At 44.8% G+C, this 143,110-nt stretch overlaps 6 protein-coding genes across 9 annotated transcripts; 5 read left to right on the plus strand and 1 right to left on the minus strand.

The window, feature by feature from the left end:
• Positions 1-2,895: 2,895 nt before the first annotated feature.
• Positions 2,896-18,810, plus strand: usf1 (upstream transcription factor 1). Of its 2 annotated transcripts, XM_085370568.1 has the most exons (11): positions 2,896-2,974; positions 3,643-3,704; positions 3,815-3,864; positions 4,674-4,786; positions 5,003-5,116; positions 13,408-13,561; positions 17,166-17,253; positions 17,351-17,409; positions 17,485-17,579; positions 17,655-17,783; positions 18,126-18,810. In XM_085370568.1, exons 2-11 carry the CDS (start codon positions 3,697-3,699, stop codon positions 18,213-18,215), a joined length of 900 nt encoding a protein of 299 aa, XP_085226694.1. In that variant the 5' UTR covers positions 2,896-2,974; positions 3,643-3,696; the 3' UTR covers positions 18,216-18,810. The 2 variants fall into 2 exon arrangements, with proteins under 2 accessions (XP_085226694.1, XP_085226695.1); XM_085370569.1 differs by lacking the exon at positions 2,896-2,974 and having other exon boundaries at positions 2,985-3,704; positions 17,166-17,244.
• A 61-nt stretch (positions 18,811-18,871) lies between these two features.
• gkup (glucuronokinase with putative uridyl pyrophosphorylase) lies at positions 18,872-39,848 on the plus strand. Of its 3 annotated transcripts, XM_085371639.1 has the most exons (23): positions 18,872-19,040; positions 20,049-20,155; positions 20,239-20,283; positions 20,377-20,530; positions 20,620-20,691; positions 22,914-23,002; positions 24,398-24,554; positions 24,737-24,814; positions 29,580-29,671; positions 29,743-29,848; positions 29,923-30,002; positions 30,088-30,156; positions 32,097-32,157; positions 32,264-32,280; positions 32,375-32,432; positions 33,099-33,191; positions 33,274-33,334; positions 33,560-33,673; positions 34,689-34,746; positions 36,063-36,131; positions 36,211-36,274; positions 36,357-36,428; positions 39,154-39,848. In XM_085371639.1, the coding sequence occupies exons 1-23, from the start codon at positions 18,984-18,986 to the stop codon at positions 39,247-39,249; spliced, it is 1,869 nt and encodes a 622-aa protein (XP_085227765.1). In that variant the 5' UTR covers positions 18,872-18,983; the 3' UTR covers positions 39,250-39,848. The 3 variants fall into 3 exon arrangements, with proteins under 3 accessions (XP_085227765.1, XP_085227766.1, XP_085227767.1); XM_085371640.1 differs by lacking the exon at positions 36,063-36,131; XM_085371641.1 differs by lacking the exon at positions 20,049-20,155 and having other exon boundaries at positions 19,036-19,040.
• Positions 39,849-39,957: 109 nt separating this feature from the next.
• ubash3bb (ubiquitin associated and SH3 domain containing Bb) lies at positions 39,958-84,992 on the plus strand. Its single transcript, XM_085371642.1, has 14 exons — positions 39,958-40,172; positions 70,233-70,286; positions 74,010-74,196; positions 77,633-77,831; positions 78,222-78,391; positions 78,502-78,710; positions 79,229-79,373; positions 79,454-79,580; positions 79,672-79,791; positions 79,891-79,983; positions 80,079-80,223; positions 82,270-82,376; positions 82,475-82,584; positions 83,854-84,992. The coding sequence occupies exons 1-14, from the start codon at positions 40,045-40,047 to the stop codon at positions 83,989-83,991; spliced, it is 1,932 nt and encodes a 643-aa protein (XP_085227768.1). The 5' UTR covers positions 39,958-40,044; the 3' UTR covers positions 83,992-84,992.
• Positions 84,993-97,237: 12,245 nt separating this feature from the next.
• On the plus strand, positions 97,238-98,662 carry LOC146618172 (uncharacterized). Its single transcript, XM_085371416.1, has one exon. It carries the CDS (start codon positions 97,238-97,240, stop codon positions 98,660-98,662), a length of 1,425 nt encoding a protein of 474 aa, XP_085227542.1.
• Positions 98,663-109,857: 11,195 nt separating this feature from the next.
• LOC146618173 (porphobilinogen deaminase-like) lies at positions 109,858-118,465 on the minus strand. The gene is made up of 14 exons (XM_085370347.1): positions 118,291-118,465; positions 116,557-116,610; positions 116,226-116,298; positions 115,090-115,139; positions 114,873-114,928; positions 114,472-114,549; positions 113,793-113,870; positions 113,632-113,707; positions 113,026-113,139; positions 112,914-112,952; positions 112,708-112,827; positions 112,561-112,614; positions 111,551-111,637; positions 109,858-111,462 (listed from the first exon to the last, which is right to left on the minus strand). Exons 1-14 carry the CDS (start codon positions 118,312-118,314, stop codon positions 111,289-111,291), a joined length of 1,077 nt encoding a protein of 358 aa, XP_085226473.1. The 5' UTR covers positions 118,315-118,465; the 3' UTR covers positions 109,858-111,288.
• A 3,690-nt stretch (positions 118,466-122,155) lies between these two features.
• On the plus strand, positions 122,156-134,969 carry arcn1b (archain 1b). Its single transcript, XM_085370068.1, has 10 exons — positions 122,156-122,314; positions 123,965-124,228; positions 125,839-126,018; positions 126,401-126,606; positions 126,700-126,861; positions 127,556-127,721; positions 128,382-128,529; positions 132,386-132,494; positions 132,593-132,797; positions 133,491-134,969. The coding sequence occupies exons 1-10, from the start codon at positions 122,312-122,314 to the stop codon at positions 133,578-133,580; spliced, it is 1,533 nt and encodes a 510-aa protein (XP_085226194.1). The 5' UTR covers positions 122,156-122,311; the 3' UTR covers positions 133,581-134,969.
• The last annotated feature ends 8,141 nt before the right edge of the window (positions 134,970-143,110 follow it).

The following is a 143,110-nucleotide window of genomic DNA, read 5'->3' on the forward strand; positions in this document are numbered from 1 at the left end:
GCAACACAGTATTCAAAAGCACCTTAGTTTTCCAGCATTAAGAGTTTGTGGGAAAACATAGATGTGAGGATAGGGAAGCTCAGCGTCATAAAGATCTGATAGGAAGGAAAATGAGTTCACTGAGTGGGCGAAGCTGTATTTTTGTCCTTCTGTGAGCTCCAAAGATATTGGGACACTGTGCAAAATGGAAATAAAAACAATGCAATGATCAGCAAATCTTAGAAACCCATATTTTATTTACAGTACAGCATAAAATATACACCAGATGTTTAAACTGAGACATCATACTATAGCAGGAAATTTGCATATTTTAAATTTGATGCCAGCAATACGTCATAAATAAACTTCCAGAAGTCTCTTATGGACTGTTGTTAAAAGACGAGAGGGTAATTGCTGCACTGAATATAATATGGCTATGTGGGATTCTGTTTTATTACACAGTGTTCCAGCTTTCACTGTGGGTCATGATATTCACTGTTCTCTGGGCTTCTTGCAACCTTTCATGAAAGCACTGAGTCTAATTCTTACCTTTGTGTAGTACAGAAACTGACGTTTGATTTTTCTTGGTAAATTCCTCTAAGCCAGATTGTTGATTGTTAGTAGGTAATTACTCTTAGCCTTTGCCTTTACAGCATGACTGCCATGCAGAAGTGTTTCTCTGTGTAACCCTGAATTGACTTAAAAAATAAATCTAGAAAAGAAAGGCATGTTCTGCAAAACACTGGGGGGAGGGGGCTGGAAACATAAGTAACTACTGGATTGTGACTGTAGATTTAAGTATGTCCTGTGGAAGGCAGGATGGGACCTGCTGGTTCTGTCACACAGTCAAAATGATCCGGCTCTTGCTCTCCAGCTTCACAGGGCTAAAGTGTAGCGATGTAAAGCGCTATACAAATACAGGCCATTTACCATGTCTGTGGTCAACAGAGTTGTGAGCTTTCTTGTGTTTGTCTGTGTTCGAGCAGGAGATAAGACGCTACCCAAGGTCAGTGCTCATACTTATCTGAAACCTGTGAGGAGCAGCACGGCTTGTGCTTTGATTTTAGCATAAATGCACATTTTATATCGCGAGCCAAACAGGAACCACAAAAAAAAGGGCCTTGTTTCATCTGCAGTGACCTAAGATGACTGCCATGAGTAGATTTATTACATATCAAATAAATCTGTGGAAAATTGATCAGATGTCTTTAAAAAAAAGAAAAAGGTCATGTTGTAATATCATAATTTGACCACTAGGTGATGACAATAACCACGTGAAGTATCAAGGTCTATGAGACGTGGACGTTACGTTTTTTTAATATTATTATTATTTGAAGCCAACGGGAGAAAACGTTTTTATTTGTGTAGGTTTTTTTCATCAAAAGAGCAAGTATCCTGTTTACTACCCGCTCCATCTACAAAAAGGCTTTTGGAGGGTTAGGGATGTAACAGTGACGTGTCCGGTGCTTCTTTCCTTTTCTTTATTTCTTTCGCCAGTCCTCGAGACCTACTGACCTGCAGCGTTTAGATGCATCCTTGTTCCAACACACCTGAATCAAATGAATAGCCGGTTACGAGGCCTTTGATGGCATGCTGAAGATGTGATTCAGCTGTGTGGGAGTAGGGATGCGTCTGAAAGCTGCAGGGCAGTAGCTGGCGATCCCTTCTTTAATGGAGTGGAGTGCTGAGAACAGCTTCTTCTGTTCCAAAAGGCGCTTTTTCGAATCTCTGGGGTTTTGTTGGGATTTCTTTTCTGTTCGTTGTTCCTCCACGCCGACATTAAACACCACAACTTTCACTGAAAGCAGTGTGGCGCTGTAAGCTGGCGACTTCGCCACGGAGGCAGAAGCCTTTAGAAGGCACTTTACCTGCAGGCACACCCGCGCTGGTTTAGCTCAGTGGTTACTTCTCAGCACCTTTGAACCGCTTTACTCTCGTCAGAGGGATCGAACCACGGGCGCTGTCCAGTGTTTTACATCTATTTTTCTTCCACTCACAGTGGAGGAGGAAGTGATTCCTTAAGCTTAACTAGTGTTCCCGGTCACAATTGACCGGTCTGTTTTAGCAGCTCTTAAGTTAGCATAACAAACATTTTTCACCGGGAACACCACAGATTGATTGAACACAAGGTTGATTAAAACACTCAATAAAAGAGGTGATCATCGCCTTTTCAAGTGCATAGTGTGGAAGATGTCATAAGGCCTTCAGGCAATCGGATATTTATGAGTGTTTTAAGTTGTAAGTCGGTCAGATATGACACGACAGGACAGACGGCTTTAAAGGGCTCTTTCCCCGCTGCTGCCTCCGCGTTAGTTTAGCTCAGTGGTTACTTCTCAGCATCCAAAAGCTCTTCCAGCCTTCGTCAGAGGGTTCGAACCACGGGCGCTGTCTAGCGCTTTTACCTCGCCTGGCCCGAGCACTCATATTTTTTTTCGTTTGAACACGTTCATAATGCATCACGCTTAGTATTACATCGAGTAATAACTACAAGAATAATAATAATAATAATGCATTTTTATTGCAACTAAAACGGCATTTCCGCCAGAATACTGGAGACCCATGTTGATTTCTGTCATTGTTTATTTTGAATGTTGACCCTCTGCGGATGTAGTGAAGTCATTGAAAGATAAAGGCAACACTGAAGTGACCGAGGGACACCCCACAGACGCCTCCACACGCTCTGGACATCCGAGCTGAACAGTGAACCCTCCTGGCCGCAGAGCACACACTTTCAGGTTACCTGTGTCAAGCTGGTACGCGTTAGGGCTTCCGTGAGGTCCTCTTTCGTGAATGCAGTCAAATGTACCAATTTACTCTGAATAGTGACGCAAGTATATATTTGGAAGTTGTGTAACATAGACTCATTTTTAACGGAAGTGTAGTTATTTGTATATTGTTGCTGTTACTGATCTGGAAGCAGCCGACTTGATCTCCTGTGGCGCATGCGTAAAGCTGAAACAGCTCTGTTGACAAATATCGGAGGAGGGACCACTGTGTAAGTAGATCTTTGTTCAGTCTGGAATATCTTGGCCATCATTTAGAACTAAGCGCATAATTTGGACATTAGAATGTTTTTTATAAAAACGTCGTCTTTATTAGCGAGGGCAGACACTGTTTTCACCGAGGCAGCAGGAAGAGGAGTGCTTTGTTAAACATCTGCAAAAACCGCTGGGGCCGTACGGTAATGTAACAGAAAAGACAGGATCCTCGTCGAGTCGCAACGAGACATTAGATTTCCGCCAGAACTGTCAAATTAAAAGCGCTGATTTGGCGCACACGTCGAAACTTCTCTCAGTCATAGCAGTAAAATACAAATATAAGCTAGATATAACGTGCTATAGTGTTAAAGGTAACACTGACTACAACAGACACCGACGTTGAACACTTCAGTGACTTGCCTTGTTTGCTGCCACCAGTGTTGATGCTTTAACTTTGAAGGCGACATCTGCTCGTTTCCTGCGCACAGACCGTGACGTTCGCACGGTTTCTGCTCCTTCGGCATTAACTGCTAGCTACCGCCAACGTTTTTCTAATGTCGTTTTAGCTGCAATCTCCCGCTTTAAGCGTGTGTTCGCTCAAACGACACCATATCGACACACGATATTTTATAGTCGTGAGCAAAGTTTGTCCCACGTCTTTGTCAAACTCATGAACTTGTTTCAGTCTGGCTGTGGGAGCGAGTGAAGGCGGTCTCCTCGTCCAAGAGCTTCCCGAGCAATGAAGAGGTGAGTGGGGCGTTTAAATGCGCCATTGTTGCAGTTACGACAAAGTCAAGGACTTGTATTTAACAGGGGAATAAGCTAATTTATGTATCCTCTGTTTCCAACGTGCGAAGTCAGCAGAAAAGCCCTGAACAAGACGGCACTGTTACCGTCAACGAGGAAGGTAAAGAAAAAAAGCTGTGTGTGTGTGTGTGTGTCACTGCCTTTAAAGTTTCCTATTAACACTGTACTAACGGACTGCCGTGGTACTTCTATGTACTTTAAACAGTCCGATGCAGACTCGGCCGGTTCTGCCTGAGAGTACAGTTGAGTTGATGGGACTTGGAGTCTCCTTTGTCCTGCTGCTGACAAAGATACAGTCAGTATCTCCCAACTGAAAGCAGACCGAGCTTTCATTTTGACAGTTATGATGAGTTACACAGCTATGTGGCCAGCTGGCTAGATATCTCGTCCTCACCAGCAGTTATTAAGTGAAACTGCTTCATTATTCATTAAGAGCCGATCAAACAGGCAGGCACACACGTATTTTCACTGCTGGCACATGGCTATGGATACAAGGAGCTTTTAGGTTGGAGGAGGTGAAGGAATTGAGTTTCCTTTTTTACACACAGATTTGTGGAGAAGCTTAATATTTAGCTAGCTGGTTAACCTGAATTCCATGTGATTGTAGCTGTGTAGTTTATCTTAAATAAGGGTGATTCCAGGATACACTGAAAGACAAAGAGGGATGACACTAATAATGGATTAATAAAGGAGTGACTTCAGCTGACCTGGAGCGACATGATTGTGTTGTTACTATAACATTTCCTTTAAGTCTTTGCAGTTTTGTAATCTTCCAGAGCATATCTGGTTGTGTGGGACAGCCAAATCATAAGTAACACAGTTTCAGTCTTTTTAAACTGCTGCTGTGTCCTCAGACTTATTTCTGATGGTTCTAGGGCTGTCTTACATTTTATACGTTTGCTTCTTCAGGGTCCGTAGCTACCGCTGAGGATCCAGCAGCTATTGCTACTATTCAGTCTGCTGCCACCTTTACTGACCAACCCATCAAATATCTGTTCAAGACAGAAGGAGCGGGTGGACAGGTAGGACAGAGTGCTGAGAGGAAGGACTTTCTTTCATTCTGTCACTGTTTGCCTGTTTGTTTTCTGACACTTCTAATTTGAATGTAGTTCACCTAAGCACAAATGCACAGGTTCCAGCTTAGAAGTTCAGGTAGATTGGAGTGTTCTCCTGAGGTTTACCTGTCATCTCAGAGGTAATGAGACATCAAGCACTCAGTGTAATGTGTTGTGTTGCAGGTGACCTACAGAGTGATCCAGGTGGCAGATGGCCAGTTGGAGGGTCAGACAGACGGAGCTGCAGCGGTCAGCCTGGTCGCCGGTTTCCCCGCAACCACTCAGACTGTCACACAGGTGCCAACAATAACTGACAGCTAACTGTAATCTTAGGAGGTTGGAAGAAAAAGGTGTCGTAAACCATTGCCTCTGTTCAAGGATGGTCCTTCACACTGCACATGGATGGCTTCTTACAGTTCTCTTTCAAACCATCTGTCTTCTCTGTCCAAAATGTGAACGCTGGCATCCTCAACAGAGTGACCTTTGACCTTTAGATGCAGATGTACAGCTGAGTCTCGTCCGGTCGAGGTGGCTCTTCTGTGTTGTGCCATGTGTTTTTGGAGTGGGTGTTTATGATGAGTTACACAGCCATGTGGCCAGCTGGCTCGATATCTAGCCAGTGTAGAGTACTGAGCATTAGAGCAGGGCAATATGACCAAAAATATTTATCACGATATACATTTGAAAATTTGCGATAACGATATAATTGACACTAGACAAAATACTTTACAACTCCTCAACTTTATTAGTGCAAAAAAAACATCAATGTATTTTCACTTAAACAAGCAGCTGTTTTTTATGTGCATTAAAGTTATATAAAAATGTAACAGTGCAAATTCCTCGCTGACAGTTTAACCAAAAGGCATTTCAGTGTAAACTGGCCGACATATCCTCAGCATAACCATGTATAATATGCACAAAACTTAAAAAGAGGTTAAACACACACAGTACGGTAATATTATGTTGAAGCACAGTACGTATCACTCCGCGAGGCTCCGCCTACGATAGCCGCAATGCTCCGACAATCTATCAAGCGGTGCGGCTTCGTAGCTTAGCAAAGTCGTACTGAAACATTTGACAGATTTTCGAGCGCCGTGCACATAAAATCGTTTCAAGGTCAGTAAACACAACCAGAGGTCATACATAAGGCACACGGGATTATAAGGGGCGCTGTCGACTTTCAGAGAAATCAAAGGATTGATTTTAAGTGCCCCGTATTTTCCAAAAAAAACACGGTAATAACAACGGCCCGCTAGCATGCTCCACCAAAAATAGTGCTTTGTTGTGTATCTGACGGACGAAGCTAAACACCTCACCCCTGGCGTCGTTGCCCACCTCTCAAGGTTAAATACACGTAGACATTGAGGGCTAGCAGGAGGGACTATGCGCTTACCTGCTGCTCTCTGGCAGGTAGCTCCATGCCCTCCTGGGTTTTAAATGCACCTTAGAACACACATGCATCAACACTACAATGAGCGGGTGGAGGGAGGTTTGGAGTCTTCTCCCACCCCCATTCTCTGCGACCTGCTGGAGCGGGGGGGCCAGGAGGAGGAGTTGGCCCTCCGACTGGGGTCTGGAATGTGGGGTCTCCCTGCTGCTGCGGAGTTGGGGCGGTCTGCTTCTCTCCACCCCAGGGAAAAGGGTCACACCACCTGGGTCTGGGTGCAGTTCCCCCCTCCAGGGGCAAGGGTACCTAGACCCGGTTCGTAGAGTACGCTTGGGGAGTGTGATCGTGTGTACAGCGTCTCTTTATGTCTGTCTCCACGTTGGTTGAGTGTGGAGTAAGTGTATATGAGAGCATGAGGGAGGGATGGATGTTTGTATCTGTGTGTGCCTGTATGTCTGTGTCTATATGTCAGGTTGGGTATCATACGTCACCTCTCTGGGGACATCTCAGGCCCTCCAAGGTTTGGAGGCCTATCTCCCCCTACCACCACTTCCCCTGCCGGTGGCGGACTCCCTCAGACATCGGTGCGTTGGTGGTTCTTTGTGTCCGGGGATGGGCGTCCAGGTACCCACCGGCTCACTCCTTGGTGGCCGCTTATCGGGGCCTGGAGCCTGGGGCTCGCTCGGGCCACTTCGGAGGTGGGGTGCCCCCGGCCTCTCGGCCTGGGGCTCGGTCACTCAGGCACGGCTGGCTGCCGGCGGAGCTCACGGGCGCGTCACTGCAACTCCCCCTGGCTTCTGCTCCGTGGCTGCTGAGTGAGCCCTCATCTGGGACTCTCCTCAGCTCTTTCTGGGACAGTGGCGCGGCTGCCCCTCTGTTGGTCTTCCTTGGTCTCTTGTGTTCTGGGGGCCTCTGGATGTCTGGAGTTTTGATCTCCTCCATACCTGCTTCATGCCCTGGAGGACGGGGCTGTGGCCCCCCCACACCCTCTAGCAGATCATTACATGAAGGAACCTTTTAAAAACAAGCGCGTCCATGCTCACAGGTGTACACACGGGTGATCACACCCACAAACTACACCCTTTTTGGCTCCTACCTCAAAGCACACTGTGTTCTGTTGATCTTACGTGCTGCACAATAATGTTCAATTTTTAGTATTTACTGTCATATTCCCATAGATCATCGTGATGTTGTTCATTGTATTGCTCTCGTTTTCTTCTGCTTGTTTTCTTTTTTCTTTCTTAACAGGTGATCCAGGTGATTGATAGATGGATTTTTTTTTTGTGCCTCTTCCCCGCTGTTTTTCTTTCCCTCTTCCTTTCTCCCTTTTCTTTTCCTCATTCAAGTCTGTCCCATATCTAGCAAGTGAAAATAAAAAATTTATAAAATAAACAATAAAAGGTGAATCAAATAGACCATTACGGCAAGGCTGGGATGGTCAATTTGGTAAAGTAAATCCGTTGGGCATCTTTCTTTGCCTTTAGACAATAATTCTGATGGCAAAAGAGCCAAACGGGACAGGCAAAAAACAAAACAAAACACACTGACAGCCAACTGAATAAGAATACCGTTCTAGTAGAGCTGGGCGATATAAGATTTCTTCATGTCACGATATGTTTTTTTCATTTCAGGCGATAACGATATCTATCACGATATAAGCCAAATAACTATATTTGTAAGATTTAAATGTGCCGTTGCTCACAAGTAAAATGTGAAATAATCAGCAGCTTGTTTTTATTTAAATATTTATTTCCCATAATAAGTTCAACAGGGTAGATGTACTTAAGGAACATGAGACTTTTTCAGATAAATAAAGGCAAATATTGCAAACTACACAAAAGGCAGCCGCTAAAGCGTTTCAAAACAGAACAAACGAAACAGACTAAATTGTCAATTCCACTTAGAAACAAAATATTAATTCTAAACATAAATCTTAGTTTGTTTTACAGAAGAACAGACAAAACTGACTAACTTTTGTCAATATCAAATAAACTGAGAACTAAAAGGAAATTCTCAATCTCTCCTTGTTGTATAGCTGAGCTTTTCAAACAGTTTTAACAGTTACTTTAGTCTGACAAAAGCCGAATGACGAATCAGCGCTTCCAGTCAGAGACTGAGCTGCACCGCTTTATTGTATTTCCAGACTTGCTTTCGGCACAATTACAGTGCAGCTACTCTGTTTTTTGTCAGACTTGAAATAGCAGAAATACCTTCACACTACAGAACTTCTATGGCTCTTCCGTTCGACAATCTCTCCGGCGTTGGAACCATCATCTGTTTTCTCTTCGGTAACCTTCGGTCACGCTCTCGGTTGATGTTTCTCTAGTCGACGCACTCATTTCTTCCATTACCCGGGCGGCACGGCGGCTGGCTGCTTCCCAAACAAAGACACATGTGCGGCTTGGCACGTGTGCTGTACGTAACAAGTCACATCACGTGACGTGCCGCTGCGGCTGTGATTGGTTCGGCTCTCATCCATCCATCCATCCATCTTCATCCGCTTTGTCCGGGGCCGGGTCGCGGGGGCAGCAGCCTAAGCAAAGAGGCCCAGACCTCCATCTCCCCAGCCACCTCCTCCAGCTTATCCGGGGGAATACCAAGGCGTTCCCAGGCCAGCCGAGAGATATAATCTCTCCAGCGTGTCCTGGGTCTGCCCCGGGGCCTCCTCCCGGTGGGACATGCCCAGAACACCTCACCCAGGAGGCGCCCAGGGGGCATCCTTGTCAGATGCCCGAACCACCTCAGCTGGCTCCTTTCGATGTGGAGCAGCAGCGGCTCTACTCTGAGCCCCTCCCGGATGGCCGAACTTCTCACCCTATCTCTAAGGGAGAGGCCAGCCACCCTTCGGAGGAAGCTCATTTCTGCCGCTTGTATCCGCGATCTCGTTCTTTCGGTCACTACCCACAGCTCGTGGCCATAGGTGAGGGTAGGGACGTAGATCGACCGGTAAATTGAGAGCTTCGCTTTTACACTCAGCTCCCTCTTCACCACGACGGACCGGTGCAGCGTCCGCATTACTGCAGCTGCAGCCCCAATCCGTCTGTCGATCTCCGGCTCCCTTCTCCCATCACTCGCAAACAAGACCCCGAGATACTTGAACTCCTCCACTTGGGGCAGGAACTCATCCCCGACCCGGAGTGGGCACTCCACCCTTTTCCGGCTGAGAACCATGGCCTCAGATTTGGAGGTGCTGATCCTCATTCCCGCTGCTTCACACTCGGCTGCGAACCGCTCCAGTGCGAGCTGGAGGCCCTCACCCGATGAAGCCAACAGAACCACATCATCTGCAAAAATCAGAGATGAGATTCTGAGGCCACCAAAGTGAAAGCCCTCCGCCACTTGGCTGCGCCTAGAAATCCTGTCCATAAAAATTATGAACAGAACCGGAGACAAAGGACAGCCCTGGCGGAGCCCATCACCCACCGGGAACGAGTCCGACTTATTGCCGGCAATGCGAACCAAGCTCTTGCAACGGTTGTATAGGGATCGAATGGCCCGTAGCAATGGGCCAGACACCCCATACTCCCGCAACACCTCCCACAGGACACCTCGAGGGACACGGTCGAATGCCTTCTCCAAGTCCACAAAACACATGTAGACTGGTTGGGCAAACTCCCATGCACCCTCAAGTATCCTGGAGAGGATAAAGAGCTGGTCCAGTGTTCCGCGACCAGGACGAAAACCGCATTGTTCCTCCTGTATCCGAGGTTCGACTAGCGGACGAACTCTCCTTTCCAGCACCCTGGCATAGACTTTCCCAGGGAGGCTGAGGAGTGTGATCCCCCTGTAGTTGGAACAGGCTCTGCGCTACTTAATTTGGATTGGCTGTTCTTTTTTTTTTCTTTTTTTTCTTTTTAAGAGGACGAGCGGTGAGGTCTATCGCAATAGTTTAATTTTTCTATCGAGAAAAAGTTATTTCGCAATACATGTTGTTATCGTTCTATCGCCCAGCTCTACGTTCTAGTATTTCCAAAGGTGGTTAAACATGCAAACACATTCTGCATGTTAAAATATAAATCTCTAAACTCCCTTCATACACTTTTACATTTAGTTTAAAAAAAAAAAAAAACAAGTTGCCTCCCAGAACATTTCTGACTTATTTAAACATTTTTCCAAAAAGGTATTTAGTTTTCATCTCCCTGTCTTAAGTCAGAAAACATTAACTTGCTCTGCTCCAGAGGCAGACAGGGGAGAACTGAAGCATTTGCAGCACTCGGTCACTTTATGGCTGCAGGCTTTAATAATAATAATGGATTGCATTTATCCCCAGCGCCATCCGCCCCTCTGGCCAACACCAGTAGGTGAAGTGTCTTGCCCAAGGACACAACAACCAAGACAGACAGAGCTGGGGATCGAACCGGCAACTTTCTGGTTACCTCAATACTTGAAATGTGCAATTCACTTGTATTTTTATTTTTATTCCTATTTATTCTATTTATCCCCTTCATATAATTTATTTATTATTGTCTCTGTATTTATAGGTGTGTGTATGTGTATGTGTATATATATATATATATATATATATATATATATATATATATATATATATATATATATATATATATATATATATATATATATATATATAAAAACACCCAGCACGCCCCTGCGGGCGGTTTATCCTTCAAGCTCGGGTCCTCTACCAGAGGCCTGGGAGCTTGAGGGTCCTGCGCAGTATCTTAGCTGTTCCCAGGACTGCGCTCTTCTGGACAGAGATCTCCGATGTTATTCCCGGGATCTGCTGGAGCCACTCGCCTAGCTTGGGAGTCACCGCACCTAGTGCTCCGATTACCACGGGGACCACCGTTACCTTCACCCTCCACATCCTCTCGAGCTCTTCTCTGAGCCCTTGGTATTTCTCCAGCTTCTCGTGTTCCTTCTTCCTGATATTGCTGTCATTCGGAACCGCTACATCGATCACTACGGCCGTCTTCTTCTGTTTGTCTACCACCACTATGTCCGGTTGGTTAGCCACCACCATTTTGTCCGTCTGTATCTGGAAGTCCCACAGGATCTTAGCTCGGTCATTCTCCACCACCCTTGGGGGCATCTCCCATTTTGACCTCGGGACTTCTAGGTTATACTCGGCACAGATGTTCCTGTACACTATGCCGGCCACTTGGTTATGGCGTTCCATGTATGCCTTGCCTGCTAGCATCTTGCACCCTGCTGTTATGTGCTGGATTGTCTCTGGGGCATCTTTACACAGCCTGCACCTGGGGTCTTGCCTGGTGTGATAGACCCCAGCCTCTATGGATCTTGTACTCAGAGCTTGTTCTTGTGCTGCCATGATTAGTGCCTCTGTGCTGTCTTTCAGTCCAGCTTTGTCCAGCCACTGGTAGGATTTCTGGATATCAGCCACCTCCTCTATCTGCCGGTGGTACATACCGTGCAGGGGCCTGTCCTTCCATGATGGTTCCTCGTCTCCCTCCTCTTTCTTGGGTTTCTGCTGCCTGAGGTATTCACTGAGCACTCGGTCAGTTGGGGCCATCTTCCCAATGTATTCTTGGATGTTCCTTGTCTCATCCTGGACTGTGGTGCTGACACTCACCAGTCCCCGGCCCCCTTCCTTCCGCTTAGCGTACAGCCTCAGGGTGCTGGACTTGGGGTGAAACCCTCCATGCATGGTCAGGAGCTTTCTTGTCTTTATGTCAGTGGCTTCTATCTCCTCCTTTGGCCAGCCTATTACCCCAGCAGGGTACCTGATCACGGGCAGGGCGTATGTGTTGATGGCCCGGATCTTGTTCTTACCATTCAGCTGACTCCTCAGGACTTGCCTGACCCTCTGCAGGTACTTGGTGGTTGCAGCCTTTCTAGCGGCCTCTTCATGGTTCCCATTTGCCTGCGGGATCCCCAGGTACTTGTAACTGTCCTCTATGTCTGCAATGTTGCCTTCTGGTAGTTCAATCCCCTCAGTTCTGACTACCTTCCCTCTCTTTGTTACCATCCGACTACACTTCTCCAGTCCGAACGACATTCCAATGTCATTGCTGTATAGCCTGGTAGTGTGGATCAGTGAATCGATGTCTCGTTCACTCTTGGCATACAGCTTGATGTCATCCATGTACAGGAGGTGGCTGACAACTGCTCCGTTCCGTAGTCGGTATCCGTAGCCAGTCTTGTTAATGATCTCACTGAGGGGGTTCAGGCCTATGCAGAACAGCAGTGGGGACAGAGCATCTCCTTGGTAGATCCCGCACTTGATGGTAACTTGTGCTATGGGCTTGGAGTTGGCCTCTAGTGTTGTACGCCACATCCCCATTGAGTTCCTGATGAAGGCTCTTAGGGTCCCATTGATCTTGTACAATTCTAGGCATTCCAGTATCCAGCTGTGGGGCATTGAGTCATAGGCCTTCTTGTAATCAATCCAGGCAGTGCACAGGTTGGTCAGTCTGGTCTTGCAGTCTCGGCTGATTGTTCTGTCTACCAGTAGCTGGTGTTTTGCGCCTCTGGTATTCTTGCCAATTCCTTTCTGTGTCCCGCTCATGTATTGACCCATGTGCCTGTTCATCTTAGCCGATATGATGCCTGACAGGAGCTTCCATGTAGTACTGAGGCATAGTACTGAGGCATATATATATATATATATATAACGTTCTGTAACTGTAACTTCTGTCGGTGCTGTGCTTTTTGGAAACCGAATTTCCCAGAGGAACCCACCCGAGGGATTAATAAGGTTCTATCTTATCTTATCTTATCTTATCTTATGAGCGTCCCAACCCCTTGAACCACGATCGCCCCGTCGCTTTAAAGGAAACCGTTTGGTTCACTTCCATCTACAGTTTTATTCTGGAGTGTCACTGGGTAGCTCTGCATAATTCAATTCAAAATAATACTAATAACACCCGCCCTGTGGAGGGTCATCCTCTGTCTGAGATCAGCTGCTCGAGCACCCTTACTTCCCTCTCTGATTGGCTGGCCTTTGTATGCAGAGGGTTTGAGCAGGAGGTGGGCGGAGCTTCTGTGCTCAGAGCTGCTGCTGTGGGTGTGAGATAACTGTATCAGGGTTCATTGCTCAGTGACGTAAAAAAACTGAATCATTTAGAGCGTCCTAAAAAGCTAAACTGCTGGCTCACAAAAGAGATGTGTGCTTTGATGAAGTTTCACAGGAGCCTTTATGGCTGTGCCACTGTGTATGTGAGTCACTGAAGTCTGTGGGATTGGATATTTTTCAGTCATATTTACTGTCTTTACTGTTCAGGCCGTCTTCTCACAGTCAGAGGCATTGGAGGGAGATTGCAGCGCTGAGACACAGTACACTTACTACCCTGCCACCATCGCAGATGCCACCACTGGTACCATGGTAACCACCGTGCAGGCGTCTGACACGCTTCTGGGCCAGACCACGCCCACAGGTAATCACTGCGTATCCATCAGGCCTGGATGTTTGTGTGCTCTTCAAAAATACGCTGTCACTGCTCTTAGTAAGTTCGTGTAAGACATCCATGAGTCAGAAGTAGGGATGGGTATCGTTTAGGTTTTATCCGATACCGGTGCCAAATCGGTACTTTTGAAACGGTGCCGGTGCTCAAACGGTGCTCAAACCGGTGCTTAAAGAATGGAGAACACAAAATTGGTCCAAAAACCTCTCATGTTCAGCTGGTTTTTCTGTAAAAAGATAACAATGTTAGCCTTTTCTGCAGCTATGGGGCATATATGGTATCACTCTTGGCTGGAAGCAGTGCTTAAACAATGGAAAAAACACAAACTTTGTCCAAAACCTCTCATGTTTAACTGTTTTCCACTTTTTCTTTGGTCATTTTAGCCTTTTTGGCCAGGGTGAAGGTTCATGTAGTTCACCTTACATGCATTAATGTAATAACGTGGTTAGCCTACTCAACGTAAATTACACACGAACAACATTAAGCTACTCACGCAGAGAAGAACGGCTGCTGCTGCATCATCATCCTCATCATTTCTGCTACACTGGCAGGGCTAGGGGCCAGGACTCTCCTCTTCGTGTTTTTGGGGGATGTTGCATAACAGGCAACCCACCCGCAGTAGATGTGCTCGGTGTGAGGTCTCGCAGCAAGCTATCAAATACGGCGCATTTCTGGGCTTTAAAAAAAAACGCTATGCGTCGCCAGGTGTCTCATCGGATTTGAGGTGTTACCTCCTTTGACAGTATCACAGTATCAGCTTAAAGTAGGGCTGCTCAATTAATCGAATTTTAATCACGATTACGATCTGGAATTTCAACGATCATTAAAAATGACTGAGCCGATTATTAGCCCCTCCCTCGTTTATCCGCGACACCTTAAAGGCCGGTCCGTGAAAATATTGTCGGGCATAAACCGTCCGTGGCGCAAAAAAGGTTGGAGACCGCTGATTAAGAGGACCCGAGGGAAGCTCGGAAAGCTAAGCAGAAGTTATTTGGAGAGGAGAGTGACTGCTGTTGGTTGAAAAGAGAGGTAAAAAAAAAAAAAAACTTCAGTGGTGTTGCACACTATTTTATATTATTTTTTAAAGTCATTGTTAACCCTTTAAAGCCGGTCAGAGCAGCACGCTCCGTTCTGTGTAACTATTTTTAAATCCCTGTAGAACCGGAACCGTGTAAGCTAGCGCAATAATTTGTTTTGCATATGAAACTGGAGGAGTTGTACTTACATCTGATGCCATCAGCTTGTCCTCGGTCACGGTTTCCTTCCACATAAAGCTTTGCAAAAACTGCATAAAAAGCGCTTGCAGGAACAAAAACATAATATTCCAGAAACACGCTTTGCCGATCCGATCAGCTGTTCGTAACACTTCCCACAGTGAAACAGACGTCAGCGCGAACTGTCGCATGTCCGCCATTTCCTTTGCCGAAACCGGAAGTGACGTCATTTTCGCGGAAATGTAGTTTTTTACTTGTAGGCCTTAAAAGCCTATACTGGTCATGTTTGACTTTTCTGAATAGTTGCTGGGATGCTTAGAACTCGAATTGCACTGCTGAAAATAGTTTATTTTGATGCACCTGCTGTTTTCTTTGCAAATTTGCATCATAGGATTGTTTTTTCGTTTTTCCTGCAGTATATAAAAATTGCTGTATCTCCAAAATAAAACTATGAAGACACTCAAAATAAATTTCCTGTGGTGGGAAACTATTTTTTGCAACTTTTTTGTATTTAAAGTTTTGAGGGATAAACCTCTTAAATTTCTCCAAGTAATATATGTAAAAAAACAAACAAAAACGATTTTAAATTTTTTTTTGTAGTTTATTGCACTTTTTTGCAATTAATGTAGTTACTATGGACTTAATGCATACATATTATTAATAAAATATGGGCTATAACAGTTGTATAGCAACTTGAAATGCTCCCATAAATGGCACTACAACATGTAAAAAAATAATATAAGCTCTGGCGGACTTGGTTCTATGGTAGGTCTTAAAGGGTTAAATAAATATCATCAAATAATCGAGATCTCAATTTCAGTGAAAATAATCGTGATTATCATTTTTGCCATAATCGAGCAGCCCTAGCTTAAAGCACTTGTTGCTGCTGAGTTTGCATATTTTGCTGTGAAGTACAGCCAGACTTTGACCGCTTCGCCTTGGACATTTTTAATCTGTAGCTCTGCTCTAAAAGAACGTACGTACCTGGCCCCGCCTACTATCCTCGGAAACGTAAAATGATTGGCTAGAAGTGTATCACAGCTCAGGAAAAAAAAGCACCGAAATGTGCGCTGCTTTTCGGTCTGGTTACTACCGACACCGGTACCCATCCCTAGTCAGAAGGCTGAAGAGGTCACATTCTTCGTCTTATCCATTATAAAGTGTTTCTCATGTGCAATTACAAAGTAGAAAAATCCAAATCCTCACCTTATTTAAATCTACTGGCCACATTCTCACCATTTTTAGCACGTTTGATTTTCAGACCTCTCAGTCCCATCATGACCACTGGTTCATTTTACTCATGATTACATCATTGTTTTAGTGTGATTTTATTCATGTACTACCCCCAGTGGTAGGCGGTCGACTGGTCTGCGTACAGTGCTGTGGAACATGAATTTGTCCCCTTACCAATTTTAGTTGTTGCATCTTTGTCACACGGAAATGTTTCTGATCATTAAACTCATTTTTATATTGGGCAAAGATAACCAAAGTTTAAAAAAATTTTTTTTTTTAAAGATGATTTAATTGTTTATTGGAAAAAATGATATCCAGACCATTCCCCCCTCTCTGAAAAAGTAACTGTCATCACGAATCAACCACAGTCAGACCTGCTCAGTCCAACTATCGAACAGAGCAGCACATGGTGCCACAATCTAAAGAAACAGCTGAGAAACAAAGTCACTGACGTCTGTCAGTCAGGAAGGAGTTATGAAGACGTTTCTAATGATTTGGGAAATCCTTAGAAATGTCTTTATAACTCCTTCCTGTGCACACTGAGAGCCATCATCCATGGATGGAGAAAGCTATGCTTCCCAGGAGATGCTGGCTCTTCAGATCAACCCAAGAGTGACTCATCCAGGAGCTCACAAAAGACCCAGAAATCCACCTGAACAACTGCAGGCCTCACTTGTCTCAGTTAAGGTCAAAGTTCATGATTGAACAATAAAAAACAGTGCTGAGCAAAAAGGTCTGGATAGACTTTTCTCTTCATAAATGACATTATCCTTTAGAAACTGCTTTTTGTATTTACTCTGGTTATTTTTGTCTAATATACAAAAATAGAATAAATCATGAAGAGGCGAGAACTTTTTCAGAGTGCTGCATATGCAGAGCGAGGCAGTGAGAGACACTGCGGACTTCTTTCATTTCCTGCTGAGCAGTACCAGTCCACTGGTCTTCACTCATAACTTCATTAACTTCCCCAAAGTTGAACAATCAGCATTTTGACATCCAGCACACACGTGAAACTTCCAGGGAGCAAAGATAACAAGACGCAGCAGTCTGCAGCAGTCACATCGTTTTCTGTTTGAAAAGCATGAATCTGGTTACACCGGTCCTCTGAATCTGGCTTTATTGATTTACAGGACAGCTTTATGTGATGATGTCACCACAGGAGGTTTTGACGGGGTCCAATCAAAGGACGATTGCACCTCGAACTCAGCCGTACATTGCGTAATTCCATCTCACGTCTCCAGAATTAGAGCACTTGATATTTAACTTCCCAGTTAGCTGAAGCAGCTCAGTATCTTTGTTGTTACGTGTTTTCTAGGAAGCAGGACGCTCCACGGGCCTCCAGAGATGAGAAACGGCGAGCCCAGCACAACGAAGGTGAGCGCAGACATGCAGCGGTAGCTTGATCTGGCTGTTGTGACAGTGTAAATAAGCGAAATGTTTCACCGACAGTTGAGCGGAGGCGCCGGGACAAGATCAACAACTGGATCGTGCAGCTGTCAAAGGCCATTCCAGACTGTAACGTCGACTACACCAAGACGGGACAGGTGAGCGTTCAGGTACACGGTGGCTTCCAGCCCATTTGAGTAGAAGCTGAAGCTTTATCGTAACTCCTGTTTCAGAGTAAAGGGGGGATCTTGTCCAAAGCCTGCGAGTACATAAAGGAGCTGCGACAGAGCAACCTGAAGCTTGGGGAGGACGTTGGCGTTCTGGATCGTCTAAGAGTTGACAACCAGCTACTGAGACAGGAGGTGTGTCTGCTTCAAGACTAAAGCTGCCCAGCGCCCCAGTAACTTGTAGCTGCTTTGTAACATTCACCTGAAGTTTGAACCAGGACTGCTTCCATTCCAACTGTATATAATACTTCATTTGATCAATGTCCACATGTCCCACAGAATGGCAGGCTGCACTTTCTGAAAGGCTTTAAGACGACGTGAATACATCTAATTACTGCTCCATTTTCTCATGATTTATTAGTTTCCACTGTAACCCCTATCAAAATACAGTCGTCATAAAGTCATGGTGTTTTATTCCAGATGCAAGGGTAAGCCGTTTATTCATGCCTGCTGCATTTCTGCTGTGTACTTGCTCAGGTGGAAGACTGGAAGTCCAAGAATCAGATCCTGAGGAACCTCTTGCGACAGCACGGCATTGTGGGATCGTCCAGCACAGAGCCTCAGTGAGAACCCTGCAGTGATCAAACACGTGGGCCAAAGGAGTACTTGAAATGCTTTGGAGATACTTCATTTGTGATCAGTGTGCATGAAACAGGGGAAAGAAGTGAATATTGTCATTAATATTCAAATCCAACTTCTTTGCTAAATGACATCTTTAAATGTTGTTTTCCGAGCTTTTTACAGCATTCTTTTATCTACAGTACAATCATCATATTGATTTAGCGAAGCCCTCATTTAACGCCTCCCTGCACAAACATTATGATTGTTCATTATCGTTAGCCTCCAGTACAGTAAGCTCGCTTTTCTTTCCTTTCTGTGTCCGTGTATCACACACACTCATTCATATGTTCACATTGTTTATCACTTTGATCAGTCGATGCTATGAGTTTGTCATCCAAGAGTCTGACTCTTTGCTTTGTATTTTTAATGTGTCATGAAGCCTCACTGGGGACATTTATTACATTGCAACAATGTAACTAACTAAATAAATTGGAGGGGGGGGGCATTGCATAGTAGGTAGGTTATGTATGTCTTTATAATAAAAACAAATATTATGCTACATGTCACGAGCCGCTCTCAGCTGTGATTAATAAAGCTTATGAACTGGTTAAAAGACTTTAGAAAAGCCATTTCCTTTCTAAAGCTTTTATTTTGAAGGCCCCGCTCGGAAGTGGGCGTCTTTGTGGAAGCTAAGGTTTAAGCACATAGCGCAGACATTCCCTACACACACCCTCAGTGTTTAAAGGTTCCAGAGGAGCCCCGGGACCGGCTACGATGATCTGTATCCTGCTGGTAGCCGGGCACGGCACCGTGTTAGAGGCCCAGATTAAGGTGAGTCGGTTCAACGTTGCAGCAGCAACAGTGCAAAGTTCACGTTAGTTGTGAAGCCGCCGAACTGCCCGAAACAAGCTGACACTTTGGCGCCGCTTGAACTCTGGCTAGTGTTCGTACGTCCCTTAGCATGTTTACGAAATATTAACCATGTAATGGGAAATCCGGCTGACAAACCAGCGCATGTTTTCAAAACGTCGTTTTCAACGACGTGTCTGCAGCCCCCCCTACAGGCCGTTGCGACGATAACATGGCAGGGTTTTTCTAAAGCGGCGGTGCGCGATAAAGTACTGATGGGACATTCAGTGTTTAAATATCGTCTTTACTATGAGAGACGCTAACAGAGATGGCTTATTTCACTAGTTTGGCCACTGTGTGTGTGCTGTCCACTACACGCCTGTAACTGGTAAGACTTTTCTGTCATAAGGTACAAACTTTTCTGCTCTTTTTTTCAGTGAAGTGTCATTTACATGAAAAATGTATTTTCAAGAGAGATTTTGCAAAGACTGCAGCAGAAATGGCAACAATACGAACACGACAGTTCATTATGGGATCAAAAAGGACTGGAGTGGTTTAATGCAGGTACAACAGTGCTGCTGTCGGTTTACCAATGCAAGCAACAAAGCAGGACGTGAGCTGCGTCCAGTCCTTGTTTGGTCCTCAGGTATACAAGTCCACGTGATTCTTTTGAGCAGAGGGGGGCTCGCAGAAAATCTCTGTATTTCATGTGAAATAAATGAAAGGTGTAAAAACGTTCAGGTAGTGTGCAGCGCTGTTAGTGTAATCCAAGTTTTAGCTGCTTTCACAAAACCTGTGATGATAGAATTTGTTGAATTGGTTCAGTATCCACGTAAGCCACAGAGATGTTACCACAGCATAGCCCATGTTGTTGATGTGTTGCTACAAAGGTGATAATTAGGCCTATTGACTTAGCCATGTTTCATGCCGAATGGGGAGGCTGTTAGCAGGTTGTGGTTTTTGTGTAGTAAATCTTCCTTTTGCTGCCAGAATGATGAAACAGGCCTGTACAGCCACCTGAGCGGGGTACCTAAGGCCTTGCTTCCTGGAATTGGAGGAAAGAAGATCCTTGACTTTTGGTGGGAAACTGTTAACATGTGCGTGAGCGTGATCCACACGTGATCCGGAGAGCTTTCATGTTCCTCTGCATCTCACTGACGGTGTCTGTCTGTGTCTCCAGGCGCCAGCTGTTCACAGAGGTCTATCTGGTTACCAATGCTGATAAGTGAGTGGCAGTGATTGCACGGATTGGCTGGTGTTTGGAAGCTTTGCCATAGTTTTGCTTTTCCTTCCACTCCTGTTCTCTGAACCCGACCAGGTACAAGCACTACGAGCGCTGGGCCACAGCTACCGACTTCCCTGTGGAAAATATCATAAATGACGGCAGTACTACGCTGGAGGATCGCCTCGGGGCCGTGGCTGACCTGGAGTTGGTCGTACGCAGCCGGAAGCTGCAGGACGACATTATGGTGGTATGATCGCTCTGTCCGTGCCTAATGGACTAAATAACACTGAACAATCCCGAAGCCTGCTATTCAGCGTTTCTTCTCTGTGTGAGCAGATTGCTGGAGACATGCTGTGTGCAGACCAAAACTTTGACATTGCTCAAGTTATTCGCTTCTTCAGGTCAAAGGTGAGATTTTCATAGTACAGGTAGATGCCATTTATCTTGTATGAACTGACACCAAGCCTTGTGTTTTCATGACAGACTGCATATAAAAGACCATCACAGTGATGGTACCTGTTGGTCGAGTGTGTGGTTATCATCTAACTGTAGCAGATGTTAAAGTTTTAACATTTAATGTAGTCTTTTGAGTGGACAGTGTGAACTTCTGTGAGGTATATGTTACGCCCCTAGTCTAGGCGTGTAGAGACGTACATAAGGTTGGAGGAGAGAGAGACAAATCCCCGCCCTGGTTCCCAAGCCAGACATCCAAAACCAGTTGTGAGTAAAAAAGGTGATTTGTATTACAGGTAATGAAGCATAGCTCCAGGGTGAACCCAGGCCAAAGTAATAAACAAAACCAACTAAGTCCCACCAGAGAAAACTAACTAAACCCTAAGAAAGAAACAGAACAAACAAATGACAATACTAACCCTCGCTCCCTAACCCGGAAAACAGGAGAAAACTGTTTCAAAGAAAAGGCGGCTCCCCCCTTCTGCTTCAGAGTGCCTAAGCACTAAGTTAACACACCAAGAGCGGCTCTCACAGATCACGCTCACACACATGCACAGTAACAGTTTAGGCTGGGAAACCAGGTCAGGACCGCGTCGGCTGTCAAGCTACTCGCTCGCCCCACTCTCTCTCTCTCTCTCGGGAGCTGTCAGAGCGGCTTTTTGAACGTGGTCACCTGTTCCATGGTCCAATCAGCTGCTCACTACTCTTCATTAGGGGAGGGACCTGTAAAGAGTCTTAAACACAGTAAAGAGACACAGAACAAACAGCCCACACAGTGTTCTTATGGCCACAGCCGTAACAGTATAGCAGTGGTGTGGTAGGAGATACTACTGTGGATCAGTATGGCCGACATAGTTTGACTGACATCAGCTGATATGATGGGTGATATTTATCTTGTGCCAAATGTGCAAAGTTGAAGTGATGAAGCACCTGTCAGCTGAAACAAAGGTGAGCACATTAAACCATATACATATTAAATCATATTGCTATTTCAGTGCACGCTAGAAGAAACATGGGAAATATGTTTGCTTGTGTTTTTAAAAATCATTTCACAGTGATATGGCTGCTGTCTTGTACAGCGCAGCTGTTACTTTCAACTATTTAAAGAGAAACAGCCTTCAATCATGTTATGAATGTTGCTGTTTGTCCACCAGGGGGCAGTCTGCCACTTCCCTGTTGGCAACAAGTAGCCTATTATTTTTAAACTTCATTATCAAATTATCTTCATAAGGACTCATAAATAACTCTAATGATATCTCTTTATGTTTTATGTGTTTTTAAAAAGATCACATTTAAAATAGTCACCTTTTTTAAATCACCAAATATTGGTATTGGTCATAAAATCGTCTATCAGTCCGATCACCGTGTTTGTTTAATGGTTTGTAACACTGACAGCACTCTGTGACTTTTGTTTTCATACAAATCAAACATTTGTCACAATGAGGTCATTTTTTAAAAAAGCAAAGAATGAATTCAGCACGGTAGCGTGGAGGTTAGTGCTGTCGCCTTACAGCAGGGGTGTCGAACTCCAGGCCTCACGGGCCGGTGTCCTCGATCCAACACAGCTCATTTAAATGTGTTGAAGTTCTCCAGAGGCCTGGTAATGAACCAGTCATTTGATTCAGGTGTGTTGACCCATGGTGATATCTAACACCTGTTGGACCCCGGCCCTCGAGGCCTGGAGTTCCCCACCCCTGCCTCACAGCAACAAGGTCCTGGGTTTGAATCCACTGTATGGGCGGGGCCTTTCTGTTTGGAGCTTGCATGTTTTCCTGTGTCTGTGGGTTCTCCCCGGGTACTCTGGCATCCTCCCACAGTCCAAAGACATGCAGTTAGTGCGGTTAACTGGTGATTGTGAATTTCCCATAAGTGTGAATGGTCATCTGTGTTAGCCCTGCGACAGACTGGTGATCTGTCCAGGGTGTATCCTGCCTCTCGCCTCTGTGGTAGCTGGGATAGGCTTCCCCTGTGACTCTGATAAAGATAAGTGGAAGAGATTGGATGGATGGGATGAATTCCACAGAAGGTTACACAGTCGTAAGTTGGTTATTGGCTATGATATGGGCTTAAGAGTTAACAGTTCGTAGCTTTTGTGCAGCAGTTTTGCTAATAAGCCCTTTTTGTGGATTAAGGGTGAATTATGTGTGCTAGCTCACCATGTTGTGTCTCCACTGCAGCCTGGTGAGCTGATCATATACTACGAGCTGGAAGAAGGAGAGAAGAGCAGCTCCAGAGGCATCGTAGAGGTCTGCCATGATTCCCACAGGTGAGGTCGGTGCTGGCAACATTCCTTAGAAATGCTGGTCCACGGTGACATGATAGCATCACACAGCAGAGTTGTTGTCGTTTGATCACAGTTAACTCCGTGTCCTGCTCAAAAAGCCAGTTTGAGATGATTTGAGCTTTGTTGTGTTATACTGTTGGAAGCAGCGATCAGACATAAATACACTGTGGTCATAAAGGGACATGATCGGAAACAGCACTATACATGATGTAGCCGCTACTGAAAATATCCCCCACACCCTAACAGCAGCACCACCTGCTTGAACTGACTGGACAACACAGGATGGATTCAAGCTTTCATTAAATTACACCAAACTGTGAGCCAACATCCAAATGTTGTGACACGCCTCAAGACCTGGGGTCCGTTCTTCGTGCCTCGCTTACTACATCCAAGATCAAATCATCGCGCTAACTGTGAGCTCGCTATTCCGGTTCTCCGAACACACCTGCTGTTGACGATTAGTACAGCTGGATGAAGTAATGTGAGATCACTGGGTGGCTTAACAGGGGCTACGCATCGATAGCAGAAACATTGATCTGCAACCCTTTGATTGGTCGGCGAAAATGTCGAAGGAGAGCGCTCGGTATTTTTCGGCAGCAGAGCAAGAACTCTTGATTGAGAGATTTCAGGAGTTTCAGAGTTTAATTAAAACGCAAGGGAACACTGCAAAGGCTGCAAAAGCAAGGAGAGAGGGCTGGCAGGAAGTTGCTGACAAATTAAACTCGTAAGTGATTTAATAATAACAATAATAATGGATTGGATTTATACAGCGCTTTTCAAGGCACCCAAAGCGCTTTACAATGCCACTATTCATTCACTCTCACATTCACACACTGGTGGAGGCAGCTACGGTTGTAGCCACAGCTGCCCTGGGGCTGACTGACAGAAGCTGCCATATCGCGCCATCGGCCCCTCTGGCCAACACCAGTAGGCGGTAGGTGAAGCGTCTTGCCCAAGGACACAACGACCAGACTGTCCGAGCCTTCCGGTTACAGGACGAACTGCCAACTCCTTGAGCCACGATCAACCAATTTGAAATTTAACAAAACAAACAAAACATTTATGGAAATATTTGTGGCTGTTTGTTGTTTGTTTTGTTCTACTTGAACACTGAAGTGGCCCTTACATGAGAGGAGGGTTCGGGTTAGCTCATCTAAGTGTGAGACCTGCTGTAGCCATCGGCTTTAAATTTTGACCTGTTGTCCATTCACAGCGGCTCTTCTGTGGTTCACTTACTGTTGCTTTCCCATCAGTTCAAAGGAAAATGCAGACTTACGATTGGCTGTGAAATATTTGTGTTAATTATGTTATTAATTATGTTGTGTTAATATTTGCAGCTGAGAGTGAATGCTTTATATGCTGCACTTTCTGAATCAGGGTAACTCGCTTCTTGGAAAAGCCACAGGAAGGGCAGACGGCGTCCCAGCTAGCCAGCGTGGTGTTCTACTGCATCCAGAGGGACACGCTGTCCTACATGTCGGACTTCCTGAGCCAGCAGCCTCAGACCGTGGGCAGGGCTTTTGGACAGTTCTGGGTTCGTAAAGCTAAAGCAGCTCACGTGCTTCTTTCCATGCAGGCAGCAATGTGCAGGAACAGTTTTGAACTCAACTGCCTTTTATTCTTGTTGCATTGTTGTATCTAAACCCATCAAATCCATCCAACTTTATAACAAGCTAAAAAAAGTGAAGACTTACTTTAATGGCTGTTTCTCCTCAGGAGTGGCTCATCAATGAGAAGCAGCGCCACGTGTTTGGTATGAAGCTTCCTACTGGCTTCCAGCTGATCGGACAAGTGGTTTGTATTCTTACCTCAGCTCGACACTTCCCTCTGCATCAATGCAAACAAGCTGGAGACGAGTGCTCGATTTATTTTATACTCGAGTTTGTCAGCAAATGAGGCCGTACCACGGAGAATCCTGGCTTCTGCATTAAGGCTGTTTGCAGTGAACAATCAAGATGAGTAAATACATTTAAGCTGCAATGTTGTGGCCAGAGGAACAAACAGTAACTCAGTCTCAGAGTCAGTTATCCTGCAGGTTCAAATGAATAAAGTTCAAATTTGGGCTGTTTTGAGATCAGTTTGGCAGTTTTTCAAACATGTAGATTTTATAGGTCATCAGAGAACATTACACACAATCAGACATAATGAACTTCACCTGCACAGTCAGCTGTGTTGAATCTTGGTCAGATAGCACTGAGTGTAGACTGAGGAGTGGGTGAGGTAGGTGAAGCTGAAGCCATCAGAAGCAGGTGATAGTAAGTGCCTGATGTGGAAGAACATGTTCAAACCAAGAGGCACAAGTTGCCTGCCTGCAGTCAATGTATCACCGTGAGTAAAGCGTCTATAACCCTAACCCGAGTTACTGGTTCTGTTAGCTCTATGAGGATGTAACATCCTGGACAGGGAGGAACGCTGGTTTGAGCGCCGAGTCAAGGAGGCCATTTACATGAAAAAGGGAAAGACCATCTCTGAATGGAGGAGGGGCCTAAGGGTACATCTGTCACCATCTTACAATGCTGTGATTGCAGCCATTCCCCAACTCTCTGTGAATGGGACTGATGGCCATTGATCAGTGGTTGTTGATCAATGGTCATGAGAATTTGTATAATTATGATGAAGGAACTGACCTCCCAGCCCTTTGTTCCTCAGTGGGCTGGTTTCAGTCACTATGCAAATGTCCTGTTTATAAGATTGAAACCTGCAGTCAGCTGAGACTGAAGACATCACCTGGATGAGACACGAAACGTTTCTCCCACTGAAAACATCCATCCATCCATCCATCCATCCATCATCCATCCATCATCCATCCATCTTCATCCGCTTTATCCGAGGCCGGGTCGCGGGGGCAGCAGCCTAAGCAAAGAGGCCCAGACCTCCCTCTCCCCAGCCACCTCCTCCAGCTTATCCGGGGGAACACCAAGGCATTCCCAGGCCAGCCGAGAGATATAATCTCTCCAGCGTGTCCTGGGTCTGCCCCGGGGCCTCCTCCCGGTGGGACATGCCTGGAACACCTCACCCAGGAGGCGCCCAGGGGGCATCCTCGCCAGATGCCCGAACCACCTCAGCTGGCTCCTTTCGATGTGGAGCAGCAGCTGCTCTACTCTGAGCCCCTCCCGGATGGCCGAACTTCTCACCCTATCTCTAAGGGAGAGGCCAGCCACCCTTCGAAGGAAGCTCATTTCTGCCGCTTGTATCCGCGATCTCGTTCTTTCGGTCACTACCCACAGCTCGTGGCCATAGGTGAGGGTAGGGACGTAGATCGACCGGTAAATTGAGAGCTTCGCTTTTACACTCAGCTCCCTCTTCACCACGACGGACCGGTGCAGCGTCCGCATTACTGCAGCTGCAGCCCCAATCCGTCTGTCGATCTCCGGCTCCCTTCTCCCATCACTCGCGAACAAGACCCCGAGATACTTGAACTCCTCCACTTGGGGCAGGAACTCATCCCCGACCCGAAGTGGGCACGCCACCCTCTCCGTGAATTCGCTACCGCTACCAGGTGTGTTGACCCAGGGTGAGATCTAACACCTGCAGGACACCGGCTCTCGAGGCCTGGAGTTCCTGCCATAACCCCACCTCTGCTAAACTCTACACTTGGCACAGTGCAGTACTAGTACTGTGCCCCTGGCAACCGTCAAACCCAGACTTGTCTATTGATGTTTAGTAGTGAGGAAATTTCACAGCTGGATTTGTTACACAGGTGATATCCTGTCATGGTACCACACTGGACTTCAGTGAGCTCCTATGAGCGACCCATTCTTTCACAAATGTACAGACCCTTTCCAAAAAATTTGAATATCATGGAAAAGTTTATTTATTTCCATAATTCCATTCAAAACATTAAACTTTCATAGATTATAGATTCAGGGCCCACAAACGATTTCAAGTACTTAGTAGTTTATTTGTACATAATTTGGGCTTCCAGCTCATGAAATCCATGAAAACATGATTTCGAAAAATTAGAAACTATAAAGACATGAGCCCAAATTTTACAGGGCATGAATGTTTTAAACTGAGTTTTACACATAACTCATCTACTAACTCAGACCTTCCCAAAGTGTGGGGCCCGCCAGAGCCATTGCAGGGGGGGCGCGGCATGAAAAGGGGGAAAAAACAAAATGCCTATACACTGCTAGCAAGGGCTCCCACAGAAACGCAAAGCAGGAGATGAAGCATCGCTGAATATGTTTCCAAACCAATTTCCTTCCAAGCCAAAGACTAGAAAATATGGTGAAGCACATCTGCCCTTTGGCTTCACCTGCACAGGTGCTGAGGTAGGTCTCCCTGCAGGTTTTCCCTGTCGGGAGCAGCACTGGGCTGTTTAAACCACGGACAAACAGGATCCCACAGCTGTTTATGTTTTTAAACCCATTTTGCACAGAGAGACATTTTTTGAAAAATGTATTGACAGCAATGTTGAATATTACAGTATTACACAGGAAAAAACAACTACATGTAAAACAATCACACCGTGACGCCTCTGCCTTTGTAAATAGAGGGACAGTAACTGCGTGTTTATGTAAGCGTGTAAACCTGCAGATAGAGACAAAATACTCTTAATCTGACTGTCATTCTGCAATTCATCTCATGTAAACAATAACGTGGCGCACAGCTGACGTGAAAAAGGCACATACCTTTGACGTTGCGTGACGAACTCTGTATTCCTCGTCCACACGTAAACACAAAAAAGGAGTTTAAAAAATCTGTTTTTGGTGATTCGAAACGCCGTTTACGTGGACGAAACAGCTGCGTTTTCAAAATCACCCGTGTAGGTGCGGACGCAGCGTAAAAGAGTTGGTAGTTTATTTTCTTACTACCTGCAGATTACTTGTATTTGCTTAATTGTTTACTAAATGTTTGAGGTGTGAAATAAACCGCAATGGCGCAAAATATGGGCGTGTGTGGTTGGAGGATGTTTGCGAGAGGGGGCGAATATTTTTCTTGTCAAACAAAGGGGGGCCCAGCAAAAAAAGTTTGGAACCACTGTACTAACTCAAAGCACCTGCACAGGTTTTCCCAGGTGTCATTAATTTGCTTCACTTTGATCCAGTTGTCTCAGTTAGGTTCAATATGGGGAAGACTGCACACTTGACAACTGGCCAGAGGAGCATCAATGGTACCCGCCATAGGATGGGTAAGCCACAAAAGTTTATAGCTAAGGAGGCTGGCTGTTTAGAGTGCTGTGTCCAAGCATATCAATGGAAAGTCTAGTGGAAGGGCAAAATGTGGCAGGAGAAGATGCACCAGCATTCAGCGGATTATCAGACAGAAGATTCAAGAATCTGGTAGAGACCCAGAAAGAGTGGAATGAGGCAGGAATCAAAGCTTCAAAACCACTTCTGAGCCTGAGCGACTCAACTGGGCCAAGGAGAAGATGGACTGGACTGTTGGCCAGTGGTCAAAGGTCCTCTTTTCTGATGAAAGTAAAGTGTGCCTTTCATTCAGGAATCAAGGTCCAAGTGTTTGGAGGAAGATGGGTGAGGAACAGAACCCAAGTTGTTTGAGGTTCAGTGTCAAATAACCACAGTCAGTCATGATTTGGGCTGCAATGTCCGGTGCAGGTGTTGGTAAACTCTGCCTTCTTAAATCCAAGGTTACCGCAACAGTCTACCAGAGTGTTTTAGATGACTTTATGATTCCTTCTGCTGAGGATCTGTATGGAGATGCAGATTTCATCTTCCAGCAGGACATGGCCCCTGCCCATACCACCAGAAGCACCAAAACCTGGTTTGATTGCCATGCCATCACAGTGCTTGACTGGCCAGCCAACTCACCAGACCTAAACCCCATTGAGAATCTATGGGGTATGAAGAGGAAAAGACCCAGACCCCAAAACAAAGAGCTGACAGCAAGTACCAAGGAAATCTGGGCCTCCATAACTACCAGGCAATGCCACAGGCTGATTGCATCAATGCCACATCGAGGCAGTGGTTAAGGCGAAGGGATTCCCAACCAAGTATTGAAGATTGACATATCATTTTGAAAATACCACATTTTGATTAATTTGATGTGATCCTAATTTTTTTTTTCCTGCAAAAAATGAGAAGTGAATGGTGAGGTCTTCACAGTATTCATTTTTTTTGAAATCATGTTTTCATGGATTTCATGAGCTGGAAGCCCAAATTATGTACAAATAAACAACTAAGTACTTGAAATCGTCTATGAGAGTTTAACGTTGTGAATGGAATTATGGAAATTCCATTCAGAATATCATTTTCCATGATATTCTAATTTTTTGGAAAGGGTCTGTATGTAGAAGCAGCCTGCTTGCCTTGGTGTGTGATTTTATGCAGCTGTGCCCATGACAGTGATTGGAACACCTGGTTTGGACGGGCGAGTCAATATAGTGTACTCTCGAGTACCTGAAGCTAGAACTGCGCAGGATGGATCCTCTTTAAGGGAACCATTATTGTCTGGGGTAAAAAGAGTAAAACAAAATTGCATTTATATTTTACATTAATGTAAAATCTATCTTAAGTACATTTCTGCGTACAGTTACTTTACTTCCTTTTTCTGGTTAAATTTCAGTCTAACACCACTTTCTCTCACAACATCTCAGGGACTGTCAGACTACACCAAGTGGCTCACCCACTACTCCACCAAGCAGCAAGGCAGCCCTGCTAAACCTATTACATGCCGGTCATACGCCAGGTAAGAAAGCATGGACACGCAACTGCCACACTTTGGTATAAAATACTTCCCAAATCTCTGACGACTCCCAGGGTGGGACTAATGGGGAATCCCTCAGATGGCTTCAATGGAAAAACAATCGCCATGACCATCGCTAACTTCTGGGCTGAGGTTACTCTGCTGGAGACCCAGACTTTGGTAATACAAATGACCACATATTCTTATAAACTAAAACATCTCCACTCTGTTCTAAAGTATTGTGACCTTTGTAGGTTTTAGTCCCTCATCCACTCAACGACCCCACAGAGTTTGGCAGCCTGCAAGATCTGTTCTGTATCAGCAGGAAGGAAGGGTGTGTATGCAGCCAGCTGACTGAGCCCAAAGGCAGGATGGAGGCGTCATAGTGAGGAAGTCTTTGTCTTTATTACTGATTGCAGGTACCTGGGGGGTCTTCGACTGCTACAGGCGACATGTAAGAAGTTTTACCAGTTCTGCTCCAAACAAGGGTGAGGGTACCTGCTGCTATCCGTCTGTGTAGATCACAGGTGTCAAACTCCAGGCCTCGAGGGTCAGCGTTATGTAGGTTTTAGATGTGTCTTGATCCAACACATCTGATTTAAATGGCTAAATGACCTCCTCAACCTGTCCTGAAGTTCTCCAGAGGCCTGGTAACGAGGTAATGTGATTCAGGTGTGTTGACCCAGGGTGAGATCTAAAACCTGCAGGACACCGGCCCTCGAGGCCTGGAGTTGGACACCCCTGGTGTAGATGATCTCTAATGTACTCTGTGCGTGTCTGCTGATTCATAAGAGCTAAAACACTTCATAACAAAGCCTTGTCTCTTATTGAAAGCAGGTGAAGAATTACCTGCTTTGACATAAGAGCTTGTAGAGAAAATGTAATGAAAAAAATGAAAAAGTAATTAATAACAAGCTGCTAATGTCAGATCTCACATGCTTACACAGTGGAGACTAGTGGACAGTTGTAACACTTACAAGGTACATCTGAAGGCAATACTCAGATCTGATGCTCAAGGGGACCATACTTTCCTTCAAGACAATGTTAGGATGTATTTATATCTCTGTGTGACTGAAAAGCCAGTGTTGCTCGTGTAACTTCTAGAAAGGTTAATGACGAGAACTCGCAGCTGTTGAGCTGAACCGCAGTTAGCACCAAGGTGTCAACAACGAAACCTGGGATGTGACGTGGACGAGATTTACAACAAAAGTCTCCACAGCCTATGTCAGCATGGGGACAGGAAGGTTGACTTGGACAAAGCAACCAATCTCAGTCAAAGCTGTGTCACGGCGTGCTAGCCAACCACCCTCTGAATGTAGACCGATTAGTTATACTTCTTTGCTATGTGGATTTATTGGATTTTCATCATTTGTTTAGTGCCGTTGATCATGTTAGCCATGTAGTATTGTCTCTGATATGACTGAGCTTGTGTAACAGGCTGTAGATTGTATGGTTAGCCTGTTAGCTGTAACTGAGCAAATGTGTCAAATCATTCGTCTAAATATTTGAATGTTTTCAGTCTGTGCAGACTGTCTGTCCTTAAACGTTTGTGAACGAGTTCACTGAATGTGCGTGTGCTGCTATAACACGGGCCGTCAGTTTGTGACGGCATTTTGCTACATCAGACCGTCGGCACTTGTGTTGGCAGACATGCTGGTATTAGCTAACCGTCCATTCATGAACTGATTGAGTTTGATCATAAAATTCAAGCTACTCCTGGAGTCCAAGAATCCATCCATCCATTCGCTTCCGCTGATCCTTTTCAGGGTCGCGGGGGACGCTGGAGCCCATCCCAGCTGTCATAGGGCGAGAGGCGGGGTACACCCTGGACAGGTCGCCAGTCTGTCGCAGGGCCAACACACAGGGACAGACAACCATTCACACTCACATTCACACCTAGTGGCAATTTGGATTATCCAATTAACCTATCCCCACAAGCTGCATGTCTTTGGACGGTGGGAGGAAGCCGGAGTACCCGGAGGGAACCCACGCAAAGACGGGGAGAACATGCAAACTCCACACAGAAAGACCCCGGCCTGATGGTGGAATTGAACTCAGGACCTTCTTGCTGTGCGGCAACAGTGCTAACCACCGTGCCACCGTGCTGCCTGAGTCCAAGAATAAACATGGAAATACAAAGTCCAGTTTTATTAAAGTACAAATACTCACTTACTTTCAGTAATACAGACACAACTGTAAACGACTGCATGAGTTCACTGTTGAATTGTCTGAGAGTGCTATGGTTGTAGACAGGGCCGCGCAGAGACATTAGAAGGGGTGGGTACTCAAGCCCCGCCCCCCACATGTGCCTGGTTGTAGATATGTGGAAAGGTTCAAATGCCACCAGAACCCTGTTAGCTGTTTACAGGTTTGGATCACACAGGCTGGTTTTCAAAGCTCATCCAATGCTCTGCATTCTTCTCTGCAGGATTGCTTTGACAAAGCAGAACTTCACCCTGAAGTACGACACCAACATTCCCCGACAAGTGGTAAGGATCCCTTCAGATACTTCAGAGTGTAACACGTAAACGGTTGTGGCCTGTTTGCATCTAATTCAGTCTAATGATGATGTCATATATTTGTGTTTGTGTGAAGGGCCTTGCTGGAAGCAGGTGAGTATTTTTGCTTTGTTTTGAAATGGCGTACCATAACTCAGAGGTCATTTTGTGCACTTTGTAATGTTCTACTTGTTTATGATTCTCACAGTGCCATCGTCTCAGCTACTCTGAAGTGTCTCATGAAGTTCTACAACATCACAGATAATGTGAGGACATGTGACCAGTCTACCTACACACATATCTGCTTCCCTGGGTGAATGGGTTAAATGCAGAGGAACTATTTCCCTATGGGGACTAACACGCACACTTTACTTTATCTGAAATACAGGGTGGCCATTTATATGGATACACTGTAATAACATGGGGATGGTTGGTGGTATTAAAGTCCTGTTTGTGGCACATTAGTATATGTGAGGGGGGAAACTCCTCAAGATGGGCGGTGACCATGGTGGCCATTTAGAAGTCGGCCATCTTGGATGCAACTTTTGTTTTTTCAATAGGAAGAGGGCCATGTGACACATCAAACTTGGTAATGTCACAAGAAAAACAATGGTGTGCTTGGTTTCAACGTAACTTTATTCTTTCATGAGTTATTTACAAGTTTCTGACCACTTATAAAATGTGTTCAATGTGCTGCCCATTGTGTTGGATTGTCAATGCAACCCTCTTCTCCCACTCTGCACACACTGATAGCAACACCGCAGGAGAAATGCCAGCACAGGCACACATGGAATTCAATGGAAAGGTGGCGTGTGGACAAAGAAAGGCATATTTGAGTTCCTGAGTGCAGATCTGGGTCTTCTTCTCTAAAACTGTACTGCACTGAATGTCGTCCTGAGTCACGTTTGTTTTGGTTTTTATTAATGCTGCAGGATCTTCCCAAACCAATCAGAGCCAACTTCATCCTCGATGTGGAGACGGATGAGCTGTCCATTACTGCTGGGCTGCAGGACCGAGTGGTACAGGTCAGTCTGATGACCCACGGTGCGTGGACCTGCCTGTCAGTGTTAACTGTGAAGTGACAGACGGTACTGTTGTGTCTTGCAGGTGTATGAAGGCTTAGTGTACATGGATTTTAGCAAGGAGCTCATGGAAGAGCACGGCTTCGGTACTGACCTCCCTGTCAGCGCGCCATGAACGTTATATCCTGTAAAATAAAAGTTGTTACATCGTGTGTGTGTGTGTGTGGGTGGTTTCGGGAGACCTTTATAATCTCCTGCGTGATGTTAGTGCAGGACGTTTGCAGTTCTCAGTTTTTCTTATCGTTTGGATTTATTGTCATTTGATGCTGAAATTGTCTTCGTGTGTGTCTGTGCGTGTTTTCCATTATCAGGAGCATACATTCCTATGGACATGAGTGAACTTCCACCGTTCTGGCTGGCCTACCTGAGCGACCCCAGTGACTCTGGCCGTATCCATAGCAACATCCGACAGCGCTGGCTCAGTGGTACGTCTCCAAATCAGACGTTGTTCTTTTGAAGGCAGGAGGTGTCGAATGGTGCCGACGTTACAGCTGCTCAGCAGATGAATCCTACTGATGGTGATGATCTCGCGGTTTCCTGCTATACTGGTGCTCTGTAGTCACCTGCCGTGTTTCATCAGTATCAATACTGTTTCACTCAGGAGTGAGTCCAGTTCACGTGACCAAAACTAGTGACATTTCCACCACACTCCTATTTTGGAGTAATCCCACTATTCAAACCCATTGCTATAATCAGTGTCATGTGCTGTTCACTGGCAGGAACCATCCTGATACAAAGTCCGTGTTTTCTACAAATAACCCTTTGAAACGAACCAAAACCCTCCACGCTCAGGTCCAGGTCATTTCTATAGGGCAGAAACTCAGCTTCAGACTTGAGAGGTGATATCTCTAATATGTTCGTCTCAGACAATAGAAGCCGAACATACCTGCTGCTTAATGTTTGTGCCAATCAAAGTTGGATTAAAGGGACCAATCAGACAGATTCCACTTTCCACTGTACAGAAATTGGCTGTAGTTGAATTGCAGGCACAGCAGGGGATTCTCACAGGGTCATCCCCAACGATCTGTTTTATCAGACAGCATCAGTAACGTGCCGAAAATGAAATGAAGCCTCAGCTGTATCCTTAAAAACCATGCTCGCTATGTTTAGGCCTGCATTTCCAAACTGTCGCTCGATGTTCGAAGCAGAAGTCTCTCAGCACGTGTAAGCTGCTCCTACAAATGCTCTGCTGCTGCTCACCTCACAGACAGGATCTTTTAAAAGACGTTGAATTGTGTCCATGGTCTGAACAATAACATGTTAAAAATGACCAGAATAAAACATTTGAGACCTGATCAGTCAGACAGATCCACCCAGGAAGTCTCTGTCCCAGTATAAGGCGAATGGGATTGTTTTAAACTGAAAGTGTGTTTGCCAGAAAACACAAACGCACACCGGTCCATGCATTAGACTGCTTCTGTGTTTTGTGTCGTCCTGCAGGGGAGCTGCTGGTCATTGAAGCCATGAGGAGATTTGCTGAGCTGACTGATCAGGCCAGGTTAGTTTACAGCCTGTTACTCTGTAGCTCCTGTTTTCATGCATCCCTGTTCAAATTCAACTAATTTAACTGACTCATTAAAGTCGCAGGTTACTAAATGTATCCTATGCAGTCTGATTTCACCGGGGTCTGTCGCTTAGCAACACGTCAAAGACACACTGTGTGGTCATCAGTGTTGGGGTCATTGCACATGCTACACTGAATACATTTCTCTAAAGTAATGCAGTATGTTACTTAATTACTCCCAGGAGAAAGTAACTTGTTACATTATTTTTGCGTTTCTCTGTAAAATGTCTCAGAATTTTCTGTCAGCAGGACACAGACACACACAGACACACACACACACACACACAGACACACACAGACACACACAGACACACACACAGACAGACACAGACACACAGACACACACACAGACACAGACACACACACACACACAGACGGACACACAGACGGACGGACACACACAGACACACACACACAGACACACACACACAGACACACACACACAGACACACACACACAGACACAGACACACAGACACAGACACACACACACACAGACACACACACAGACACACACACAGACACAGACACACACACACACACAGACGGACACACAGACGGACGGACACACACAGACACACAGACACACACAGACACAGACACACACACCCACACAGACACACACAGACACACAGACACAGACACACACAGACACACAGACACACACAGACACAGACACACAGACACACACAGACACACAGACACAGACACACACAGACAGACAGACACACACACAGAGACACATACACAGACAGACACAGACACACAGACACACACAGACACACAGACACAGACACACACAGACACACAGACAGACACACACATACACAGACAGACACACACACATACACAGACAGACAGACACACAGACAGACACACACACACAGACAGACAGACACACACAGACAGACACACACACAGACAGACAGACACACACAGACAGACAGACACACACAGACAGACACACACACACACACAGACACACACAATCTTTCTCTTGCCTTTGTGTTCGTAGCCAAATTCTCACAGCATGAAGCAAAGATGAAAACCAGAACATGCAGGGGTCAGAGCGGTTGCCATGGTGATCCGACCACTCCTCAGTGTGTTACCTGTGGAGGTTCATGGTCTGGCGGTGCCACGTGTTGAGGCTTTATTTCCTCCACCGCTGCCGGCACAAATGTACCCGTGCCAGCTTGTGGCATTCACAGCGTTTTAATATAAAGTTTGGTGTCACGTGACTTCCTCCCTCAGGACGGCTTTCCGGGACAAGGACTGGAGCCGCCTGGTTCAACTGATGGACCAGAACTTTGAGCTGCGCCGGTAAACGACGCGTTTTGATTTGAGGCATGCATTCTGCACTCGCTGTATTCAGAGCTAACGTTAGCCCTCTATCCCACAGGTCTATTTACACCGATGACTGTCTCGGCCCCGGGAATCTCAAGATGGTTGAGCTGGCGAGGCAGGTGGGTGGTGTTTAAAGACCGCGCTGCATCAGGCTGTGTTTCTGTGTCCGTGCGTTCCTAAAGTCTGCGCTGGTTCTTGCAGTTTGGATCGGCAGTGAAGTTACCCGGCAGTGGGGGGGCGGTGGTGGGTCTGTGCCTGGACCAGGCGAGGCTGGTAAGAGTGCGCTGTGTGGAGGTCTCTGTAGGAACCTCTTAAATCTTACATGTGACAAATGCCTCGCTGGTAAATAACAAAAACTCAAACTAACATCGGTAAACAGTTGAACCAGGCAGGGTTAGCTCAGTGGTGGCCCCATGATCGGAAGGTCGGGGTTCGATTCCCCTGAACAGCTACGCTGAGGTACCCCTGAGCAAAGGTACCGTCCCTACACACTGCTCCCCGGCACCCAATGGCTGCCCACTGCTTGAGTGAACGGGAATTTCCCCACGGATCAATAAAATATACATTATTATTATTACATTATTAACCTCAATATAACCAAAACGAATCTCAGTTTAACCCAGAAATGTAAAACTAAATGTGATGGTAGTGCCCACCGATAATAACTCTGGCCTGGAGCTTTGTATTGATCTCGGTATTTCATCGTCTTGATTATTTAACTCGCTGCACTGAAAATTGGTGGCTTTGGCTCCAGTGGAGCGCTAACTCGCTAACTAGCAAACACAAATCCAGAGCTACATGTCGTTCTTGTTGCACATGTGGAGCTCTGTGACTGCTGAGGCGACTCCACCAAAACTATGGAGGGATTTTTCCAAATATTTAGAAACTATCCATCTACAGCAGGGCTCTCACACTAAATGAGCTGAGCTCAAAACAAACAAACAAGAAAACAAACACAGATTTCTGTACTGTTAGTTTGTTTACATTTCAAATATTGTATTGCACTGTAACTGAAGCCTTTCATTGAACAAACACACGCACTGGTGCTCTCTGTGCACACGTGGCAGCAGTGCTGCTGTCGTTGTGTTTAACAAAATAAACTGCAGACATGAGTGTGAGTCTGTCACTGAGTAACACAGCCGCAGCATGTTTGTGCTCTCTGATCATATCGGCTTCTGCCAGTGACCTTGACCTCAAGGTCGGAAGTCAGTGTTTCTGAAAAACACCATAAGATTTATCAGTGCATCTACTGGAAGGCTGAGACACTGGCAGCAAACCAGTATTTTCCCTAAGACGACAACCCAGAGATCCCAGATGTGGGAGGAGCTCCTCCAGGGTCAAGCGTGCAGACAAGCACACGGAGGTCACACAAACTGCTGCGCGTCATTCGGAGTTGCTGCATTTCAGTAAAACAAACTGGTCTCAGCATCGTTTTTTCACTGTGATTTTCAGAGTTTCTTTATTCAGTCTGCAGACGGGTGATTTTCATTTCCATCCTTTCATTCCACATGGTGACCAGTGACCAGCCTAGAATACAATAAAATAATCCTTTAAGTGTCCCACAAGGGGAAATTTGGACGTACCAGCAGCAAGAAAGACCTATACAAACAGACAGCAACAGGACTAATTATAAAATGACAACAAATTATACTGTCTGGTTTCTGTGATAGCTTATTCGATCAGTTGTTAATGAACAGCAGGGTTTGGGGGGATTGTTACCCTGCATGGCAGTGTGTGTACACCCAACTAGTTATGGGTTTTTGGAAAATCCCAAATGTAACACGTCATTTGTACAGTGACTGTATGTTTCTCGCCCGGCCCCCAGCCTCCTCCTCTGGTGGGAGACTGAGGAGTAGGGATGGGTATCGAAAACCCGTTCTTGTTGAGAACCGGTTCCCACTGTTTCAGTTCCTTGGAATTGTTTGCCATTTTTGCAAACGATTCCCTTATCGATTCCAGTCGCCCCGAATGACGTCATCACGTTGCGGAGCGTCATTTACCTGGCAGGAAACACGGCGCGTAAGCGGCTCAAACGCTCAAAAGTTTGGTTAGACTTTACGAGAACGGATGACGACAGGGCAACTTGCAATACTTGCAAAGTGGATGTTTAAGGGAGGAAACACTACGACTATGCAAAAGCATTTGATCACAAAACACACGATGACCTTAAATGAATGTCGTGTTTTTAATTCGCTCCGGACTCGTGAATCTCAACCCAGCAGCAGCGGTAATGTTTGCACGTCCTCTCCCGTTAATGCGGCAGGTAAACAATCAACTAACAGTGCATATTATGTTAGCGCGATCTGCCTTATTACAAAACCTGCCATTACTGTGCATTTAGTGACCATGATGAGACAGACAGAGTCTGGCTCAGATGCTGGCAGTTGTCGCTGCAGTCTGCCGGTAGCGTCTCCTTTCAGGCAGGATAGACGAATGTCACCGAGCAGAGACTCAGTTTGTGGTGAAAGCCTTGCACCCATTTGCCACAGCAGATGATTTTCAGTAAGTGAATGTGTTTAATTGTAGGCAGGGACATTACTGGATATTCTTGTGTAATTGCTACAGAATAATTTATGTTACACTTTGTTGTTGCTACAGGAGAATATTTATTTTATTATTTTACATTTACAATTTTTTTCCCTGGGGACCCTGTGACACCCCATTGAAGAGCCGCAGGCTGGATCTCTTAAGATCTCACTGTTGGGTTTGTAAGGCCATGTTACTAAATTTCTATCTTGTTCAAAGAGAAGATATAAAACAAAGTTCTAAGCTAATCGACCTCAGTGTTCTCCTTTTTTTTAAAAGAATCAATAAGAGAATCGATAAGAGAATCGAATCGTTAAACAGAATCGAAAATGGAATCGGAATCGTGAAAATCTTATCAATACCCATCCCTACTGAGGAGCATCTTAGGTCACTCGTGTCGCTGGGGCCTGTTGAAGTTGTGTATGTGGAGCCCTCTCTCTCCCTCTGATGCAGTCTGTGTTTGGCCCGCTAGGTGGAGATGAGGCGAGCTTTCCAGGAGGCAGGCTGTGTGTTCTGTGTCATCTCACCATATAACCCATCTGCCAGCGCTGTCGGTGGCCAACACTAACCTCACACGTCTCCACACGTCGGCTCAGTTGGGGCCAATTCACGGCCGTGGCACAGTGCACGTGTCTGAAAGAGCTCCGGTGTCGTTTCAAAGACTAAAATCACTACAGTGGAGAACAAAGCTTAGATGGCATTTATGCATTTTAATAATTTTGTGTTTCATAGAATTCAAAATGTGCCAGAAGTGCAATAAAAATAATTTCCAAAGCCCTAACATATCCATGTTTGTTCCTCACAGTCTGTGACCAGAGCTCCAGCAGGTCCGACTGTAATACCGCCAAGTGTTCATGATAATGAGGGGAAATAAAGTGATACTGATGAAAGAACCAACAGTTAGTGTCTGGTATTAAAATGTGTCCGAGTTGTTTTCAGTGCAAAACAATCATTTTATAGGAAACGGTGTCTGGAGCCTGTCGGTGCCGCCCAGCACAGACGGCCCCGCTGCTGTTCTGCTTTAATGGGCAGCAGTGGACACATGACGCACTGCTGTCCTACATACGATCACGTAATTGTGTATAATCCAAGTGTATTTTTACACACAATAAAGGCAGCTTTCACAGCGGCTCGTGTCTGTTTCACGCTATAGTAAAGCCGCCGGTGTCGGTGCGTGAGCTGCGCTGTGCTGCTTCCTCCAGTGGGCGGAGTAGCGGGCTCTGCCTGGCCGCGCAGCGCTGCGCTCTCTGCCGTGCAGTTGCCGTGATCTCTTCACTCATGCGGACCCAGCTGAAGCTCGTGGACTAGCCGGAGGTGAAGTGCTGGACTGAGTCAGACTGCAGTGGGCTGAGGCCGGTTGAACATGGCTGCTAAGGAAGACCTCTACAGCAAAATCCTCCCTCGGAGGCTCCGGCAGAACCGAGCGGGCTCGATGAAATGCAGCTCCAGCCTGGACGTGCTGCTGTCCATGGGCTTCCCCAAACCAAGGGCGTAAGTAGTCCGTGTATGTGCGTGCGCGCGGGTACATGTTTGTGTGTCCGCTGGAGGATTACACGAGAGTCACAGCGGGCGGTCCACAGAGCCGTGAGCACCGTGACGGTGAGCGGGCGGACGGACGGGTTTACATAAATATAATGTCCACTGAGCGTGGGTGAGTGAATCATAATGAACAGAGGTTAGCAGGAAGGATGACTGGGTGGTGTTTAAATCTTGGCTCTCAGCTGTGCTGGGATGTAGTGACACAAAGTGACGACATTAGAAGTTGAATTATTTCTGAGGTTTTCTATGGTCACGTCATGTTTCATGTCAACTGTTCACAAAACTGGAGTCAGGAGTCGTGTGTGTGTGTGTGTGTGTGTGAGCGCGTGCGGAGGGGGTCTCATAGATCACCCTGTGTCCTGGGCCTTTACTGAATGGAGGGACTGTCTTTGACTTGGCCAGATCGACGGGTTCACATCTGTCCAGTCGGCTGCAGGCACTCACTGTAAACACAACCCTACTGTATGCTGTACATCACCACCACGAAAGCAGCCCTCCGCACTCAGACCCTGAGAGAGGCTGCGAGGATTTACTGTCACCTCACATATTTACAAACATAAAAGCAGCAGGTTTTAGTTCCAGAGCTCTAAAAAAGCAGATCGTGATTAAAGGAAACACAATAAGACACCACATGTTTGAGCTGAGCAAACACACAAATATTTGAGTGGATTTCCGCTGATAGAATATAAATAAGAATTAAATAAACCGACCAGGAAACTCGAGTGATTTGTCAAACTGTGAGGTCCTAAAGCTTTACTGACTGAACAGCCTCTGTGTCAGTGGTGTGGGCACACAGTCAGTATATATGTCACACATACAGCAGACCTGGGCTTAAACGATGCCTCCTGTCAGTAGCTCTGATGTGCCTGATAAACTGAAGGTGGATGTAGTCACTGTTTGATTTGTGACGTTCCGGTTTTGAAGCATCGATCTGAGTGTTTTTACCATCGCCGTCTCAGCTTTTTTGAAACCAGATATGAAGAGTGCGAGGTGGATCTGCCCGTGAAACCAAAGTGCGCTGCACGCTCATACTGTAGCGGCCTGTCAGGTTATTATCCCGTTTCACACTAACAGACACTTTTGAACTACGTGAAGATCGTGATGCATCAATGAAACTTGAAACTGCTAACTAGTCTAGTCAAGCTGTTTGTACAAGCAAAGCTTTACGCTGCTGGAGGAGTCGGCCCTGCCAGCCTTGAGGAAAAATGTGGGTTTAAGTAGTTAATGGTTCGTTCTTCAGACGTGGAAGCCTTGTCCATGTTTTCCATTTGCCCTAAAAGCGGCAACGACACGTCAGAGGAAAAGGTGGAAGTTCACCGCGGGCGCAGGCCTCCGCATTAGGGCACTGTGTTTGGTTTGTGACGTGAGGAGACAGAAGCATGTAGCGCTCGCAGGCTTTGTTCCATTTCTAGTGAATTTGTACGTCTGCCGGCTTACAGGGCGGGTGTCCTACAGCTGGGCAGTTATTGTACAGCTGGTTTCTGACAACGTTTTAGAAACAGCTGCCTGATGCAGCCCAAAATAATGATTGTGTGGTCAGAAAACCAAGACAGTTATCAAAATCAGACTAAAAGTGGTTGGAGCTGAGCTGGAGGGCTCAGAGGAGAGCCAGTGCTGTAGTCTGGGCATAAGGAAACGATGGCGACCATCGGAGCATTGTACTGACTACAACACAATTATGGATGCACTCGTTTTCAAATTCTAGGTTAATATTGATGCTGATATTAGAAGACGCCGGTGCTAATGGCGTGCCAGTGGTTTCATCACCGTTTATCTGATGTGTTGTTGTTAGTGCTTACTTCCCTCTGAGGAAACAAAGAATGCTGAATGGGCCGTGGTCTGAAAAAGCACCGTACGCCTACATATAACACCGTATCAAGGGCAGCAACTGATTTCTATTGTAATCTGTTCATTGTTTTATCTTTAAAATGTTAGAAAACAGAAAGAATATTCTCCATGACGTTTCTTGTCATTGTTTCGTTCCACATCTACAAACATTTGCAGTTTAGTGTCGGGGAGGTTAGAGGTTTGTGATGTCTGGAAAAGCAGAAACTGTGTAACAGTGACTGAAACTGAATTAATCTTCATACTTTAAACCAACAAAGGCAGCAAATGTTTGCTTTCCTGTTTGTTTCCTTGTCAGTTAAATAACGTAGCTCGTACTTTTTCAGGACTTACACGTACACGATGAAGCAGTAACTGTCAGCTGACTGGTTCTTTCCCGTGTCACATGATCATCACTTTGAATACTCCATGAATCATGGCCGTGTGTTTTCATTAACACACCTTACTTCCTGTTTAACATTTTCCAAACGGTGACCTCTGACAGCCGAGCTGCTCCAAACAGCAGAAATCATCTTAATCTACATTACGAAGCAAATCTCACAGTGCTCCAGCTCTGAGAGGGTTTCGTCCAGGCACATGTCACACATCATGTGTGTGTCAGAGGAAGTGTGCTGTGGTTTGATGAATGGACACAGAAAACAATGACAGGCCCTGCAGGCAAGCCAGCGCTGGTGTAGAACCCACTATCACAGCCCAGTGATATCAGCCTGTGACTCCTTCGCCTTTATATGGTCGCCTGCTGATCCCTCATCTCGGTTTTGTTGAGATTCAATCCATCTGCTGTGGCTGCGCAGTAGGGCTGCCACGATTAGTCGACTAGTCACGATTGTGTCGATTATCAAAATCATCACGACTGATTTAATAGTCGACGTGTCGTTTGAAGCTTTGTAAGATCCCAAAAGACGCAGGAATAAGTAGCAGGATTTAAGAGTGTAATAACGGACTGAAACAGAAGATGGCAGCACTGCATGTACAAGGATGCCAGCTGCCATTAAACCCCGAAGAAGAAGAAGAAGCTGTGTCCCATAATTCATAGCGCGGCCCAGCTCAGTTTCCAACAATGGCGGCAGCTAGTTAGTTTTAATATTACTCTTATTATTCTTTCTGGGTCACAAAATAAACGTTTAACATATTTTCAGGGAGAATGTAGCTGTGTAAACCTCAAATATCTGCTCAGTTTATCAAGACACCGCATATTTTCAAAAGCGCTCTGACGTTTTCGGAGACGTCTGTTACCCACTAGCTCGATAGCTAGCCGGGGGCGAGGCTAGCTAGAGCCCGTGAGAACAGCGGACTCCCGGTGTTGTGCCAAAAAGTGATTTCCAATGTGTCTGTGTATTTTTTATGAGTAAAATCTTTACATGTGTTGGTAAATAGACTTCGGTGAACAGGGTTTACAAAGGGGTTATAAATTGAATTAAAAGATCAGTTTTTCAAGTATCTTTATAACTCTGTGTTACTGTACTTACATTATAACAAATTCGGTCCTTTATCCCCACTTAAAATATGTTTACAGAACTATTGTAATTAGTTTGCCATTTCTGCTGTTCTTTTGGCCAACTTACTCTTACAAAAGACTTTTAATGTTGATGAGAATTGCATAAATAAAAGTAATATAAAAGTCACTGCCAAAAACTGATTGCGACTTCTACCTTGTTACACAAATGTTGTTTGTGGCCCAAGATGACTTTATGTTATCCATGAAGGATCCATTTGACATATGTTTCACATATTATAGCCCGACAAGTTATTTATAGCAGTTTAAATACGACCAATCACTATTTGGCACAACACCGGCAAATCGTTTTCAAACCCACCGCCGTCTTTCGCTACTCAGGTTAAACATGATATATGAGTCACTTAGAGAACTTAAAAATGTTATTGTTTGGCTTTTTTCAGTATTTTATTTGTTCCTGAGTAAATCTGTTTGGCTGAGATTAAAGTTTTTACACAGCTGAATAAACATCAAGCAGACAGCTGATTATCAGAAGTGTGAGATGCTCCAGAATTTACTCCGATGTCCTGTTATATTTTAGATAGCAAGGAGTTTATTAAACTTCACCGAAACAATCTGCAAATGTCATTAAAATGTAATAAACTATCATCTTGTCTTTATTTTTAGTTAGCACAGACCTTAAACACTTAAAGCTGTAAGCTAATGATAGTTATATAAGAGCAGATGCTGCTGGTGCAATAAACTGTACGTTTTACGTCCAATGGATCTGATTAGTCGACTATCAAAATAATCGTTTGTGGCAGCCCTCCTGCGCAGTAGAGAGGAGGTTACAGTTTGTATTGTAGTACTGGACATCGATCTCAGTGTCCTCCTAAACATTTGCTTTAGCAGCTGACAGAAATCAGCACGAAAGTCATCACGACTACTTTGTGTGAATGTGAAGTTATTTTGATTTAATAAGTCTGTCATTATTATAAAATGTAATCACAATATCCCGACACAGTCAACTCATTATTCCAACATAATTTCATCACTTCATTCAAAAGGTACTTTGATATTTCCATGCCAGCTAAATTAAAAAATGCAGTTATCGCATTTGTTTTTTTATTAGTTCACTTTCTCGTGATATTTAAAAGCACAGCACTATCATTAATGTCAGCGAGGTCCCTCGCTGCTGGCTTGTGTCTAATTTTAAGGAGGCTGTGACAGTAAATGTAAATCTGTCATCGATCATAAATGACAGAAACGTAAAGAAAAACAACTCGTCATAACCTATAACATCATGTTAAACATATCCCTGTACTAATAATAACAAAAAGAAATCTATCCTGCCATTAGCATCAACTGACACTTCGTCGTCGTCTCCCGTACGTCGACTCCAAGTGAAATCACCGAATCGATCGCGTACGGTTTTCTCATCTGCAGAGAGAAACGGGCTTCCAGGAAGTCACGAGGTGCCTCTCTTCAACTCTTTAAATGACAGCCTCGTGCGTGTTAGCTACCTCTTAGTGCAATGTTCAGTTATACATGAAACAAGTCAGGCTTGGTTTCACTACAAAAGTCTGAAATGTGAGCGTGTTGGCTCAGGATGGTGACAGAACTAAAGAACGAGCTGGCTCACTATCAGCTGCACGGACAAACTGTCTGCGCAGTGAGAAACAGATGCTGTCAACACGAGCCATCACAAGTTAAGCTACAAGAACAACAACATCCTCTGATTGTGTATCTGAAGCCACCAAAGTTACAGTTTGGTGACTTGGTTATTTCACATGAAAAGTCTGTTTTCATTCATTCAGAGGCACGTGCTGGTAGATGGTGATAATGTAGTCCAGTATGTGTTAGCTTTCATGCCCAGTGCGCTTCAAGCCTCAGTTATAAGCAGCAGGGCTTTAAAAGGCTCAGAATAAGACTGTGGCTTTAACCTCTGCTAGTGTGCATTCATACAAAGTAAAGTCTGTGCAGACTTTGTGCGTTTCATCCTTGAGTAAATAAGTGATTTTCTTTTTTTGGAGGCAAACACGTCTTCGGGGGAGTGAAAATATATTTTTTATATAGAAAAAATCTAAATAGAGTTTAGTCATCATGTTGTGACCTAAGCGAGCCACACACACTCGCCTGTGTCGCTGTCGTGTAAGACATTAAATCTCACACGTAACTAAAACTGGAATCTAACGTTTCTTTTCGTTGAGACGACTGAAAGTTAACGTGTCGTTTTTTTACCCTGGGTTCATCAGTAGTTCAGATTGACTTTGCTGTAAGTGTGTGTCTTTGTTGCATTCATGCCTCTGTTGTTCGCTGATGAAAATGAATGTAAAAATGTATTTTTTATGAACCCTAGGTCCAATAACATGAACAGCAGAGAACTTTAGTAGTGGAAATTTCTGTGCTCTGTTATTAAGATGATGGAATCAGCATAGTGAAATCATTAATTAATTAATGAAAGATGTTTGATAAGAGGTGAGAGAACGTGAGGCTTTTAAAGCTGCACTGACATGTCCATAATATTTAACCCACACACTGTGACTTACTCTTTAGCATTTTTCCTCATAGGAATTAACATGTTTTGTTGGAGAAGAATAAGACAGTGGACACGTGTGTCAGGTTTTTGTGTAGTACATTAAGACTGACTCTGGTTTTTCTCGTGCACGTAGGGGATGTAACCTATATAACTGTGGCTTGGCGTGCATCTGCCATCAGCCTACAAAGAAGAACTTGAGTTCTTATGTTCTGTCAGATGGACGCCTACTCACTTCCTGTGAAGATAATGTGGTTTTTTACATTTGCTCTACTGGTCATAAAATTGCGTTGTCTTTCTGAGGACTGCAGCGCACAAATGTGTGCGTCCTAGGCTCCAAACCCGTGTCTTTGCTCGACGCTGCTGATGTGTTTCTGTTGCTTCACACCAGCTGTCAGCAGAGGAAATGTGTTTTCTGTGTATCTCAGTTCAAGCGTCGCACATTTGCTCTTTTAAAAGAAGGAAAGAAAAAACGCCTGCACATTGTCCAGTCCTAGCCCGCTGCACACAGCCGCTGCAGAGAACCACAAAGTGCTGTGAAGTCGGTAACGCTCATGAATTATTGAGTCATTCTCTTTGAAGTGCACATGAATATGAAGGTTCCCTTTGTCTCCATCTTTTCTGGAGTACTTAAAGATAAAAACACAAAATCCAAAAGATATCTACCTGACATGTCATCATTACGCGGAGGAGCGTCTAACAAGGTCACATAAATGACATTAGCCTCCTTCCTGAAATAGGAGAGGTGCATCACTGTGCACAAGTAGCACTCCTGCTCAGTCATCATATCAAGCTTCATTTGAAGCTCTGTCCGGAAGCAGGGAAGCAGACAGCACTATCAGATTATGGGGCCATTGTCTCCGCTCGGATATCTCACTGTGGATTTATGAAATTCGAGGTAGTGCAGCTGCCGGGGGGAGGAAGGGAGGAAGGGAGGGGGGTGCTTTGCATTTCAAATGAGCTCCAAACAAATGGCCAGCTCCACAGTAAGAATGCACTGCTTCGAGCGGTAAAAGCAGAAGCTCTGTGTTAATGTGGCCTCGGACACAGGCGAGACCCTACAGCAGTGTAACAGTTAGCACTGCTGAGGGCTGGCGCTAGGAGCGCCGCAGGTTTCCTGCATGTGTCCTGGCTCGCAATGTCATTTCCTGAAACACCCAAAATGAAAGTTCTCAGTTGTGAGATAGCTTGGCCAAAGTGGCTGAAGAACATCAGGAGACCCAAAATACTGACAAAAAGTTAACTTGGTGCAAATAAACTGAACTTAAACCAAAGTGCATGTCACGTGCACTCGGCTGCGCTGAACTGGTCCTCCAGCATCTCCGAGCACCATGTTCTCCTGTGGACTATTCAACAGGCAAGACTAAACACACAGTCGTGATCATACACTTATGATGTGACTTTGTACCAGCAGTGAACACACACGTCTATGGTGTAGCCATTACAGTTTGCAACAATATAACATATAACTCCCAATAAAACTGACTTTATTAAATTATCCCCGCCCCCCACTTTACCTGCTCCCTTCCTGTGATATCAGCACTAAACAGGAAGCTATAAAGACAGGAAGTGAGGCAGCACTTGGTTCCTGGAACACAGGTAAGTAAAGTGAGTTCAAACCAAGTAAACTGGACAAACTGAGAACTGAAATAAATCCTATCAATCAATAATAAATCAATCGTGCAAACATAAAATAAAGTTTGGCTTCATCAGAACAAGAATGTTTGCTGTCCTCAGCCACTGTCACATCAATGTTTTCACAAACGTGTGAAGAGTGACTACATGCAACGGTATCATTACCGCAGTGCTGCTGTTCAGTGTGCTTGCTCTGACATTGGTTAATGCCCTAACCCTGTCCCAGTTCTGTCCGTCCCAAAATGAAATTCTCGGGGTCATCACTGATGACAGCATAGCATAAGAGCCTCTGACAATGATGCTTTTCACGATGGTCCGTAGTGGTGACAAGCTCCGCCCACTGATTCAGTCTCCTTCAGACTTCTTGGGTGGATCGGGTCAAAGGTTTTGAAACAGGCAAAAGGACACAAGGAGTCACAAATGTTAGCTCAGAGCTGATTATTCCCTCCTCATCATTAGACTTTTTAGCAAGAGGAAGTTTGTGAAAACAAGTGTACGCAAGAAAGTTGTGCAACACACTCACGTGGTCTCACTCTGGAGTTTGTTTCTTATCCTGCTGAGCTCCGTGATCGAGACAGTGGCCGCCGTCTTGGCTGTAAGGGCAGAAAATGAACTGCAGATGGATGGGCTGTCTGTTTTATGGAAGACTTGAAAACAAAGAAAAGAATCGGACCAAATAATGTATGTGGTGTTATTATGTACGTGCACACGTTTGCAGTCAGACGAACAGCGAGGCCGCTCTGACACGTGCTTTGTGTGCACTGGTAAAACAAGCCCGTCCATCAGAGCAGGCGGATAACAGTTCAGTTTGATTTTAAACCATGAGGTGTAAATATGACTGTGGTGTCTTTGTGACGCTGCAATCTGCATTTCTTCTGCGTTCATGATTGTATCTGGTAACCTGTGGCTTTAACACTTATCTTGTCAATATTCAAACTGGGTCCGGCGGCTGGTATTCGCAGCTCAATGTTGTTAGAATACGTTCATGATGCAACTGCAGCTTCACACTGTTTTTACGGCATGCTGAAGCATGTCAGTATTATAGCTGTGGTGTTCATTAGCACAGAGACATAATGAGTTGCTAGCAGAATGATTGTTGAGCTTGTTGAACCGAATGACCGTCTACGTGGATGATCTCATATTTCAGTGCTGCCGTGACCTTCACTTTAGATTTTCAGTGCCGAGCTAAAACTGGTGGGATTACCCCAAATTGAAAACGCACCGTCTGATGATCTGAAAGAGCTCTACAGTGTGGGTTTGTGTACATGCAGCTCGGGTTTCCCTCCAGCTGACTGATGACCAAAAACAATACTGCTAAGGTTTTCTCCTGTGTGCTAGTTTCACACCTCTGAAGGCAATACTCTGGTGTGCTTAGTAATAGCAGAATCTCACTATGTTCCAAACCAAGTGTGAACCTCAGATGGATCAATGACTCATTGCCTGTTTGACTCATTCAACATTTATTCTTTTACAGTTAAATAAGGCAGAGCAGTGATTCCCACATGTCGAGTTACCCAAACATGTTAGAGGCCACACAACTATACGTGCCTTTCTCTCTTTAAATAATAAGGATATCCATGATCAGCTTTCTTCTAAATAATCCATTTGCTCTTACTTTGAAAGAAGAAGTGAGACGCTGGTGTTTTTTCTTGCTGACCAGCTCATTCAGCTGTGCTGAGGTCAGTTTTAAACCAGAACCTGCAGCAGACGGAGAGCTGCAGGACGACTTCTGTCGAGCTGTTTTAACTTCAAGAAGCTCGTTATTTTCGTTTCATTTAAGAAAAGGAGTTGTTCTATAAAACAATATTTCCTGCACATTGTGCAGCCGTAAAAACAAACAGCAGTGAAATAAACTCCAGCACTGCGAGCCGCAGTGATGTGTGGTAGGATGGGCGATGCACTACTTTACATTTTCATAAATTTCAGAAATCTGTCTTGTGGTCGTCCTTCTCAGGTATCAGTCACAATAATCGGTGACATTTATTGGACTAAAAAGAACAAGCAGTGGGTTTTCTGTGAACCATGAGTATAAGAGTGGGAACCAAACGAGTGGGCAAAAGACACTAGGCTGGGGTCAGGGACCAAACCGGAGGTTCTTGTTATTTGACTGTGAGGCGTGTCACCGAGGACAGCTCTCTGTTCCTGCAGACCACATGAGTGTTGTCAGGGTGAACGAGAGGCCAGGTGGCAGTGGACTCTCGTGGCTCAGGACCTGCACGGATAAGCCCATAACAGACTCGTCTCTGTCGCACACCACTGAGAGCGGATGAAAAACCATTGGAGGCAACCAATAATCATGTGTTTGCACAGTCAGCAGTGGTGAACTTTGTACTTCCTCTAGATGGCAACCAAAGGATCAACCTGAGCTGTTGCATGCAGAGGTTTGGGCCTTCAGGCAGGCACAGAAAATCTTCACAGCATCCAGGCTGAGTCGGACTTTTGTTGGCTGGTTTGACGTGCTATTTCTCTCTCAGTTCTGACCTGTGATGCATTTTAAAAAATACTTGTGTTTCTTGGGGAGGATAAGCGACCTCTTTCACAGCTTTGATAGCTGACAGCAGCATCTTTCAGGAGCTGTATCTGGCCTCGTTGCTCACGAGCCTCCCCTCCACGCTCTGCAGCGCATCTCTTTCTCAGCTTTGGACTGTATGCTCAAAATCCATAACCCACGCCAGAGTGTGCTTTTGCTACTTTGTGCTTTCATTTGCAGCGCAGGTAGGGAGGGTACGGCGGAAGCGCTGTCGGCCGTGGTGCTTCTGCCTCGGCCAGAGAGCCTCTCTCGTGACCGCCACGCACAAACACAAGCACGCAAAACTGATCTGTGAACACAGTTGCTGTTTTTATTTTGGTCCCGTAAAGCGGGCCACTACAGGGTTGAAGGGATCAGGAATTAAAGTAGATTTGATGTAGCATTTAATCTCATGCCCAATTTGATGTGGACGCTGTGTGCGCGCGAGTGTTCGTGCACACATTTCAGTCTGCGGGGCCCGTGCGCTGCTGCGTGCGTGCGCTCGTGTGTCATCTGCTGTCAGCGGCTTTTACATGTTTGTGTTGTTGTGTGCTCGCTGACGACCGAGCCATCTGCGCCCGCAGTAGCTTTGCCAAGCAGCGTCTGGAGAGGCTCCAGCAGCCTGCGTCCTCCAGTGCCTGCCGTCTGCCCGGCGCGTTCTCGGCGCTGAGAACCGGCAGGAAGCTGCCCGTGTTGGAGCAGCTTCCTGCTCTGTTCTCCCCCTGCTGAGCTCCACTAATCCTCCTGGACGACTGGATTGAAATGACTGGAGAAGAAAATAGATTTGATGAGACATTTAATCACAGGCCTGGATGTAATAAGTTTTTGGTGTTACGCGCAGTAAACGTCAATTGTACTTGTGATAATTTCAGACCAAAGCAGGGTCTCGTCTTCATTTTGAAAATCGTCATTAGTTTTTACCAGCACTTAGCTTTGTCGGCACAACGCAGCCAAATGCACCCGAGCAAAGAGCTGAGGAGACGGAGCCGCTGAGGAGACGAAGCCGCTGAGGAGAGCACGCCGCAGCCTCGCAACGAACTCGTGCAGAGAAGCGGCACAGCCCCACGCTGCTGCAGGTCTAATGTTAGGTCATATCTCATCTTCTGGGTGTAGTTCAGTTTTTGGGTTCTTCTCTTATATATTTGTCACATGTAAACAGTGTTGTTTTAATGCACCATTTGAAATGTGCTTGTCCCTCCTTAGGTGTGCACGTGAACTACACACGACTCTAAATACGACTAAACATAAAAGAAGTAAAAGGTGGGCTGTTCTTCTGCCCCGAACTGGACAAGAAAAGTTTAATCAAAGCTTTGAGAATGAGCATAAATTGAGTTTGTTTTCATTGCGATCCTGTTGTGTCGTAAATACGCTCACAGAAGGTCAAAGTGAGCCTGTGATTACGACCCGTAACGTGACTTCCTGTTAGCTCAATGCCCGGCTTTGAACAGTGAAATATGAGTCCGATTTTTCTTTCCGTTAGCATCTGTGTGTGAACTCATTTATCAGTGTATGAATGGGTGCATATTTGGAGTCAAATCAATGAGTGAACAAGCGCTCTGGGCGGCTCCAACAGCTCTGTCTCTCTCCAGCACGGGCCGCTTAGGATTAATGAGTGTGGATGACAAACAGCACAGAAAATAAGTTCTTGGAGAAAGATGCTCATCGTTTTCCCCAGAGTTCGTTTTCACCGTTAATAACACGCAGGCCGAGTCTCCCTTATCACTGCGGGGGGAAGCGGTGTTGGCTCTGCAGACAGCACAGCTCGCATCACCGTAGAGCAGAGCCGACGCTCAGCCTCTCTGAATATAGTTCCAACACCTGTAGGCCATACAGCGACACAAGAGTGCACAATTACTACAAAATGAGGCACAGCAATTCTAATTTTCAGATTTCAGTTTTTCACAACATAAAGCTTTTTTCACCAATACCTGCAGTAAATAATATAAACATATAAACAGTGCAAACTATTTCCAGTGAAAAGATATGCTGTAAACTTTATATTCATCTTTGCTCCAAATGGCACAGCAGCCTCAGAGAAAACAGAACGAGGCATCTTCAGCATATGTTCATACAAGGCAGCTCAGTTTACCATAAGTTGTATGGGTGTGCATCTGTTTCTGCATATTTAGCAAAAATGTGCCATTTCTTCACTCAGTGAGGTGATGGTTCAGCTTCAGCAGCAGTTTGCTCTCAACTGTTCAGCAGTGAACAGGAGTCCTGCATGACTAAGATTCCTTCACAAGCTCCTGATGCAGGAAGAGCTGTATTGATTTTGATCGACAGCTTCTTGATGTGAGGAACGCCATGCAATAGATCCACACCTCCAGTGAATGGACATGAAAGGTACCTCTCCAGCCCTGCTTCTGGCTTTCCTGACCCCATGGATCCATCATCTTAGTCGGTTAGGCTGCTGTTTGTGCTGGCCTCATCCAGCTCTGAGTCTAGGTGATGTCTGATGAAGTTGAAACCTGTGGAAAGATGTAAGGTTTTCAAAAGAATTAGCTCTGGTCATTATAGTGCTGTATACACTGCCAAGCTGCAGATGTTTGGCAAGAAGATTCAATCACACTGGAGATGTTTTTGTAGAAAAACAAAATCCTGTCATTCATGTCCCGCACAAACAGTTTGCAATGAATTCCAGATTAAGTTTAAAATAAGAACGCGTGCAAGGCTAAGCAGTGCTCGCCAATAGATCCTCCTGTTTGGCTGTTACTCTGGGAAAAGACGAAAGACGGTGATGGAAGCATGACTGGAGCTGCGATGTAGCCTCTATAATATTTATATTGTACGAACGTGATAATTCTGTATATTGTAATAACCTGATATTATATTGTTCAAATGTGAAAGGTATAGTGTTAGAACAATAAACTTTTCACTTTTCTATGTTTCTTTTGCCTGGGTGGCAGCTCTATGCCTCCGTATCCGAGGCTTTTCAATGTGGCCTCACAAAATTATCACGACTACAACAACCATGAAAAGAGCTGGATGCTGCTCAATCACAGCTGCCTGGTCAATGTTTGTCATTAGTAATTTAGCAAAGTTGACGGTGTGTGTCTGTGTGAGTGAAAGACAGAGAGGGAGAGCGAGGGACAGATTTTGTATGATAAGCTTCATGTTATGGACGCACAGTGTGAGCACTCAGGTCGCATCAGAGCATCAGGCCGTATAGTGTGAGACCTGCATCGTGACCTATGAACTTCTAACCCCTGAGATTTAATTGTACAGTTTGAGCAGGAGCTGAATAACGTGACTGAAAGAAATCGCAGTGTTTGCCCAGCTTAACGCAGACTGTTTAAACTAAACATCCTTTGTATGTGAGGCCAAGGCTGTTCATCCTCTTCAGCTGTGGCGCAGACGACTGGCTCTGCCATGTTTTCTTCTTTCCGTGTGTCGCTACTTTGAAACGCTTGGACCGCTCTGTCCGCCACAGTTTCAAACTGGTCATGTGACTGCATGGCCACATCTGATTGGTAAAAACGTTACAGAAAACTCCACTGGCGGCATGTTATCTAATGTGTTAAATTTATTCTTTTTTAAAGTAACAAGTCGAATTTTGCAAATGTAGCGGAGTAAAAGTACCGTGTCTTCTTCACAGATGTACTCAAGTAAAAGTAACGAGTATCGTGCAAAAAAGGTACTTTAAAAGTACATTTTTTGCAAAAACTTCCTCAAGTAAATGTAACGGAGTAAATGTAACTCGTTACTACCCACCTCTGCTACTGGTTTAGTTTCACTCACAGGGTTGTTGTTGAGAATATCTCCACTTTTACTGATAAACACATAAAGTAGTTATTCAAATTAATCATGATGTCAAAAACCAGAAATGATTTCATCCTGTTTTATCTTCTGTTAGCTGTTACAAACTGTAGCCCTAACCTGTGTGTGTGTGTGTGTGTGTGTGTGTGTGTGTGTGTGTCTGTGTGTGTGTGTGTGTGTGTGTGTGTGTGTCTGTGTGTGTGTGTGTGTGTGTGTGTGTGATACAATATTATTGCAATTTTTTAAATATTTTGCGATATTCAGATTCTGTACATAAAGGTAAACTTTATCAATATTCATTTTATCTAATATCAAAGTCTCACACTCAGTCTTTCTCTCATTTCAGTTTTATTGTTGACAAACTGAACGGTTTGTATTACAGTCTAGTCCAGCTTAACTGAATGCAACCATCTGGTACAATTACAGCTATTCTGAACTATGCAATATGAAAACTATGCCGCCCCTTCAGCAACTGAAGAATTTGAAAGTAAATTAAAATAAAATATAATTTTACATTAAATAAAAAAGTTTTAAACTTAATTAAAATAAAACATGTCTTAAATTAAAATAAGTAAACTGTCATGTTTATTGCTGCCAAAAACAAGTTAAACACATTTGACAGTGTCAGGATTGTTGCTCAGAAAAAGGATCAACATGCTCTGAAGTCAGAGCACAAAAACCTTTTTTTGTAACAAAATATCGATTTCTGCTGTCCCTGCATCGATACAAAATATCACGATACTACACAGTATCGATTTTTCCCCCACCCCTAGTGTGTATCGTAGCTGGCTAACCCTGTAGTTAGCTAGCTACGATACAAGCATGTGCAACAATTTTCCTGCATGTTCTTGTGTGGCTTAGATGGCCTGTGTGTGTCTCGTCATGTAACGTGATAAACATTTCTGTCCTGCACAGACGAATCTGAATGCACTCGTAGTTTCATTTGTTCATAAAGATTTGTTTGTAGTGTGCGAGTGTGTTTTCATGTAGTTGTAAAGCTGCCAATCAAACAGAGCTGTGGCAAAAATAAAGAAGTACATATTTAAAGCTGCACATGGTTTCTGATGGTTTGCACTGTGCTCGAGTAAACACTTTGTGAGCTTTTGTGTGGCTGGAGACTCCCTGGAACAATGTACAGTAACACAGAAAAACAATTCTCAGTTCTATTGTTGTGAGGACGGAAGTTTGTATCCCCGTCCGCTACATGCAGCACAATGCTGGCTCATTATAGCAACACAGTCTGTGAGAACAAACGCACACTTAGCTCAGCGCTACCCTGGAAAAACCAGCAAGTCACCACTGCACAGACGTGCTAAACACGCACTCTGCTGGTTTTTGAAGCAGGGACGCAGTTTAGTGAAAAGTTAACATATATAAACATGCTCAAATGACCTTTTCCAGCTGTATGAGATGTGGAAGGGAAACATTAGATGGAGAAAGAAAACAACATAAACCGAGCTGACGGACGCGGTGCGGGCTGTCGTGGAGAGAGTCTCACAACTTTTACATTTTAGCCTTTTTGTGTTTGTAGAACAAAAGCAGGACCAGAGCTTTGTGACATGAACAGCTGCACACAGGTCACCTGGAACATGTTACAACTGCATGTTGACACGCAGCACTAGTTCTACGAAACAAACCAAACTATAAAATGTGTTGTTTCGTCAGATTATAAAATCAGCTTTCGATAGGGCCATTCGTCTGATGTTACTGAAAAGGCTGCTACCAATGAGCTCACGAATGTAAAGCGCTAATCGCACCAAGCTGGAGGAGAAGAACGGCCAAAGCAATATCTGCAGCCCAGGACTGCTGGAGATTATGTGAATTAATAAGCATGAATCCTTCCAGTGTACGGTGAGGCCAAAGACAAGGTCTTAGCCTCAGCGTGGGGAGGAGGGGGCTCTGGGTGAGAGACCCTGGACACGGTCTGCTTACCGTTTTAATGACTGAAACCTCCACCCTGTAAAACTGTGCCTTATTCAAAGGTGGTGCTTTAAATCCTTCACCCTTTAAGGTGAAATTCAAAGATGCTAGTATCAGTTTAGTGTAGGGCCACATAAATGGTCCTCGAGCTGGGGGCTTTAATCTGACAGATCAAAGTGCTTACCGCTGCAGCTGCAAGCTTTAAGGTCAAAAGGCGTTACTGTGTGTGTGTGTGTGTGTGTGTGTGTGTGTGTGTGTGTGTGTGTGTGTGTGTGTGTGAAACACAATAGGCAAAGGCAAAGGGAACCCAGTCGTGTGGTTTTACCTTTGCGGTCACTGCGGCGACCGGCCTCGTGTATCTGTTTCCCCTCATGTGTATGTACCCCTCGCTGCCACGGTCATGCATCTGCAGTAATTGTGTGTGGTCGCTTGCATGTGGGTCTCTGAAAATGTGTGTATTGTCAGATTTGTAAACAGGAAGTGTGAGGATGCATGCAGCCAGAGGACACAGAGCCATGGGATTTCCCACAGTAACAGGACGGCTCAGCTGAATGAGGCTCGCTGCGAGTGGGTGGTGTGTGTGTGTCTGTATGCATGTGTGTTTCCTTTCACATGGGTGGGCTCACTTGTGGTGGATGTATGTTGTGGATGGATGATAAATTGCGTGAGACCAACACAGAGTTTAATTATTGCAGTGAAGCCTGTTCATGTGGCTGGAAGTTTCCAGCTAAAAACGAAAGAGAATCAATAAAGCGTCACTGTGAACACGAAGGCAGAGGAACGGCTCTGTCATAGCGTTCGCTGGCATGTAGGGGAACATGCATCAGAGCTGCATTAGTCAGTGGAAGCAGGCGAAACAAATTAAGGCTCAGCAGTTGTCAGACAACACAAGGAGGGTCTCTGTGGGGCATCCACACTGTGGGGACAGGTGCTCTCTGCCTGTGCAGAGAAACCGTTTTAATGGTGTTCAAACTGCATCTTTTTTGATGCAGACTCAGGTGTCAAAGCGTACAGGAGTTGTTGTTAAATGACACCTTTATGGGGGAAGAGTGAAAGCAGACGAACAGCACAGATGATTTAAAAAATCAGCCCTGGTTTAGCGTGAAGCTAAAACGCCACGCCGCCTTGCTGCACGGGTTTGTTCTCACACATCTTTGTCTTTGGTTTTATAATTACTAAAATGTGATTCATAGTTTCTCATTCTAAGACAGAAAAATAGATCATTTAGTTACCGTGTGAGGTCCAAGCTATCACTGGGTTAACCCTCTGCTATCAGGATACTTGTAGTTTTATATGACACCAACAGAATCAGCCCAGCTGGTGTTCATTCAAATCTTTTTTTTACCTTTTTTCTTAAAGCTCTTATTTGCTTTTCTTTTTTTCCTCCAAAACACCGGGTTAGGCTGAAGGTCAGTGACTCCTGCTTGCCCACAGCCGTCCTCCTGCCTGCCCCCACAACAGCTGACCTGCTGGGTTTGTCCAGGATAAAAGCAACAATACTCTCAAATGTACAGTGGTAGACGTTAAAGTGTGCGAGCGAGTGTGCCGTCTAACAGCTGCTGTACAAAGACGGTGCCTGTGGCTGCCTGAAGCTTTGCCGAGGCTCAGAGCAGAATTTCAACCTGCAGCGGCGTGCAGCCTGGTGACATTTGTGCCGTGCGCGGCAGCGCGCCTCGTGCACATGCTGCACTGCTGCCTCTGCTGTCTTTATCGGTGCTGTCAGAAAAGACGCGCTACATCAGGCGTGAAGACGCTGTGAAGCAGATGAACGCCTTCACAGAAACACATTAAACACGGTGGGGATCATTTAACCAAAGCTGTATTCACAAAACCCCCTTTAGCAAAACAAGCGCATGTCAGCACAGAAGTGGGAAAATGAATAGCAAATTAATATGCACCAGTACATTTTTTCCAGCGTGGTATGGAAATATTAATACCAGCAGACGTGTGTAGAGTCAGGAACATCCTGCTGCTCAATATTGTTGAAAGTGGTTCAGTCACAAAGCAGCATTTTTATTATTTACATGACAATCTTTCCATCGTCCAGAGACTTGGGATTACACTGATCCATGGAAACGCGTTTAAATCCATACTAATCATTCACACACATCGACTGTTAGCTACACATTTAAGTGTCCTATGATAACAGGAGCTAGCTTGGTCTGATGGTTTTATTCACATTTTGGTCTCCAGCATAACCTCACATATTTCACACACACACGTTTTCTAAGCTGTTTTGTTTTTAAGGCCGTAGTTGACACAGAGCATTACGGCGAGTCTGTGCAGTCGGGGGTATTCCTCCCACTGAACACTGACTCATGGTGCTCCGTGATGGCAGTAGAGCTGCAGGTTGTCTGTCTGCCTGAATAATCGATGGAACAAATGTCTCGTACATTAGTGGATGAATTATTTATGCTAGTAAAATGTCAAACATGTCAAACATAGTGGCCTTTTTAGGCGCATCAGTAAAAGTGCAGTTCAAACAGAACAAGAGAAACTTCAAAGCTGAAAATACCTCACTGACATTTCTATTTTAATTCTTTACATTAGAACCAGATTCATACATTTGATTTCAAAAGCCAGTGTTCTTATACTTTTCTCGACAGAAAGTAACTTTTATTTCTTATTATCATCATTATTTTTATTATTATCTGTTTGTGAAAATTAAAGGGAGACAGTTTTGATTTAGCAAACAACAAAGCTAACCTGATATTAATTTCAGGGAAACGCTGCAGTTATATTTGCCCACATAAATAGTCACTCTTAGTCACTCTGATATATAAACGTGCGCTTTCATATGTGATATTACTCTGGGTGTTTGCAAAGCAAGAAGCTGCACATAAAAAATGGAAATCTTAAAGCTTTTTATTTGTATTTATAAAGAAGTTTAACTTACAACTTGTTCTATAAAATTCATTGAATATGAAACAGAAGAAAGCTGGAGACATTTTTCTTGCTTGATAAATTAGAGGCTGCCTTTTCTACAGCCGATTGTATTTTATTTATTTTTCAGAGTTAACCACGACTGAAGCTGTGCTAATGTTCCTTTTCTTTAGAAGTGGCATAGATGGTGTTTCAGTGACACACACTATAACACACACTCCATTTCACAGAGATTATTAGGTTAACAGGGTGATCCGAAGGGCCAGCTCTGTTCTAGGATGCCCTCTGGACCCAGTGGAGGTGGTGAGTGACAGGAGAACGGCGGCTAAGCTGTCATCCCTGATGGACAACATCTCCCACCCCATGCAGCAGACTGTGACAGCACTGAGCAGCTCCTTCAGTGGGAGACTGCGGCACCCACGGTGTGGGACGGAGAGATTTCGCAGGTCTTTCCTCCCCACTGCTGTCAGACTCCACAACAAAGACTTTAACTGAACAAACACACACATCCATACATGTGCAATAATACTAAGTGCAATAATCCTTTCTGTCATCGTTGTATTTTTACTCAGTTGTATATAGTATTTGTATTTGTATTCTATTTTTATCTTATTGTATATTTATTTTATTTTATTCTACTGTATATAGTATTTTATTTTATTCTATTCTGTACAGTTGTGTACTGTATTTATTCTTATTGTATTCTAATTTTTGCTTCATAACTTTTGCACTGTCCACTTCCTGCTGTGACAAAACAAATTTCCCACGTGTGGGACTAATAAAGGTTATCTTATCTTATCTTAAGTTTAGCTCGGCGTCTCAGCTAAACTCATGCAACAAGCTCAGAGTTGAAGACGAATCAGGCAAAAAACAAGAATCTGAAGCGAGTGCACGTAAACCAGCTAGTTAACAGGAATCTGCAGGTGTGTGTGTGTGTGTGTGTACTGTTGCAAACAATCACACTATTGACCACATATTTATTACAAAAGGGTCTTTTTTTCCATCAGCCTGACAAACCAGAACCCACTTCCTTTGGCTTTTAGTCTCAAGCTTTTTGCGTCGCACGAATTATTATCGTTGTGATGTCATCAGTCTTTCTGTTTAACTTGCTATTAATTACATTCACCTGTTTGGGGCATGCTGTGTTCAGCGAAGCCTTACGTGCTGCACGAGCTGCAGGTCGGCGCAGCGCTGCGTGGGCGTGTTGCTCTCTGCCTGTCTGTTTCTCTTCCTGTCTCTGTGAGCTGTTAACAGAGGATCTCTTTGCAGTTGGAAAACTTGCTTTCACATCTCTGTGGGTGCGAATGAGCGAGGGTTTTTCCTCCTAACAAATGCCTTTAAGCTGCCAGACTGAGCCTCGATGTGTTATTTACAATATCAAACATTTGTAGAGCTGAAGAAGTGTTTTTAGCCTGAAAATAATCTGCTCTGTGTGCATGCAGGCCATGTTTATCTTTTTCAACACTGTTTGGGAAAATGATCACATGGGGACATTTCCCCCCAACGATCTGTTGTTCGCTCTGCTGCATGCTCACAGGTGGAGGGGGTTTTGAGCTTTTCTCGGGACTGTGTGGTGGTGGGACAGCTGTGGAGCAGTCAGTGTGTCATCGGGATGCAGGAAGTGGTCACAGCCAGGGCTCCAGAAATACACGGGGCCCATATTTCTCTTATAGCAAGCATTCTTAATAGTTCTGTAACTTCCTAGTGAAATTTTCAAATGTTTTGGCTAACCATTGAATCTAAGGTTTGCTATGATGGACGTCCACCCAACAAGAACATACTGGAGTATCATTCAGTTACAGATTTCTTTGGTGATCTCTGTAGTTTGTCCCCTTCCCCCATTATTGTTATTATATGACGAATGAAGCAGACATAATATCTGAAACTGTTGAATTTATATTTACACCTTTTCACTGAAAGCTTACGAGTCAGTACGAGCGATGGAGACTTTATCAGAGTGACAAAACGAGCTCTCAGAGAGGCGGCAAAAACATTTGGAGGGGCCCGAAAACACCGGCCAAGCTCAACAACGGCAAAAGACTCAAAGGAAGGTGGAAGATGACTAACGTGTGTGATTAAAGAGTTATTTCTTAAATTATTATTACTTATAGCTTAACACCGTCTATCCAAGTCACAAACACTCTTAAAGAGCAAGTCTACAACCAGGAGACACCTTCATGAATGGAAACATGGGGGTTACCATCACCGGCTCCACTCAACAACACAAAGGCCACATTAGACTTGTGATCTGAAGCATAGCCAATTACCTGTCAGATGGCGGAGGCAATGCTGATCACGTCTGGCTGTTTATTAATGATGTGACCGCTGATGAACAGAGAGCTCCACGCTCAGATTCAGCCAAGCGCTGCAAAATGAACTGGACAGCAAAGAAATGGGATACTCCAAGGCAGTCACCTGATTTCAACCCAACCACGCAATCAAGCAGCAACTATGGGCGTGTGTGATAAAGACATAGCAGAGCAACAGAGGAAGCTCAGCATGGTGATTTCACTGGTTTCAGACTGCAGACAGTCATTAAAAACAGAGTCTGTGCAGTTTTGAGGCATTTTGTATTAAAGTTGCTGTAATTCCTAAAAAACAGCGGAAAACATTTCGTTATCTACCGATTGATGTTGACTTTGCAGTGCAGCGCTCGCTCCCCTCCAACTATTTTCTTATTGCCATATTGTCTGTTTCATATACGTTTGATGCATCGTGCATGTCTCAAAGTTGCCTTTCTGGAGACTAATGCCATGTTGGAATCCTTTCAGTCTGGATCTAAAGCGCTACACAGCACTGAAACTGTGCTCATAAAAGTTCTTAATGATCTTTTACTGATTACCGATTCTGGTAATCCCGTCATTTTAGTGCTTTTAGATGTAAGTGCAGCATTTGATACAGTGGATCAGGGAATTCTGCTATCAGGATTGGAAAACTGTGTGGACATTAAGGATACTGCACTTAAATGGTTCAGATCCGACCTAACTGATAGGAGTTTTTCTGTCAGGCTCTTCTTCCACATCCACCCCCTCACCTGTGGGGTCCCACAAGGGTCAGTCCTTGGCCCAATACTTTTCTCCCTGTATATGCTCCCGTTCCACTGTTACGTTGATTATTCTCAAATCTATTTTCCCCTTAGAAACAATTCTGCAGACTCCTCTAAAGTTTTACTTGACTGTCTTGATGACAATAATCTTGGTTCGCATTAAATTTTCTGCATATAAATGATCAGAAAACAGAGACCATACTAATCGCCCCCTCTGACCCCTGTTCGTCGCTTAATGTTGACTCAAACATCGAGTGTTTCTCGACAGCTCCTTCTCATTTGACAAACAAATACATTCTGTAATTAAAACCAGCTTTTTCCAGCTGAGGGTCGTTGCAAAAACCAAGACCATGTTGGCATTTGCCGACTTTGAGAGAGTGATGCATGCATTTATCTCTTCTAGGCTGGACTGCTGCAATAGTCTTTGTTTTGGTATTAACCAGGCCGTACTCTCGTGTCTGCAGAATGCGGCGGCCCGACTCCTGACAGGCACTCGCAAATTTGATCATATCTCCCCAATCCTGGCACGTTTAACCCAACCCAAAGAATAACCCAAGTCGAGCCCTCAGGTCTGCAGATAAGTTGCTTCTGACTTTCCCAGAACGAGACGTAAAAACGGAGGCGAGCTTTATCGATCGCTGCACCCAAACTCTGGAACATGAGAATGATATGAATAAATTTGATTTGATATTCACCACTATTATCATTTCTGGTTCATAGCTTTAAAGTGCAGTTATTTGGCAGGACCTCACTTGGAGTCCAGTAATAAAGTAAAACTGCAATGAAAGCGAGCAGCCGAGCTGTTTATGGGTCAGTCAGACATGGAGCTGACGGCTGTGCCTTTGTGCTGCTCAGCATTAAAATGATGAGCGTAGAGGGGCTGAGAGCGTGTGAGCAGATTTGCGCCATCATCATGAAGTCTGCGGGCGTGGTGAGTAGCTGGCCTTTGAGGCTTTAGCGAGGCAGACCCAAGTGATCTCACCCCCTTTGATCAGCAAACCTCACGCCAGGCTGCGCTAGCATCGCTGCTCTGAACACACTGCCTCTGATTTCTTTCATGATGCAATCTGACATTAGCTCGTTCCCAGAAAAGGCTCCACACTGTGTTTACCCAGGCTTCTCCTCCAATCCTCGCTCGCCTCTAATGGACGCGTGTGACTCGGCAGCCCACGGCTCTGGAAACCCTGAGAGGCAGCACGAGGAACAGGAAGTGGAGGCTGTCGAGGGGAACCCAGACACAGTTTCACTTTTATTTTCTTTTAGTTATGAAACAAATTTGAAAACGTTTCTTTGATCTAGTTCAAACTCAGAGAGCTTTCACATGTAGAAATCAATACTGCAGCTTTGAATGGCTTTAAATATAAAACTGTGTCACTTTTTTTGCCGGTTCGAGCCCCGGCTCGGACAGTCTCGGTCGTTGTGTCCTTGGGCAAGACACTTCACCCGTTGCCTACTGGTGGTGGTCAGAGGGCCCGGTGGCGCCAGTGTCCGGCAGCCTCGCCTCTGTCAGTGCGCCCCAGGGTGGCTGTGGCTGCAATGTAGCTGCCATCACCAGTGTGTGAATGGGTGGATGACTGGATGTGTAAAGCGCTATACAAATACAGGCCATTTACTATTTTTACCTCAGCTTTTCGTTTGAATTCTCCGCATAAGTTTCCGTAACGAGTGGCTGCTGACTTTATAAACTGACCTCACTGCTTTAAATGTGCACCCAGACTCTGAAGCTCTAAGCTCTGTGACGCGATCATGAGGGGGCGAGTTTAAGGTGCCGCTTCATGTTATTGCAAATGTTTTGGTTCTTTGAAATAATTGTTGAAATGATTGTCACAGCAACAGATTCACAAAGTCATCTTCTGAAGCTACGTTTCTGTCTTTGGCCAGTCTGATGTGCACTCCTTGAAGAAGTGTGATTTGTTCGAAGTATCCAAGCCGAGTTCTCCTGCGTTTTGTTAAGTCCTAAATCAACTGTGATTAACTGGATTTTTTAAAAAGCTGCATTTTGCATTTACTCACATTATCATTATCAACACATGAACATGTGTTTGATCACCTGAAATCTAAACGTGTGACAGTTATGCAAAAATAAACAAGAATGGGGCAAACCCTTCTTCACAGCACTGTAGTTATGTTGCTCGTGTGATTTCTAAACGTCACAGCGGTTTGATGCAGATCGAGACGGGTCTCCATGTTGGAACGCCATGTTTGCTTTTCCCCACACGTACCAGGGGCCGTCCTCGCCACAAACACGCAGCCGTTACTCACCTGCTCTTAGAGCAGACGCCGTCACTGTCACTCACATTTTCTTCACACATCTGACTAAATAAACTCGTGTTTTACTTACAAAGAAATGCTTTCAACTGTAGCTCGAGTCACACCGAGGAAGTCTTATTTGAGCCCTTCTTCTAACTTCCTGGATGTTTGTACATTCATGGAAACAAGCTGTGCTTGCAGCCCACATGAATGTTTTACACTTTTTAATGTGAAGAAGAAGCCGTGGAGCCTTTTTTATCTGAGAACTTCCTCTGATCGTCATCCAAACTCAAGAGTGCGACCGGCACCAATCTGAGATTACGTATTATATATGATGTGACCATAGATTAGATAGTTTATTATATATTTATTTAGCTGGTGTTGTCGTTCTCTCCTTCCTGATTCTTTTGAGGCTCGTTCGTTCGAACTAGAATAAACAAAGAGGCTTTTTCTCAGAAGCGACTGATGTCACTGATGTTATTATAATCGTTCATTTCTGGCTTTTTACTTTTACTAAATGTGTTGAAAACAGTTGCAGCAGTTTCATCTGATGCATGTTTTTGGTACTTTGGTCTCAGCTGCAAACTTTAGCATTCACCAGTCAGCAGCATCATTTTAAAAGGTGGAAACAAAGAAGGAACCATGCTGTCACGGCGTGGAGCTTCTTAGGACCATTACAGTACTGGGAGATGTAGAAAAACAAAACTGAATTGTATCGAGGTCAAAGGCCACCTGTGCGAGCTGTTGTACCAGTGTCGCGTTTAAAAGCTCGCAGTGGTGAATACGTCCGTGTGATCTGAGGACACATCGATCTGTGCTGTCATCCAGTGAGTTGTAGAGTGTGTTCCTCAGAGCTCAGGGAAGTTTGCCGGTGTTTCCTGTTGTCTGTTAGTTGAACTTCCCTGTGTGTCATTGCTTAGATTGAGTTCAGCTGTGTCTTGTTACTGTGACGGTTCCACTCTCCCTGGTTGCCTTCTGTGTGTGTTTAAACCTTCACGTTGCTTCTTTTCTGTGTCGCTCTTATTTGCTCTCTTCTCTTGTGTTCTTGGACGTTTCTACGCTCCGGCTCTGCGTCGGCTGTTTGTGGTTTCCTTGAGTCCAGTGCAGCGTCTGCGTTTTATGGCTTTAGTGTCTTTTTGAAAGCTGTTGTGATGCAAAAGCTTTTTTCCTACTGAGCTGCCTTCTTGTCATGACAAACAAAGAAGCAGGAAACTGTCTCATGTTTCCAGTTCTGACTAATAAAGCCTGTATAGGATGGTTGTGATGCCATGTTTCCGAGGTCACATTTTTCAGTGCTTTAATGCTGATATGCAGCATTTACCTCATGGAGCATTATTTATGAGTGCACTGCATGTACGCTTGAATCTGTTCATTATGTCGTAGATATGACAGAGTGTCGGCTTGACGGTGTAGTCGAACACGTCAGCACCGCGAGTGTTTCACAGAATCCGCTTCTGCTTTCGCTGTAAGGGCTGTGAAAGCCTGATGTGCTGTAGTCACAGTTTGTGTTCAGTCTGAATGCCAGCCAGGTGAAGCGTCTGTAATGTCTCCAGCCCTGGCTCACTTTACTGTGTGTGTGCGTCTTCAGCCACCGCTGCTCGTCTCACATGTGTGCAGTGATACGCAGGTCTTACCTGTGGGACACGAGCAGCTTCGTCAAACCCAAACAGCCCAGCGTCTCTGCTGTGGTCTCAGCTGCAGCTTTTTGAGCTCGCTGTGGTGAAGCTGTTTGTCTCTTCCTCTTCACAGAGCATCTACCCAACAGTACTGCTTTGTCCTGCTCTGTGCGTGGGGCGTCATGAAAAGCTTTGTGTTCTGGGATACGTACGGTTACGTTTAACAGCTCGGATCAGGTCAACAGCTCAACCTCAGTGCAGTCTGCTTCGCTTTGACTGGAAGAAATTCTCAATCCACAACAAAGTCATCAAACGCAGCAATTTAAAGAGCAAACTTATTTTAGTAAGGTGTACACTTTATGTGTCCTTTCCGATAAAATGGGTGAATAATGGCAAATGACGTGTTTTGTTGTTTGTGTAAAGGCTGCATGTGCAGTCTGTCTGCAAACCAAGTGAGAAGTTATTTAGAACAGAAGTCTGAGTGGACACTGTAAGGTCTGCTTGTACCGGGCAGGAAAAACATCATCTTTCATATCTGCGGTGAGGAGACGACGCAAAGATCCTGATGCAACTACTGCTTTATTAAGCTGGCAGGAATAGTTTTGTTGTGGAGGGTGAAAAGCAGCCTCAGCATTCATTTGGAGGCTAGTTTGCTCACCAGCTTTGTGCTTTCAAACCTTCGGACCGTGCCGTATACAGTACCCCTGTCCCACAGGAACAATAGCTCGTGGCATACAGAATAAACTTCTGAATGCCCGGAGATGAAAACCACATTAGCGTGTTCAGATTCGTATCTCCGAGCGGTGGCTAATTCCACTCTCTGACTGTAATTTGAATAATCTGATGCGCTGCCGTTTCTGCTTCCTCGGCAGCTTTAGCTCCAGGTTGGGCTGGAGGCGTGAGAGGGTACATTTCGGTTCACTCTGTGTAAGTGGCTCTTTCATCTTCACTGCTCACTGTGGCCTGCACACAAACTGAGGATGCAGACCGTTACTGCAGCCTACTGTCCTTCCCCCTCTCTGAATTACAAAGCAGAAAACATGAAACACAACCATGATGATCACTCCAACGGTGAGTAACACTTTTACAAGCAACTCTTAAGTGTCAGTTTATTGTAAAGAGGAGTCAGCCCTGTGTGGTGTTCACACTCTGAGTGAAAGACGCTAATATCATCCTACACACGCTGCGTATCATCTTCCATGTTGCTGCTGGTGAGGAACTGACGCTTCCTCTGACTCGCGATCTGTGTTGGCGTCTCATCTTTACTCACATTTGGTCTTTCTCCATCCCCGGTGTGACACAAACATGCAGTCACTCACGCATACACCCTGACATTTAGAGCCAACAGCAGGAGCGGAAAGAATTATAAAAATGTTCAGTTCGAACGTTCATAAACTCTGATTTTATCGGTCATGGGACAGGGAAAAAAGGTGCTCCCTCTTTGTAAATGTGCCCAATACAAAAGTACATCAGGAACAAATGGTCGTCACCACTGAGCTGCAGCCATGTTTGTTTAGTTCAGCCCAGAATGTGATGCCCACATATGTGTGGGAAAAAGCTGGGAGGATAATGACAGAGACATAAACAGTTACCCGTCTCAGTTACAGAAAGACATTCAGCCTTGCTAAGTTTTTATTTTGTGTGTGTTGGCTGACTTTGCGTGTCGATTCAGAGTCGGTGTGAACAACGTTGTCTCTTTCCCCCGTCGTCAGGGCGTCAGCCCCCTGGTACCTGTCCAGCACCCGTCAACATGAACAGCAGGTGATGAAAGTGTTTCTCCATGTCTGCTCTGTGTGTAACTACATAGACAATTATGCCAACATGTATTTGTTTGAATAGCTTTCATCCGTGCCTTGTTTTAATGTTTTAAAACAAAAGTTTCAAATCACTTTTTCATGCTTGGATGAAACATCGGCCTGCATTTCTGTGATATTCTCACAAAAGTAGTACAAAAGTGATTCTGTGTAGTGATGGGATTTCCAACTCTTTTTAGAGAGCCGGCTCTTCAGGTTGTTTTGTTGCTTTAATTAATTAATTATCAACAACAATATAAAATTATGCACAAAAGGAATTAGTAATGTAAAAAAACTTGGTTTTCTTTATGTATGTTTATATATAAATATTTATGGGGACCCCTAGAGACGAAACACGTACAAACTCCAAAACACATTTCTAGCGTTAACTGAACTTCCGAAACAGAGCTATATATTTTTTTTTTTTAAAAAACACCCAGCACGCCCCTGCGGGCGGTTTATCCTTCAAGCTCGGGTCCTCTACCAGAGGCCTGGGAGCTTGAGGGTCCTGCGCAGTATCTTAGCTGTTCCCAGGACTGCGCTCTTCTGGACAGAGATCTCCGATGTTATTCCCGGGATCTGCTGGAGCCACTCGCCTAGCTTGGGAGTCACCGCACCTAGTGCTCCGATTACCACGGGGACCACCGTTACCTTCACCCTCCACATCCTCTCGAGCTCTTCCCTGAGCCCTTGGTATTTCTCCAGCTTCTCGTGTTCCTTCTTCCTGATATTGCTGTCATTCGGAACCGCTACATCGATCACTACGGCCGCCTTCTTCTGTTTGTCTACCACCACTATGTCCGGTTGGTTAGCCACCACCATTTTGTCCGTCTGTATCTGGAAGTCCCACAGGATATATATATATATATATATATATATATATATATCTGATAGACTCCATGCGACGATGTGTTGCACTGCATGAGGCAAATAGTGGTCACACCAGATACTGACCGGTTCTGGGTCCCCAGACCCCCGATAGCACAAAAAACTGCACATTCCAGGGTGGCCTTTTGTTGTGGGCAGTCTGAGGTACACCTGTGCACTACTCATGATGTCAGATCAGCATCCTGATGTGGCACACCTGTGAGGTGGGATGGATTATCTCAATATAGCAGATGTGCCCACTACCACACATTTGGACTGATGTGTGACCACTGTTTGGGAGGGATGGTTATATTGTGTATCTGGAATGAATTTTAGGTCTCTACATCCATCCCATGGGGAATGGGAGCAGTAACAAAGGTGTTGTGTTTATATTTTTGTTGAGTGTATATATATATATATATATATATATATATATATATATATATATATATATATATATATATATATATGTCCCCATAAATTTTTTTTTAAAATATATATATAGCTCTGTTTCGGAAGTTCAGTTAACGCTAGAAATGTGTTTTGGAGTTTGTACGTGTTTCGTCTCTAGGGGTCCCCATAAATATTTATATATAAACATACATAAAGAAAACCAAGTTTTTTTACATTACTAATTCCTTTTGTGCATAATTTTATATTGTTGTTGATAATTAATTAATATATATATATATATATATATATATATATATATATATATATATATATATATATTGTGTAGCCACCAGGTAACAAAAGCTCAACACGGCCTCTAGCATCCTGGAGCACTTCTGTTGTGTTTTGGAGTGTGTACGTGCTTTGTCTCTAGGGGCCACTGTAAATATACTTTTATTTATTCACTCCACATAAAATGTAATAAATAAATTATAAAATACAAAAAAACAACTATTTACATTTCAACTTTTAACTATTTAAATTTTCAGCTTTTTCCTTTTAAACAAATTTAAAGTGAAACAACACAAAACACTACAAACCACAACACAATTAAATATAAATTAAAATATGGAAAAAAGGGGAAAAAAGAACGCCCAGATCTTTAATTAAGGGAAAGGTTGTCATTTAGAAATATTAATATCACACTCAGCTGACTGTGTTTTATCTTCCCATTGCACTGATAGGTGGACAGTTCTCAGGTGCCTGTGCATGTTGTTTGTGGAGCCGGCTCTATATGACATCCTTTTTTGCAGACTCTACACTCTGCCTTTGTTTTGTCATAAGATTGAAATGGCTCCAGACTTTGCTTCTTTTCTTGGTGTCACTCATTTTCTTTACTGTACCTTTCCAATGTGACGGTGTTGTCTCTTGTTGCACCCGGCTCTCTTTCTTTCCCTCTCCCTCCTGCTCTTGTTGTGTGCTACTGCTGTTGCGAGTGTAACTACCGCCTCGCCCCCTCAGCCCAGATTTGTTTCTTATTGGTTGTCTCTGGAAAACAGCGTTTAATATGATCGTGCAGCACTGGGACCATTTTTGTCTGGCAGAAAATAAACATTTTTAAACCAGTTACTGTGCCATTTGCATAAAAAAGCTTCATCATTATTATAAAATACAAAAATAGAGTTTGCTGTTTGGACCACTGATTAAAAAAATACTGAGTAACAAGTAAAACCTGAAGAATACCAAAGACTTCCTTTTTCACTGTTTGTAGAAACCTCGATGTTAGGTATGCTCAACAACTTTTCCATACTCTTTTCTTTTCGAGCCCTCGTGTGCGTCCACATAGGTGTGGCTGATTTCTGTTTTGTTGTTTAGCCAGAAAGTTCCTCAGGATGCGAACAAGATCATCTTGTTCCTTAACTCAAAGATAAACAAAGAGCAAAAAAAGCCCTTTGTGGCAGTCTCTGAGTGCTGTGGTGAACTTTCTTTAAGGCGTACGTTTCATTTTTCTTCCTCTCTTCTTTCACAGACTCAAAGCTCTGGTGTCAACTGGAGGTCGGAGTGTCCAAGCAGCATGTGACTGGTAGGTTCAACTAAACGTGTATACAGCACATTTCCATCATGTGTACAGGACACATCACCAGGCAGTGAAATGTATCGTATACCGCCCTCTGCTGGACAAGTGTGTTAAAACTGTGTTAAATAATTGCAGGTCAACTGCAGCTGAGTGTAAATCAAACACTTTGTGGAAAAAAGGACGATGCAGACACAGATCTGTGTTTTTGTCACAGCAGCTCACTCTGACAGCAACACTGGTTTCATCAGTGTCTGAACAACAACCCACTACCTGCAGTTTGTTGTTACCAATAACTTTAAACTGGAAAGCGTTCGGTACTTAAATAAACCAGTTCACACTGTTACATGGGACACGTACAGCTATACTACAGTATGCAGTCAGAAATAACTCAGTCCAAGTTGACCTCAAACATGAGTGTAACTTCATCTGTTCAAGTAGCTGGTTGGCTCAACAATATTAAAAAATATTTTATAGATTTTTGTTCAGTCAGGTTTGAATTTCATGTGACTGGTTTTAAATGTTTGTTGTATTAATGACAGACTGCATTTTGTATTCTAGCATATATATCTCAACTGAACTGAACTACTCATGAGTGAAGTACAAGAGCTGTAATATTCTTACTCTTTAGATTTGAAGCACTGGCACAAATGCGTCGTTCTGCCAGTCTGAAGCTAGTCCTCGTTTCTTTACATTTTGCTTCCAAGGAGTCGTTTGTCATTTTTCAAATTTGGTCTCCGGCTTTCTGACAGTCTTTCCAAGTTTGCCTTTGATTCTCTGATTTTCTCGCAGTATCTGAAGAGTATCAGGCAGCCGTGTCATTAACCATGAACCTGAGAGCTGCATCTGGCCCTTCAGCTGATCGCCTGCTGACTCATCAGTGGAAAGTGGCTGTCACAGGCTGTATCCCAATTCAGGGTCTGCAGCCTTAAAGTACGCAGCCTTAACGGTCCACAAGGGCCGCGTACTCAAAGACCGCTAAGGCCGGAAGTGCGAGGCTTGTGAAATGGGACGATCTAGCCTTCGTTGCGCTGCCCAGGTTGCCTAGCAACCATGATACTAACAGCTGGAAACATGTCATACAGCTGTGTTTGACAGAAATGAAGGAGAAAATCTTTTGTTCATTTCTTTGTTCCTACATGAGCTTTGATCATTCTCTGATTAAGCTCAGCTATTGAACGGCGTATATTTTAAAGTAAAGGCTTTAAAACCAAGTTAGTACAAACGTCACTAACGTCACATGACTTTGCCGACATGTGGCCAACAGGAATGTTTTCATGTTCTTCGTTATTAAACATTTGCACATAAATAAGTGACGTAATATTCAGTACTTACTTAAAGTTTAATCTTCGGGCGCCCCTCATCCGCCGTTTTTTTTCGGCAAAATTATCCACACCCACCGCCGCGCTATGCATTCTGGGATATGTTGGGCCACGAAGTCTACACCGCCACGTCCTTAAAATTCAGGGAAATGAAGGACGCATTTGAGGGCCGCATTTCGAGCAGCCTTTGAATCGGGACAGCCTTCGTCGCGTTGCTGTGATGTAATCGGCCTTAAAATGCGGCCTTTAAGGCTGCAGACCCTGGATTGGGATACAGCCACATAGTCTTTCTGAAGGCAAACAGACTAAACTGGGCTGATCACCAGCGGCAACAGCTCTGATGGAGTGATTAGTCCAAATGTGCTTCAACATTATTGACAATGAGCAGAACAAAAAGGCTGCCAGCATCCGAAAAAGGGCTTCTTATTCCTAAAGACAACTTAAAGAAAATACAGAGCAGGTCATCTGCTGATCGCAGGGTTGCTGGTTCGACGCCTGGCTCCCACCAGCCTGCTCTCTGAGTTTAAATGTGTGTGCATGTTAGAAAGCACTAAAAGCATAGAAGGAAGTGTTCGTGTGGACGTGGCATGTTGCATAACGCACTGTGAATGTGTGCGTGAATGGGTGGATGACTGGATATGTAAAGCGCTTTGGGGTCCTTAGGGACTAGTAAAAGCGCTATATAAATACAGGCCATTTACCATTTACCATTTACTATGTAAGAATCAGTCCTTTTACCATTTATTGACCTTCAAGCCTGTTAAACTGTACTCAGTTTTTATCTTATATACTGGATTTGCATTTATGTCTGCACATGTTTAAATTCTCACTTAAAGGATAGTGCCTTCCTAGTTTAAAATGCACAGTACTGTAGTGAAAGCTATGCTCCTGTATGTCTTTCTATTGTGTTTGACTTTGTGTTTTGTAGGTTTGGAGGGACGGTGTGCTCAGCTTGTTCGTATATTGTGAAACTGATTCACGTGGGATAAAAGTTGAGCAATGAATAAACAGTCATGATTAAAACAGTTGGGTGTGCGTCAAACTGATGGTCTGATAAGATTTTAATAAGTCACAATCAGCTCTGACAGGATGTGATGTGTCACAGGCATTTATCATTTACTGCTGCACAGAGCTCATCTTCTCTTAATCCCTCTGAAGAAAACGGCAACGCTTTCTTTACAGATCATGAAAGTTTGCATAGAAGTGCAGATGACCAGAATCGTGCCCACTCAGCCATTGTTCACAGTGGGCATCGTGCGTCCTGCCACACACAGGAAGCATTTTCATTTCCACTTGAGAACGTGTCTGAAGTGGACGAGCGTCCGCTGCGTGGGACATATGAGAAAAGACATCCTGGTTGATGGCAGGAGATAATCTGAGAAACAAGAAGCCGAGGACGGCGCACTGTAGAATACAAAGCCCAGAGATGCATGAGCCACGTTCGCTGGATCGAAGATCCCTGTTGTGTGAGCCGATAAACAGATGAGCATAATCAGGAACAGCAAACACAATAGTGGCGACTAACCCTCTTCTACCCGACTGTCAGAAAAACACGGCTGATTTTCAAATTTAAAGATGGATAGAGAAAAATCTATCTTTAGAGGTAGAGGGGGCGGGGTCAGGAACACAGCACCATCAGTATTTGTGCAGTGCACGTTAACACCTAAATGATTCGTGTGCAAAGACGGCCTCGACTCACTCGATTCTGCTTTTTCTCATTTTCATTTGATTGTCATTTCACCTCAACCGATCGCAGCAGATGGCCCCGCCCCTCCCTGAGCCTGGAGGTTTCTTCCTGTTAAAAGGGAGTTTTTCCTTCCCACTGTCGCCAAAGTGCTTGCTCACAGGGGGTCATATGATTGTTGTGGTTTTCTCTGGAGGGTCTTTTCCTTACAATATAAAGCACCTTGAGGGGGCTGTTGTTGTGATTTGGCGCTGTATGGAAATGAAACTGAGTATTGTCAGGGTGGTCAGTGCTCACGTTCTAACAGTCAGTGTTATCCTTGTGGGCCTAAAAACAAACACTGTTCTGGGCCTTTTAAGCTCTAGATGTGGAGGATAGTGTTCATATGAGGGTATTTGGCTGTTCCAATAATCTGAAGAAAAGTAGTTTTCTTGAAAGCCAAAGAGTACATTCAGTCGAATACCACTGTCCATGCTCCTGGCGAGAGCAGCGTGATGAGCCAATAAGCAGACGAGGGGGAGCATTTTATGTCCCAGAGTCTCTAAACAGGAAATGTTCCACTTCGAAGTGAGCTGCAGGGCTCCGGCACTAATCTCGCTGCACAGCTGAAATAATCCACTGTCAGATATGTGCACTTACCCGTTTCTTCTTTCAAGGTTTCATGTGAAAGTAAATGTACGACATGTCACAGCAGCACGATGTGAGACGTTTCCATGTCACACACAGGCTGTTTTCACACGTGGACGACCCGTTCTTGGACGACCCGCTGCCGAGAGAGTACGTCCTCTACCTGCGACCCAGCGGGCCCCTTCAGAACCAGCTTTCCCATTTCTGGCAGCAGAGCCGGATCACCTGTGGCAAGAACAAAGCCCACAACATTTTCCCCCATATTACTCTCTGCCAGTTCTTCATGGTGAGTTATACTGGATTTAACTTTCATGGTTGAAATTCAACAATTGTAGTCGTCGATATCTGGATAGATTATTTTCTTCTTTGTCCTTGTGCATAAAGTTATTTATCTGAATAGTTTAAGGTAAGCTTTGGCTTATCACTGAAACAGCATCAACAGTGTTAATAGGAAAATACATGTGATGGTGCCATCAGAGCTCGTAGTGTCTGCTAACGACCAGCTGTCATGGGCTACGTTCACAGTGCAGGCGAAAGCGCATCAAATCCGACTTTTTTGACCCTATGCGACCCGTATCCAATCATGTTGTGACAGTGTGAACGGCACAAATCAGTCTTTTACGTCACTGACACAAGACAGGCGCCAATCATCCGCACCGGAGAAATTGATAGACTGCTGCAACAACACCTACTAGCTCTGTAGCTATGGGCTCAAAATGTGGTCATAAATATTTTGTACTTGTAAAAAAGATTTGTATGTGTAAACAGAATTTGTGTGTAAAAAAAGATTTGTGTGTGGACTTAGCCAAAAAAAAAAACCCTGCAAGTTACAAGTACGAATTTTGACCCTATTTTTCTTCCTTTCATCTGATTGGCCAATGTAACAATCCAATCAGAGAACAGATGGGTTTGGCTGTCGGAGGGGTGCTTTTTTGAACTGCAGGTCCTTGAAGGGTGATACAGTTTGAAGCTGGAGGATCTCTATATAAATATCCGATAGCAGCTAGGTCCCCTAACTTTCAGCAGCTGTTGAAAGGATAAAGTTGTGCTATATCAGTGGTTAGAAATAACATTATTACTTTAGGATTAGTCTAACACAAAGTCAGGGCTGACCCAGGACCATTGCTGTGAGTCACAGTGCGCAGCATAAAGGTCCTTTCACATCGGACGCAGGATGTGCTGCTAATGCTAACTGCTAACTAAAAGCAAAGGATCCAGAATTTGTTGCTGGCTGCTGGGCTCTGTGGGTTTTTGCATCAGTACCTGCACTAGATGCACCTGCTCCTTGTCGTTTTCATCTCTGACTTTATGTGAACTACAAGAGTTTGTGGGGTTTTTTTGCTGGTTCTTCAAATGTTCAATAAAAACATGTATGCTAATTCATAACGAAGAAAGCTTTGTGATGAAGACTGTCATTTCCAAAACACTGCCCCCCCCTGCATCCGCAGCGCTGTTGAAAAGGCTGTGGAAGTCCCTGTATTAAACACGTAGACCTGTGACACAAAAATCACCAAACTCGGACGACCACAGACTGTTTTCCTTCGTGGTGATGAAGGAAAACGCTGGGTTGGCATGTAAAAGGGCATTTATTCCCTTCAAAGACCTGCAGTTCAAAAAAAGCGACCCTCCGACAGCCAAACCCATCTGTTCTCTGATTGGATTGTTACATTTGTGATTGACATGACATGGACCAATCAGCTTAAAGGAAGAAAAATAGGGTCAAAATTTGTAGTTGTAACTTGCAGGGGTTTTTTGGCTAAGTCCACACACAAATCTTTTTTACAAGTACAAAATATTTATGACCACATTTTGAGCCGATATGTAGCCGCCATTTTTACTTCCGTAAACAGAGCGCGTTGTGTGTGACGTCTTCTTTTGCGCATGCAGGCCGCTTTGAGGGCTGTAAACCGTTCACACCAGAGCGCGTTTGCTGTCACGTTTTATTTGTAGTGTGAACAACCAGACAAAAAAATCGATTTGATCAAAACATCAGAATTGAGCATAAAGACCTGCAGTGTGAACGTAGCCTTAGAGATGAGTAAGAACTGAATCGTAAAAAAATTGAAGAACTAATTGAAGGATAAGCTTTATTTGTCAGTTGCAGTTGCCTGTATGGTCGACTGGGTCTGTCGACAATACAATATACAAACTTCCATTGGGGAGACAGGTCAGGCGAGGCAGCAAAAAAAGGGATAGACAGTGAGATATGTAACATATAGGGGCAAAGTCAGGAGAAAAAAAGGGTTCTGCCCATGATGACTTCCAACCAGTGAGTCGTCATGAGGAGAAAACACAAAAACTCCATAGCACGTAAAGAAGCACAGATATGATGTACACAGTCGTCACGGACGCTGCGAGTCCTCGCGCCTCCAGCTGAGCCGCTGTCTCCATGGGGGAAGTAAGCATGGGAGGAGGCGTTGGATCCGGGGAAGGGAGTGTGGTGAGTGCATATCAGTATCAGTGTGCATGTGTGCGTGTCGGGGTGTGTGTCCTGAGTTCAGCCTGAGAAAGTGTCCTTTAGCCTGTTGGGCTAAGATCAACAGTCTGCAGCCTACGCAGGTGGCCTTGAGTCAGTTCGTTCTCGTTCTCGTATCTCCCGGAAGAATGTTGTTGTTCTCCTCGGCATCAACCTTCAAGCAGCTGGCGCCGTCGGGGTGGGGGTATAGCCGCATTATAGATGTAGGTAACAGGTTTTAGGTCGAACTGCACCCATTTTACACTCGTTCTAATGTCCATCACTGGTCTCCAGGTGTATCTCTCTTTGAAGAGCCGTGAGTCCTCCAAGATCTTTCCCATATTTCGTTCAGTAAGGACAGTCTGAGCACTCACCGCTCTTCCCACAGTTTCCATCAGAGCGGCGAGCCTTGTGGGGTTTTGAACAGCAGTCACTTCTTTCTTCACTTTCCGGTAAGCCAGGGCCAAGCCAGCTCCAAACAGCAAGAGGCCTGTTATCATGGGTCCGAATAAGTAGATGTCTTCAATGTCCTCGATAGACAGTCTCGCCAGGCACACGACCCCCCACTTCTGCCACCCGTCCATCGTGTGTCCAGCAGGGAACGTCCTTCTGGGACACTCTGGCTCTCCCGAACCCAGGCTTCTCGTCGAGAATAGAGTGTCAATAGCATTAAGGGACCAGTTGATCAAATCCATAGTTCTTCTTTAGTTTTAGAGAACAAGAGTGAGAAAGAGACTCTCTCAGGGTTAGAGTCAGACAAGACAAGGACATAGAAGCAGCAGCAGGGAAGATAAGGGAAGGAGAGGGTGAAAGATGCGTCCGCCTCCTCCAAGAGCCAGAAGAGAGATCTTTGTACAAAATCTTTAAGATTGAAGACATTTCTGGTAAATACGAATATCTGAAATAGGGAGGAGGGACAATAAGACAAGTGAACTGAGTCAAGGCAAATACAATGGTGGGAAAACATCAAAGGAGGAAGTTAAAAAAGGAAAGTAATAAACCACATGAAGCCACAAAAGAAGCTTTCAAAACAAGAGGAAATAGCGTAACATCCACACACGTGAGAGTTTTGTGAACTTTACAAAAAAGCGAACTACACAAATGTGTAGCACTCTAAAACTGTATGTTGTCGTTCTGCATGTTTACATCTTCTTCACAGCAGATATTTCTTAATGAGCAGCATCATTGTTATATTCCAGAGACTCCACAGATGTGCATCAGTATGGCACCCAGCCCTCACTCTGACCATCTCTTCTTGCTTACACAGTGTGCAGACCACAAAGTAGAAGCTCTGTGCGAAGCCCTCCAGGCCAGCGTACAGCAGTGGCGGGGTCGGTTTCCCAGCCCGCTGCCTTTGGAGCTCTACACATCTTCTAACTTCATCGGTCTTTTCGTGGAGGAGCAGGTGGCCGATATCCTCAAGCTGTTTGCAGCTGACTTTGCTGCAGAGGCTGTCAGGAAGGCAGGTAAGAAGTACGAGCGTGAGGGATATCTGCACCCACAATGCTTTCTGATATTAAAGACGTGTGTCTTCCTGTCAGTCTGTTCCATCTTTCACAGTGTGTCACCGTCTGTCAGCATCACTTCACTGTTGTCACAGAGTAATGCATGCTGACTGCCTTTGTGCTTGTTGTGAACGGCGTTCTTAACAGCTTATTGAAGGCCTCGCTCATTCTGTCACTCCGAGTACAGCGGGCGCGCCCACATCTTATCAGAGCGGATGCTCTGTTATATTTTGGTTGTTTAGCATTAAAGAAAAAAACAGACACAGGTTTCTTCAGATTGAAAGCAAAGCGCGCCTTTGTTCTGAAAGCAGTCCCTGTGTGACATGTCTCCTGTCCCTCTGTCTCTGTCAGAAGTCCACGTGGAGCCTCACAAGAAGCAGCTCCATGTAACTCTAGCCTACAACTTCCCCAGTGATCACCTCCCCTCACTAGAGAAACTCGCTAAGGGCATTGAAGTGAAGCTGGGATGTGATTGGCTGGCTGTTCTGTTCTCCCGGGACATTCGTTTTGCTAACCACGAGGTAGCTGATATTCAGACTAAACCCCGCATGCTCCAGAACTGCACACACTGAGGACAGCTATTGAGTAGTGATGTCTGTATGTTCTGCTTGTCTGTGATTGGCCGATGCAGACCCTGAGGGTGATGTACCCCTACGTGCCACAGAACGACGATGAGCTGGAGCTGGTTCCCGGGGATTTCGTCTTTATGTCTCCCGTGGATCAGAACAGTACCAGCGAGGGCTGGGTGTACGGGACCTCGCTCGCCACCGGGCTGTCCGGCCTGCTGCCTGAGAACTATGTGAGCCTGGCGGATGAATCTGACACCTGGGTGTTTCATGCGTAAGTGTAGCACACGAGGAACGTTGCTGCTGAATATTTATGAGCGTGCACCTTCACTGATGACTGTAGGCTTTGCACCGTGCGTCTGCAGCTAGCCCAAACCAAAGAATCTGTGCGTAACAAAACCACGGCGGACCCGTCCACATGTTCGTGCTTTTCAGCGTCTTACACACTTTATTGGCCGCACGCGGTTGCTGTTCACAAACTCGGCTGCAGCTTTACAGCTCACAGCTTGACATCCACATCGACTACAACAGCACTGACTCAGACAGAGCACAGATTTTAAGCATGATTGCAGATGCCGCCCAGGTGCATCCATCTCACCTGCAGCGGCATCACAGACCACGCCCCGCCTCGCTGTGTTTCCATATGGCAACGTTAACCTTACTTCTCAGGATCCAAAGAAACAATCAGTATATTTAAAGGTTCACATCACACACGTCTCTCAGCTCAGTTCAATTCCATTTTATTCGCGTAGCACCAGATTTACAGTGACAGTGTTTTTCCACCAACCACAGCTCCCACTCGTTCTTCAGCTGTGAGGCCAGTGACAAGGGCAGTAAAGACAGAGGCCTGTTCGATGGACTGTTGGACAGCCGCCGTCCCGATAGCACAAGTCCCGGGGACACGCCGTCCAATAGTCTCATCTGTCATCCAATGCAGGTACTCAACCTGTGAACTGCGCACTAAATGTTGCTGTCATCTGTCCAAATGTTCAAGCGCCCTGTTACTCGGATGTTCAGCAGGTCCTGCGGATCAGCGGGGGTCACTCTCGGCAACCCAAGCGGACTCTTTTCGTGTGCCGCCACGGTGAGAGGATGGATGTGGTCTTTGGCAAACACTGGCTCTCCCTCTGCTCAGATAGTAAAGGTGAGCACGTCCACACACCTTCATTACTGTCTTTGTGCATCTCACGGTGAGGTTTGGACATGCAGCGGTACTTTTCTCCCCGCCTCTGCAGGTAGATACGTACGTTCCAACCTGAACATGCCTCCCAGTCTGCCTCTGTGGGGAGGACAGAGAGACTATGACATGGATGCTCCCATTACTGTGTTTGGATCCACCCAGGCCCGGCTTGTGGGTACGTGACTGGTGCAGATGTGAATGGTGTAAAACACCTGCTGCTGATGAGCAGGCTGACATTTTTGTTTTTGCACGTGTGCTTTGCTTTCTTCTCCAGGTGAAGCCCTGTTAGAGAGCAACACAGCCATAGACTTTGTGTACTGCTCTCCCGCTCTGCGATGTGTTCAGACTGCACAGAACATCCTGAAAGGTAAAAACGGGTCCGGCCTGTGCACCAGCGGTCGCGCCGACACATCGAGATAGTGCGTTTCTTTTTTATCTACGACATTTGGTTTGTGCAAACAGGTTTACAGCAGGACAGCAAGCTGAAGGTGCGAGTGGAGCCGGGGCTTTTCGAATGGACCAAGTGGGTGTCTGGGAGCTCGATGCCTGCGTGGATACCTCCCACCGACCTGGCTGTTGCACACTTCAGCGTTGACACAACTTACAGGTGATGACTGCCGAGCAGTGGCTTTTGCTTGTGTGGGGACTTTGGATGCTAACTGTGCTGTGTTAGAGTTGCATACTTCACACCTCTAATACGGAGAGAAACTAAGACGTATCTATACAACTGTAAATATAAATCCACACAGAAAGCAATGGTATGAATGCTGGTCATGTGATGATGGGAAGGTTGGTGGTTCGATCCCTGCCAGTCTGCATCCCTCTAATCTACAAATATACTAACGCCAAGTTGTGTTGTATGAGGCGAGAGAGAAGCTCTGTATCAGAATCAGTTCATTTACCATGAACTGTATTTCACTCACAGTAGAGCGCAGAAAATATATCAGATGTTAAAAAAGAGAAAGGACCATTTGAAGAATAATATTAGCTCATATTTTATTTAATGGCAGCAACTCTTCTAACAACAGTCCATAAATGTTTGGACGTGAGGAGAGCAGCTGCTGGACCTGTGGCCGAGGTTGTCCCGCTGTGGTCTCACAGAGGATCGTAGCTGCTCGACTCTCCTCGGTCGTGTCGTCTTCTTTGTTTCATGATGTGGGTGGCTGTAGCTCAGGAGGTAGAGCAGGTTACCTACTGATCGGAAGGTTGGAGGTTCGATCCCAGGCTCCTCCAGTCTGCATGCCAAGTATCCTTGGGCAAGATACTAACCCCAAGTTGCTTTCCGATGCATCCATCGGAGTATGAATGTGTATGAGTGTAGTTAGAAAGCACTCAGTACAGAGGTAGTGCTTGTGAGAATGGGTGTGACTGGGTGAATGTGGCGTGTTGTATAGAGCGCTTTGAGTACTCCGGGAGAGTAGAAAAGCGCTGTATAAGAATCAGTCCATTTACCATGTTCTCAATGTTTCCGCTGGTGGTCTGCAGGCCAGTTCAACACTTGTACTGTGAAGCCGCACTGTCGTAACTCTGTGTGGTTTCACAGAAATATGGACCGTTCTTCCCTGGAAAGGACACGGTCGGGATGGCAGCACATGTTGCTGTGTCGTTCCACCATCTCCTTCATCCCATCAGAGGTGGAGACTTTTGAACTACGTGATAACAAGCCAGCCGCTGCTCTTTAGTCCACAGGACATTACAAATGTTTGATCTGTCTGATCACAGAGCAGTTTTCCTTCTTCCGTCGGTCCATGTTGAATGAGCTTGGGTCCAGAGATGATGTGTGCACAGCTTTAACCTGCCCGCGTGGCACAGCGGGCTGTGTTCTGGAAGTGTTCTTGAACCCGTGCACAGAGTCGTGACTGTTTGCATTCGTGATATTCAGCCTTGTGCACAGCCGCTGCTCCAGATTCTCTGAATCTTTCTGTAGATGATATACAGCGGCTTGCAAAAGTATTGGGCCCCTTGAACTTTCCCACATTTTGTCACATTACAGCCACAAACATGAACCTGCAACATGCACCTGTGTGTAATCTAATGTCAGTACAGATACAGCTGCTCTGTGACGGCCTCAGAGGTTGTCTGAGAGAACATTGGGAGCAACAACACCATGAAGTCCAAAGAACAGAGCAGACAGGTCAGGGATAAAGTTACTGAGACATTTAAAGCAGGCTTAGGCTACACAAAGATTTCCCAAGCCTTGAACATCCACGGAGCACTGTTCAAGCCATCATTCAGAAATGGAAGGAGTATGGCACAACTGTAAACCTACAAGGCCGTCTTTTGGGATAAAATGAGCTAATATTTTCCATAAAATAGAAAATGTCTTAGTGTAAGCATTTGACTTCTGTTGTGATTAAAATACTGTACAGGATTAAGAGGTTTGCTAATCGTTGCATTCTGCTTTTACGGATTTTACACTGAGTCCCAACTTTTGGGGGGTTGAAGCAGGAGCAGCAGGGTTTGTAACACGCCAGCAGGAACCCTGTGTATGTCCGCCTGGCCTGCAGAGATCTCCTCTGTAGTTCTGATGGACTGAAGGGTCCAGAGCGAGTCTTACGCCATCTCCCAAACTGCAGTCCACGCCCACTCAAAGGCACAAAGAAGACACTTACCACTGCCTAACATGTTTCACTAATTATTTATCTCAATGCAGACCTCTGATCCCAGTCAGCAAGCTCACTGTGTCCGAGTCCTACGAGAACTACATGAGTCGGAGCTATCAAGTAACCAAAGACATCCTGTCAGACTGCAAAAACAGTGGTAAGAGACACACAGCAGAGCTGCTGCAGATGTGGAACGTTTAAAGATCAGCATGTTCATGTCTTTGTGCATCCCGCCTGGGTTTCCACTCTCCGTAGGAAACAACGTGCTGATTGTAGCCCACGCTTCTTCCTTAGAGGCCTGCACGCGCCAGCTGCAGGGCCGCAGCCCACAGAGCGCCAAGGACTTCATCCAAGTCGTCCGAAAGGTCCGCTCACACACCTCTTTTCATGTGGTGCATCTGTTTTATTGTCTTTGTTACATTCCACCTTTCTGCCCATCCGTCACTGCTTCCGTCTGGCTTCCCAGCCTCCTCTCCTCCAGCCCATTTGTGCAAAAACAGGAGTGCGTTCACTGTATAGAGGGAAACACAGTCAAAGCTGTATTTCTTTGACGGGTTTTGGAGGATCAGACAATAACAAACTGTGAACGGGACATTTCTGAAATCATGTGATGAACCAACACGAGCCCTACTGTCTAACATGGTTTCAGTTTAAATAAGGAACATGTGCATTTACTCTAAATTATTTTTAGTGCCCAGCTCGCTCATGCTCAGCTCTCTGACCCGACTTGAAAAGCAGGGAAGCGACTGGAAGCTCTCATGTGCACAGTTTCTACCATCATGTCTTTGGGTTCCTACCAGACTAAACTTCCTCTTTAGATAACGTTTGTTCTCTGGGTGGCTCATTGGGGGGAAATGAGTTGATGTGTCTCACGTCACTGAGGCTTTAGTGTTTATCCAGGGTGTTAATGTGAAACAGTCAAACCAAACATGGCTGCGGAAGATTGGAAATGCCCAAATGACAACAGATAACGCAAAGTCAAAAAGTGAAGTGCGTGTGTTTCCCTCTGGTTTTACTTTGGTTTCTCTTTTCAATTAAACGGAACAAAAGAGCAGTTTTATGTGTTTTTAGCAACGGTAAACTAAACGCTGCCGTAGCTTTGTGCCATCACAGTACAGGATCTGTCCACGCTGCAGTTCATGTTCCTGTTGATGTTCACTGAGGGTCATTAACTGCTTCTCATACTCACACTGACTGTGCTGCGCTCTGCTGGATGACACTGTGAAGTATAAAACAGCTGATGATGTCAAAAAATAGGAAATAAATAAATCAGTTTGCACTAAAGTGGAAACTTAAAAGGATCAAAAAATATTCTTTATAAATAATTAATGAAACAGTAATGTGTGTTTTTGTTAAATACAAAGAAATGATACAAAGATTATTATCCTTGTATTTCCCACATTCACGTCACGTGCTCTGTTAGTGTGAGTACACATAAAACAAAGTCTTGTAACATAATATCTATGAAGTCGTGGCTTCCTTCCTGTTGGAGGTTAAATGAGGAGCGCTACATTTGGAAACACGGGAAAATCCAGGAAACAATAATGAAAATGTTACAAAGTTTTTGTGTCGGACCGCCGTCATCTTTAATCTACTCTCCGAGTCACGTTTCCTTTGCTCTGCTTGCTCCTCAGATCCCTTACCTGGGCTTTTGCTCCTGCGAGGAGCAGGGGGACACGGGGGTGTGGCAGTTAGCGGACCCTCCCATCCTCCCCCTCACACATGGGCCAAACCACAGCTTTGACTGGAGGGAGACGCTCCTGCAAGAATGACGGCCCAAGCAGACCCTCTTAACCTGATGATGTACACACTCGGACTGCAGTGGCACCGCCGCCCCACCCCCACCCTTCCTCCAAATACTGGAACTTTCCGCCCGTCAGCAGAGAGCGCCTCGGCTCTCTGCCCCAGGTGACAACGTTTGGCAGCGTGTGTTCGCTCAACATTAAGCACGCTCAAATATCACCCACCCAGTCTCAGGAAACGCATCAGGATCATAAGACGGCGGTTCTCTATTAAAAATGACGTTTGATTGATTTTAGTGAGAACTTAGAATTTGATCTATTGAGTTGTGACGTTAGCACGCAGTAGCATTCTGGCTATAGGTGTAAATGTTTTTGCTCAAAGCGTGAAATTACAATCAGTTTTAAACACGCCGATGTTTTTGTAGTATTACATTTGGACAGGACAAAAGATTAGTTACAGTAGACTGACCACCTCCATTTACAGTAAGTCCAAAGATTTCCCCTTGAATGGGGCAAAGAAAGGCATCAGATACTGTTTTACTCTAACTTTACAATAAACGACATCATTAAAAACATGGCTTTATGTAAACACATGTGAACACTTTTTGTTCTGCAGTGGAGTTTCTCAAAGTTTCATGAGACTGTGGGTTTGTAACCACGGAGCTCCCGATCAGAACAACAGCATAGTGTTATTGGAGCTTTCATGGAGTTGGCGTCCCGTGTCCTGCCGCTGCCACGTCACCAGCTGAGGTAGAACGTTTACGCCACACCTCGTAGTCTTCGTCACACCCTCCCGATGCCCCCGTACAATGCATCCCCCCACTGTCGTCTCCATATGTAGCACACTGAGGACAGCGGTGTCTCTGCAGCAACATCACGACCTGCAATACCGACAATCACAAAGTAGCTTCTTAATTCTGGTCCAGCAGCAGTTTGTTGTTCAGACGTTCTCAGCGATCAGAAACGTCTTCCACTTTTATTTGTATTTATTTATAAGCCTTTATTGTTACAAGCAAAAATAATAAAAACAGCATGCAAGAACTTATGCTCTGTATCTCAGGTGTTGACTACATTTAAGACACACACAGTGTGTGTGTGGTCTGAAAACTGTTCCACTGATTGACTGTGATGTTGCCCCTGTCTAAGATTAAACTGATGTACCAACTGCCATCAGCAGCTGTAGCAGAAACGACGTATTCACACATCTGCTCTTTCATCCCGCTGCGTTTGGGGAATCCTGGCTCATGCTGCCAATGCAAAATGAGTTCCCACTGCAATGTAATGCTGGCGTCTTCGTGCATACTAGCAAAGTAGTCTGCGTTGTTCCAAGTGCAGAGCAGCTTCCATTGCTAACACGAGAGCTAAGGCTGCGTTCACATACAGCATCATGGTGTTCATCACCAACGCCACAGGAATAGCTCGACAGTTTGAAAAAAGGCTTCTCAGCGCTGATCATTTTAAAGGGTCTCTGTGTAGAAACGTGTGTGCGGAGAGTTCAGCCAAGACTCAACCAACGTTTAGGAGAACTGCTCCTTTAAAGAAGCAGTTTGGCACAGCTGGCAAGTGTAGCCGTTCCCTGCACTCCAGCTGCACGGCTGCCATGTCTGCTACAGACAACAGAGCTCCACTCACATCACAGGTAAAAGCAGCTGAAACCAGTACGGTGGATAAAGAGAATTCAAGACTAATAACAGCATTTGGTGATTTAATAACCTGTTATATGCTTGACTTGTTCTAAACTGTTTCTGTTTTGTAAACTGTATCACTTTCAGATTTTTAAACCGGGATAATCCCTGATTGACTAGCATTTGTCAAACTGTAAATTATGAAGAGCTAACAATGAATTTTGCTCTCAGAGTAAAGAAAGAAGCTGCAGGAACACATCTGCGTTGTAAAAACCGTATGACCAGTCTGCAATGAAACCTCTCAGTGAGAAGCATCAGTCAGGAGGAACATAGCAGCGGCGACACGACGCGATGCTCGTGAAAACTTCACATCAGACCCGCTAAGCACTTGTAGCATTGCTGAGTTCAGTCACTGCACAGTGGTCACAGATGCAAATGTGTGAGGGAAGAGTCACTGCTCCCACACGAATGTGAAAGTTTCTTCCTGTTTAATAAACGTCAGACATTCAGGAGCAACATAAAGTCTTAATCTGTGTGAAAAGTGACGAGGAAGAAGCCATGGTGTTCCTTTGCTCTTTATTTATTGTCTGATTATATCACCAGATGTGTACAGCAATTAATTTAAAGAAATGTTGGCCTGTAATTTAAACTCTGTGTGCGTGCATGTCTGTGCGTGCGTGTGTGCGTGCGTGTGTGTGTATGTCTGTGCGTGCGTGTGTGTGTGTGTATGTCTGTGCGTGCGTGTGTGTGTGTATGTCTGTGCGTGCGTGTGTGTATGTCTGTGCGTGCGTCTGTGTGCGTGCGTGTGTGTGTGTCTGTGCGTGCGTGCGTGTATGTCTGTGCGTGCGTGCATGTCTGTGCGTGCGTGCATGTCTGTGCGTGCGTGTGTGTATGTCTGTGCGTGCGTGCGTGCGTGCGTGTGTGTGTCTGTGCGTGCGTGCGTGTGTGTCTGTGCGTGCGTGTGTGTGTGTCTGTGCGTGCGTGTGTGTATGTCTGTGCGTGCGTGTGTGTATGTCTGTGCGTGCGTCTGTGTGCGTGCGTGTGTGTGTGTCTGTGCGTGCGTGCGTGTATGTCTGTGCGTGCGTGCATGTCTGTGCGTGCGTGTGTGTATGTCTGTGCGTGTGTATGTCTGTGCGTGCGTGCGTGTGTGTATGTCTGTGCGTGCGTGCATGTCTGTGCGTGCGTGTGTGTATGTCTGTGCGTGCGTGTGTGCGTGCGTGTATGTCTGTGCGTGCGTGTGTGTATGTCTGTGCGTGCGTGTGTGCGTGCGTGTATGTCTGTGCGTGCGTGCGTGTATGTCTGTGCGTGTGTGTGTGTATGTCTGTGCGTGCGTGCGTGCGTCTGTGCGTGCGTGTGTCTGTGCGTGTGTGTGTCTGTGCGTGCGTGTGTGTGTCTGTGCATGTCTGTGCGTGCGTGTCTGTGCGTGCGTGTCTGTGCGTATGTCTGTGCGTGCGTGTCTGTGCGTATGTCTGTGTGTGCATGTCTGTGTGTGTGTGTGCATGTCTGTGTGTGTGTGTGCATGTCTGTGTGTGCGTGTGTGTGCGCGTGTCTGTGTGTGCGTCTGTGTGTGTGTCTCTGTCTCGTGCTGAGGTATAAAGAGCAGCTGTGCTTTTTAACGGCTGTAATATTTTCATAGTGATTCGTGTGTGAGCGTCAGCCTACAACTGAACGATGATCCTTTGTTTTGTTCTGATGGAAGCTGAAAGAGAAACCTAATTTTTCTCCATAACTGAAGTTTTACTACATGTGTGCAAGTTATTGTCTGTTTGACTTGATTGATTTGATGCAGTTACTGTAAAGGAGAATGAGTCAAATAAAAATCAATACCTAATCGTTTTGTGAAGATTGATTGTTCATAACCAGCAAATCTGACTGAAGACTGCTGGCTCTTAAATCCGTTTAGGCTCGTATATATTGACACATTGGTACCACTTTTGTTTTTTCCTGTAATACTTATGTGATCAATAGAGGCTGCGAGAGAAAAAATGATGTCCAGCTCATGAATTTGCACAGTACTGCAATTATAGAAAAACAAGAAAATACTGTACATGCAGACCGTCCTGTACATTCGCCTCACAGTTAAAGTGTTGGTCACTCTGGGACTTTTCCCTAAAATACCTTCATCAAAATCTTTATGGCCTCATGCTCACTAAGGCCGGCGTTTTTTCCTTTCTTAGATTCAATTAAAGTCAATTTTATTTATATAGCACCAACAACAGTCGCCGCAAGGCGCTTTATATTGTGAGGTCGACCCTACAATAATACATACAGAGAAAAACCCAACAATCATATGACCCCCTATGAGCAGCACTTTGGCAACAGTGGGAAGGAAAAACTCCCTTTTAACAGGAAGAAACCTCCGGCAGAACCAGGCTCAGGGAGGGGCGGGGCCATCTGCTGTGATTGGTTGGGGTGAGAGAAGGAAGACAAACTGGAAGCTGGTTCCACAGCAGAGGGGCCTGAAAACTGAAGGCTCTGCCTCCTGTAACACTGATGTAGCGCTAATGAATTAATACAGGCTAGGGATTGAGTGTAATTTTATGGTTATTATTAATCAGAAGATTTAGGGACGCCACTGGAGCTGATGGGCAGTAATTAATAAATACACACAACACAAAAAATGGTTTTGCAGGTACCATGTATTTAACCAAACCCCAAAAAAATGAATAACAAGAAAAGGAAAACTTAAATAATCACTCCTGCTGCAGCTATCCAATTAATCAAAAACCCAGTGAGGGTGCACAAAGACAACTAAACAGATTTGTCTGGCTTATACCAAGCAACACAGGTTCTCAAAAAAACAGTTCCCCCATAAACACCACATGTTAATATCAAATCCACTGATCCACACTGAAGTCCATGAGTTTAATCTGAATGTCCATGAGAGATGTCCAAGCGCTATTGTCCATAAATGAAGGGAATGGTGTGTATGATTGCGGAAATCAGTGTATTTGGAAAATGGGACAGAGCGTTGTCTTTGATAGCTTCCTACCCAACCGGTGGAAGCGTCAATTGCAGAATGTGTCCTGCTCCTAGCCGTTCATTGGCTCGCCATCCTTTTTCATACCCCAACAAGGTTCACCTGGCCTGCATTAAATAAACAAGGCCAATAAGAAATCACAAGAATAATACAAAAATGTCAGCCAATTAAGCTAAATACATTAAGTTATTCTTGTTCCTGTGTACACAATTTATGAATAAATAAACAAACAATATATTGGTTAAATATAATATTCCTAACCAATAAGGATTTAACTGAAAACATTTCAACTGCTACATAGAATAGAATAGAATAGAATTCAACTTTATTGTCATTGCACATGCACAGGTACAGGGCAACGAAATGCAGTTTGCATCCATCCAGAAGTGCTTTAGTGATATAGATATATTACAATATATATTAGCAATAATATAGATATGTGAGTATATTACCGAAATGGGTCTATTATGGTATGTTACAATGTACACTGTATGAAGTATGTTGTGAATATTCTATAACTATAAGTATGTACAGGCTGTAGTGAGTACAAGCTATGTACAGGATATGAACAGGATATAAATATGAAAAACTATACAGAATATGAAATAAATAACTTTACAGAATCTGAGATATACAGCTATACAGAAATGGGAACTATGCAAGTTGTAAACAGTTGTAGGATTAAAGATTATCGAATGTACAGAATGATTATTTACACACATACATACATACATACTATGTAGCTCCACAACATTTGTTATTCAACAACTATCAGTCAAATCAAAATCAAATTGTTTGGACCGGCAGCAGCCGATTAGGGTCAGCTGGTAGCAATACAAACAGTCAATTAAAAGTTCAAACTCACCAATTCCGTTCTGTTCAGTGCACAACAACATTATGGCTCTGGCTCACAGTAATCAGCACCTAAGTTGCATAAGTTAGTTGGTGTTAAAAAAATGCATTAAAACGGGAAAAGCAAATGTTTGCCAATACACACCTGCAACAGCTCTGTCACCTGGCTTGCCTCCACGCATCTGACGGGAGGAAGTCGGGACAGGCTTACTATGACCTACATGCCATCCGATTGGCTGAGCAAAGTCATGTGGTTGGAGTCATGCATTTGTGATGCGTTCAATGGCAGGAAATAAGTGCAGGAAATTACTCAGGGTTACACTCCCATTCTACTTTTAAGATAAGATAAGATAGAACTTTATTAATCCCTCGGGTGGGTTCCTCTGGGAAATTAGGTTTCCAAAAGCACAGCACCGACAGAAGTTACAGAATGTTATATATATATATATATATATATATATATTAGGGGTGCAACGATACACAAAATTCACGGTTCGGTTCGGTTCGATACTTTGGTGTCACGGTTCGATATTTTTTCGATACAAAAAAAAATGTTCATGCCTTTTTAATTTGTCATTTATTAAAATTATAAATATATATTTTAACTCAAAAGTACAGTTTTTAAATTTAACCCTAACCCTTGTGCGTGTTTTTTATTTTGACAGCGAATGCGCACCTGCGGACCACTTATGTGCAGCCCTGGTTATTTAGCTCGTCATATTGCAGCCACAGAAATTCTTTTGTCCATGAAACCATAAAGCTGCACTTTCTTTTTGCCTTATAGTCTGATTTGTCATAACTTTTCCGTTTTGTGGTAAGCTTTTCTTTGGCTGTCACTTCTTCACCCTGACCTGTCTTATTTGGCTCAGCAGAACTAAAATATATATCTGTCTGTGAAGGTTCTCAGTCATCCAGGTCATGGTAGTCAAATATAAATCCTGCTGCTTTTACACACACACTCACATAAGCTCAGCGATTCTCTGCGCGATCAACCTCTCACATGTTTAAGCTGCGGGAGATTTCACTTGTCATGTTTGCATAGTAAGCTAACGATTAATAAGACGATGTCAGAGGAATTGGTGCACAAATTATCATCACTCACAGATCAGTGCTGTCGCTCTCTATACACAGTTCGCACGATTGCAAAGTGAAAGCAAAAAAACAAGCGCAAATTCAAACGCGATTTCAATATGTCACATATTGACAGTGGCTCACCGATGCCAATGACATAATTACCCAGTTACATTTCTGAAAGAATGCAAAAGCATTGACATATATTTTTCCTTCCTACAATAGCCCGACGGGCAGGGCAGAGATAGATTTTGGTAGCCCGACTGGAAAAATCTCTAGCCCCGGGACGTCGGGCTAGCGATTTTGCGAGCCCTGTGTCTGATTGAGGAATCACTCATCTTTGGAAAAGAGAGTTTATTACAGAGAAATGTCTCTTTCCAAAATAAAAGCTATACTATCCGCTTCTTCTGGGCTATATTCTCAGCAGCATATTAAACATATAAGGAGAATCATGTGCTAACAGTGACTTGGCTAAAGTTAGTAGCATGCTTGCTTGTTTTTTTTCTGCTTCCACTTGTCTTTGCACTAGGATGATGTCGGCGTAAATGTGCAGTCATATTTGTTGTGTTCCCACTAGTGCTTTCAGGTTAATCTCGTTGAAATGACCTTAACGCCACAACACGGCAAATCTCCGTTAACGAGCTACCGCCGATCGCTCCGTGCATGGGGCTAGACGGCCAACACGTTAACGAGCTAACTGCGCTAACACACTAGTTCCCACCCATGTAATTGAGCATTGCATGGCACATCCAACATACTGTTTTACTTTAGTCCATGACTCGCTTACCTTCAGGGTCATACGTCACATGAAAACCAAAATAATTCCAAACGCCAGATCTGAATGAGGGTGGGGGAGGTCCATGTTGCAAGGAGAGCTTAACTTCTGTCTCGCTAGCTTGCCCTGCGCTCTTCCTTCTGACTATGCTGTCTGTGTTGAGCACTCAGTGGATCTGCGCTCGACAGTGCAGCCTAGGCGGAGTAGTCGAACGCAGATTCACTGAGCGCTCAACACAGACAGCATCGTCAGAAGGAAAGTTGATAAAATAAATTACAAATTTTGTATTGTTCGATACATATGCGTACCGAACCGAAAGCACTGTATCGAACGGTTCAATATCGATACGAATATCGTTGCACCCCTAATATATATATATATATATATATATATATATACATATATATACATATATACATATGTAACATAAAGACAAGAAAGCTCCTTACCATGCATGGAGGGTTTCACCCCAAATCCAGCACCCTGAGGCTGTACGCTAAGCGGAAGGAAGGGGGCCGGGGACTGGTGAGTGTCAGCACCACAGTCCAGGATGAGACAACGAACATCCAAGAATACATTGGGAAGATGGCCCCAACTGACCGAGTGCTCAGTGAATACCTCAGGCAGCAGAAACCCAAGAAAGAGGAGGGAGACGAGGAACCATCATGGAAGGACAGGCCCCTGCACGGTATGTACCACCGGCAGATAGAGGAGGTGGCTGATATCCAGAAATCCTACCAGTGGCTGGACAAAGCTGGACTGAAAGACAGCACAGAGGCACTAATCATGGCAGCACAAGAACAAGCTCTGAGCACAAGATCCATAGAGGCTGGGGTCTATCACACCAGGCAAGACCCCAGGTGCAGGCTGTGTAAAGATGCCCCAGAGACAATCCAGCACATAACAGCAGGGTGCAAGATGCTAGCAGGCAAGGCATACATGGAACGCCATAACCAAGTGGCCGGCATAGTGTACAGGAACATCTGTGCCGAGTATAACCTGGAAGTCCCGAGGTCAAAATGGGAGATGCCCCCAAGGGTGGTGGAGAATGACCGAGCTAAGATCCTGTGGGACTTCCAGATACAGACGGACAAAATGGTGGTGGCTAACCAACCGGACATAGTGGTGGTAGACAAACAGAAGAAGACGGCCGTAGTGATCGATGTAGCGGTTCCGAATGACAGCAATATCAGGAAGAAGGAACACGACAAGCTGGAGAAATACCAAGGGCTCAGAGAAGAGCTGGAGAGGATGTGGAGGGTGAAGGTAACGGTGGTCCCCGTGGTAATCGGAGCACTAGGTGCGGTGACTCCCAAGCTAGGCGAGTGGCTCCAGCAGATCCCGGGAACAACATCGGAGATCTCTGTCCAGAAGAGCGCAGTCCTGGGAACAGCTAAGATACTGCGCAGGACCCTCAAGCTCCCAGGCCTCTGGTAGAGGACCCGAGCTTGAAGGATAAACCGCCCGCAGGGGCGTGCTGGGTGTTTTATATATGTATATATATGTATATATATGTATATATATATACACACACACACACACACACATATATAAATAAAATATGCGAAGGGGATAGAATAAATAGGAATAAAAATAAAAATACAAGTGAATTGCACATTTCAAGTATTGAGGTCTATTGCACCAAATACTAAATACTCTAGGAACAACAAGTAGGCCTGCAGTGTGAGAGCGAAGTGCTCTAATAGGGTGATATGGTACTACAAGGTCATTAAGATAAGATGGGGCCTGATTATTTAAGACCTTGTATGTGAGGAGCAGTGTCAGGGACCAAGCAGTAAGGTATAAAGGACACAGGTGTTTAATTCGAAAAAGGGGTTTTATTGAGGGAGAGGGAGGTCTGGGCCTCTTTGCTTTGCTTAGGCTGCTGCCCCCGCGACCCGGTCCCGGATAAAGCGGATGAAGATGGATGGATGGATGGGTTTTATTGACCCAAAAGTATGAAAAGATATTTTTGTCAGCCTGGCTACAGAGCTGAAGAGAAACCTGGGGTTGTTCTTATTTTCTTCAATCAGTGATGAATAGTAAGATGTTCTGGCTTTGCGGAGGGCTTTCTTATAAAGCAACAAACTATTTCTCCAGGCTAAATGATGATCCTCTAAATTTGTGACACGCCATTTCCTCTCCAGAGTACGAGTCATCTGCTTTAGGGTACGTGTTTGAGAATTATTCCACAGAGTCAGGTACTTCTGATTAGAGACCTTAGTTTTCACAGGAGCTACAGTATCCAGAGTCGTACGTAGTGAGGAGGTGAAATTATTAACAAGACAATCGACCTCTGTTGGGGTAGCGTTCAGATAGCTGCTCTGCTCTATGTTGGTACAGGGCATTGAAGATGATAACAGTGGGTGGATTATATTCTTAAACTTAGTTACAGCGCTTTCAGAAAGACATCTACTGTGATAAAGTCTACTCTCCACCGCTGTGTAATCAATTATTGTAAATGTAAATGTTATCAGGAAATGATCAGACAGGAGAGGGTTTTCAGGAAACACTGTTAAATGTTCAGTTTCTCTGCCATATGTTAAAACAAGGTCTAGAGTGTGATTAAAGTGGTGGGTGGGTTCTTTTACATTTTGAGAGAAACCAATTGAGTCTAATAACAGATTAAATGCCATGTTGAGGCTGTCATTTTTAGCATCTACATGGATGTTAAAATCACCCACAATAATTATTTTATCTGAGCTCAGAACTAAATTAGATATAAAGTCTGAGAAATCAGACAGAAACTCTGTGTAAGGCCCAGGTGGACGATAGATGATAACAAGTAAGACTGGTTTCTGAGTTTTACAGCTGGGGTGGACGAGGCTAAGCATCAGACTTTCAAATGAATTAAAAGTCTGTCTTGAATTCTGCCAGAGTACGAGAGCTTAGCATGAGTCACAGGTCGAAATAATCCTCATTTGTGTTATTCTAGGCCTGCAGTCTCTCAGTTCGCCCGGCTGTCTACAAAGAGCTCTGCCGTCTTTAAGCTAACCTCCTCTGATTGGCTGCCCCTCACCAACAGAATATACTAGCAGAGACTGGGCGGGGCTTGTGTGCTCACAGTCAGCGCTGTCTGCAGTCACGCTGAGACTGGGGTGGGTTTGTGAATAACTGTGTCAATAACTGTGTTTCTGTGCATATTAAACAGTTAATCGCTGAATTCATGTAACTACCAACAGACACATTCATCCAATCACAGACTGACTTTGTCAGTCTAATTAGAGGGGAACTGTGTCCTTATTGCTTTTACCAAAAATATGAATGCAAATGTTTGCTGAGCACGTTTACAGCTGCATTCTCCTAAATGGCCACCAGAGGGCGAGTCCTCTGGATGTAAAAGAAGAGAAGTCTATGGAAAACCAGCCACACTCGCTTTGGAGCCTCGGTAATGGCTTTCCTGTTCAAACAGTCCTATCGAATAAATGTTCTTTTGGTAATTATTGTCCCCAGTAGAGTCACAGAGCATGATGGCTATGTTTCAGGCCTATCTTGGCATTGACACGCCGCTAGCCCACAAGCATGCAGAATCCCTCAGTTCTCTTTCATAGCATTCGTTTCGTGTCTCACTATGGGAACGCCTCCTGCGTGACCTCATCAGAAGCTCAAATACCATTACGCCAGCCCTTACAGGCTGGCTAGGTGACGCCCATGTCAGGAGGGGCCAGTGCCTCCCTATATAATAGGCTGACATAGCGTCAGATGTCATTCAAAAACCTCTTCTCGCTTCTCACAGAAGCCTGTAGACAACTGTGCTATTGGGTGCTAAAGCTAAACTGTCCACAGATTCGAGTGAACAACTCGGTCGCCGGGCGCTTTGTTCCCAGCTTTTCAGTTGTCCACTAGCATACAAGCAGTAGCAATACTGTTCTGTAGCTAGTGCTGGTGCCAAGTAGCAATACTTTCACCCAGGGAAGTAGCAATACTTTCCGAAAGCGAAGTAGCAACACTTTGCTAATAAAGGTACCCCTAGCTTCACCATCAGGTAGCGATACCCTTCGACGCTAGCGGTTTTACACATTAGGTAGCAATACCTGTAGAAAAGTAGCAACACTTTTCAACCCACGTTAGCGAGGAATAGCAATATTCTCCGCACTCAGTGTCAGTCTCGCTAACGTGCGCAACCCTCTAGCTAACCATGGCTACGACGGCCAACGAAGTTGCAAAACTTTGTCCTTGCGGCAAGAAGATTCTGCCTGGGATACACACCCCGTGTGTGCGGCATGCCTGGGCTTATCTCACGCTCAGGCTGCCCTGACACCTGCACACGACTGTATCCACTGCGCGGCTTTCCCACGCAAACTACTCCGCCGCAGGCTAGCTCGCCAGGCTAACCTGTCGGGCGGCGACCCTTTGCTGTGTGAGGCTGCTGCGGCGCAAGGAGAAACTGAGATGCCCGATGATTTGGCCGCAACGCCAGGGCCGAGCTGGGCAGAGGCAGACCCTCAGCCCATCGCGACCGCTTTCCCGTCGCTGGAGGCACACGGAGATCGTGTGTTTTTCCGCGATGCTGGAGTCACCTGGGGAGGAGATGCTAACGAGGACGGAGATGAGTCGGCTGACTTGGAGCTCCTGCTGTCTGACGACGGCGAGGAGGAAGATTCCACCTCCTTGGCTAGCATCAGCTGGGCTGCAAAGCCCTCGGCTACCGGCGAGGTTGAAAAACCGACACCGCCGTCTCCCCTGGATCTCGACATGCAGGACATGTGCAAGCGCGCAGCCGCTAGGCTCAACATCCCGTGGCCCGCCATACAAACAGAGGTTGTAAAGTCTCGTTTTGACGGTAAGAAATTGCCGAAGGCGAAAAAGACGGGGAAGCATGTGTTGCCTGTTTTCCCTGAGCTACTCGATGAGATAGCGGTGACGTGGAAAGCAAAACCTTGCAGCGAGAAACACCCCGTCGTGGGGAGCTCCCTGCTGGATTGTGAGGGGATGGAGTCTATCGGCCTCCGCCGGATGCCACAAGTGGAGCCGTTGGTGGCGAGCCATCTTCACCCGAAGACGTCTCTGTCCTCATCGGCCCCATCTCTCCCCTCCAAAACAGACCGCTTCCAGTCTAGCCTTACAGATAAGTGCTACAAGGCAGCGGCTCTGTCAGTAAGAGCCCACAATGCCTCTTCTATGCTAATGGCTTACCAAGCTAGAAGAGGACATGACAGCTAACACAGATACCACAGTGTGGAAAGAAACCTGCGTTATAACTGACCACGTCCTCCGCCTCCACAAGGTAGCCATACAGGCTACTGGGAGAGCCACGGGCCTCATGGTTCTTCAGGAGCGAGCACGCTGGCTCGGGCTCACCAACCTGACGACTAAGGAAAAAGAGGAACTCCTCGACCCCCCTGTCGTCCCTCACGGTCTCTTCGGTGCGGCTGTTACATCCATGCAGAAGAGATGTGAGGAGAAAAAGAGAGATGATGAGGCTCTGAAACTCTGCCTGCCGAGGAGGGCCCAGCACGCCACCCCAGCAGCGCCGCGCCAGTCATTCGCGCAGGCAGCGTCTTGCCCGGTCCCCGCTTTCAGGATTCCCAAAGTGCCTAAGACGCAAGCAGCCCCCCAGGCTGCCGGGGCCCCTAAGAATCCATGGACTCGGAAGCAGTCTCCCCAGGCCAGACCTCAAGCGGCCCCTCCTCCTCCCCCCGCTGCCGCGATCGTGAGGAGGAAGAAGCGGCCGGCCTGACAGCCTCTCCTCTAGGCGGGAGCGAACCCAGTTTCCCCCCTTCATGGGCCACCCTCCCGCCTCCCAGCTCCATTCCAGAGCAAGTTCAACGGGACATGTTCCACACAGAGTGCTTGACTCGGGCCGGCGTTCCTGTCACCGGACCCGCCAGAGGGAAAGAGAGCCAAAGTTCGCAGTGTTGTTTCACGAGCACTTCTCTCATGCATTCTGTATTAAAAGAGCCCCGACACGCGCATCCAGGCAGTTTGCCGAGGGCGCTGTCGAGTGTTGCAAAACACATGAGAAAATCAAACATGCTGAAAAACGGAGCACCGTCTGCCATAACGCAGCCCGTGGAGACTCGCGTTTCCACGGCTGTGATGATGCAGATGAGCCCGTCACCTCGCTCACCTGTGAGCGAGGTGACGGGACGCCGAAATGGCGTATGTTTCGCGCTGCGACCACAAGGGGGCGCCAAAACGCCATATTCGGTGAAGTGGCCAGTGAGCGCTCTGTCTCTCCACATGAAGAGCTGGGCCACCTGCACTCAGTCAGCATGGGTGCTGAGGACATTGAAAAAGGGCTACAGGCTGCAATTCAGTGTCGCTCCACCACAATTCAAAGAAATTGTTTACTCTCGTGCTCCGAGCGAGTCTGCCAGTTTTCTCCTGGAGGAAATTTCCACCTTGAGAGACAAAGGAGCTATAAGAATTGTCCCTCCCGAGGAAATGCACAGCAGATTTTATTCAAGGTATTTCCTTGTGCCAAAGAAAGGGGGGAGGGGGATGAGAGCCATTCTGGATCTCCGTGCCCTGAACCGGCATTTGAGGACATACAAGTTCAGGATGTTGACGCACGCCTCGCTGCTACGGTTTGTACGAGCGGGCGACTGGTTCACATCAATCGACCTGAGGGATGCTTATTTCCACATCCCCATATATCCCCCACACCGAAAGTATCTGAGATTTGCTTTCAAGGGGATGGCATACGAGTTTGTAGTCCTGCCTTTTGGTCTCTCACTGAGCCCAAGGGTGTTTGTGAAATGCACCGAGGCAGCAGTGGCCCCACTCAGGAAAAAGGGCATTCGGGTGGCCACGTACATCGACGATTGGCTGGTGGCAGCCCCAACCCGCCAGGGAGCGACTTGTCACACAAATGCTCTCATACAGGGGTCCCCCAAGTTACACACGCTGGCACACAGACTGATAGTCTGGAGCAGTGTTCACCAGCTGTCACTGAGAGCAACTCACGTGCCGGGGATCTTGAACTTTGGTGCAGATCTTCTCTCCAGGGGCAACCCGCTGTATGGGGACTGGAAGCTTCACCCGGAGGTGGTGAAGCAGATCTGGCTGCGATTTGGTCTGGCGACCGTGGACGTTTATGCATCCAGGGAGGATGCTCAGTGTCCCCTGTTTTACTCGCTGAACGATCAGAGAGCTCCACTCGGGGTGGATGCTCTAGCTCACGAGTGGCCGAGAACCCTCCTCTATGCTTTTCCCCCAGTGGCCCTCATTTCTCCAACTCTGGCCAGAGTGAGGGAGAGAAGTCACTATATGATCCTGATAGCCCCGCACTGGCCAGGGAAACACTGGCTGGCGGAGATTTTTCAGCAGCTGTGCAGCCCACCTTGGCTGTTACCACTACGCAGAGACCTCCTGTCTCAGGCACAGGGGGAAATATTCCACCCCCACCCAGAGAGGCTGGCTCTGTGGGCTTGGCCCGTGAGTGGTTTAACCTGAACACGGTGGGGCTCCCTCATAGTGTTATCGACACTATTCAGTGTTCTAGAGCATCGTCTACTCGGACGCTATATGAGCATAAGTGGCATGTGTTTGAAAGCTGGTGCTTAGAATCACAGGCCATCTCTTTTCAGTGCTCGGTGGCTGTGATTCTGTCATTTCTTCAGGCCCTGATTGATAAGGGTAAAGCCTTCTCCACCATCAAGGTGTATTTGGCAGCAATTTCAGCCTGCCATATTGGTTTTGAGGGAAAGACTGTTGGCCAGCATCCCTTAATATGCCGTTTCATGAAGGGTGCACGGCGTAAATTGCCTACGTCTAGGCCATTGGCTCCATCATGGGACCTTCCCACAGTATTGGCTGCGCTCTCCTGTTGCCCATTCGAACCCCTGGAACAGGTTGAGTTGAAATTTCTGTCCTTGAAGACGGCTCTTTTAATTGCTTTAGCTTCTGCTAAACGTGTGGGAGAGATACACGCTCTCTCAGTGCATCAGTCATGCATTCAGTTCTCCTCGGATAATACGTGGGTCTGTATGCGGCTCAACCCTGCCTTTGTCCCGAAGGTTGTCGGCACATGTTCCCCTATAGAACTGCCGGCCTTTTGCCCACCGCCTTTCTTCTCAGAGGAGCAACGGCGGCTGCATACCTTGTGTCCAGTCCGTGCTCTGCGCATTTACATGGACCGAACCCAGAGTGTCAGACAAAGTGACCAGCTGTTCGTGTCCTGGGCTAAACCACATATGGGAAAGCCTGTGTCTAAACAGCGCCTCTCCCATTGGATAGTAGGGGCAATTGCCTTGGCCTATACTAGCAGGGGCCTTCAGCCCCCTGCTGGCTTACGTGCGCATTCCACTAGAGGTCTGGTGACCTCATGGGCTCTCTTTAGGGGAGTTTCTATTCAGGAGGTGTGTGCAGCTGCATGCTGGACCTCACCTCATACATTTGCTAGGTTTTACAGGTTAGATGTGACAGCACCTAACCTAGCACATTCGGTCCTCAGTGCAGGTTCTTCCCGGGTGGGGGCCTCTCCCCTGTGAAGTGCTGTTGGGGACAGTTGTCTTCTTAACAGGCATGTCTGGCAATCCGGGAGTCAGTATTTCTCCCATAGTGAGACACGAAACGAATGCTATGAAAGAGAACTTAAGGTTATGTATATAACCCCGGTTCTCTGAGTAGCATGAGTGAGTGTCTCACCAGACCGCCCTCCTTGCTATGGAAGCGAGGAAGAGGTGGGCTTGTTTTGAATGACATCTGACGCTATGTCAGCCTATTATATAGGGAGGCACTGGCCCCTCCTGACATGGGCGTCACCTAGCCAGCCTGTAAGGGCTGGCGTAATGGTATTTGAGCTTCTGATGAGGTCACGCAGGAGGCGTTCCCATAGTGAGACACTCACTCATGCTACTCAGAGAACCGGGGTTATATACATAACCTTAAGTTTCAACCTGAGTTTCATGTGACGTCAGAGAACGACGGCTAAACAGTCAGCTGGAGGTCTGACTAACCTGCACGCGTACGTGACATCAGAGGCTGCGTCCGTTTATATGACGCCTAAGCCATCACTCAAACTTATCTCAGGACACACGCTTTTTTGCTCACAGTCATTTGTGGTGTCGCTGACTTCCTGTGGTCTCCACATCACTGCTAGCTGTTTCCTACATGGACGCAGTTTAAGTCCACATTCTAGTAAAAGTGTGTTTTTCTGTTACATTTGTCAATATAACACTACAAATCTCTGTTTCTACGATACAGTTTCAACTGAGGGAAACGACTTTTCTATGTTAAACTGTATAAAAGCGACCACGACGCTATTTCTGAAGTCCAAATCCCTGAGAGAGGAGTGTTCCTGCCTCCACCATCCTGGTTACAAAACCAGGATGTGACGAGGAGGGGCAAGTCTGACTGTGAGACCACATCCCGGCTGGTTGGGTTGTTAATCATGAGCTGCTAACATAGTATGTCCAAGTTTTATTAAAAATAGTTCATATGTGTATTCAGGCGGACAGTGATCACTGAGGCTGAGACAGAAACCTGTTTCACAGAGTCTCCTGTAGAAGCAGACTGCTTTTCTTCACAGCTGTTACCTCACAAAGATTGCAGGCTTAAGCATTTCCACACTGGCTTCATTTGTCCCACCCAGAAGCTCCGTCCATGTTTTATATACCATCTATGGTCCATATGGCATTATTAATGTGTTACTATGGCAGCTTCCTTACAGTCAGTTTTCATTCGCAGTGAATGATGTGAGCGAGAGGAAGGATGAGGGGCAGCCCGACCAAACAAGAAAAGTACGTTGAGAAAATGATTCCCCGTCAGAAGTATTAGAAGTCAGCAATACTTCTGTGAACATCAAATTCAAATTCAAATTCAAATTCAAATTTTTATTTGTCACGTACACAGTCATACACAGTACGATATGTAGTGAAATGCTTGGACAACTGCTCGTGACCTAAAGAAAACAAAAAAGGAAAAGGCTATGAATAAGATAGGAAATAAATATGAAAAATTAAAAAGGGTAAATTTAACTGGGAAAGAATAAGATAAAATATATAAATTAAAGTTGAAAATAAAATAACTATACAACAAAATACACAATATAGAACTATATAAGAATGTATGAAGAAATATAAATAAATATATACACAATAACAGCAGCTGTACAAGTATTAACTGGAAATGAAGAATATAATGTCCAGTGTTGTGCAATCCACATTATGTCTTGTGCAGTGCAAATATGCTTAAAGTGATTTAAGTGATGAAGTGAAAACAAAGTCCAGAAAGTCCAGTGTGTGTGTAAGAACCATATGTGTGGGTCAGTACTGTGTGGTGGTGTGATTGAGAGACCGTATCGCCTGCGGGAAGAAGCTCCTCCTCAGTCTCTCTGTGTTGGTCTTCAGGGAGCGGAATCGCTTTCCTGACCTCAGCAGAGAGAACAGTCTGTTGTTGGGATGGCTGAGGTCCTTCACCATCTTCCTGGCCTTGGTCCGGCACCGCCTGCTGTAGATTGAGTGCAGGTCAGGGAGCTCGGAGCGGATGGTGCGCTCAGCTGACCGCACAACCCTCTGTAGAGCTCGTCTGTCCTGCATGGTGCTGTTCCCGAACCAGGTTAAGATGTTTCCCGCCAGGATGCTCTCTATGGTGCACGAGTAAAAGTTCCTGAGCACCTTGGAGGGCAGTTGGAAGTCTCTCAAGCGTCTGAGGTGGTAGAGACGCTGACGGGCCTTCACTCCAACAAACGTCACTCGTTGGCTGATATTAGTTGTTTTGTGTTGACTGTGATGTGTTCAGAGGAAAGAGAGCGAGCAGGAGAAAACAGGCAGAACAGAACGACCAGGTAAGGTAGAGTTTTACAGGGACAAAGAACAAATATTGATCATTTTTAAAACAAAGAGCTTGAGAAACGTAAACATGAGCAGAGGTTTACCAATCAAAGGAAACAAGAATAATGTTCAGTGTGAAGACTTAAACTCATGTGGCTGTAGCAGAAGTCAACACTGGGCACCCCCAGAAGGCCCTCACTCCATAGCTCTGGGGGACTAGTTGTGTTTTGTGCAGTTGAAATAGGAACAGCTAATGTGGTCATAAAAAGCTTTTTAACCATTTTATGGCCCTTTTCATGTTCGTAGAGCTGCAAAATGAAACCTACTCTCCACTGCTGGCTCCAGAGGATCCTCAACCACAACCAGAACCGTCACCAATCAAGGATCAAAGGTTCCTCCTTTTCTCACACAAATACAACAGCATAGCTAACCATGTGCAGGCTGGCCTCGATAACAGAGTGCTGGCCCTCTACAAGAAGTCCAAAGTCTTCAAAAACAACTTGCCACATCTTGGAAAACTCTGTGTCCCCTCTGAGCACCATCCTAACCCACAGTCCTGCTCCTCCACACTTCAGACTAATGCTGCTGAGAGCGGGTTGAAAGGTGGACTGTACAGCTCCCCTGCCAATGTGCCCTCACGCTCCATAGTCCAGGCCACTTGTCTGGGGGGAAGTCTAAGCAGTGACTTGGGTGGTGACCCAACATTTAATAGTACAGTGTCCGCTGCTCATATTCAGCGCTCCACACAGCTGCTCCAAACCTCGGGACCAAGCATGGCCGAGTGGAGAAACAACCTGTACAAACTCATCTCTCTGCATGGATTCCAGTCTGCACGGGCAGCACGTTTACACATTTCAGAGCACGCACACACATTTGCTACTGACGTGCAGCTCATGGCAGATATTCCCCCACCTCAACCTCAGCTGGCAGCAGCACATCAGAGGGTGGTTCAGAAAATCGAGCTGAAAGACACCGTAGAGACAGCCGGCGGTTGCTTCTACCGTATCATTCCAGTGAGTTCCCAGCACAACTTTGTCACTGCACAGCTCTGCGGAAAGACCCGGTATGGACGCCTGGAGTTTGGTTGGACGAGGGGATGTGAGGAAGAAAAGCTGCTCAGGGTGTCATCACGCAAGTCGAGGGACCACAGAGCGGAAGATTAAAACTGTGTTGTCCCATTAAATGTGAACATAACATGCGGTACATTCGATTTTGTCTAAATGTGCTGATTCTGATGCTGTTAGCTTCACTTTCTTTATCAACACAACACAGGATACATCCTAGGGACTAATCCTGCCGCTTTTCTGTCAAACCCAAATCTTCCACAGCAAACTCCCACGAAATGTAGACACCACAGAATGGCACTGTTTATGTTTCCAAGATAATATATCGGGAGGTTTTTGTTCGTTTGTCCTCGAACCACCAGCGGGTATCCATTTGGAGCTCTGAGTGAAATGTGTCTTAGACGCTGCGCTCTGGACTTACATTCACATCGTCAGTGAATGAAAACAGCTAGGGCTGAACGATTATGGAAAATAATCTAATTGCGATTTTTTGCCCCAATATTGCGATTGCGATGCGATATGCGATTATTTTTTAAGGTCTTTGTCTTCTGTATTATTAAACAAAGACAAGCAATACATCATATAGTATGGCCAATACTATATTACATTAATTTTAAACTGTTCTTTCCTGGAAGACAGACCTCTGTTATGATGACATGAGGTGATGCATGAATTGATGACTGACATTTTTATTTAACTTCTTCAATCACAACAGTATATTTGAACATACACAATAGTTTATTTTTAGCTTACAAACATCTGAGCATAAAGTGCTGACAAGGAACCCTGGTGTAAACATTAAAATGAAAGTCAGTACAATGTGCAGATTGCAGAAATATACATAAACAAAATCAGTGGCTTTACCACACTCAGTTTTTCGACATCTGTGAACTACTAGACAGTCATTCAATTAAAAAATAATATTAAATAAATAAAACTAATAAATAAAAAATACACACATCTTACTGATCTCTGCAGTCAGTAACATTACACATAAAGTGCAAACATAATAGCAATTGTATAAACACACACACAAACACGCCTTTAAAGTTTAAAGGCGTGAAATTGGACGGTCTAGTTCTGATTAGCGTCACCGCTGTCTCGGTGGAGTTTAATAAACTCGGCCGTCTGCTTCTTGCTATCTAAAATATAACCAGACACTGGCGTAAATTCTCGACTGTCTCATACTTCTGTTTAATAAGTTTTCTGTTTGACGTTTAGTCAGCTGTGTGAAAACCAAGGAGGAACCCACCCGGGGGATTAATAAAGTTTTATTTTATCTAATCTAATAACTTTAATCTCAGCCAAACCGATTTACTCACGAACAAACAAAACACTGAAAAAAGCCCAACAATAACATTTTTAGGTTGTCTAAGTGACTTATATATCACGTTTAACCCGAGCAGCGAAACTCCGCGGTGATCTGAAAATGATGTGCCGGGAGTTGTGCCGTTCTCGGCCGCATCAGTAACCCTCGAGCTCCCGGCTAGCTGTCGAGCTGGTGGGTAGCAGACGCCTCTGAAAACGTCGAAGCACTTTTGCAAATATGGGATATCTTGATAAACCGAGCAGATATTTGATGTTTACACAACTACTTTCTCGCCTGAAAATATGTTAAAAGTTTATTTTGTGACCCAGAAAGATTAGTATGAGTAATTTTAAAACTTAGTAGCGGCCGCCATTGTTGGAAACTGGAGTTTGGCTGGGCCGCGCTATGAATTCTGGGATATGGTAGTAATTTGGACAGCCGCGCGTCGCTGTGACGTAATCGGTCTACAAATGCGGCCTCAGGAGGATGCAGCCCATGAATTTGGACATGTCCAGAGTATAATTGCAGCCTTTGCGGTTAGAAAATTGCACTTGATCATGTCGCGATATTATCGCAAATGCGATATATCGTTCAGCCCTAAAAACAGCACCTTACAGGTGTGACATTATTGTCAAGTGCTACCAGGTAAATATTAAGCCACAGAATAACTTGACGTCCCTCCTAGGATACATGTTTGACAGATTGTAGTCTAATAAGTCATTCACAGCAGTTTAAATATGGGCAGTCGTTTGTAGGCAAATACCTAAAATCCCTTTTTGGCACAACAGCAGAAATACCGAGCGGAAGATCAACATGTAGAAAGTCATCTAACAGGTGAAAGGCAGAGAGCCTCAGGGACTAGACTGAACGTGGCTGCTTTTGCACCCAAACGTTCAAAAACTGCCAAACAGAATTTGGAACGTGTGGACAAACTGAGCCGGTCACAGCGTTTCAATCAGGATGGACCAAGTTTACCTTCTTGTGCACCGAAGACACCAAAAATGTCAAAGTTACTTTTGAATTGAATTTATTTATTTAATAATGCCGCTGAGCTCTCATACGGTGGTAGCAATAGCACGGTGGTGCTACTCACACGGTAGCACTTTATGACAATGTCACACAATTAAGCATTAGTCAGGTATTAGTAAGCACTTAATACATCATATATATGTCATGACTCCTCCTTAGTATGTCATTCATAAATACAGGCATGTTTGCCAATCTGTTACAGCATTTACAGCTATCAGCGCTGCTCGCAATAACCACAGTCATAATTATAGTCATAGTGATAAGTCTGTATTTAAAAATGGCATACTAAGGAAGAGTAATGGCATAAAAATCATGAATTACAAACTTACTAATACCTGACTAATGATTAATAGTGTGACATTATTATAAAGTGATACGATTTATCCGAGTGAAAAGTGCCTTTAACATTAAATGTGCCTTAAGTGAGATCTGAGAAAGAGAATTGCTCAAATACAACATCACAGGGCTATAAATATATTATAGATATATAATAGGTCGGTGATTCTTGAGATAAGGGACAAAACATGTTCGCCAGATAAAACCCAATTTTGGGGGTTAAAAATATGCATACAAGTGTTACCCAACTGACTAAGAGACAAACCAAGGCAATGTTTACACAACAAAAGTATGATTTAGCATTTTTTATACATATATATTTATTTTAAATGGTACAATTCATTACCAGTACCTTAAAAATCCATTCTCCAGAAGCAGTGTGATAATATTAAAATACAGAAAAAAATTAAAAGTAATGTAAAATTAAACATCACGGCTCTCGTCACTAAGCATTTACCTTATATAATATCAAAATATGCAATTGAAATTTTATTTTTACGTATTTTTTAAGTGATTAAAATCATGTCCAGAGTTTTTCTCAACACCATCTGATTTTTTTAAAAGTACAAAAAACTCGGGAATTATTGTGGGCAGCTTACACTCTGAGGACCCCTTTACCACTTCCTGTTTGATACTCATGCCATGAGGTCTTTTTATTTTTATTTCATTTATGACACACCTTTAAAACTGTGTCACAACCACAGTGCGTCAACACCAAAGTCGATGAAATGCAAGATTTAATTATTGTTTTTGTGAAAAGAGCTTCATTTAGGTAGACTGTAGAGGCCGTAAGCAGCTGATGAAAAACAAGATGGCTTCTGTCAGAAAAACATGTGTTTTGAGAGAAAGTAGGGTATTTTGTCAGCACCATCAGGATTTTTGTCTGACGGTGTTGACCCTTTTTCTAATGGTGTTGACAGAAAGTGTACTATTCATCATTCATTCATTCATTCATTCATATTAAGTTATTTTTATTAATATTTCAGTCATATTACTTCCTGTGTATTTCACTGATATTTCTGCTTTACAGATGTGTCGAATATTATCGAATTTGCCATATCCTGAATCTCATTGTTTATGTATACATTATTAATCCTGTAATGCTTAGTCCTCTGCATTTAACCCATTCACTCATTCATGCAGTGGGCAGCTACCAATCCAGGATAGCCACTATTCATTGGATTTGAACATTCAACCTTCCAATCATGTGGCATCTACTGAGCTATCTCTGCCCCGAGAGCTGGTCTTTAAGTGCTGATGTATGAATCCTGCTTCCGGACCCAAACTACTCTGTGTTTATTAAGCCTGTTGTGCTGCTAAAATGTTTTAATGCTTTTTATCTTGTTCTATTTAATCTGAACAAGCCCCTAAAAACAGTCAGTGATCAGCCTAACCATCAGAAACCCTGCATTAACTTTTATCTGGTGGAAAAAAAGTTGGTGTTCATCCTCCAGCTTCACTGTGTTTATGCTAACATAGCTGTGTCGCTAGCACATCACTATATAGCAGCTAGCCCAACTTCAGTAACCCGACAAACGTCACTGCTGTTTAGTTTTCTGTCTTCATTCATGTTGGAATGTAGGAGGAAACCAGCGAGCTAACTTCTAACTCACTGATCATTTTATTAAAGATGAAAGAATTTAGACAGTTTGTAACTCTCAGTGATGCCACAGAGCTCCTTTGACTTTGGGATCTGCAGCCGAGTTTCAACCTGGATTATTGCTTAATACATAATTGTGTTGTGAATATTCATCCTTAATCTGTATAAATGCATATGTTTCAGAAAAATTAAATTAGTAATTACAAGATGGTACATTTCAGGCTAGAATGGCAAAGGGGAAGCTGTCAGAGGAACGAAAGAGAAGGAACAGGGAGGATCAAAAAAGGAGAAAAAATTTACAGCCAGCCTGAGTTGAAGAAAGACTTTCTCATAAAGGGAAAGATGGAGAAAGAGAGTGAAAGAGGGAAAAATAAAGAAAGAAAAAGGGCAGAGGAGAAGGTTTTGGAAACAAGCACAGAGACGAAAGGAGAGAAAGTCCAGCAGCGTCTATAAACACAACCACAGAGAACTTTAGGAATCAGCAGCAGGCAGCTACTTGCTGGTGAACTATTAAGATGCAGAACTTGACGTGTGCAAAAACAGAATTGTTATGATGCGTCTTGTGATATTACAAAGGTTGTTAAGGTTTAATGGTCATTTTGAAAGAAATAATATCTTGCTTTCTACTAGTGTGTCATCACCACCGTCAGCACCTTGTCAACTCCATAATATGGAGTTTTTGTTTATTTTTCTCTTTTGGAGAAACATATATTTTCCTCCCTCATGATCTTCCAATAAAAATACTCAATTTTCTCAATAAATGTGTAATTTGCATGCTGCTAAATATGATTGTTTCTTATAGAGATTAAATACAAGCTTCTGAAAATATGTATGACTGTAACTCTAATAATAAAAAGCCAAAACCATCTTACTTTTAAACCTGGTATAATTAGTTTGAAAACACATGTGCATAAGCAATAGAACAAAGAAGCTGCTAATAGTCAAAATAGCTGAAACAACTTCATTTAAAATATATATATTTGCATTTCTTTGTGTCTGACGGTGTTGACAAAAACCTTGCACTTCTCCAGCAAAAACATAAATTATTAAAACATCTTACACCTGGGAGACCAAAACATGGTGAGACAGACACAACTTTGTGTAACAACTATATGTAAATATGTTTTTGAAAAATCAAAAAATATATTTTAGAAAATTAAAACCTGTTTTGTCCCTAATCTCAGGAATCACTGAGATATATTTTGAGTAGCCAAAGGCACTAATTTCATAACGGACTCATTGTGAGATTATCCAATGTTTCACAACACACAGAAGGTTTAGCATCTTTAGACTGATTTCAAGTAGGAAATACTTGCCTCCTTCTCAGTTAGCACGCCCTTCACCCCGTCCTCATTTCTACACATTTATATGTCAGTGTAAAGATGTAAAAACTCTGACGCCTCCTTCCATTCAGAGTTTAGTTGCTGGGATACAGTGAAGTGCAACATGTAAAGATCCAGGGTTTCTAGTCCTTCTCTAAAACAGCTGCTTACAGGTTTAGGCCACGTCACAGTTCCTCACAGTGGGCAGCTGAAAACAGCATGCTCCCAGTACAGATGCAGAATCGGAGTCCAGTTTAATTCATCCCATGCTCCCATCCGCGATTCAAGAAAACCCCAAACATCCAGCAGTGGCTGGGAATCCTCTGATCCTCACCTCTGATGTCCCTTTTCTGAAATGCTGCGTTACTTTTATTCCAGATGTTTGTGTCCCACAAAGGTTCTGCTTTTGCCTCGTCAGTGCACAGAATGTTCTCCCAAAGTTAAACCTTCTGGTTCTTCCTCTGAGCACTTCACACAACATTCACCCAAACACTTGTTTCTGTGCTCTGTCCAACATTCATTCATCATCAAGGTGGTTTTTTGGGAGACGAGCCTTTATGTTGGACTATCCGTCCACCCCGTCACATATGCAGTGGAGAGATCGTCGGAGTTATGGGTCTGTTGTGACCTGCTTGATAATTCATTGACGCACTCTTAATGTAATTTTGGTGAGCCGCTTACTTTTGATAGTTTCCAGGTTTTCTCCACGTGTGGATCCTGGCTCTGACTGTGGGCCTGTAAATCCTGTCAGGCTGATAGATGTCCGTCATCGTGTTCCTTGGCTGTTTCTTTAGATCGGGCCACAGCACGTCGCTCTGTGAGATCGTCACCTTTCACGTGAGACATTAATAAGACCTGGTCATGGCTGATAACACTGAACTCGTTACTTTTCCCCATTAATAGAGTAACATTTAAAAACTGCATTTTGCATTTACTCGAGTTATCATTGTCTAATATTAAAATGTATCTGATGATCTGAAATGTGCATGATAAAAAAATAAGAAGGAGCAAATACTTTTTCACAGCACAGTAACTTTATTGCTTCTTGATGACGACCTTTTGTTTTGAACAGTCGGCGCTGTGGGAAAATTACTGAGTACAACAGTCTTCTATGTTATAAAGAAATTAAAGCTGAAAACAAATATGGCTAACATGACCTCTCATTGTCTCAGGAGGTTTAAATCAGATATGCAACAAAAACCTAGAAAAAGAACATTGAATTCCATGAACACTGGATATATGATGCAGAGTGAAGACTGCTGCATGTAAGGCAGGTGTGCAGTTTGTAGGCAAAATGAGATAATACTTAGACAATCACAGTAAAAATCATTAACACATTGTGATATATGGGGGGGGTACAGCATGTTGCAGCGTAAACCTTCTATGTGCCGCTAACCTGACGTCTGTGAGCTGATGAGTCCTGATCAGTAAAACCTTCAAACCAACTCATCAGCTTTCAGATACTTAAAGTGATCGTGACATACAGACTCCATAAATATAACAGAGGTGCTCTAATAATCAATCTACTGTCAATATTACATAATGATCTAAATCCAGAAAGTCAGAACAACGTAACAGGACGAAGGCCGTCACCACAGCATGAGTCTTCATCATGACAAAAACTGGGAACTTTTCTAATCACGTGTGTTTTCTTGTTGATGATGCGTGTCCAGCTTTGGGGAGTCTTCAAGCATCGCTCACAGGAATGAAGCTCACAGTTCATCCCCATCATCGGCTTCCAGCAGGGATGCACTGGCCTGTCTGAGAGCTCATACAGGAAGCTTCCTTTGTGTCGTTTTGTTATTCTCCTTGAACTTACAGCTCCGCATCACACCATCACTGAACGTCGACTAATGTGAGAAAACAGAAATGTCAATCTGACACACATCAGTGAGTACAGTATGGATATCAGTGCATCCCTGTGGCCAGCAAAGCACTACAAAAGACCACAGTGCATGCTTTAAGAATCAGAGCAGGACAGTGAAAACGTGCAGGCGCTGGAGCTGCAGTCATATTAAACCCCACACACACGCCACATGTGCATTACTACCAGTGTTAAAGAACGCACTCCTGAAGCCCAGTGTGTGGATCAAATATGCTCTCTCTGCTAATGAGGAAGCAAGCAGCCCTCCACAGCTGGATGTCACCTCTTCTTTCATGATGGCAACAAATGGGTGTGCCAAAGTGAACATAAGCGTGAACTGAAATTTTGCAGACAGTCCGCCTTAATGAACAGCGCTCGTCTTTGGCACCGTCGAAACGAGAAGATGCTGTGTGAGTTACGACAGCAGATGTGGATGAAACGGTCTGAGCTTTGGGAACAAATGATTAGACGAAGGCAGTGCTGACAGACTGATATCAGCCAGCACTGGTGCTGTTAAGTGTTGACAACAACGTCTGAAGGCCACTGCGTGTTTCTTACCAAACGTGGCTCAGGTTCCATGAGGTTCTCTGCGTGAGAACGCACAGGAACCGAGACAGCGGGGACTCTCAGTGAGCGGATAATAGCAGCCAGTTTAGCAGCTTTCTACAACCCTGACCACAGGTCCTGACTTCATGCAGCAAACAGTCAGCAGACCAACATTAGATGGAGCTCAGGTTGCGACTGCCTGCATGCTCTGGAGCCCCGCTGTCAGCCAGGAAGACCTATCTGACGTCATTGAGTTGCCGGGCCACCGTCAGGATCTCCTTGGCTCCTTTGCTGAGCAGTAAGTCGGCCAGGTCGACGCCGAGCTTCTCGGCCTCGTCCTGGACGCTACCTGGGATCTTGTTGGCCGTGACTCCCACTCGCTGGACCTGCTCGTCCACCTTTTCTGAGCTCTGTGGCAGAAAAGCACGTTATTATGAAAACAGGTTCCTATGTGCAACGAAGGTAACGTGGCAGAAACACAATGCACGCAGCTCTTACCTGGGTCCCCACAGCGATGCTGACCTGCATGGTTTCCTTCAGGCTGTTTGAGCCATCCAGACTGTATACCGCCCCCGTCAGGTACAGCTGCAAAAGCATACAGGATTTCTCCGGGTTACTCACACGTTCAAACAAGCTTTTAAAATCAGATGAGAGCGGGCCGCTGCTGCAGAATCAAATAGGTACCAGTACAGGACTTGGTTTGTCTCCATATTCATGCGACTGCTAATGATTTAAGGATAGTGATCAGTCACAGTTAAACTTCTGATTATCATATCCCTGCATTTATAGTTCAGTCGTCTTGCAGAAGCCTGCTGAGGCCCAGCATGCAGCGCCCATCAGCTGTGACCTGAAGCACGCCACTGCATCAACAGAACCTAAAACTGTGAAGCCACAGCAGATACAACAGAGCAGTTTTCTTTGATGAGTTAAACTGAGCAGGAACCATAGCAGCTGTTTGATATCATCACTTGTGTATTAGGGGCGATCGTGGCTCAAGAGTTGGGAGTTCGCCTTGTAATCGGAAGGTTGCCGGTTCGAGCCCCGACTCCGACAGTCTCGGTCGTTGTGTCCTTGGGCAAGACACTTCACCCGTTGCCTACTGGTGGTGGTCAGAGGGCCCGGTGGCGCCAGTGTCCGGCAGCCTCGCCTCTGTCAGTGCGCCCCAGGGTGGCTGTGGCTACAATGTAGCTGCCATCACCAGTGTGTGTGTGAGTGGGTGGATGACTGGATGTGTAAAGTGCTTTGGGGGCCTTAGGGACGAGTAAAGCGCTATATAAATACAGGCCATTTACCATTTATTATTGATACTGTTGTGATACTTCTGGCCATTAGTATAAAATATGAGTATTTGCCACTTGGTGCCAATAGTCTGTTGAGACACAGCAGAGTGGCAGGAAATACTCCCACAGCTGCTACGAGTGGCAGATAAAGTGTGTACAGGGCTGGATCTGTAGCTAACAAGAGCACGATGTATAACAGTGCTGAGCCACAGTCACTAACACTCTTACCTGGGAGTCCTTTACTTGGGTGTGCACAGCCACTGGGACACTACAGCCACCCTCCTGCAAAAATAACACACAAATAAATGATAGAGTCATCACAGATTCACACAAGTGTGTGTGTGTGTGTGTGTGTGTGTGTGTGTGTGTGTGTACCAGGCGTCTGAGGAAGGCTCTTTCAGCTATGCAGCGCAGCACAGTGTCAGGGTCATGAAGGATGGACACCATCTCTAGGATGTCTGCATCTCTGGCCCGAACCTCCACTGCCAGGGCCCCCTTAAAAACACACATGCACCTTATTGGGAGCCATGAACAACCACCCGCCCTGTGGATTCCTGACCTTTCCACTCGGCAGTTCCTACCTGTCCCACAGCATACATACAGTCGTCGGGCTCCAGGATCTACCAGGGGGAAAGAATCACACTGTAAGACTAGAAGTGCCACCCACATGCTGCATATAACCACACAGTGTACCTGGCTGATGCGGCTTTCCCAGCCCATCCTCCTGAGGCCGGCAGCTGCCAGGATAATGGCGGCAAAGTCTTTTTTCTCATCCAGCTTCTTCAGCCGTGTATTCAGGTTCCCACGCTGAACACTGCAGCTCAGGAAAAGCCCACCAAACCCAGAAACTGCCCACTCAAAACCCACTGGATAATGGCTGTCATCATCATCAACACAAGCGCAGTGTGATCACAGTTTGGGACTGTTAGCAGCTGGATATATTTCCTAAACATCAGCTGATGTTAGCCTCTAGCTTGGCCTCTTTGTGTGTACTTGTTTAGCCCAACTCTGTTCACACACTAGTCAAAACCAGTTTGTGAGTGTTTGTGACCTGCACTCCAGCGTCTGTAATAAAAATAGTATTCGCTAACACTACACAGTAACCACACGTGAGAAAATGATCATTTACCCAGAAGATTATGGCTGCTTGTGGTGTAGTAACATCCAGGTAATTATTGTCCTTCTAATTAGCCATTATGGTGTTGAGACAGCAGAAGGTTGTGTGTATGGGGAGCTGGTTTCCTCTGTGCAAACAGCTGATAAACACAGGAACAGCGCGACTGCTCTCAGGAAGGATACGATGTCTTTGAAGTCCAGGTGGGGGAACCTCTTCTTCAGCTGAGCAGCTCGGCGCAGCGAGCTGGTGCCAATCACACTGCACAAACGAAGTCCAGTGTGTTAGCTGTGAGGAAAGTGTAAGCAGATATAAGAATGCATCGATCAGGTCCCTCTGACTGCACCTGTTCTCTGGCAGCGTGTCCAGAGTCTTCCCTGCATGGCTCGGATGGAGGACCACTGCATCGTGGGGGTTTTCTCTCCTGTAAGACGCACAGATCACAACCACAAATGCTGCAACGATCTATGACCCCAAGCATTATTTGACTTATTGTCCCAACAAAGGACGAGCTGGTGCTCCGCACACTGCGTGGCACCTTTGGTACACCTAATCCTCGAAATAACTTGTTTTTCATCGATTTTAAACTGGCACAATGTAACTGCACACACTACACCAGGGGTGCCCAGTCCCCGAGAGTTACCGTCCTGCAGCTTTGAGATGCATCTTTGTTCTGACACACCTCAATCAAATGAATGGCTTGTTATCAGGCCTTTGCCACACTTGATGGCATGCTGAAGAGGTAATCAAACCATTTGATTCGGCTGTGCTGGAGTAGGGACGCATCTAAAAGCTGCAGGACAGTAGCTCTCGAAGACTGGGACTGGGCCCCTTGTACTATACCCTTCATCCTGTGAATCAAAAGCATGAAGTGGAGCCCCGGAGTCATAAAAGGTTATCTAAGAGCAGAACGTATTCGATTACCCGTGTGAAGACCTCGAGGTGCCGGGTGCACTGAAATTGTCCTGAAAAGAGTAAATGCATCCAAAGTAACTGTAAGAGTCAGAAGTGTGTGAGTGACTCACTTCAGCACAGCTCCGATGGTGAACCCCGGAGGCAGAGTGGTGGGAAGGTCTTTGAGGGAGTGAACAACCAGGTCGACCCTGAAGCACACACAGGATATGCACTCGCATGTATGAGCTCCACAATGCAGCCATTTACGCAGCAACCAGAGCCCACCTGCTACATCTGAGGCTCTGCATGCACTTCACATGCTCCTGTGGACTAACACCACACAGCTTTTCTGTATTTTCTGTTGCAAAACTCTTGAAACTAGCAGGTTCCTATACTGGTATTAGGCTGCTTCTTCTTTTAACCATTAAAATGTGCACATTTTACAGGCTGCTGAGTAACTATTCGAGCTGAGCGCTTCTGAAGAAGAGAAAATAGGAAGGAAGTGTGAAGCAGTGTCAGAGGTCACACTTACTCATTCCTCTCCAGTGCATTCTCCAGCTCTTTGGTGAACAAGCTCTTCTCACCAATCTGCAGGAGACAGATTCCCATTAACTGCTTCACATTTATCAAGAACCTCCATGCAGCGTTTGGTCTGCACTGTTGCTCATGAAGCAGTGAGCTCATGTCAGCGCTGACAAGACTGTGTAGGTGGCAGCAGTCATGTCCGTTACACTTCCTGGAAGCCTTACCTTTGACAAAGCAGTATCGAGGATTTTGTCTCCTGTTGTTGACATGGCAACTGGAACACAAAAGATTAGATCATGAGACGAGTCGACAGTAACGCATGCTGCACTTTTCCCACCCTATAAGACAGGGCAGTGAACGCACCGTCTCAGGCAACGGACTGGAAACTAGTAACAAATGTAAAGACACAAAATGTTGCCATTAATCCTGTTTGTCTACACAATGGTGCTGTTGGTAATTTAGCTTCTAGGAACAAGTTTCAAATCCTCAAATTTGAGAACTTTTTTCTGAGCATCAAAACCTGAGAAAAACTGGCTCTCCCTCCTGAGAGGGATCCCTGTGAGCACTAAGCAGCAGGCATTTATGCAATATTTGGACATCATGTAAAGCCATTTTGTTCCTGCTGAACAGCTTTAATGCTGACTTCTTGCAGTGGGAGGGTGGACGACAACAGAAAAAGTAGAGTTGCTGAATTTGGTAGCAGACTTACAGGTGGTGGTATCGATTAAATGTGCAGATCCATATAAAGACTGCTGCATCCGTTTTGTGTTGGTTCAGTCTCCAGAAAAAGGAAAAACCCAGGAGAAAGTACTGAACATGAAAGTGGGCTGACTGTCTGCAAACACTGAAATACTTTTTAACGTTTTAGTTACTGTTTTCTAAAAAGTTACCATTCCTCTTTATTTTAATCAGACTTAAAAAAGAAGAATAAAACTGGCATTTTAAACATGGTAATATTCTGGGCCAATCAAAATCGCTATCAGTGCACGCCGCCTTTTAATAGGACGATATATTCAAAATCACTGCTTGTTCTATGTAATATGATGGATTTCCTTTTTTCAATAATTCCTGGTTTTTAGTTTCCATCTGTGGCTAAAAGCGCAGGAACAGTCTAACTGGACTGCTGCTCGCGTTCAGGTTCAGTGACGTTTTCTGGAAACACACGAGGTCACCAGCTGCTTTGAACAAAGACACAAACTTCAGTGTGTTCAGTGCGGTGAGGATGGAGTGACAGCGTGGACAGATTCAGACTCAATTTTAAGACTTAAGCTGTAAGAACATGTGTGTAATCCATTCACTCTGAACAGAAACATGGAGACAGAGCAGAAACGCTGCACAGACAGAGGGGCTGCCTTCTTACCGATTTCTAAGTGGATGTCAGGGTACAGCTCTTTCAACGTCTCGGCCACGCTGTCCGTCTGGATGCGAGCCAGCTGCAACAGAAGATCAACTCATTGCATTCACTGTCCTTTCACACGTATTAAATCAGCAGAACAGAGCAGATGACAGACAGTTATCATAAAAACACACTCGTCAGGCAGGATTGTTTTATCTCTGTGGAAAGGAGGTCCAGGCGGCTTTCAAATCAGATAATTCACAACCGACACTCGGGATCTGTAAGTTCAGCTTTACATTAGAGTCAAACCTGCCTGAATTTGAAGCTCCTGATTGGATAATAATGTAATACTCACCTGGCTCTTGCGGGTTCCCACTCGAATGACTCGGCTAACTTTGCCATTTCCATCCTGCCGGAACATAAAACCAGATCAGCCACAAGATTTTACAAACACTCGCTCGCTTCCGAGATGTATTCCTCATATGTTCAATCAGCACAACACTGTTACACTTTCTGACTTAAAATACGAATGAATGATCCCTCTCTGCTGGCCTCACCCTGATGTACTTGTAAGGTCCTTCCTCCATGATCCACACTGAGCTTCTGCACTGTAGAGGCTATTGTGTGCTGTGTGTCTGGGACTGACTGCTGCGTCCTGGTAAGGAGCTTTGCTGAGGTCATATAGCCTCTTGCTACTAAACAGTGTCCTTTCTTACTGGACCCAGCTGACTCCTCCCCCACTAAGGACCTCCACCTCTAATATCTCTGGTTCCCACAGATAAGTGTGTCTTTTCAATGAGTCCGTTACATAAGGCAGTTTAGGAGGGTCCTGGTTACAGGGTGTGGTCACAGGGAAGAGTGTGAGTGGAAACGTTCCTCTTCAAACAGAAATATCCAGATAACACTGCTGGCTGTTTTTAATCAGGGACACACAAGGCTGAAATAAATGCAAAGATGCAAACACTGCTCAGAGTAAAGACTGATCTTAAGCGTGTCACTGGAAGTCTTTATTTCCTTGTGATCCTGGTCAGACTTTAATAGCAGTGGCCGAGTAAAACAAAGTAATACTTACGTGAGTATTTCCGTATTTGCTAATATGATGTAGTTTAAAACTAAAAATGTTGTTTAATAAAAATAAATGATAATCTTCAACAGCACACCAGATGTTTGATTTGACTGTTTGTTTTTGACTAGATGACTTATTATACACGTTTTAATTATTAATGAAAATAACTGATAATTCACTCATTTCTGTGCGCGCTACATGCAGATTACATCGTTAAATTATTATTCTTACTATTAAATCTGAATTATTTGTAACATTTTCTTTCTTTTTACTCATTTATTTTTCACCTGACCCGTGCACGTCTCAGACATAACCCTGGGTATTACGAAGGGTAAAACAAAGACTGAATTTCCAGCCGTCTGTCCGAAAACTGCGTCCAAAAATCGATCAATTTGTCATGTATTTACTCAGCGCCTTTAGAAACATACCTGTTATAGTGTAGCCGATGTTAGCAGGTGGCGAACATCCATTCGGCACCAGTGACATAACAGCCAAGTGTCATTTTAATAAAATGCTGAACTTTTAAATGCGTTCACCTCCAAGTTTATCAACGTAACTCTGAGGCAGGAGCAAAATCAGTGCTGCCCATTTCACGAGGGAGGAATATAAAAGCTTAAGTGAACTCAGTATCAGTGTCTCTGAGTGACTTCAGTCTGAGAGGGGAAAACAGTGGCGGTGGGGTTTTTCGGTGTCTATAGCTAACACGCGGAACTCTAAGGCTAGCAAATGAACAAGCAGGCAGCCTGTAAGGTTAGCGTTCAGTGTTTCGGTGCCAGCACTCTGTTTGGCGGCCTGCTTCTAACCAACGCTGATCTTAACCTTCCCAAATCAAACTAAAACGTTTAGCTTTTTACAGCTACTGTCTGTCACGTTTGACACCGCCCCCTGTCCAATGGAGAGCAGAATCCGCAGACAAGCACAAACGTCAGCCAATCAACGAGCCCTACGTGATGACGAAGTTTACACACAACGCGTGAACGCTGAATGAGCAGCAAGTCTGACAGAACAGTGAAGAAAACCTACCTGAGAACTAGCTTCTTCCGACATGTCGGTGATTCGGTTGAGTCCGCCGGTGTTGCGCGAATCAGCAGCGTGTTTTTCTGGACACAGAGACTATTAGAGACACCCAAACTCCTGGATGAGCTCCGAGCACTCGTCTCAAACAGCTCCGCGTATGAGTGAGCGTGGTGGCTATGATGTCATCGGACCGGCTAGAGGTCATTTCCTGGTCCCGCCTGACCTTTCTGCTTCTGCGGGCGTGGGTGCTCACATCCACGACTTCAAGTGTGACTATGTTGGAAGTTTAAAGAAGTTTAAGAAGGGAAAGCGCAATAATTGACTTCCGGCTGCTAAATATCCGCCGGTAGTATTAAAATGATTACTTTAAAAGCTGACGTCTTGTGTCATGTTTTTGTGATCTGACGACGTGGCCATAAAACCCTGTCTGTCAACTTTGGACTTTTATGCCAACTACCATACACACCTGTGGGCGTATCCAGTGCGTCAGTGAATTCACTGACTGGGAGTAAATATATTACACGCATATTCTTACGTTGTTACTGTATAATTTAATGGAACAGTGAAATATCTGTTGATTGAAAAACCAACATCCTCCGCAGTGAGATAAATACAGGATCGCGCGTTCCTCTTCCTTTTTTTAAATGGCGACACCTAGTGACCAAAATAAGTTACTGCAACACTGTGACGTGTGTAGTTTTTCATGCTAGGGGTCTAAAATGAGAACCATTTCCCCTCCCCCTGGGTGAAAGACGCATCGATGTGTTCACACTCCAGTGACGCAATCAGACAGCAGTATCACGTCCAAAGATACTCAGGTATGCAGACTGGAGAAAAGAGCAGGCAAGGATCAAACTACCAACCTTCTGACTGGTAGAGGACCTGCTCTACCGCCCGAGCCACAGGCATTGCGCATGACAAACATGTAAACAGTATTCCCATATGAATGTTGGATTTATGTCCCTAAGAACATTCTGAATATCTTAAAGTGTTCCTGCCACCAGCATCTTGCTTACGTGTGCATTTACATTAAATGAAAAATACTGTCTGCTCAAACTGCAGCACGGTGGCACAGGGGTTAGCACTATTGCCTGAGTTCAATTCCACCATCAGGCCGGGGTCTTTCTGTGTCGAGTGTGCATGTTCTCCCCGTGTTTGCGTGGGTTCCCTCCGGGTACTCCGGCTTCCTCCCACCGTCCAAAGACATGCAGCTTGTGGGGATAGGTTAATTGGATAATCCAAATTGCCACTAGCTGTGAATGTGGGAGTGAATGTGAGTGTGAATGGTTGTCTGTCCCTGTGTGTTGGCCCTGTGACAGGGTACCCTCACCCATCAGAACTGGAATAAGCTCCAGCTTAGTCGTGGAACTGGAAAAGCAGAAGGATGGATTGTTGGAGTATGTTTACTTTTCTTTCTTTGATAATAATAATATTATTATTATTAAATATTATTATTATTATTATTATTATTATTATTATTATTATTAATAACAATAATAATAATAATAATAATAATAAACGGAATTCAACATTTTTGTAACTTAAACTTAAAAGACAACATTCAATTCCATAATATATCTGACTTTGTTAAACATGTTAGTCACATTCCTCACACGCTTCACAGCCATCGTTAGTTCGTTGCCCCCCGTCCGGTGACAAATGCCCAACGAGAATATTTATGTTTACAATTAAGGGTTAAAATGTAACATAAAGAACGTAAGGAGGACAACAAAGAGAAAAGACTAATTGTATCATATGTTGCATTAGACTGTGACGTGTTCACATCACGGAGACACAGATGGGATGAATTTGGTGTTTTGACGATGGTGGTGGAGAGCGCTGCCTGCACTGAGGACTGTAGCATATCATTCTTTTTTATGTGTGCTTTGTGGGTGAAGACATTTTCATCCCGGAGACCAGCCCCATCAGACGTGAAACGCTATCACTCAGAACTACTCTGACAACCTCTCTGAATAATATTTATGTGTTTGCCAGGTTACTGATACGCTGATAAACGTTAAAAGTAATCGCGTGGAGGTAATTTGTGGTCAGTAGTCAGAAGTCTGAAGAAGAAGAAGAAACGCTGGTGGAAGTAATCTGCAGAGGTGGGACCAAGTCATTGTTTTGCAAGTCTCAAGTAAGTCTCAAGTCTTTATCCTCAAGTCTCAAGTCAAGTCTCAAGTAATGTCAGGCAAGTCAGAGTCGAGTCTCAAGTCACTGGTGTAAAAGTCCGAGTCAAGTCACAAGTCTGAAACTTTGAATTTCAAGTCCTTTCGAGTCTTTAAAAAAAAAAAACGAAAAAAGAATGTTGCAGTTATGCTAAATGTAAATATTAGACCATGTAATTTTAAAATCTGTGTTTTTCTCAACACATGACAAAATAGTGAACTTAGAAAATATACACAAATTGTGAAATTGCACCTCTTTAAAATGCAGCTCAATTAAACCTAGCTCCAAGAATAATTTTCACCGACAGTTCTGAGATAAGCTGCATGTTATTCTTGGATGCGGTTGTAGGACCGGCTTTAAAATCGCATGACAAAAATATCATACACATTAAAAAAACTGTATCACCAACGTAGCCTGGACAACATTTGCTAGTTAGATGAAGTCAGCTATCTCATCGTAGCATATTTATATGCATATTTATAATCATACGGTTCTTGGAGTGAGTGCACACACTCATGAAGTTTAGTAACTTCCGGTCACTGCAACAAGCCCAGGTACAGTTTACCGACGGATGGGTGCAGGACCTTGAAATGCACCGTGTAGAACGAAAGACCATCGTACGTATCATAAGTTTACCAGTCTCACAAATCGTCGTCATAAATACACATTCGTTAACCGTTTATTAATAGGACCTTTGAGCTCAACGGTAATTAATTAGTAGTGGAAATAATTTCTGGTAGCATCACAGAAATGTAGCAGTGACAATAATACTGTATGCTGTAATCGTACTGGGCAATTAGTGATACAAACCTGTTTTATCCTGTGAATAAAAGTATATGTTTTTGTTAATGTACCATAATAACAGAAGCGAAACGCAATATTGTGTCAGGACAATTTACTATTTATGCACAATAAACAAAGGAGCATAGCGCGACAATTTCTGTTCAGCGCCAGACTTGCTTGTAACCTATATCACTAATTATGTTATGAAAATGACGTATTAAGTACTAAAAAACACTGACCTTCGTGTAAATGCTTGGAGCAGACTAACCTGTGAGCTGGAGTGTTCTGGGACGTTATATTTGATCTTTGAATGGCTGCAATCCAGTCGCGTCTTTGTTACTTCGGAAACATGGCTCGAACAATTTCTCTTCAACGACGTAATCCGATAACAACCGATCTCTTTACCCGTCGGCTTCCCGTGGCTGTCATGCGACCGGCTATTGCAGTTAATGATACAACAGCTTCTTGACATTTTTGTGTTTATTTTTATCGCTGTATAACTGATTTCAATTGAAAGCCTGCGTACGCTAGTACCGCTTGCCACGAGTTCCCAGAATCCTTTGCGGTTCTACCCGTGAATGACGTCACATTTTCAATCTCTATATAATATGCATGTTAAATTTTATATTTGGGGTAAAATATCAAGTCTTTTCAAGTAAACCGGTTCAAGTCCAATTCAAGTCCCAAGTCATTGGTGTAAAAGTCCAAGTCAAGTCACAAGTCTTAGAACATTTTTTCAAGTCAAGTCTAAAGTCATAAAATTAATGACTCGAGTCTGACTCGAGTCCAAGTCATGTGACTCGAGTCCACACCTCTGGTAATCTGAGTAACTTCTTTTTGCAACAAGGCCAACATTTGGGGGCCCACGTCATTGGTTTCCACGGTGGGCTGATCCAGCGGCTCTTCCGGTGGAGACGTGGCTCTGCGCTGCTGCCATATTGACGCTAACTAGCTAACAATCACACAACTAGAAGTCAGCTGTATATTCGCACCTTGCTATTCCAGAGGGACGAGGAATCACCAAAGCAAGAAACGCGAGAGACTGACGACCGTCGTGCCGTAGAGAGAGACCACAATGGTGAGTGACAGTCGAAAGTGACCATTATTTCCCTGCCTTTTATCGGGCCTAGCAGCTATCATAACATTGGCTAGTAGCTAAAGCTAGGTATGAGCAAACTAGCTTCTCCCCCCCCTCATGAACGAAAGAAGACAATTAATAAACGGTGCTTTTTTTATCGGAGCCACAGTGATAGCGACATGTTCAGGTGCTAAAATCGAGTAAATGAGTCGTCAAAGTTGAATTTCACCTGAGTGAAGCGCTTTAGCTGTGCAGTCCGTGCTGACGTGAACTAGCTTTGCGGGCTAGCGCTAGTTGTCTCCTGTCAGTAGCCGGATCCGTGCAACCACTGCCTGCTGTCAGATTGTAATAAGCCAGGTTAAACCGACCCCGGCTCTGCGACATACCCCAACTATACGTACAACTGTGTTATTATAGTTAGCTAGTGTCGATGACTTCGATAACCAGTTGCTGCGCGTCTTTATCGAGTTCACATCGGTGCGATCAGCTCTTCCATTTCTATTGTCAACGTGTAATCAATGCAGTTCCTCCAGTCATTTAGCACAGCCACGTAAAGCGTCCGTTTATGTCAACCATTGTTATACTCATTATATTAAACGACCCCTGATTCTTTTATAAGATCATTTTCCATTGTGCTAACATCTGCACCAGTAAGACACGCTCACCTAAGAGAAAGGCAAACAGCGGTTAGTTCATGTGCATTTAGTAATGTCCTCAAACAACTACAGCCGTGTGTAATCAGGAGAGCACCAATATATCAAATGACAAGTACTCTCGTCTGGTTTTTCTGACTTCACTGTATCGCTAAATATCAGAATCAGCTGATATTGTCCTACCTGAGTGTAGGCCACATCAGGCTAGCATTGGATAATGGCTGACTTAGACTTCTACAGTGGATATTTGAAGAGCCAACGATGTAACCTATGCAAGTGGCCAATGTTATCAGCATTTGTGTGCTGGTGCATTATGTGCTAATTACATTGTGCTCGTTTCCTGGGTTTTATATGCAGTGTCACCTATGACGAAAGCAAATAAGACTTTTTGCTCCTGAGTCTCCACTCTTCAATGTGAAGCTTTTCCTCTTCTTTGTACATTTCCTCATGTTCACTCTGATAGTTTTGTCAATCTTCCTCCTGTAATTTGGTGAAATGTGTGTTCTTATTTACTATGATTATTATTCCTTATATGTAGATGATTGATAAATCAGATCAAAGACTACAGCAAAAAGTAGCAGAAATTCACAGGAGGGATCGGTGGTATTGAACAGTCACGGTTGTTTCTGGCTGTGTCAACATGACGTTACATTTTTAGGCAGGAGCACATCAGGTTAAGATGTAGGGTTTCCAAGTAGTTTGCAGTCACAGTGTACCTATGTGGTAGATTTCCTGCTGATGAATGAATCCTCAGTAAGTGTGATGAAGATCTGCAGTAGTGTAAACAGTTCTGTTTTTTTTGTTGTTTAGTTTTTTCTTGTTTCTTTGGAATAAAAGAAGAAAATATTACATGAAAAAAAAAAAATTGAATGTTGACATTTGCTGACCTCCCTTTTGTTATTATGAGCATAGATGTTGGTCCGATTACTGCATCTTTAGTTGTAATAGTTCAGGTCTGTGGGAAACTAAAGTAGTGAAATTCCTCTGTACCCCTCAGGTGCTGTTGGCAGCGGCGGTGTGCACCAAGGCCGGCAAGGCCATCGTATCGCGGCAGTTTGTGGAAATGACCCGGACACGGATTGAGGGTCTCCTAGCTGCGTTTCCTAAACTGATGAACACGGGCAAGCAGCACACCTTTGTGGAAACAGACAGCGTTCGCTATGTGTACCAGCCACTGGAGAAGCTCTACATGGTCCTCATCACCACCAAGAACAGCAACATCCTGGAGGACCTGGAGACACTCAGACTGTTTTCCCGTGTGGTAAGCGCACACAGGCAGGCTTGGATAGAAGTCAGTTTGCAAAGAGCATTTAAGTACATGTTGTCTGACATGTCGACGAGGTGACCGGTCTGGTAACAAAGAAGAATAAATGTAGAGACGTGTCACTGTATAAACCTGTACGTTCTGAACGTTACAGTAAGTGTACATGATGGATGTAGCTTCTTTGAAACCAGCTGTGATGAACTAAGGGTGATCTCACTGTAAAAAGATGACTAGCTAGCAGCATGTAAATCACAAACATTAGCCGATGAGCATACCTTGGGTAATCCTCACACCCAAAATAACTCATATTTACATAATGGGCTCAATATTTTATTCATTATGGCCTGAAATTAGTCACCGAGCCCATAAACTCACCAGCTGTTTACCTGGAGACGCCCCCTGGTGGCCGCTGAAAAGAAAGCAAAGAAAGATTACAGACTTCTCTTTGTTGCTTTCCCACAGTTTGTTGTAGTTGGGCATGAAAGGCACGTTTGTCTTGAATTAATGAAGAAAGAAAAAAATCTAATGACTGAAATGATGTTAAAGTGCGAGAAGCTGAAATGTGAGGTGGAGCGATGCTTTTGCTGCCAGCCTTTAGGCAACACGGCCACTGAACTTCATGCTGACTGAAGTGATGAAGTCAACAGTGTTAGGCTGTTAATGCAATACGACCATACGTTTGTATTACAGTAGATGTTAAGAGTCAGGCTTCAACAGCAAAAAATATAAAGGTTTAAAATACAGTTTTAAAAACACTGCATGTACAAACCAGGAAAAAAAAAATAAAAAGTAATTATTGAAGTTCTTACGTTGAAACTGCCCTCAGCAAGCAGCTGCTCTAATCAGTGTTACTGCATCATGAGACTCAAAGCTCCTCTGAAGCTCTAAACACTAAATAACAGCAGAGGACAAAACACTGAAGATGTCTTTGTAAGATAAGATAAGATAACCTTTATTAGTCCCACACGTGGGAAATTTGTTTGTAGCCTAGCAACAACACGTGTTAGGAAAAAGCGCTCTGAGTGTGAGTCCACGTTTCCTTCCAGTGCAGGAAGCACTGCCTGTGGACACACAGCATTACGCCACATTTTCTTATTCATCACTGTGTTTAAAAGGCCACTGTGGGCCTTGTTTACCTACAGTTACTGTTCAGCACAAAGGCCCCTGTCTCCAATAAGGAGAAACAGCTGTAACACCTGGGTCCCTGTTGCTGTCTGTTTGATAGGCCAGCCAGTATCCATGCGGTAAACATGTCACTGTTGGCATATATCATTTTTGCATCCTCTGCTGCGAACTGTGAGGACACGGTAAGAAGGAAATCTACATACAGATGTCAGTTTTTCATTGTGGGGAAAAGCTGTGAATCCAATTGATGCTTTGTTGTATTCAGTCACATGTTGTTGATGGTGATAGAAGTGGGGCAGATGATACCAGTTAATCTGTATGGAAGCTGGTGTGCAAATGAAGATTAGGTTCTGGGAATAATGGGTAAATAAATGGTGTTAGTAAAGTCTGTCAGCAAGAACTAGGCTACAGTGGTGCTTAATGTGTCCTTATTGTATCCTTATCCATTAGTTTAAATGAATCGCTCCTCCCGTCTGTTCCAGATCCCAGAGTACTGTCGTGTGCTGGAGGAGAGTGAAATATCGGAGCACTGTTTCGATCTGATCTTCGCCTTCGATGAGATCGTTGCACTGGGCTATAGAGAGAACGTCAACTTGGCTCAGATCCGCACCTTCACAGAGATGGACTCCCACGAGGAGAAGGTGTTCCGCGCCGTCAGGGAGGTGAGATGTGGCTCTGCCTGCCTCGTTGGATTCCTGTTGAATTATTCAGGCAAATTAGAAAGAAGCACATGGAAAGTTATATTACACAATTATTATTTGTCTTGTAAAAGAAACAAAATGCAACAATTGGAGTTTAGTGATTTTTCAAAGCTTAATAGAAGGAGGGAGATGAAGGAGAATATGAGACGTACACACTGTACAGGCTAAGCAAAGTGTGATGAACCCGCATGGTTGACAACACAGCTGCACTGTCAGTATTTAAAATTTAACACAGTCCTATATTTTCCCTCCTTCAGAGTAACTGTCAGCTGTCGTGCTGTGACTGTATTAGCGCTGAGCGTGCTGTTCTGATCCCTGCTCACTTTCTTTTGTAATCCTACAGACTCAGGAGCGCGAGGCCAAGGCAGAGATGAGGAGGAAGGCCAAGGAACTGCAGCAGGCCAGGAGGGACGCTGAGCGCTCCGGGAAGAAGGTGCCAGCTTTTGGCGGGTTTGGCAGCGCTGGCATGACCAGTGTGTCCTCAGGGACCATCATCACAGACACCATCATCGAGCCAGAGAAGCCCAAGATCACAGCGGCTCCAGTCAGGTACAACTCAAGTTTGTATGGGAAGATTTTGTTGTGGTTGCACAAACAGTGGACTGATTAGGCTGATGGGACATGGTGTTTGTTTCTGTTCAGACCAAGTGGACCCAGTAAGGCTCTGAAACTGGGGGCTAAAGGGAAAGAGGTGGACAATTTTGTTGACAAGCTCAAGTCTGAGGGTGAAACCATCATGCCCACCACAGGAAAGAGGGGATCCGATGTTTCGAAAGTTCTGCCCCCACCAGTCAACATGGAGAGGTATGCCCTCATCATTCAGTGCTGTGTATTCTTCTGGGACTGGCTGTTTTCATCAGGCTGTTGCAGTAACGACATCTGAACTGTAATCACGACACATTTATTTACTTATTCTTCTCATTTGTGGCAATCCAATACTTTTACCTTAAATATATAAGTTTCCCTGTTAAAGTCAAATAACAGAAGGATAAAGGATGATGTCATTACAGGTCGAGCTTGGCATCAGTGCGCCCTCACCTAGTTGTAAAACTGGTTGCATGTACATTAATTAATCTCCTGCTTTAATGCACCACCCAGTTAGTGACACAAAACAAACACACCCACAGTGTGACAGGTGCATGCTGGGTACAGGTGTGTGCTGGGTGCGGTTAACAGGCTCATAGATGTCTCTCAGTGGGTCCTAAAGTTATAATTGTTATAATTGTATTATAACTTAATTCTAACATTGTAACAATGTAACATTTTCATAAGTGAGGCTTTTTAATTTGTAACAAAGTGTCCAACAGTGCAGCACGCCTCACAGACAGGCTGCTTACAGACAGGTGAAGAAAACGGACGGTTACAAATCTCCTGTTTCTCAGCGCATGTGTGCGTGCGTGTGTCTCACTGGTGTAACTTCAACTTCATGCTAAGATTCAGTCACAGTGTCATCTCAGTGCTGCTTTCTTAAAGTGTGTGTGGGTGATTTGACCTGCAGTGTGCATCTGCGTGTGGAGGAGAAGATCACGTTGACCTGTGGCCGTGATGGCGGCCTACAGAACATGGAGGTGCTGGGTATGGTGACGCTCCGAGTCACAGACGACAAATATGGACGCATCCGCCTGATTATCAATAACAATGATGGCAAAGGATTGCAACTGCAGGTTGGTTTATCACACACACGTGTGCAGCAGACAGTGCTCCACTGTGTATGTTATGTTAAACACATAACTCAGTTTTATTTACATTACATTTGTTTTTAACCATAATCGTAATTTTGAAGTGCGTTTGGATTTCAGCTGTGTACCTGAACGTTGAAGCTACAGTTATATGAGGAGTCTATATCCACGGTCCCCTATTTACAGGGGCTCAAACACAATCCAGCAAACAAAGATAATTATTATGTTTTAAGAAATATTTCTGTGAAAGCACACAAACTATGTTAAACGCTGTCACGAGCATGCCAGAGCAGCAGGTGGCGCTATAAGCCCGCATTCAGAAAACACAGAAGTGAGCAGTGTAATGTTAAAAATGAGATGAAGGCAGACACAGCAGTGTTTTTCCTGGTCGACAGGTAAACACAGAAATTCCTTTCAGGTTTGGATGACTGCATGTTTTTGGTTTACAGCAGCTTGCAAATGCAAATGTCCCTCTTCAAAGCAATTCCAGAGACTTAAGCTCTTCACTTTGTTAAGAAATGATGAAATGGTAAGAAGAGCGTAAGCCTCTGAGTCTGTTCTGTTTAAAGTGACCCAGGCTGTTTTGCTGTGATGTTTGACAGTAAAAGATCTTTATTGAAACGCGTCTCGCCCTCTGTTTCTTAGACACATCCTAATGTGGACAAGAAGTTGTTCACAGCTGAGTCTGTGATTGGCCTGAAGAACCCGGAGAAGTCCTTCCCTCTTAACAATGATGTGGGTGTGCTGAAGTGGAGACTACAAACCACAGACGAGTCCCTCATACCTCTAACCAGTACGTCCTGATGTCTGCAGCTCCTGTCCTCTTTAAGAAAGCACACTGACAGTGGTAGTAATGTTTGTTTCCCACAGCACAGGATGGCATCTGTAGACAGTGTTTAGCCGTACATGTGTGCCCAGTCTGAGCTATTCGGGTTGATGTATGACAAATACAAGCGTCGCATATCCTCAGTGAAGAAGTTAAATTAGCACGCTGTGATTTCTGCCTAAATGTGAATATTTAGTTAGCTGAGTAGCTGCGTAATGATTTCATTAGATAATGGGAGCCTTGATGTTAGATGGCTGTGTGGGAAATGTTGAAGATTGCCACTGGCACTTATTATCATTACCAGGGTTTTAATAGTTTTGCAATTTTCATTAGTTTTTATTTTTATTTAGTTTTGACTTCAGATTTTCAATTTTATATCAGTTTTAATTAGTTTTTACCATTTGTTTGCTAGTTTAGTTTTTATTTTTTGAAAATCCTTAGTTTCAGTTTAGTTTTGATTCGTTTCAGTTATAGTTTTAGTTGTGTTTGCAATAATTAAGTGCAACATAGAGCTGGGCGATATGAGATTTTTTTCATATCACGATATGTTTTTTTAATTTCAGGCGATAACGATATCTATCACGATATCAGCCAAATAACTATATTTGTAAGATTTAAATGTGCCGTTGCTCACAAGTAAAATGTGAAATAATCAGCAGCTTGTTTTTATTTAAATATTTATTTCCCATAATAAGTTCAACAGGGTAGATGTACTTAAGGAACATGAGACTTTTTCAGATAAATAAAGGCAAATATTGCAAACTACACAAAAGGCAGCCGCTAAAGCGTTTAAGTTTCAAAATAGAACAAACGAAACAGACTAAATTGTCAATTCCACTTAGAAACAAAATATTAATTCTAAAAATAAATCTTAGTTTGTTTTACAGAAGAACAGACAAAACTGACTAACTTTTGTCAATATCAAATAAACTGAGAACTAAAAGGAAATTTCAATCTCTCCTTGTTGTATAGCTTAGCTTTTCAAACAGTTTTAACAGTTACTTTAGTCTGACAAAAGCCGAATGACGAATTAGCGCTTCCAGTCAGAGACTGAGGCTACGTCCACACGTACACGGGTATTTTTGAAAACGGAGATTTTCCGTTTTCGTTTTAAAAATAATCCCGTCCACACATAAAGGCAGAAATGAAGGAAAACGCTGCTATGAACATGCCAAAGCAGCAGGTGGCGCTAGATTCCTAACCGTGCAGAAATGTTGGCCAATCAGAAGTCTAGAAGCCTCGGTGGGAAAAAGTAAACAAAGCTGGGGCATAGAAGCAGAACCGAGTCGTATGTGTGGACGGACAGTAACTGTGTGTATATGTAAGCATTTAAACACTGCAGAGAGTAAAATTAACAGTATTGTAGAAATTCATTTCACTGAAACAATAACGTGGCGCACAGTGTGACGCATGCACCAGTTTATTGTATTTCCAGACTTGCTTTCGGCACATTTACAGTGCAGCTACTCTGTTTTTTGTCAGACTTGAAATAGCCGAAATACCTTCACACTACGGAGCTTCTATGGCTCTTCCGTTCGACAATCTCTCCGGCATTGGAACCATCATCTGTTTTCTCTTCGGTCACGCTCGGTTGATTTTTCTAGTCGGCACACTCATTTCCTCCATTACCCGCTGGCTGCTTCCCAAACAAACACACGTGCGGCTTGGCACTTGTGCTGTACGTAACAAGTCACGCGGACGTGACGCTGCGGCTGTGATTGGTTCGGCTCTGCGCTACTTGATTTGGATTGGCTGACCTTTTTTTTTTTTTTTTTTTTTAAGAGGAAAAGAGCGGCGAGGTCTATCGCGATAGCTTAATTTCTCTATCGAGTAAAAGTTATATCGCGATACATATCGTTATCGTTCTATCGCCCAGCTCTAGTGCAACAAAATCCCAGTTTCATCATATCAGTCATGCTCTTCTGCTCATCCTTGGGTATGTTGCTATTCCAGCTACCTGCACCCTGCACAGGTCGCCTGTCTGTCGCAGGGCTAACACGCAGAGACAGACAACTCACATTCCCACCTATGGGTTCTTTAAATAAATAAATAAATAAATTAGGGCAGATGAACAACCATTGATACCAGGCAACTATAAAATGTATATCTTGGCCCCAATGAGACTATTAACTCTCGCAGCACCGGGTGTTCGTAATTTTGGTTCAAGTGAATTGATAAACTCTTTGAAGGCAATTGACTCACACAGTTATGTAGATATCTCTGTCCTGTTGTCTCGGGATGCATCACGCTGCCTTGCCTGGTGTTAGCTTCTGTTTCTGGGGATGAGGGTTGAGTGTGCTCCCTTCTCAAGGTAAGCTAGGTTGGCCTTCTGGTGTGAGCTTTTCAAGTGCACTTTAAGGTTTGTGGGATTTTTTTTCACTTTTTGTCCCTCATAATTTGTCTCTTTCCACTACAAGACACTTGCTTTATCCAAACACAGTCATATTCAAAGTAATCCCAAATTGGACTCTGGCGCTTTGATTCTGCGCGTGGACGCAGCAACACAGATGACTCGACTAACGTACTGCCACCTGCTGGCATAATGAGACACAGCAAGAAAAAAATCTGGAAACTAAACTTCATTTTCACCCTTGACTATTGTATGACACGCACACATCAATGAAACTAAACACATTTTGCTATAAATTCAGTTAATTTTAGTTTTGTGAACACACATTACAGTTTTAGTTAGTTTTCCTTTTTTGTTTTTATTTTTATTTCCATTAACGAAATAAAATTCACTTCTAGTTTTCGTTATTTCGTTAGTTTTCATTAACGATAATAACCTTGATCATTACTGGCATGGCTGTAATACTGCAGTAAATATTGCGCTGCAACCTGACCGACTCTTCCTCCTCCTCACTGCAACCTGACCGACTCTTCCTCCTCCTCACTGTAACCTGACCGACTCTTCCTCCTCCTCACTGCAACCTGACCGACTCTTCCTCCTCCTCACTGTAACCTGACCGACTCTTCCTCCTCGTCACTGCAACCTGACCGACTCTTCCTCCTCGTCACTGCAACCTGACCGACTCTTCCTCCTCCTCACTGCAACCTGACCGACTCTTCCTCCTCCTCACTGCAACCTGACCGACTCTTCCTCCTCCTCACTGCAACCTGACCGACTCTTCCTCCTCCTCACTGTAACCTGACCGACTCTTCCTCCTCCTCACTGCAACCTGACCGACTCTTCCTCCTCCTCACTGCAACCTGACCGACTCTTCCTCCTCCTCACTGCAACCTGACCGACTCTTCCTCCTCCTCACTGCAACCTGACCGACTCTTCCTCCTCCTCACTGTAACCTGACCGACTCTTCCTCCTCGTCACTGCAACCTGACCGACTCTTCCTCCTCGTCACTGCAACCTGACCGACTCTTCCTCCTCGTCACTGCAACCTGACCGACTCTTCCTCCTCCTCACTGCAACCTGACCGACTCTTCCTCCTCCTCACTGCAACCTGACCGACTCTTCCTCCTCCTCACTGCAACCTGACCGACTCTTCCTCCTCCTCACTGTAACCTGACCGACTCTTCCTCCTCCTCACTGCAACCTGACCGACTCTTCCTCCTCCTCACTGCAACCTGACCGACTCTTCCTCCTCCTCACTGCAACCTGACCGACTCTTCCTCCTCCTCACTGCAACCTGACCGACTCTTCCTCCTCCTCACTGTAACCTGACCGACTCTTCCTCCTCCTCACTGCAACCTGACCGACTCTTCCTCCTCCTCACTGCAACCTGACCGACTCTTCCTCCTCCTCACTGCAACCTGACCGACTCTTCCTCCTCCTCACTGTAACCTGACCGACTCTTCCTCCTCACAGTAAACTGCTGGCCGTCAGAGAGTGGGACTGGCTGTGATGTCAACATTGAATATGAGCTGCAGGAGGAGAACCTTGAGCTCAATGACGTGGTCATCAGCATCCCTGTACCGTACGTACTTATTCACAAAATGTGTATAAGAAGAAAACTGTTACTCTGTCACATCCCTGTCAGTCCTGTGTATGACCGACATTCCCGGTGCTCCTCAGGTCTGGAGTGGGAGCTCCGGTGATCGGTGATCTGGATGGAGAGTACAAACACGACAGCAGGCGAAACATCCTCGAGTGGAGCCTACCTGTCATTGATGCCAACAACAAGACGGGCAGCCTGGAATTCAGCATCGCTGGGCAGCCCAATGACTTCTTTCCTGTCAGCCTGTCCTTTGTGTCTAAGCGCAACTACTGCGACATCCAGGTGGGTTGCATATGATGGAGGCTGACTTCAGTGTGAGGGACAGAAGCTCTGTTTAACTGAGGAGCACATTTTCCACAGAAGGTCTTCGGTTCTCTAAAGTGAATCGGCCTTTAGTTTAATACGTGACAAACGTCAGTAACTTCATAATTCAGTTTTATTTATATAGAAGCAAAGAACAAGTCCCCTCAGGGTGCTTTTAAAGTAAAGAGCCTACAATAACAGGGAGAATACCCCAACAATCACTGTGCTGTGAGCAAACGCTTGGTGACAGTTGGAAGGGAAGAAACCTCCAGCAGACCCAGGCTCAGGGAGCAGCGGCCATCTTCCGCGAGTGGTTGGGGGTGAGGGGAGGAAGATGGGAAGAGATCATTAATAACTGGGACTGAGTGGCCCTGGGATTTGGGACAAAACACATGTTGTCCACTTAAGACTGTTTTGTTACATAGTAAGGCAGGCTAATGTTAGCTGTTGGCTAACATTAGCCTGCCCCAAAAAGTCACTCTGTGGTTTTTGTTTGCTTGTAACTAAAGAAACAAAACAATCCAAGTTTTCAGTGGATCAAAAAGCTGAATGGATGTTTAAGAGGCCACAGAGTGTGGCGTGAGCTTAAAATCCAGATGACAGTGCTGTGTGTTCGTCCCTGTGATAGACGGAGTAGCTGCTGCTAACAGACTCGTGTTTCTCTGTCCACAGGTTACCAAAGTGACTCACGTAGACGACGACAGCTCCATTAGATTCTCTTCAGAAACCTCCTTTGTCGTCGACAAATATGAAATCCTGTAAACCTGTTCAAAGAAAAAAAATTGAAAAAACAAAATCACCAACAAAAAAAAGTCTAAATCTATGCTTCACAGAAAGATTGAAGATCTCTCGCCTGCCCACCCTGCATACACTATGAGACTGTGAACATCGACAGGACTCAGTCAGCCCTGGGGCGAGGCCTCTTCCTGTGGTGGAGCGTCGCAGCGGTGGTGTATTTATATGTTTGTATGAGAGGATCATCTATATATAGAGTTAATTGAACCGGCAAACACACACACACACAAACACACACACACACACAGCAAACTTGTGTCCGCCAAGCAGAACTGTAAATGGGACAAAGTAGAGGATGACTGCAGGGGTGCAGGAGAGCCTAGCGGTCAGGTAAACCCTGGCGGTAGACCGGGCCACTACACTGAGCGCTGGTTGTTTAACTGCCCACCCTGGTGTTCATGCATCCTCCACAACGCTCGCTCGCCGGGATTCTCGCTCTTTCTTTTCACGTTTTCTAAACTGCAGAATAGTAGCTGTCTCAGTCGTTATAAGCCTGACTTTGTTTAATCACTAAACTGTTGTGATCTGATGTCTTGGTGTCGTTCTTCATTCAGCTTCTTTTGTTTCTCTCTCGTGCTTTGAATTTTGTTTCTCCCCAGATTTCTGTACACGTGCTTAAAAAGGAAAACATGGCTGTACTCAGTATGTCGCCTGTACTGTGTGAGGTCATCATCAGCAAAGTTCTCCTTTTATGTTCAACGTGGATACATTTTTTACTGTTTGCTGTATGTTTTTGATTGTTTGCCACTAATCTGGAGGTTGACAGTAAAGAGCAGGATTTGTGAGGGACTCTCGGCTGCGCTGTTACCAAACAGCAAATACATTTGACTTGCATCTGGAGAAAATGGTTTTTTTTTATTTTTATGGTAACACCATTACAGCCACTCCTTATTTTGTCAAGAACAGACTGTGTGTTAACCTCTGGTCCATTTAAGTCCACCTCTCAGCTATCAGATATCCAAAAACAGGACTTTGAAGAAAAGCCCAGAAACAACACCCCAGCCCCTAATCTACCATCCCACAGGAGCGCTCACGTCTCCGATGGCAGTGGGTGCAAGTTGGCACACAGATCAGAGGCTGCCAGCCTGATGCTCCACTCGCTGCGCTCACATCCCAGCTCAGCTCTTCTGTTCTCACAGTCATCCTTTACTTTATTATTCACCGTAATGAGTTTGTCTTTCATGGGTTTTTTCCTTTTTTCCCCAAATTTGTACTCACCAAATTGTCGCAGTGGTTTCGTAGACGTGAGGTGGAAGTTGACGACACGCAGCGTTTTTAACTACATTACTGAAGGGGAATCTTGACATTCCAGTGTACAATTAGAAAAAAAGAATCTTTAATGGAATAAAATGTATTATGGAAAATGTAAGTCTGACTTGGGTTTTTGTTTCAGTGGGCCTGTCATAATTAGGTCGTTGTGTGAAGAAGAAATCGTGTTTGTCCTGTTTGTGTTGTAGTGCTCACTGCGTTGGTTACTGTGTGAAACAGAAATAGCCAGCACGCCTGTTATTATCAACAATCAGATTAACCACACCCACTCAGTCTGCTGGCATTTGAGGCGTTTTTCTCCTGATGACCAATGTTTGCCTCTAAGCCCCCAGCTGCTCTGATCCCACAGGACTTCACTCATCAGGATCATGAGTGGGGGTCACAGCAGCTTCTGCGTGGCTTTTTTATTGAGTGGTTGTTACTGTTCCTATCAGCTGGAGGCAGCATCAACAACACATTTTCACCCGGAGCACTGCTGCTCACTGGATCTTCTCTCTTGTAGAGCTGGTTGTGTGGGAACATCCCAGTAGATGAGTAGTTTGAGACCAGGCTGCCTGGCTCCAGCAGCTGTGCCGTCAATCTCCTCATTCTGATGCTCAGTGTGAACTTCAGCAGGTCATGTGTCCTCACACGCTCCTCGCCTGTGCAAAGGAGAGACAACATTATATACATTGAATAAAATAAAACAATCTGGAAATTTGATGTTGTGCGAGTGGGTGTTAAAGAGTCGAGTGCTGTGGTGAAGGTGAGAAGCGTCAGGCTGGGGTGTGTTAAGAACGAGTCCTGTCTCGGTCACTTATGCAGGGGGTTCTGGTTTAGGAGGGATGGCCTGAGCATAGAAGCTCCTCTTCAGCCTCTGTTTTTGCCCAGATGGTGTGGAACCTTCTGCCTGATTGCAGAAGCTGGAACAGTTCACTGCTGGGATGGGACGGGTCCTTCAGTATCTGAGCTGCTCTGGTCCAGCATCTCCTCGTGCAGATGTCCTGTAGGGAGGGGGAGCAGCCCTGCAGCAGCGTTCTGCTGTACGGGTCACTCTCTGAAGAGCTTTTTTGTCCTTGACACAGCTGTTTCCATACCAGGATGTGATGTTCTGTGTGAGGATGCTCTCCACAGCACCTGCATAGAAAGTCCTGAGGATCACTGGAGAGAACCTGAACTTCTTCAGTTGTCGGAGATGATACAGGCGCTGCCTAGCCTTCTTGGACTGGACCTGAATGTAGGCAGACCATGTCAGGTCTGAGGAGATGTGGACATCTGTGCACCCTCTCCACTGGAGCTCCACTGATGATAATGGGCTTGTGGTCTCTGTGCTGACTCCTCCTGAAGTCCACCACCAGCTCCTTGTTCTTGCCAACGTTCAGTTGGAGGCGGTTATCCTGGCACCACGATGCCAGATTCTTCACTTCCTCCATGTAGGCCGCCTCATTGTTGTTAGAGATGGCGCCCAACATCACCGTGTCATCAGCAAACTTCACAGTGGTGTTGGAGCCGTGGCCAATATAATTATTAAAACTAATGATTGATGGTAAAGATCCAGAGCATGGCCTGTACAGTGACGCATCACACAGCCTGCAAATGTGTTTGTGCTTCAACAATGGTTTAAAAGTTGAATGCAGCAGTTGTATTTGTAAGTGAGCACAAATCATCTGCAGCACTGGGCCGAGTCTACGAGGTTCTGTGTAAGATTCTGTTATATTAGCACGAGAGGTGGTTTCTTTAAAACAAACCTGATTCTTTTCTGCTTTGCTCATTTTTCTCCTGATCAGGCCTTTGTTTGTAAATGTACATGTAAGCCAACACAAGTCAGTTTGTGTGTAGAAAACAGATTTACAGGCTGAGCGTATCATGGATGGCCAGCATGTTTCCTCCACTGAGATGTATTAAAAGCTCTGGAAACATCGATACAGTTTCCCTCAGTGGTCCAAGGAACGGTGAAGCAAAGTAAAACTGCCACATTACAGGATGTTCATGCAAAGCTGAGAGCCGGTACTGCCACCAGACTCCACTAAAGTCTGTCCATCGCAGAACTCTGAGTCCAGCAGACACACTGATGCTGTGTTTGGATCATATGTTTGTCCTTAAAAACCTTTACAGATGGAAACGTGCCCGCTAAGTTTCAGGAGCTCGTTCTGCGTCTGACTGCGTTGTGTTGACAGACGAAGATGAACAGCTGTGAAGATGAAGTCTGATGTTGAGCTGCTGTGGGCAGCAGATGGGTAAATGTTGGGGAGTGGGGCGGTGTTTGAGAGAGCTTACCACCCGCCTTATTTAGCCTGTGGGGCGTTGTTGGGGGGCGGGGGTGTTAATAGTGGCCCTCCAGTCATTAGGAGGAGGGTGTGTCTGTTTTCCGAGTGAATGAGCTGATAAGCTCTGCAGAAGGTTTGAGGGGAGAGCAGCACTGTTGTCTGTGGCGTGTTAAACACAGCCGGCAGACGGACGCCTCGCCGCAGAGCACGCTGGGATTCTTTTTGGATCTTCTGGCTGGAGTTTCGGTGGATTTTCCTGAATGGAGGCTGGAATTCTCTAACCCTTAGTTTCGTTTAATTTCACTTGGAGTAACGATGCTCAAGAAAGTACGATTCAAGGTAGGAGACTCCTGCAGTTTGTATGTTTCGGTTAAAGCTCGTTGAGGCTTTGTGCAAATACTTTCTTCTTCTTGAATAATTGATACATGACTGTTTACATATCTAGATATTTGTCATGGACACAACCTGCTCCCAGTCTTCACATTCTTCCAACTTAATCTGTTCCTGCGTCAGGTTTAAACATTTCACTGCTGGGAGCTCTTCTGCCTCACAGGAAACCACGAGCTTAACTTTCCAAGTTTATTTGGCCATCTTAACAGCCACCATGTTGCACAGGGTTAGGGGTTGCAAATATTATAGCAAAGAGCCGCACAGAGAAAGAGCGGCGTTCACAGAAAACTCCTGAGTAAGAAAGACAGCAGAGCCTGACATCAAAGATCATAATGGTCTTTATGAAGCTCAGTCCATCGCCTTGTGTCCACATCCCCCTGAGCCACACAGAGGAACTCCTCATCCGCAGGCTTTGTGTCCCTTTCAAGAGAGCCTGCGACTGAGCCGACCTGTGCAGGGCCTCTGGTGGCTCTTCATCAGCAGCGGCAGCGCAGGCTGCAGTTCCGTCTGTGTGGTGGTGACATGGAGGTGATAATTACAGCACAGGGACGGGAACAGGAGGAGCTGCAGCCGCTGGCTGTCACCCGCTTTTAATACGAAGGTGTAAACAAATCGCATCAGTGTTTGCCATGAGCGCTGTGCTTCTCAAGACTCACTGAAGGCACACCTGTAATCAAACAGCCTCTGCAGAGTCTGAAACCTTCTTCATTTTCTTTGCTTTGAGCCACCAGGTGAATCCACCAGTGTGCAGCCTGTGGATCCAGCACGTCACCTGCACGTTTTTATTTATGTTCTTTCAAAGGCCGTCACCGCTGTGCATAAAATCCAACAAATACAATCAGCTCTTTCAAACTGGCCAAGTTTCTCTCAGACGCGATGTTTGGCCTCCTCTTTGGCTCACTTGGCACTGCATTAGAATTAGGCAACTTCCCCGACACCATGACACCGTCGGGCCGAGAGCTGCTGGCAGGCAGGCCTTTCACAGTGCTACCACTTTCTCTCTTCTTTGGCTGGTGGGTCGTCTCTCCTGGTGGTTACGATTTGATGAGGAAATGAGCAAATACAAAGTAGTGCGAAAACTATTGTCGTTGTCACCAGAGCCTCGCAGAGCTGGAATATTATAGTTCAGGAATCTGCGAACCTGGAAAACCAACTAAAATAAATCTCCTTAGTTTGGTAAAAACTCTATTCATCAGTACATGATTATTAAAACTCTGGATGTCGACAATTCAAGGCTTGTACCACCGTGAGCACACCCGGTCCCGTCTGGTCTCAGACCCTCAGAGCGCCTGGAGGAGGCAGAGCAGCTCATTGCTAATCAGGCTGGTGGTTTGATCCCTGCTGCTCTGGTCTGCATGTCCAAGTATCCTTGGGTACGATACTAAACCCTGAGTTGCTCACACTGCATTCATTAGAGGCACTGGTACTCTGGATGCTGAAGCCCTAAAAGTGTGGCATAAGAATCTTTGTTTTTATTGTAATACCTGTGCTGAGTGTCCTACCTCTGACACATGCTGTCCATACAGTCACAGTCACATGACTGAAACGAATAAAAACTAAACAGACAATAAACTAAATTCTAACAGAGAACGACTCATCTTTCAACAACTGGACTGAATCAAAGGTCAGGATGAAACTCCCTTCTTCTCCTTCATGTATGACCTCAGTCAACAGTCCGCCGATGCAACGTGAACATCTTCATTTTGTTGCTAACACATGAACACGCAGTGGCCATGAGTGTTCTCCCTCACATCCACACTTTGTCTCATCGGGCTTCAAAAACAGAGCTAGACAACGGAGAAAATGTCCAGCGTGAGGCTGGGACTCCACTAACCAACAGGTGGAGTCAAAGGCGTTCCCTCTCCTCTGGTCCACAGAGGTGCAGGTGGATGTTACGTTAGCATTGTGAGGTAACCTGCAGTAGCTTACATCAGAATAATCTCTGAGCCAAATGAAAACACACCGGCCTGGTGTGTCTTTCCACATTTTCACTTACTTCACTGCAAGCAGGTCCTGGGTTTGAAGCCACCCCCTGGGTCTGTGTGGACTTGGTGGGGTTAGTTAGTGATTCTTAGTTGCACACGGGTGTACGGTCTCTTATTTCTTGTTTTCTGTGTTATATTCTGTACTTTTGTGTGACTCTGCATGCTCCATCTGCCCGTCTTTGCTGCTGGAACACACGAATGTCCCCAATGAGGGACAATGAAGGATATTTCTGTTCTATTGGCACGTAATTGGCTTGTGGGGATAGGTTAATTGGATAATCCAAATTGTCACTAGGTGTGAATGTGCGAATGAATGTGAGTGCGAATGGTTGTCTGTCCCTGTGTGTTGGCCCTGCGACAGACTGGCAACCTGTCCAGGGTGTACCCCGCCTCTCGCCCTATGACAGCTGGGATGGGCTCCAGTGCCCCCCGCGACCCTGAAAAGGATAAGCGGAAGCGAATGGATGGATGGATGGATGGATGGATGGATGGCACATAATATCAGAATTATTTCAGAAAAAGAAACTTATGGGGGTAAATATTATCAGCCCCCTGACACACACACTGATTGCTGATTGTCACAAAGGAAAATCAGGATATGGATATATGACGTTATGACAAGTTTTCCAAGTTCCAAAAACTGGAGTGAGAAGGATCATCAAGAAATTCAAAGAGAGCTGAAAGTACTGAACAAACTACTGAGAGATGGGTTTAAAGACCCCAGAAGACAGGAGTGAATGACTTCGCCAAGTTGGGAATTGTAGTCTCAAAGAAGAAAATCACAAAAACCCTAAACGGGAATAGACTGACAATTAGAGCTGGGCGATATGAGATTTCTTCATATCACGATATGTTTTTTTCATTTCAGGCGATAACGATATCTATCACGATATCAGCCAAATAACTATATTTGTAAGATTTAAATGTGCCGTTGCTCACAAGTAAAATGTGAAATAATCAGCAGCTTGTTTTTATTTAAATATTTATTTCCCATAATAAGTTCAACAGGGTAGATGTACTTAAGGAACATGAGACTTTTTCAGATAAATAAAGGCAAATATTGCAAACTACACAAAAGGCAGCCGCTAAAGCGTTTAAGTTTCAAAATAGAACAAACGAAACAGACTAAATTGTCAATTCCACTTAGAAACAAAATATTAATTCTAAAAATAAATCTTAGTTTGTTTTACAGAAGAACAGACAAAACTGACTAACTTTTGTCAATATCAAATAAACTGAGAACTAAAAGGAACTTCTCAATCTCTCCTTGTTGTATAGCTGAGCTTTTCAAACAGTTTTAACAGTTACTTTAGTCTGACAAAAGCCGAATGACGAATTAGCGCTTCCAGTCAGAGACTGAGGCTACGTCCACACGTACACGGGTATTTTTGAAAACGGAGATTTTCCGTTTCCGTTTTAAAAAATAATCCCGTCCACACATAAAGGCAGAAATGAAGGAAAACGCTGCTATGAACATGCCAAAGCAGCAGGTGGCGCTAGATTCCTAACCGTGCAGAAATGTTGGCCAATCAGAAGTCTAGAAGCCTCGGTGGGAAAAAGTAAAAGCTGGGGCATAGAAGCAGAACCGAGTCGTATGTGTGGAGGGACAGTAACTGTGTGTATATGTAAGCATTTAAACACTGCAGAGAGTAGAATTAACAGTATTGTAGAAATTCATTTCACCGAAACAATAACGTGGCGCACAGTGTGACGCATGCACCAGTTTATTGTATTTCCAGACTTGCTTTCGGCACAATTTACAGTGCACGCTACTCTGTTTTTTGTCAGACTTGAAATAGCCGAAATACCTTCACACTACGGAGCTTCTATGGCTCTTCCGTTCGACAATCTCTCCGGCGTTGGAACCATCATCTGTTTTCTCTTCGGTCACGCTCGGTTGATTTTTCTAGTCGGCACACTCATTTCCTCCATTACCCGCTGGCTGCTTCCCAAACAAACACACGTGCGGCTTGGCACTTGTGCTGTACGTAACAAGTCACGCGACGTGACGCTGCGGCTGTGATTGGTTCGGCTCTGCGCTACTTCATTTGGATCGGCTGACCTTTTTTTTTTTTTTTTTTTGAGGACAAGAGCGGCGAGGTCTATCGCGATAGCTTAATTTTTCTATCGAGTAAAAGTTATATCGCGATACATATCGTTATCGTTCTATCGCCCAGCTCTACTGACAAACTGGGAATCTCATCAAGATGAAAGGAATCAAAATATGTGAAGGCAGCAAAACTGGGTCTGAGTCATTGCTCTGGCCCCAAACATGTGGCACTCCTGGTGAAGAACTTCGTCTAGAGGTCCAAAGTGAACGTTACTGTGTGGGCTCCACAAAGCGCTCCTATTGAAGATCTGTGGGGTGAACAGAAGAGCACGTCCATGTCAGGAAATCTAGAGAAGCTTGAGAGATTTGCCAAAGTAGAACGGGCAGGGATTGCCATCAGAGGAGCAAATCATTTATTTCCATCTTTTGGTATTTGTGAAATAATTTTGTTTCTGTTCTGTGTGGGTTAAAAGTGTGGAGAGCCACCGTGGCTAATATGTGTGCTTGTCCCACACTTCTTCCTTTCTTTGTGGTTTCAACCGGTCAGCATCAAAGCAGAGCTTCGTCCACAATCTGTTGTTCCACTGCAACGGACCCATGAGGTGCCTGAGCAGTCAGCTAGCATTAGCCAAGAATCCAAGGATTTGGCTAATGAAATAAGAAACTGGCACCAGGACTGGCCAACAGCAAATCTGACTTGATGATATGTTTTATTTATTTAATATAGATTTCTTGAATAAATAAAACTCTTCCAGAATAAATACTCCCCCCAGACTGATCGGGTTGATCCTGGACAAATCTAATTATGATGATGCAGGCTGTGTTGCTGTGTTTCATTGGATTGTAGCTTCATGGTGCTGTTCTTCTACAGTTGTTATTTTATGTCTCATATTTGTGTCTTCCCTTGTGATTCATGTTTGACTTCTTCGAGGGTATTGAGGGGGATTTGTGGTTGTATCATTGTGTTATTTCAGGTGTCTTTGTGCTCGTGTTACTCACTAATTCCATCATGGCTGGTTGCTTTGCAGCCCCTGTTCCTGGCATCAAGGCTATAGTGCATGTTTTTGTAGCACCACCTCTATGGTAACCTGTGAGCACATAAATCTGTGTGTAACCTCCGAGTCATGCTTTGCCATGACCTTTGTATGACCAGGAAGCATTCGTCTTTGACTTACACAGAGCCGTTTGCACTGAGTAAAGTATTTCACCGACTGTGACACATTGGATGAATTCCGTGTCCACGTGTGAAACGTGCTCGCTGCGACTCTTCAAACAGCTCGGTGAACCCGTGCTGCTCTTTGTTTCCTCGCCACCTCTTCCTCGTGGAATTTGTCACCTTTCAGCTTGAATCAAAGTGTTTTGTTGTTACATTTAACTGACTTCTTAATACTTTTCATTCTAACAGTAACAAGTTTCTGTCTTGAAAACTGAAAGAATATTTTAATAAACAAAGAGCCTGCAATAAAAGGGAGAAACCCCAGCAGTAACATGTGCCCTGTGAGCAAACACTTGGAGACAGTGGGAAGGAAAAACTTCCTTTTGACAGAAAGAAGCCTC

The sequence above is a fragment of the Diplotaxodon limnothrissa genome, linkage group LG14 (genome assembly GCF_057381915.1).
Source record: "Diplotaxodon limnothrissa isolate DT_005_m linkage group LG14, D_limnothrissa_male_GT1.1, whole genome shotgun sequence".
Lineage (NCBI taxonomy): Eukaryota > Metazoa > Chordata > Actinopteri > Cichliformes > Cichlidae > Diplotaxodon > Diplotaxodon limnothrissa.

Coding starts and splice junctions, on each gene's coding strand:
- usf1 (XM_085370568.1), top strand. Junction 3,865..4,673: donor TGTTACCGTCAACGAGGAAG/GTAAAGAAAAAA, acceptor TTGCTTCTTCAG/GGTCCGTAGCTACCGCTGAG. Junction 17,580..17,654: donor ACTACACCAAGACGGGACAG/GTGAGCGTTCAG, acceptor CTCCTGTTTCAG/AGTAAAGGGGGGATCTTGTC.
- gkup (XM_085371639.1), top strand. CDS start 18,984: ATGATCTGTATCCTGCTGGTAGCCGGGCACGGCACCGTGTTAGAGGCC. Junction 19,041..20,048: donor TGTTAGAGGCCCAGATTAAG/GTGAGTCGGTTC, acceptor TTTTGCTGCCAG/AATGATGAAACAGGCCTGTA. Junction 32,433..33,098: donor TCTACAACATCACAGATAAT/GTGAGGACATGT, acceptor TTAATGCTGCAG/GATCTTCCCAAACCAATCAG.
- ubash3bb (XM_085371642.1), top strand. CDS start 40,045: ATGGCTGCTAAGGAAGACCTCTACAGCAAAATCCTCCCTCGGAGGCTC. Junction 40,173..70,232: donor GGCTTCCCCAAACCAAGGGC/GTAAGTAGTCCG, acceptor CTTCTTTCACAG/ACTCAAAGCTCTGGTGTCAA. Junction 78,392..78,501: donor TTCGTTTTGCTAACCACGAG/GTAGCTGATATT, acceptor TGGCCGATGCAG/ACCCTGAGGGTGATGTACCC.
- LOC146618172 (XM_085371416.1), top strand. CDS start 97,238: ATGCTGAAAAACGGAGCACCGTCTGCCATAACGCAGCCCGTGGAGACT.
- LOC146618173 (XM_085370347.1), bottom strand. CDS start 118,314: ATGTCGGAAGAAGCTAGTTCTCAG. Junction 115,140..116,225: donor TGACATCCACTTAGAAATCG/GTAAGAAGGCAG, acceptor TTTGTGTTCCAG/TTGCCATGTCAACAACAGGA. Junction 114,929..115,089: donor TCGATACTGCTTTGTCAAAG/GTAAGGCTTCCA, acceptor TGTCTCCTGCAG/ATTGGTGAGAAGAGCTTGTT.
- arcn1b (XM_085370068.1), top strand. Junction 126,607..126,699: donor ATCACAGCGGCTCCAGTCAG/GTACAACTCAAG, acceptor GTTTCTGTTCAG/ACCAAGTGGACCCAGTAAGG. Junction 126,862..127,555: donor CCACCAGTCAACATGGAGAG/GTATGCCCTCAT, acceptor TTTGACCTGCAG/TGTGCATCTGCGTGTGGAGG.